Source organism: Phlebotomus papatasi, chromosome 1 (assembly GCF_024763615.1).
Source record: "Phlebotomus papatasi isolate M1 chromosome 1, Ppap_2.1, whole genome shotgun sequence".
NCBI classification, from domain to species: domain Eukaryota; kingdom Metazoa; phylum Arthropoda; class Insecta; order Diptera; family Psychodidae; genus Phlebotomus; species Phlebotomus papatasi.
The window spans coordinates 79294009-79438187 of NC_077222.1; the positions used below are offsets into that span (position 1 = coordinate 79294009).

A 144179-nucleotide genomic window follows, 5' to 3' on the forward strand; every position below is an offset into this window, starting at 1 on the left:
CACCCCTGTAAAACCATGTTTTTTTAGGTTATTTCGAAAACGAGTTCTACAATTTCTTTTATTTAGGAATGTGTTTTAATGGTCGCCCAAGTGAACATTTCGTCCATATATACCTATATGACCTCAAAATACCATCATCTTGACTTTTTTAAGATCAAAGTTTAACCAGTCTAGAGGGTCTACTTTTCAGTCGATTTGGATAAATTTAGATATTATGAAAAGGTCTTGAAATCGTTAATGAATCGGTTATATGTACGTAAATGAGTTATATTTCTCGTATTTACATTTTTTGTTTGTCTGTATGCTCCTAATTAGTGCCATAATATTCTAGATTGTAGAATGGTCACTCTTTACCAATTTTCGATTTTGAAATTCTCTTGTAATTTAGGAATCGATTTAATCGATAGTAGACCGCACTAAACGATCATGCGAAAAAATAATTCTCGGAGAGCTCTATCTCGCAAGTTCGTGCTTTCTTCAAAGCTGGGGCGCTTTGTATCTCTTTTTATTTTCTCAAAAATTTTCTCAAAAATTTTCAAAAATTTCTGGTGCATTGAATTTAATCCATTAAATTAAAGGATTCCAAAATAGAACGAAAATCGAAACATATTTTAAGAAAGACATAGCAAAGCGTCCCAGCTATGCGGAATGCTCCAACTCACGAGATAGAGCTTTCCGTGAATTAGTTTTTCGCATGATCTTTTGATGCTTAATGATCTTCTAGAGTTCAAATTGATTCATAAATCACAAAAGTATTTGAAAATAAGAAAATCAGTACTTAACCGATTCATTACTGATGAAGACCGATACAGCCGGGTTTTAATTTAATTTTAATACCTGTCGAAAAAAATCAAAATTCAACCAAAATGGTTAAAAAATGAGCCCTGCAAAGTGATTGACCATTGACCTTTGAAATGGCGAATTAATAATTAATATTAATTATTATTAATAAAAAAATAATTCAAAATGGCGAATTTTCCGGTTATAGGTTTGTTTGGACTAAATGTTCACCTAGACTACCTCTAACTAAAACATATGCGAAAATCATTAAAAAAAGCTTGTGAAAATTTTGAGAAAACCAAGAAAACATAGTCTTGAAAGGGATGGAGGAGGGGAGGTGGAAAAATAGTCTAGAAATTGTGTTTTTATTGAGGGTCATCGAAGACCGTAAGTCGATATCTCTTACCGTTTAAGTTTCAGGACGGCGACAAGTCTAAGAAAAAGACGATTATATGTACATATAATTGCTCACTCTTTCAGTTCGAGAAGTAATACATGTGATTAGAAAATTGTAATAGTAAAAACAGAATATGAGAATGGCCTAATGGTAACAACTTTTTAAAAAAATGTGAGGTTCTTAACGATCTCATTTGATATTTTATAAAATAAAGGTAAGGGGGTGAGGATAATAAACTCGTAATTTTCTTCCGTCTGAATACTTTTGTTTAATTGAAAAATTATGATACTTAACTATTTTTAGATTTGTTCATAGGTAATTTTATAAAGTTCCATGCTCTCAACTTCAAAAATAAAAAAAATGTTTATTTTTTTTGGGATTATATTTTTAGACCAAATCATAGTCATTAAAACTAAAATCAGAATGTACCTACCCAAAATAGCTTATTTTCTTCAATCTGTTATATCTTTTAAGTTTGCTGACTCTAAAAAGATTTTCCAAGTGTAATAAATTAATTGCAGTTATAATTACTTTATAATAAACATAGATTTTTTTAAAAATAAAATTTGTGGTTAATAATATTACACAAATTTTTAAAGGACAATCAAGGTTTATCCACGATTGTGAAATTGACCTTTAAAAACATGGTTTTTAAAGTGAAGGATTAATCAATTTATCAAATGCAGTTCAATTGAAAGGTCTTGTAATTTCGGATAACTCTGAATCAATTTCAATCTTTTATAAATCGGTTATGGAACAATAATTGTTTTCTATCCCGAAATTTGCTGGTACTATTCCTAAGCCATTTTAGTTGATTTATTTTTGTGATTTCTAAATCTGTTTATATCGATTTATAAATAAATAAATACAAAACAATGGTATTTCAATTTGCTAAATCCCTATAAACAGATACTTTTTCCATGAATTGGACAGCTAAACATCTTTATTAATTAAACCAAACAATGCGAAACAATGCCCAAGAATTCCGTGAAGCTGGAACGCTTTGTTATATCCGTTATACCCCTTTCAAGGCTTGATTATCATGGATTTCATTGAATCCCTTTACAGATTTTGTATCAATGGCAATATCTGTGAATTATTCCGTAAATTCTGTAACTAAATGAAGGATAGATACTGGGGAATAAGGGATTGGGATTTTGGTGTATCATTGAAGAGAATAATTTTACACAAACCACCATCGTCATCCCTTCGGTGTTTTGGCACAATTCTCAATGGAGCCACATCGATGGATAGATAGAAATTGCTGGAAATGTGAAAATGTATCTGGGAGTTGAGTGGAAAACGCGTTTTGAATTTATATCTTTCACTCTTGTGTATCTCTAAAAGTTAAATATTGGGTGATGTTATGTTATACATCCAGGATCACAGGGAGGGTAACACAAATGTTAAAAGGAATACAGAATTATGTTGATAAAAGGGTTGACAGAGCATCTTGTTACAGGCATTTTTTCTGCTTTTCAAAGTCAATTTATTGACTTTCTATCGACTGCACACGAAAGGGATGCGTGCGGGGAATCAACCATTCTATAATTCCATCTCTTCAATCTTCTTTGAGGTGCTTCAAGTTACTGGAAAAGCATGGTAATGAGGTATAATAGTGGTATGAGGTGGTTGGAATGTTTTGGTTAAATAGCAATTTACAGTAATCTTTATCTCATTGATATTCAAGAAATTCTGTATCTATACATGATTTTGTTCTGCTTTACGAAACAGCAAAACAGGCCCAACAGCCCATGAGGAATTTCGATACGGATTAGGGGGTGAAATATTCATTCCCCTGGTACTCGTGTGACATCCAAGAAATGAAGTTATTTCCTTTTTGGCTACAGTGGTATTTTCACACGACTCCCAGAAAAATATTGAGAACGATTTATTTCACAGTCAAATAAACATTGAGTTGTTATACGGCAGTAGCGATGTGGTCTGGGCGATTGTTTGAAAGTGTTTCTCCATGGCATTATCACACTGCACGTTAAATATTATATATATGCATTCAGGCCATTTCTTTTCGTTTAGCTTTTCTTTAATATTTTCTCTAACCGAAATAATGTAGATTCAGTGCAATTTACCCAGCCGGATTGAATAGCGGAAAAGCACGGTGGAAAATTTTCTATAAAGCACATGATGCAAATCCTACCTAAAGCTGCATCTCGTTGCAGTGTGGCTAGAGTTATGGCATTTCTTGCACACGCAAATGAGTCCGTCGCGCTTTGGATTATTTGTACGGTAAGGAATTATCATTAATCACGCAAATGTCTCACTCCTGGCACTTTTATTGTGACACACACACACTTACACAAAATACGAAAGAAAAGCGCCTTCATCAGGTTTTGTGAAAAAGCGTGAAAAGCTCTCGTTTCAATGTTTTCCAAGCTCCCACTCCACCAAGACGATAGGCGTGAAAGTTTATTCCCTACTACCCATGATCTTTTGGTGCGCGCTTTCTCTCTTATTGCATTTTCTGGCAGGAATATTAATGGCAAGGAAGCTGAGAGGCATTCGAAGAATTTAAATTCACGCTAAAGTTCAGCTATGTCAATTTTTCCATACCATACCACGTCTCCCCCCTTTATAAAGGAGGGTGGTAAAAGCTTCAGCAACAACTTCATGAGAAAATTCTTGAAAAATTTAACAGTACTATGCTTAAAATAATACAACAAAATGGATTAGGGGCAACTGGGGCACCACCAAACACAGGGTAGCACCAAACACTAATTTTTATTTCTAAACTAGGGGAGACTGTGGCAAAAAGTCACAAATCGAAAAATTCAAAATTCAGTATCTTCCAAGGTAATAAAGATAGCAGCTCAAAATTTTTTCTATAGATAGCCTCCATAGACCTTCTTCAATGTCGTAAGTTTCTTAGAATTCGAACAAAGAATATAGAAAATAAAAAAATATCAAAATTTTTAGTCGTATTTTTGAAATATTTTCCTTGCGGAAGATAACAATTTTTACTTACTTATTTTCCAAAATTTATGCACTGGTGAATACTTTCTAAATAATTTGAATTTTTTGAATACGAAACCGCTATCTATTTTAGAATTTTACAAAAATTGTTCTCTCAAGAAATATTTTTATTAAAAACGACCACTTGGGGTAAAAAGTAACAAAAGGTATGGAGCGAAAAGTAACAAAAAGCGAACCAATTTCTGATGTCTCACGGCGAAAAGAAAAGTCATTACCATGACTCGTCGCTTGTTGTTTGCATTGGTCAAACGATTTGCAGTCTCTTGTGTGTATTTTTCTAAAATAGCTTGAAAAGCACTTTTCTCGTTCAGATAGAGAAAACCGGTGGCAGCCAAAATCTCGAAAGCTAAAATCCCGAACGCCAAAATCCCGAAAGCCAAAATCCCGAATTTTCAAAATCCTTAAAGGAATGAAATTATATGGAGGAAAATGTTTAGAATAATTTCCTAAGACACAGAAGATTTCCCTTTGTCTCCAGCAAGCCCGGGTGTAATCGTGGGAGTAGCTATGACACTTTTAAGAATTCAGGTTTTTGGCCCATTCGGGATTTTGGCTTTCGGGATTTTGTCGTTCGGGATTTTGACCGGGACCCAGACAAAACAGTGTTTTACAAAGGTGTAGATCAATAAATTTTCTATAAAAATATGTCCCCTCGGTATTTTTTCAGATTTACGGAAGCCCGTAATGAAGCGAATCAAAATATGATAATACCCCATGTCTGGTACTATTTGCCCCATTATTTTTGAGAATAGTCACAAAATTACCTTTTAGAAATCGGCTCGATAAACGTATTTCCTTACAAAATAGAGGAATATTACTTTCGCGAAGTTGTAGAACGGTAAATTTCCTATGGGCCAATCCATCTCAAGACGACCATAGGGGTACCCTTCATGGTCTTAGATGTTTCTGAATTTTACATATGTTAAAGTACACGATAAAATAATATACCCCTATTTTTTTTTTTCGTTTTGAGATGGATTGGCCCCTATAAAACTGCGCTAATTAGAAATTTTTGAAGCGCTCGAGTAACTTGTAAAAAATAAAATATCCGTTTTGTAACTTTTTGCCCCAGTCTCCCCTACTTCGACTATCCCTATCATTTCTTCAGTGAACAAGCATCCTTATAACGCCTATAAATTTCTAAAAGTCTTGTCCTCTGAAGTCGAATATCTGATTAAAAAATCTCAGTGTTTGGTGTTACTCCGTGTTTGGTGATGCCCCAGTTTCCCATAAATAAATAATTTAAGTATATTTATTTTATTTAAATTTATTTCTCACTGAAAAATTGTACACACTTGTTTTTGCAAAAAAAAATAATTTCACACAATAATACTTAATTGCGCTATTAATTAAGTCATGAATCTGTTTGTTCTAATTCCCAAAGGATTCGCATCTATGAACGGGCTTTCTTTGATGACTGTTATAAATAATTGAGCAAAAATTTGGAATTTCTTAGTCGTACAGTAGAAAGTCAGCAAACTAGGCTATAAATTTATGCAGAGCATAGAAATTACTTGGTCTATGTGCATAAAATAATTCTTGTCGTTGATTGCAAATTTTGGAGCTGGCATCTTGACATCTATTCACAATTTTCGAATTAATTTCAATCCTCCTCCTCGTTCAACACAGTATGGGATGCCTTTTGTAAGGCATTGGGGTAATGCTGGGGCACATGGAGAGTACATGAAAAGGATGGCTTTACTCAGATTCAAGAGAAAGTTGCACAATGGCACAAATTTCCCAAGGTTTTGAGGTATACTGACTTTGGAACATGGTTTGGGAACACATTAATTATAATTGTGTTGAAAAAGAAACGTGGGAGGATGGTATATAGCCATTGATGTGAAATCTATCGATGGGTTTAATAATTTTTCGAGAAACGATAAATTTCACGAAGAAGAAAGCACATATCGGAAGAGGTTTTTCAGCATATTCTGTAAAAGGCGCAATGGAAGCTTTCACTGACTTTCTCTTCGTCTCTCGGGGCATCTCCAATTCTCGAAAATTTCGTGAAAGCCACCGCGAAGTGAACAAACCACAAAACCGTGTGTAATTACTTCCACTTCTGCAACAACAAAAGACCCTCTTGAGAATAAACGCGAAGGACGTGAAAAGCGATGGTGCGGGAGGACAAAGAAAGCCTCAAACGAGGATTCAATATCCTGGCTCAGAGTCATAAATTACACAAGTTCAAATAAGAAGCCGCAGCGCTTCTTGCACATGAATTCCTCTCTTGGAGAAAAGGACGAGAGCCATGGAGGAGTATTGGAATTTGCGGGCGTTTGTTGTGATTTTCACTTGATTTCCTTCATTTTCATTTGTCTGTACATGTCATGAGGGAGATTTTCACCAAGAATTACCAATCCCCCATAAACCCACATAGATTTTGGGGCGATTGTGCCATTCTTTTGTTGGATTTTCACCATTTCACTTTATTGAACTCTGTGATTGACACGGTGCTTATGTGGTTGGAAAAAAAAGGACTAAAAGTCCTAAATACTGATTAGCCGGCAATTAAAGGTTTCCCTCTGGATACATCTTCTATTGAGAATCCTCCTGGCAAAATGACCAAACTTCATGTGGATTTGATTGACATGAAAGGGGGAGATTTTTCAACTTTAATTAACCTTACGATCTCTCAGTTAAGTATTTCCTGAAAACTTTTTCTATGGCATCTACCAAAATTGACATTGAAGAGAACATTATGGTTTTTTAACTGAGCTCTGGATAAAATTGGGATGAACTTAAAATCAGAATTAATTTAAGGATATATTTGGAATTTTCCCAAAAAAAAACGAGAATTCAATTATTACAAGAATTTCACTCAAACTTGAGGCATGATTTTGAAGCAATGAATGGTATAATTTTTGGAATGCGCATCCTAACATTTACTTTTTTCGCTTTCCTTTGCCTTTACCCTTACGTCCCTTCTTGGATTTCTTGCGTGCCAGAACCCGACGCCACCATCGTTGAATGTTAACAGCAGCATGATTCATCATAAAAAGCAGTAGCTTTTCTTCTTGAATCCTCTTTTCCTCAGCTTCCTTCTGTGCCATCAGTCGTATGTACTCCACTTCTTGTGACATGAAACGTCTTTTGAGCAAATCCAATCGTCCACGCTCCTCCCGAATAATCGCCTCCAGTCGCATAAGCTCCTTACTCCTATCCCCAATGTCCTCGTCGTATTTCCCAATCCATCCCAGCAATTGATCCTGAATTGCTTGCCTGGAAATTTCACCAGAATTAGTCTCCTATTGAATCAGAGGAAATTTGTACTGGAAAATACTTTCGCTCACGAAGGCGCTCTTCTTCATGGAGATTTCTCTGCAGGAGATTCTTGTAGAATACCCTCGATTGCTCCACTTGTCTCTTCAGCTCCTGCTGGTTCTTCTTGCTCATCTCACTGATGTTCATCATATTTCTCTCAGACTGAAATCTAGATGATTGAGGAGACATAACAGGGAAATAGACAGTATGAATGAAATGCTTTTGGAGGGAAATAAAGGAATTTATCATTGAAACTATCTGTGTGATAGGATCATTTTCTGCCCCATATAGTGAAAATTATTAAATTCTTTGAATAAATATTGATGATAGGTTTTTCAGATAATTCAGGATTTTCCGAATTTTCCTGTATTTACATTGTGTTCTCTTTTGGCAAACTGTAAAATATTTACATAAGCTGAGATACTTTGGAGTAACAGAGATTTTTCTGCAGCCACGATTTACTTCATTTGACTTTAGTAAATTGATATAATCGTTAAAGTCTAGTTTAAATATTTATGGGGGCCTAGAGAAATTTGCGGTAGCTGAGATTCTTTACCGGTAACTTTAGAATTTGCAATTTAGAATTCGTGCAAATTTGATTGGGAGTTGAATTTTCCATTGAGAGAAATTTAAATCTTTACCAAAAACCGCAGGTCAATACAAGGGTCAATAACTCTTACTGCCGCCTCTCCGGAAGCGTTTTTATCTGGAGAAAGGACTAAATGAACGAATCACTAATATTGACGGTGAGTGATCACTAATATTGAATTTTAGCGCGAATCATTCTCCTTACAGAGAAAAAAATATTTTGTAAAATTGTTCGTAAATCTTTGTGAAATCCTATGGCAGACTTACAAAATGCTCGTGAATCGTATAACCCACAAAAAAGTTCGTAAAATTTTGTACTTTTTTCACAAACATTGTTCGTAAAATGATCATTTGACGAACATTTTTTGTACTTTCACAAACATTTGTTCGTAAATTTTCGTAAATACACAAAAAAATTTTGTTTGACAAAAATTTACGAACAAATACGAACAAATGACAAAATTTTACGAACATTTTTTGTGTGTTTACGAATATTTACGAACAAATGTTTGTAAAAGTACAAAAAATGTTCGTCAAATGATCATTTTACGAATAAAGTTTGTGAAAAAAATGCAAAATTTTACGAACTTGTTTGTGGGTAATAAGATTCACGAGCATTTCGTAAGTCCTCCATACGATTTCACAAACATTTACGAAAAATTTTACAAAATATTTTTTTCTGTGTAGTATAAAAATGTGTTTATCCCTTTAAAGTCGTCTTCAGACTAGATGTTTAGCCCAGTTCCCGTATACTTTAAAATCCTAAATAACAACCAAGTAAATCGGTTTTTCAGGATCTAACACATTATTTGCCCTTAACGATCTAAACTGAAGTCAAAATTTTTCTAAAATCTTGACTGATAAAAAATTATTAGAGGTGTTAAGCCATATGGCTAAGGTGGTCTTCAGACCAGAGAATTAGCCCAGTTCCCGAAAGCCTCCAAATCTTAAATAGCAAACAATTTTATTGCTTTTTGAGAGCCTAATAGGTAATTATTTTTGATAATTCAATCCTAAGTTAAATGTTTCAAAAAATTGTGATTGATAAGAAATTACAGCAGTTAAGGCATACGGCTAAGCCTCAGTTCTGAAGCCCGTATAAAGACGAGAGGTTCAAAAATTAAGGATCAGAAAAAATCATATTTTCTAACTTCTTAAAGCAAAACATAACATTAACCCTTTAAGGACGATTGGAACACCGGTGTCTCATAAAGAAAATAATTTTTCCTGACTACTTGAAATTATTTTTTTCTTATGTTTGTACGTAATTGCAAAGTAGAAGGTAAAAGGAATCTAGGATATTTTTTGCAAATCTCTAGGTATTTGCTATATAGTAAATATTTAACCTTAAAAATGACGAATTTTTAAATATTCATATTGAAAAATAATTTTAATTATTTTTCATACTTCTAATTTTTTTCAAGCCAAACCGTTTTGAAAAAAGAAACTACAATATTTATATGTAATATTTTTCATTAGACTGAAAATTATTATTCATTGGTATTGTCAGAAAAATTACTTAAATTTTTGGGCTATTTTTGTTCTTATCGCTCGTAGAGGTAAAAAATGCATTGAATAAGAATCTTTTGGATTTTCCAAAGTCAGATGTAAGAGGTTTCATTGATTTTGTTTATCGGTTAATTTTTATTGTTGATTTTCGGTCCGTAAAAATTGTCTCGTTGTTAAAGGGTTAAAAGATCGTAGGAAAAATTCTGTTTTTGGGTCACGCGTGACCTAATCGTCCTTAAAGGGTTATGCTAAGTTTGGGTCTAATTAGACGAGGTCAGATTTCGGCTCAGACCACAGAAGCTGAGATTAATACAAAGAATATTATCTAAACCAACCAAAAATCTCAAACATGCCTAATTCTTGTCCTTGTATCAGTATTTTTGACAATCGAATTTTTAAAGCTATTTGCTGGATTATTATAAGGCCATTACAAAGGAAATTTTCGAAAAAGGATTTCATAAAGGTATGGAATCAAAGAAGAACAACATCTGTGATTTTTTCAAATAAATAGTAGCTAATATAAAAATAAATCCTGATGAATGGGGTGAAAAATGTTCACAGAATGTTCCCTGACATGCTATAAATTGATACTTTGAGACGATGGCTAAGGCCTACGCCGTCAGTACGCTCGGTGAACAATGATGATGGGATAATTTTTAAGGTGTGAGAAGATGTGTAACTGACATTTGATGATTGATATATTCCTTGTTTTCGCGCTTCTTCTCCTCAATCTCACGTCGACACTTGTCAATGGTATGGAGCTTGATGGCGAGAATTGCGTCGGTTTTCTTGCGTTCCACCTCATACTTGCGTCTGAGATCTGCCACCTTCATCGTGAACTTGACATTATCCTTGTACATTTGGTGCAACATCCGCTCCTTGATGATCTCACGCGCCGATGTCATTTTCATCCTCCATTCAGCTATTTTGCGCAATTCACCCAAATTTTGCAGAATTGTATTGGCCTCTATTGATATGCTGTCACGAAAATTTGAAATTTTCTCCACAATCCCAGAATGAGACATAATGTTTAGCAATTCAGAAATTTGGTTGGGTTCCGGATTGAGTATTGTGAATTTTATAAAGTCGATTTGCTCTTGAGAAAAATGATTATCGATTTGCGAAGGATGTTCCATTATTGCAGGAAGACAAAAGAGTAACTCCATGCGTTCTATGAGAATATCAAGAACTCTGATGACTCTGGCAGAGAGAATCTCAAACTCCAATTGTTCATGTCGATCAGTCCAATCTACTGACAGGTGAGGAAATTAGCTGGAGAGAATGATGGTAAGTGCAAGTAAAGGAGATATCTTACAGTTTTCGTTCTGACCCTTTTTCATTGTCTCTGCAATCACGTCTGAAATGAGTTTTTGGACCCCATCGTTATCCAGATGCACTGTCGGTACTTCAGACATCTCACTGTTTGTTCTCAATGCTCTTTACCATCGGAAAATATACGAACAGTTACCAAACACTATATAATCAATTTAGATGTTTCCAACAATTCAGTAAATGTGTTTTGGTTGCCATGATTCTCACCTTGGAAACCCTATTTTCGAGAGTTTATTTTGCCCACAGGTTTTACAGGTCATAGAGAGGTGGTGGCAGTGCTGTCCAGAGGAAGTGCACCAGAAAGTAGATTAAGTTGTTGGATTATTGAGTAGTTAATTGGATTGAAGGAAATTGGGTAGAGATGGGTAAGAAGAAGAAGGGAGGAAATAAATTGGCGCGAATGTCGGAGGAGGAGCGAGCCCGATACCTACAGCACAGAGCAGATATGGAGGAAGAGGCTAGGAGGCGTAAGGAGACCCTCATAGCGCTCTATATGAAAGTAAATATGAAAACAAAAATATAATATAAAATTTATTACATGCAAAGTTTTAACAGCATTTTCAATCATAAAAATTGTACATTATTCCGAATATTTCTGAGGAATATGAATATAATTTTTGCAGAACAAATTAAAGCGAGAGGATGCTTTTACGAGGCTCAATATGGCAAAAATTAACCAAGAATGGCGAAGTATTCTGCGTCAGCTGAAATGTGAGGAACTGAAGGAGGAAATTAAGTGCGTTGAAGTCTTCTGTGGAGATTCCATTGAGCACAAGAATCAAGTCATTAGACGCCTCCTGTGTGACCTGGATGAGTCTGAAGAACTGTACTCTACCATGCTCCATGCACACGTGGAGAATATCGAGAGAATAATCAGTGAGATTGCACCAGGGAGTATGTCTCGAGTGCATGTAATCGATTTAACCCTATTTCCTCACAGCTCTTCACTCCGAACGTCTCAAGTTCTGGCACGAGTGGTACGTGACGGAGAAGCAATCGATGCTGGGCCGTTTCCATGGGCAAATGGCACGCTACCGTATGCGCAAAGATGCTGCCCAGGAAGACCTCGAGTGCATTTGCTTCGCTCTCGACACTGAAATTTCGCATGATGAACACAATGCTGCTGAAGACCACATTAAGCGTACCGATGATCTCAGGAATACCATGACAATTCATCTTGAGGAAGTGACAAAGGATTGTGAACAAGCTATGGAGATACTCTGGACAGATTTTCAGCAAGTGCTCAACACATACCTTGCCTACACGCAAGAATTTCATGATGAGTATCTCGATTTGAAACGACGCGATGAGGATGACACTAAACTCATTCAGGTGCACTATTTTGAGGTGGCCAGAAATACAGAAGTTATCGCTGAACTACGTTATCAGCTCACGGCTGTCCGCGAAGAAAAAGACTTTACAGTGTCTCAATTGGAAAAGTTTAAAAGAAAGCTACAGCAAAGGTATGATCACTCCAAAGCTGCTCTTGTGATGGGGGCTAAGGAGGACAAGGACCGGATTCGTCGTCTTGTGGTTGGTAGTTCTAATGCCATCCGCAAACTTCAGAATGTCGTTAAAAAAGGCAATATTCTACTGCAATTAGTGGAGATTTGTGGGAAATTGGAGACTGAAAGAGAAAAGGTCATTCCATTCAACAATGAACCAACTAAGAAGTGGTCAGATATTGAGGATACAAAGGATGACTTCAAAAATGTAAGAACTTATAACTCTCTTTTAACTTTTTCTACTTTTTATTTTTTAATATTTTTTATTTATTTCTTCTTTATAGTATAAGTTCATATTTACGACAGTCAATCATTATAAGTTTATTGGGTTTATTGATTAAAAATTGTTAATGATCTTATTTATGTATAGGAGACCGGATCAGAAAATTAAATTTTCTTTGCGTATCTTTTGAGAAAAAATCTGCCCCCGACTGATAATACTGAAATATCCGGAATAGGGAGGGAGGTGTTTAGTCTTAATAAATACTCTAACAAACTCTACCTAATTTTGCTCCTGGCTAATTCTGCTCTAAACTCAGTATATATTTTCTAATTGGGCTCAAACATTGCCATAGTGCTTCTGCCATCAAATCTTATTGTTTAGTTGATGGGAACTCGAACTCATCGGGAAAGTGGAGTCAGTTTCAATACTAAACCTACCAAGACCCGGTCAAATTGACCGGTTTAAAATTAACACATATTTAAACGGTACAATATCACTACCAAAATTTCATGAATTTCTATAAATGTGCATGTCATATATTTTTAAATGTTTAAATTTTAATCTTTTGCTCTTTTCCAAGACAAATTTGTTGAGTATCCTACCCTACCATGGTTTGTCATTTGACCGAAAAACGACAAAAAACGGTCGGTAGGTTTAGTGTTAAAAAACAGTAACTTCTAAAAATCCATTCGGCGCGGTCTCCGATCCTGTATCAGTGATTGACTCAATAGAGCATTTCGAGAGTTTTGTTTATCGACCAGTCTAGGAGTCTACCTTCAGGGCATGACAGAGGACGTAGGGGCACTTTTTCTAACAATAAGAATTCAATTTTATAAATAATTTAGCATTTTCATAAAACATCAGTAACAAATTGGCCGCTTTCGATCAGTATAAAAACGATTTCGGTCAGTAGGTATATTTTCGCCAATGAAAAATCATGTTTGATCAGTAAAAAACACATGTTAAATCCGAAAAAGTTAAAATAACATTCCAAAAATGTTAATTTTACCCTACGGTATTGATCCGAAATCGGTGTAAATATTACCCTTTTTAGGTGTATTATGGGTTAAAGTTACCCTTTTTCATGTTAATTTTACTCTTAAAAAGGTGTAAAATTAACATTAAAAAATGTTGATATATTTTTACACCTAAAAAGTGTTAAAGTTATGACGAAAAAAGTTAATCGTAGCCTCTTTTTTTTCTCAGTGAATAGCAAATTCAGTAAATATAAAAAATCTAATTTTATAAAAATCAACTATTCATTTTGAAATGATATTGTCTGTTGATACTGACCAAATTGATTACTGACCAAATGGTTTTACAGATTAAGCAGAGCAAATTTGAAATTTTAGTAGACTAACCTAATGGAATAACGAGTTTATACAAAAATACTGCGCATACAGCTTCAGATTATACTTACAGAAGTATAAGAAACTTAAAAAAAGAAGAAAAAAACGTTAAGAAACTTTTCCAAAAAATAAATAATGAATAAGAACAATGACAAGTAACTCAATTAAGGTATCTTCATAGATAATTAAAAAGTTTATTCTGAAGCCCTTCATTATATTCTCCATAATTAATTCTCATATGACACTTTTAATAAGTGTACAGATTTCACCCTCAGCGGTAAATTGATTACAATCATTATAGTTGTTCATATTCATTTGGAAAAGGAATGAAGAGTGATGTTATAATAAATGGTAAGCTGCTCAAAAAGTTATGCTTTAAGTATTTTTCTTTTCCAAATTAATGGTTTTTCAGTGTTGCTTTTAAATATTTCTGATTGTTATAAAAATACTGTGATTCAAATTAGTGAAAAAATATCATGGAAGTTAGGATTTCTCCTTGTGAAAAGCGAATTCAAATGTATATGCTGTATTGGATGATCTAAATGACGATATATCGAAATCCAATATCAATATATTCACTGAAATCGAATTATTGAAAACGGGCTTATCTTTCCTGTGATTTAAAAACTTTTCAATTATATTTAGAATTGTCTGAAATCCTAAAATATTGTATAGATAGCTTTCTATTTTTCTGATGTTATAGAATTAAAAAAAGGGGTAGCAAAATATCCCATGATACTTTGCGGTATGCTCAAACTCGTGACTTAGATACTCTACCTAAAAAGTAATTTCGCATAATTAACCGTATACCGATTTATTGAACCAATTTAATCACTCAAAAGATAGCCCATAATACAATTGATTGATTAATAAAAATGATTTTAGGAGAAAAATTACTTACCGGTTATGAACTAGTGTATTACCGATTTATAACCGATTGGAACCGGTTCAGTCTTGTGAGAAATTCCAAGACCTTTCCACCGAGCCCAAAAATGATACCATTCTGTTGAAAAATATGTATTTTAGAGCCCGTTTGACTTTTAACCTTGAAAAACCGTTACTAGGAATTATTCAACGCGGTATTTTTGTATATGGACAAAATGCCTGACTGTTTTTGCTGCTGTTCCTTCACTGAGAGAAATTCGAAAAAGTTAAAATAACATTCCGGAAATGTTTATCTTACCCTGCAGTATTGATCCGAAATTGGTGTAAATATTACCCTTTTTAGGTGTATTAAGGCTTAAAATTACCCTTTTTCATGTTAATTTTACCCTTAAAAAGGTGTAAAATTAACATTAAAAAATGTTGATATATTTTTACACCTAAAAAGTGTTAAAGTTATGAGGAAAAAAAGATAATCGCACCCTCGTTTTTTTCTAAGTGTTCTTCTGAAACTACAAGTCAACAGATTATGTTTAAATCATTTAGAAATATAACACGTAGAGAATGGGGTAATGACTCAATGACTTGTTGCAGGCAACTTTCAAATTGTTCTCGAGAATGGAGAACTTTTGGATTCGGTTCAACCGAGCACGACTGGACTGTGCATATTTGCAGGAGGAGAGAGTTACGCTCCAGGAGAGCAATCGCGCCCTAAAACATCAATTGCGGGAGTATTTGGTGGCTGTGACTATGAAGTCAACACGATGCGGTGATGCTCACCTCCTGGAGCGTCGTCCACGAAGTATGAAGGTGGAGAAAGTGGTGCACATTGAGTTACCCAGGCGGAAACTTCATCCCAAGCTAAGGCGCCCCGTGACGTGCATCGAGGGAAATTTAAGCGTGGCTGTACGGAGTGAACGATTGGTGCAGAGCAAATTTAGACCACCACAGATATTTCCCGTGGTGAATGGTCCATGAGGTGGTGATTGTTGATGCCAACTCTTGGGCGGCTGGGGACACAATAAGAGTTGCTTAATTACAGTACCAGTGAAAGCACTGCATAGGTCCGGGCTTTTGGCTATTGAAACAGAAGAATGCTCCTTTCTTGTATGCTAGTCACGATGTCATTTATTGACAATCAACGTGCATATTGTGCTGCCTCAGGTTGAATACCACTTTGTCCTCCTACTAAACCACCCATCCGCCCACCAAGATAGTTTGTCCTGAGATCATTGCTGCTGCCGGCAATGTCGTCGCCCATTGTTCCTTCATGCCTTTTTAGCTTGCTACACAACTATGGAAAATATTCCATATCCATTTCCAAACCAATATTGTCGGGTGTATGACCATAAGCTGGGAGGAAAAAGACTCTATTGAGTGAGGGAATTATTGTTGAGTAGCTCTCTCTAATGTGAAATTCTCTTAGCACGTAAATCATACTCTATTTCCTCACTCATGCCCCCAATCTGGCGTTTCACCGGGAAATAAACTACCCTCACATCATACAAAAAACATTTACGGCACCATACAAAAATATTACATATAGCCAGTGAGATACCATTTTACTATGCAAAAGGTTTCCGGTTGTTATTCTCTTCTTTCAATCCCCCTCCAACACCCCACAGAATAGCCGCTCGAAGACGATGAATAGGGTTGTGCCAATTCATTACACACCCGCCCGAGCCGGATATGGGAAATTTTTACTTTTCCACGTTCTCTGCATTAATGCGATGGCTTTTGCCGTATAGAGAGAAGAGTCTAACCCGGAAATGGTCTATGTCGAATTTTATTTTCCTGCAAAAAAGTACCATTATCGATGATACAGTTTAGAATTTTTTACGTAAAGTAGATAAGCACATTTATTTTGCATATAATGCTCAAAAGTTAATAATATGGGCCAGATTTCAATAGGGGAAGTGGTCTGCCTTTGAATGCGGCAGACTTTGAACATCTATATTTTTTTCCTCTTATTTTCCAAAGCAAAAATTCTATTTTGTTAATCGAAATTAATAGAAAATAGTTAGTTGTATTGACTATAATTTAGAGATTTGGATTTTGGTTTGGAAAATAAGAGAAAAATTGAAATATTTAAAAGCTGCCGCATTCAAAAGCAGGCCACTTTCTCCTATTCTTTTTATTGCCTGTATTTTAATGGCCTGTATACATTGTGAGAATTATGTGAAAATGGAGCATTTCAACATGCACATGTGCATGCAATTTATCTCAAAATATTCCATTTTGAAGAAAATTGTGTTTCTTCTTAAATATTAGAAATATATATTGGAATATCATTTAAAATTACGACATATAGTAAACAAAACATTGTTGATTATCCATTGTAGAAGTTACCAATCATGTATTCTTGGGAGGAATAAAAAAATAACGTATTGTATGATTGTATGATTTATTGCTATCTCGATCAGCAAATGCGATTGTAACACATGCCAATGAAGAATATAGGACACCTAGCCAGGCTGTTCGACTCCTTTTTAATTATAAAACATAACAGAAGAAAAATATAGAAAATACGCATTCTGAATCAGTTCCGGGAACATAAGGACACCCAGAGAATCAAGAATATCTTGAGCCGACTACGGATTCAATGGCTACATTAGGGGGAAGTGGGGCACCTTTGAAAGTGGGGGACATTTGAAATTGGGATTTTCCACCTATTTTTAAATAAAATTGAGCCTTATCGTGATATAATTTAGCTGCACAAACAGACTGAGAAACTAAATTATATCACCGATAATGTTCAATTTTATTTAAAATAGATGAAAAATCTCAATTTCAAAGGTGCCCTACTTTCAAAGGTGCCCCACTTCCCTCTACTTGACTTGGTAAACCATACTTTCAGCGTCTTCCTTTTCAGCCGAAGCATTTCATGTACTCAGCCAGTAAAACATTCGAAGTATAGTCCATGAGAGCATGTTGGTCTGAGAGCCTAGAACTGCCTAGTAAACCGACTGTATATCATTCCGGACTCTATTGATATGGTTTTTCCAACAAAGTACAGAATCCAGGGTGACATCCAGTGCATTGAATTGGGTACTTGAATTTAAGGACACAGTGGATGTGTACAACACAAACTCTCGGACGAGCATCAATTCCGCGTTCACAGCTCAGTCAGTGACAACAAATCCAATCCCCTTCCCAGTATCACAGTCAAAGTTTAAAACACAGTCTAATAAGTCATGACCATGCCATTAGCATCTAACTAGAGCCTAAGTTCATCAAGATCAGACTACATCAACTCTTTTATGCCCTAGACACATTTACGACTTAAGACGAGAGATGGCTTAACGTAATTATAAAAAAAAATATTAATCATGTTACATTTCCATCAGTTTCTGATTAATCTGTCTCTCGGCTTAAGTCGAGAAACGGCTTTGTTGATGGGCAACTGATAGGAATTTAGTCAAATACTTATATGTATTATAATTACGTTAAGTCAGAGGCGTGCAAGAACCGTTGAAACCGAATAAACGTCAAATGAAACATGTACGTCAATGGTCAAAACGCTATCTGAACAAACTTATTTTGACATTTGTTCGGTTTCTAACGATTCTTGCACACCTCTGCGTTAAGTGGTCTCTCGAATTAAGGGCAGAATCGTATTGACAGTAAAATGCTCGCCGTATTTCGTTAATTTGCCCATTTTCATTGCAATTTTTACGCAAATTCTCGATTGCCGTATTACCTTATCTCATACTGGGTGGCACTAGGTGAAAATAATATAAGAAAACTGAATAAATAAAACGAAAATGCGATAAACGGTGAGCAAAAAAAAACTGTACGAATAATTTCTCTTACAGTTTTTTTGCTCACCGTTTATTGAATTTTCGTTTTATTTCTTCAATTTTTTTATATTATTTTCACCTAGTGCCACTGAGTATGAGATAAGGTAATACGGTAATCGAGAATTTGCGTAAGAATTGAAATAAAAATGCGTAAATTAACGAAATACGATGAGGCTACGGTGAGCATATTATTGCCAATGTGATTCTGCCCTAAGTCGTAAGTATATCTAGGGCATTACAATGTACCGCGATAAGCCGGAATATAAGACCGCCAAATTGTCCGCATAGACTGTGATGTGCACCACTAATTCTCCAATCGCAGTTCTGCCGGTGTTCGCCAGAGAATTCGTTCTTTTCAAATCAAAAGACTGAAAGCTTTGGCAAAAATTCGGAGTCTTTTGATGTGAAAAGAACGAATTCTCTGGCGAACACCGGATGAGCTGCGATTGCATACACCTCCACTAGATATATAATCCTAACCATTTCTTATTTTACTATTTTACTGACTTGGTATTCTATTCAATTTTTTACTATTTTATTGACTTTTGGTAGCCTAGTTTCCTTTACAAGTCGTGTGTGAAGTCCTGAAACTAAAATAATATATAAACGGTAGAATTTTAAATTATAGGCGATAATGTGGTACTAGTTAGTTGAATCTACACTAAGTGCTATGATTAAATTCTTTGTAAAAGAAGGTTTAAAGGCGACGGAAATTCATTCTAAGATGGTAAAGGTGCTAGGGGATTCTGCTCCTTTAAAAGCAACGGTTTATCGTTGGACATTGGAGTTTCAACGTGGTCGTGATTTCGTTGAAGATGACCCATGCAGTGGACGTTCCAAAAGCGTAGTAACACCATATCACCATAAATTATTGGAAAAATCCTTGTTATGGTTTCTGCAGATCCAAATGAGACTACACATGAAATTGCTCATACCATAGACATAGACATTTCAACTTAGCGGGTACTATACATTCTGCATAAGGAATTATATGTGAAAATGCTTCTTGGAAAAGTGATGCATAACACACTGGGAATATAGGCTTGGTTCGCACACAGTGAACCTTCAAACGATGCGAATTTTCTCTTTGTTTGCAAAGAGCTGACCTACCATTTCTCATCTCGTTTCATGAGCTTAATAATGACCTATCTTATGGCTAAGAAATGACGAACTAGCTCTTTGCAAACAAGGAGAAAATTCGCATCGTTTGAAGGTTCACTCTGTGTGAACCATGCCAACATTCCCCTAATGCAACAAAATTCTGCTCGTAAGCAAATTTCTCAGCGTCATTTGGAACGTTCTAAGAAGAACAAAATTGATTTTATGCGTCGATTTGTTACATGGACGAAACATGGATATATCATCATGATCTTAAGTTGAAACAAGAACAATTGCAATGAACTGAAGAAGGATGTTCGGCTCCAAAGCAAGTAAAAAAAAGGTCCGTGATAAAATGCTTTGGGATACCAAATAAGTTTTGTTCATTGACTACCTTCAAAAGGGTAAAACAATTATTTGGAATATTATTGTACCCTTTTGGATAAATTGGATACAAAAATTCGCGAAAAAAGACCGGCGCACAAGAATGTGTTAACCATGTCGAAATTTAAGGATTTGAGATATGAATTGCTTGTTCATGCAATGTATTGAAGGATATTTTGCAGAACTTTCAGAAACACATTTCCGTCATGGGATAGAATTGCTGGAGAGTCACTAAAAAATAAAAATAGTTTCGGGATTATAATATAGTTTTTTTTATGTCCCTGGTCTCAGACCTTGTCATCCGACCTGTATGAAATTGCAACTACAGTTAGTGAAATATTTCTTTACTCGTGAGATTGAGATAAAGCTCGGACTCCACTCCGAAATAGAGAGAATCCTTTTTCATTTTAGGATTCCGGACATTCGCCTTGGTTTATCCGAGAGTGATATTGTAGGGAAGAACACCTTTTCAGTGGGTTCTAAAGTGATCCTCTGACTCCCGGAAAGAGAAGAAGTCCAGCCTCTAAAAAGACTCAATTGTGGTAGCAGTAGCATGAACGCAATGCTCAAGATCTCAATCGATTTTCTTATTTTCAGCTAACTAGCAAAATGACCCATTTGGCGTAATGTGAGGAATTCTTCCCACCATCCTTTCGAGCCCTTCGGGTATTTTAGGAAAATCAATAAAAGTCTACAAGAATAATTATGGTGTTGTCCAAGGCCTAGAAGTACATTGTGGTCTTCCCTTGGGACACAAGTCAATTGAGGGTGGTTGCAAGGAGTTGGAAGTTGCTGACATCCCTACAATAATTCTTTCAGAAATATGCTGTGTTGTTTTTTAAGAGATCGTCTTTTCAAAACTGCCTAGATCACCCCTATGTGCCTATCCAAAAGTTCATCCAACTTTTGTGACATTGCATTTTCTGTTGAAAGTGAGGTTTTCTATATGGTTGCTACTCTATATATAACTGATATAGTAAGAGCTTTCGCGCTTGAAAATTTATCATTCATTTGTGTGCATGTTGTGCAGTAGAAATTTGCACATTCATTGAAATTTGGACAGGAACGTCAGGGGAATGTGGTGTGTTGGAAAAGGTATTCTATTGAATTATGACTTTGTGAGGATTCAGGAAGAGTGAAGGTTGGTGCAGGTGGGGATTTGCTTATGTGCCACGAATATCAATCCTTCGTGCAGAAAATATTCTTGGCTCTGGATGTTTGTTAATATACAAAAAACTTGAGTGCATAAATTCAATTTTGGGAAATTCTCCTACAAATCTCCAAACCAAGTTTCCCTAGTACACTCTTTTCTATGACTGTTTGCATTCAATCAATTTACTCAACCACTAAAAAACGATCTCTGTGTGAGAATTGCATCAAAAATATTCTGCATAAAAAGTTGCTCAGTATTCCTGCAAACACTCACAAGTCTGCATGGTACGAGAAATATTCTATCAATGTTGATAGTATTGTCCTTAGCTTTTAGTTTTACAATTTCCCTCGGGTCTGTTAGACTTTTGCTGAGGTTGGATGAAAAGTAAGGAATTGGTGCTTGAAATTCTATCCAAATCGCTCTCTAAAATTCATGATATGGAAGAAGGATTTTGTATTCGAGAATAATAGGATGGTTTCTCTTATTTTACCAAGCACCATAATAAAATGACCCAATCAAAATTCAATTATCTTGTGCCTCTTTTTAACCTCGACCACAACAATACCTAGAACCAAACAATTGTCTCCCTCAATTTTCAATTTACCGAAGTACAAAGAATATGCTTGCCAAACAAAGAGATTAAAATGAAACAACCTTGGAAATTCAATAGAATTTCATTTTCTAATATTTTGAGGGATTCTTTTGCCCAAACCTTGTAATCGATAGAATTAATTGAAGTCACCACAGATACATTTACCTAGAAGTTTTATGAAAAGCTACCTAAAAAGAGATTGTTAAAAAGAAATCTCCTTGAATACATTATTAAGAGGTTGGACATTGTTAAAAAAAGACAAAAGTTCTTTATTCAATGGAGTTCAATTTGGAGCCAATCAACTTGTTGACAATTAGATTGCGAAATTGTATTATCCTTTGGTCAATTTTTAGTCAATTGGAGCGGGAAAAAGAGCGAAAGTTGTCAAAGGGAGACATTGGTCAATTCCTGATGCTCCAATAGGAGTGCAACTTTATAAAACTATTTGTCCCACTTTTATTTAAAGTTTTATTTTAAAGTTTTGGTATTCTCATGGCTTCAAAATTCTTTCCAGAATGATTTCCCGATACACATTGGCATTCATTTTGTCCATTTTGACGCTACAGTCAAATTATTTTTGGAAGCATTAAAAATAAAATCACATTTAGGTATTGAAGATCTCTAATTATAGCCACTTGGGATTTTATGGTCAAATATAGAGTAATTATGCCAAATCACGCAATTATTTCATTCCAATATGGATAAAAAATTTAAACAAATGAGTTTAGCTACTTCTGTGGCCTTTTAGCTAATAATGTGAACTATCATTATACAAAATACGAAATCGCTGCGACCAGCAGAGGAAAGTGCGCTACCTTCGGACGACTCAATTTTTTTCCATGTTCGTAATGGATTTCACCCGAAGATCTTTTCTGGAAATTTGAGGCAATGAACTGCCTATTAAAATATAATATTAAATAGGTCAAATTCATTTAAAACAATGAAAAAAATGAATTATTCGAGGCTTGAAATTAAGACGTCCGAAGGTAGCGCGCATTCTCCTAGTGTGAAAGTTATATGTGAAAGTGTGTTCTGATGCTTCTTCATTTAAACGGGATATAGAAGGCCCGTAATACTTCTGGACCTTCTGGACAATGTCACGATTAGTGTCAAATATCAATGAAACTTTTGAGTTCATTTGAAACTTTAATTTAACCTTAAGCATTGATGAAACTTTAACTTATAGCGATCTTAAATTGGTTACAATTCAATTAGCTTGCCTTGTATACTGGGTGGCTGAAAAAAATGTTTTCATTTTTTGTTTAATTTATTTAAAATAAAGATATAATGCTATTATATAATATTAAAATTTTAGAATGTTATCGGTTTTGTTCAATACGATCTTATTTTGATTTAACTATGGTCTTAAGTTTGTCAGGTGCATCGTAGTTTGCATGAATGCCACCCTTCCGAACACCCTGCCATTTACTGCGAAAAGCTGTCTGCAGCTCATCGAAACCTCGCTATTTGTTAGTCCTATCCTTGACCAAGAAAATGTCTCATTTTGGAGAAGTCATGCGGTTTTGCATCCGGGTTTCGTTGAGGTCCTTTTGTTCCAAAATTTAGAAACGAAACGGTGCTTTTAACCAACCTTGTTTGGCACGTGTTTTCTGCAATGGTGCCGAGTCTTGCTCGAAATTCCAAAATCATTTACTGAAATTTTAAGTCCACAGCTTTAGAGGTCCCTATGAGACAATTTCCAAATACACATTCCAGCCCGAAAATCCCAGTGAAAATTGATAATTTGCCATCACGGAAGTCCAGGCCTTCAAATACAGTAGTTTTTGAGTTCCGGTGTCCATTCGAATGTCTAAATTATCGTAGGATTTTCTCTTCAGGTAGACACTATCATTTTGTTTCCTGATCAATTAGGAAGCTGGACAATTTTTCTCATCAAAAACAATGATATTTTAGAACTGCAAGCCAAATTACTTCTTCATTCTGTTGAGTAGGGGAAACTGGGGACACAAAATATGGAGTAGCACCAAACACTAATTTTTATTTCTAAATTACTTGGAGTATCTCGACCATTTCTTCAATGGACAAGCATCCCTATAGGTCTTGTCCTCAGAAGTCGAATATCCTATTAAAAAATCGCAGTGTTTGGTGCTACCCTGTGTTTAGTGGTGCCCCAGTTTCCCTTATAACTTTTTTTGAGGATTGATAAAATCTTGTCATTTTTGGGATTTCTAAGGCTTCATATGGAGGTTCTGTTAAAATTTTTGTTTATGGATTATTTGTGATATGCGCGTTCCATGGACCATTAGTTAGCAGATATGACGCAAATTTCGTTCAATTTGCTTCTCTACCTTAAAGACGATAACTTCTAACGAAGAAAATTTTTTTTAGAGCTCCATTAAAGCACTTTAAAATACTATAAGTATCCTTGAACCAAGATATGTTTCAAAAAATCAAAAGTTCAGATTTTGAAGACATCTTACAATAGCTGCTTTCAAATATTTAGTAATAGCGTCAACGAATTATCACGTTTGAGTTCCATTACGGATTTAAGAAGTTTCACAAAATATTTTCGGAAATGCTCTTGTGAGCTTTAAATCAATATAATGAGCTATTATTATGCAAAATATGAACCCATTGTCACAAGTGGTTTGAAAGATATGTGCTCTGAATCTTGTTGCATTTTTTTTCAATCACCATGAAAATGTAATTGAGAAGATGAAACTTACTGCAAAGAAGTCTCTAACTAAAGTTTATGATTTTCTGCAAAATTTAGATTGCATTTCAATAACTAATAAGGTGACTAATTTATGAAGTGTGAATATATTCATTTAATACTGCAGTCGTTTGACAAATGATATTATTGATTCCGCTAATGAACAATTTTATTACGTAAATTAAATATATATTATATATATAATCGTTCCGTATAACTACTATTCACTTTCATTCAATTTATTATAATAATAATTTACTTTCAGTTAAATAACTAATATTAATATTTATTTTACCAAACTGCAGACCATTTTTTTCACTGTGCTAATTTAATATACATAAATGTAAAAGAATTATATACACACCCGTTTCGACAAATATATATTCAAAATGATTAGACCGCCACCGTCGCCACCCTGAGAAGTTGCTTTACTTCAATATACCTTGTGCTATTTATTCAAGACACGAAGTACTTTAAGGGAATCAAAGTTGTGTAATTAATAATTTACTCGAATTCATTTTCACACTTGAATATTTTATTGAACGAGAAATCTTTCGCAAATACCTTGTAATTTACATTCCTGGAATGTTGTGAAAGCAATGAACAACTAATGATGGGAAGTTATTGCAATCACGAACACGTTTTTGCACGTAATTTCTTTAAACTTTTTAGAGAATTTTTAAAAGGAAACTTCTAAGTTTTTTTTTTAAATTGAAATCGGTTTTATTTTTCATAGTTTTTAATTTAAATATTAGCCAATTTCAATCACAATCTTGGAAAATGAGTGTACAAACTTTGAACTTTTATAAGATTTCACTTTTTTATGATTGAGAGCTGTAACCAAACACTACTCCCACTTTCGGATCGATTTATTGTGAATAATTGAATTTAACATTACGGGTGAATGACGGTAAATGGTTAGGTAATAAGAGTTGATGTTTACCAATGTTTCCATATTCCAGATTCAATTCTTTGTGTAAGGATATGTGCCGAGATGCTACTGGTGTTAATTTGTAACAAGATCTCATACAATCTGGGTGAACCACAAATTAACAGTTTTGCACTTGAAGAGCAGTTTGTGTCTGGCACGGTATATATAATATCCATGGGGTGTGTTTCTCATTCTGGACACTACATATTGTCTTTTCTGGGTCACCGCATCATCATCATCATTGTCCAGCATCTAGAGATTGTTACCTCAACTCCACTCAGTCTTTTGAACCATCACGGTGTAACCTATGGCATCGGAGAATGCTTACTTGTGGGTGTTAAGTGAAATCCCACAGGACATGCTGGGTGAGAATGCTCTTTGTCCCCAAGAGGCACCGAAAAGCATAAATGAGATGTTGCTCATGATGTCGTAAGGGTCAAAAATGTTTTAGCATAATGAATACTCCACCCAATGAAATTGCTGGAAGGTGTGTAAGACAGAATAATGAAAAGCATTCGCATTTTGCTCATCTAGTGATACTCTAGGGCGAAAAAAAGCTGTTGAAAAAATATATGAATATGTGTTAAATTGAGTGCTTTTGGAATCCAGAATCCATTTTCAGGATGAATATTCATTTTACTTAAAGTTATGTAATTGATGTTATTCAGCGGAATCTTTTTGTAATGTAAAGAAGGGTTGAACACGTTAAAGAGTGCGACATAGTGATTTTAAGTCTCAAAAATAAAAGTTAATTAACAAGTTCAGATTCACTTCAAAAGTCTTATAAATCTTATACCAGATTCAATTGGCCATAAAGGCTATAGATAATATTTTCTACAATAAAAATTTCTACGGCTTTGCCTTTGTACTTTTTTAATCAGATATTGAGCTTTTTTATGAATTAACTGTAAATAAGAAAGAATGACAAAGTAGAAAAATACATGAACTCGTAAGCACATAGCTTAATTATATATACATTCGGTTATTTACGGAAGAGTAGGGGAGGCTGAGGAGGTTTGGGACAGGGGTAGTGTGGGACGAGGCAATTTTTTCATTTATTATTAAAATAAATGGGATTTAACCACTACACAATCGTAGGCAACAATAAGATGTATCTTGACTAAGAGAATGGATATCCTCAGTTTTATTGCCTCAATTCTATGAACATTTTTTTTTAAAAAATTGATAAAAATTGTATATTTTGACGTCTCAGTTTTCCTCTTTATATTTTATATCAGCTATAAGGTAAAGTACCCTTTATTCGACCGGTTCCTCTATTCGACCGGTAGATTTATTTATTCAATTTAATTATATTATATTTGCTATAATATTTTGTGTATGATCTAACATTAATAGGTCAATTATTCTTTAAATAATACGAATCAGTGACAAATTCATAGAAATTGATGAAATTCAAAAATTGACCCACCGGTCGAATAGAGGAACCCGGTCGAGTAAGGGTACTTTACCTTATACAATGAAAACTTTTCTATCTCATTAGCTAGCAGTGTAATCTGATAACTTTTTTTTATAAAAGTTTCGGTGATTATACACATTAAATTTTCTAACTACCAAAACTACACGCTGGGATGTTTGGGACACCTGAAAGGGATGAATCCCCATAGCAAAATTCCGCGGAAATTCCAGTGGAAAACTAGCGTCCAAATTGCGAAATTTCCCGGAATTTGACGCTAAAATTCCACTAAGTTTTCCATTGAATTTGGAGTCGGAAATTCCATTGGAATCATAGCTCTTCATTGAATTTCAAGTACGATCTACTGGAATTCCAGCGTTGAATTCCGCGGAGTTCAGTGGAACATTTATATGGAAACTCACACGTGAAACGTCCGCGGGATAAGCTGGCACAATCCTATGGAAAATTCCACTATCTTTCCATAGGGTTTCCGATGATTCTTTCCACTTTTTTCTCGAATGTCAAACAAATAAAATGGTGTTGTGACAACGTGGATAATTTATTTCCAAATCTTCCGCAAACATTTTTGTGGCTCCTGCGATAATTATAATATAATTAATTATGCGACACTGCGTTTCGTGTAGATAATAGTGAAGTGATTACATTAAATAGGTCACCAACCTAAAATAACACTGTTTTTTATGTAATTTAAAATGTATTTAAGGAAAAATTAATTTATTTTACTAATTTTTTTTTATTATCTAAAATGTTAATTCGTTTTTACTGGTTTAGTAAAACATATTAAAATCGTCGTATTCTTTGGTATTTCTCTAAAAAAATCAGAAGTAAAAGCATGAGGTGCATATGACAACTTCATTTTTCCTCCATTTTATTTAGGTGCAAAAATCCACACAAAATCCACAAACATTTCCATGGAAGTATTTTACAGAAAAAATCCTCTATAAATCCATGGGAATTTCCTTGGATCTTATTATAGAAAATTCCTATGGAATTTTTCAAGGAAAGATACTGGAAAATTCCAAGGAATTTTTCACTCGTATTCCTATTCCGATTTCTTTTGCTATGGGGATGGGACGTCGATTTTTGACAAGATTGTAAGTGAGCGAAAATTATTACTGTCAAAATGCCAATTTCTACTGAAAATCTCCCTCTTGTGCTAACTTTACCAGTTGAGCAGTTGTCTCCAACTACAGAGACAATGAAACCATCAATGTCTTGGGAACTATTAATTTCCTCTCCTGAGGATATTCGCCTTTGCCCAATCCCGCTTGAAATTATTTCCTGGAACTTTTCTCGAGCAATAACCTCTACAATTCTCACAAGTTTTCTACAAAAGGCAAGGTGAGAGCTTATTCAGAGAAATAACGAAAAATAGCTACCACGCTAGTAAATACCAACAAGTATCCTATAAACCGCAAAAAAATGGTAGAACATTATCGTGATTTTTTGGAATACTGCCTCAAAGTCAAAATATGAAAAAGGGTCCCAAATCTCCCTGGTCTCCCCTAACTTAAATTTAAGATAGAAAAATAGATGAAATACATTGAGATTAAGGGGAACTATGCCAATACTTTTTCTGTAATAAAATTTTATTTGATTTTAGGTTCCTAAGCATATAAAATACAATATTTAAACTACATTTTCTGAAATTTTCATTTAAAAATCTGAAAAAATATACTTGACGGGGTGGACAAGTTTTCTCAAAAAACGAAATATTTCCTATTAGCTGATGAGTTGAACTGGTGCTTGAAAGGCACATTTTTTTTTTTAGTGAAATTTAGGTTTTTGAGAGAATTTTATAAGAATAAGACTATTATAGAATATTACAAGAATATTATAAAAATATTATATTATTAAAATATTAACTTGTGATCAAGGTAAAAAAGTATACCGTTCAAATACTAGTTTAACTCATCAACTAACAGGAAATATTTATTTTTGTTTTGACGTTAGATGAATACACTCTGAAAAACTTGTCCACCGAAAAGAATGTTTGTTTTTAAACATTTTCTAAAAATTTTAAATGAAAATTTCAGAAAATGGACAAATAAACTTAGAACAGCTTATTATAGAACAGGACTCTTAACGAGAGAAAACTTGGATTGCATGCAAGTTTGATTTGAAACTACCGGAGTTATCACATTAGAAAATTTCACATTAAAGTTATAGTGAAAAGTTGCTCATTAAAACTTCTAGAACCACTCGAAATCGCTGATTTAGTTAGGACACATTGCTAGAATTGCTCAATGTCACGATGGCACACGGGTTGTCAGATGAGTGTTTTGAAGTATATTTCAGTCGTTTGATCGAAAATGTGCGATTTTAGTGAAGAAGAGAAAGTTTTCCTCCTGTACACTACTTTTATGTCGTGCAAAAGGACCCGCTAAGCGAGAAGAAGGAGGTTGTGGGCGAGAGATTGGCTCCTAACGCGACCTTCACATGGTCTCGTTGAAATTCTCTGGGGCGACTTTTTTGGAAATAATAATTTCCTCCGGATGACTTCGGAGGAATTTAAAGAGCTGCTGCAAATCAGAGGGGTTTATTTTCAAAATAAGACTATGAAAATGAGGAAGCCAATATCACCCAAATCCCGACTGAGGTGTGAGTTCCGGCGATTCGTGACTCAATTTGTCGCAAACGGCCTGAAAACCATCAGATCGGCTGCCTCTATTTTTGTATTCCCGGCAGTTATAGTCCCAATTGACGGATTTCTGATGCACAGCTTCAATTAATTCGGCCACCATCTCATTTGACCACGAAATCCTAGAAGTTTATAAAGGAATATAAAATGTAGATTGAACACATTTTTGTTTACCTTTTTTCTTACTTATCCTCTGCACCGATCTTTTTCAAGGTCTTTTGTCTTTTCTCTATCTCGTGCGCGATAAATAGTAGGTATTAGCACTAATTTTTATCAAAATTTAATCATGAATAAATTGGTGAGAAAATTGTGGCGAAGAAACTACCCGAATGACTGCAATAAAGAAGTACCTGATGAAAATTTAATGAGCAAATTTTGCTCACAAATTTGCTCAATTCCCATTAATTTGCTCATTAATTATTAATCGTATTTATGCTATTTTAATCAATTTAAACCAATTTTTGTGACTCGAGGCCACTTTTTTATCACTAAATGAATCGATTTCTAAAACAAACAGCAACAATTAATGTGAATCACATTAAAATTTTAATGTGACATTTTCTAGTGTAATATCACGGTAACGATTAGAGATATTATTCGGTAATTTGCAATCAAATTTCGAAAAATTGCTTATTTCTAAATCAGAATAACTTGGATTTATATAAACTGGCTAAAAGATGATTTATGAAATATAGACCAGAATGTCCTTTATAATTTTGCCCCAAGACTTGATCTTATCGGTAGCCTAAATTTGGAACACGTGTTTTTACTACAACGGGCCTTTTGTCCATGTGACAAACTACAAAAATAACAAAGAATGATTGAATTTTGTAAGAACTTTCTTTTAAACATTTATTTTAAATAACGTAGTCGAGTTAAAGCGGTGATATCAGCACCTGCGTACTTTCGCTGCGCTATTATGGAAAAATCATTTTTTGCGTGCACAAGTGCAAGTAATCCATTGTGTAGAGATCGTAAGTGAAAACTCTGCAGATTATACAATGTTCTACACAACGGAAATTTTAGCATAAATATTTTTAGGAAATATTTCTGTTTTGTGTAGGAAAAAAAAACGACACGAAAAAATCTCTCGATTTGTTTTCGCGGTAAATTGTTCACGAATAGCAAAAATGTAGTATTTTTATGTTTGTTCGTGTATAAATACTTTATACCATTTTTATCCTTCTACCACCATTCAAACATACAGACATTATATGGTATGTTTGCATACAAAGAGGAATTTTCTGTTGCACAATATTTTGTTTACTTTATTTATTCAAACGGATCAGAATGACAACAGTTTCCGCATCTACTCATCATTCGCACCCACACACTGCCCCAGTATTTTCGTTCAGCTTCAATCCTACTATCCAATGATTGCACTGACATGAGTAAAAAAGCATTCCATCTACATATTTTATTCGTGAAACCATTTTTTTTAGAATTGTATTTTAAAAAGAATTGCATATATGGATCAGCCATAAGTATAAATGTATATTGGTGAAAAAACACGTGTGGATGTAGGCAAAATGATGGAAGGAGCAAAATTCATCTCTTCATTGACATGAAAATTTTTCAATTTCCGCGAATATCAAGATAAGAAATCGACATCAGATTTGGAATCAAAGATATTTTCATCAAATTCAGCCATATGTGTAAAAAATTGAATGAATTTTTCATGTAGAGGACGGTGTGGAAATTCATGTATACATACATTTTAATTCAATGTAAATTATTTGGATACTTCTTCCCAATTACGCTTGGTTGCGGTTGCCGATTGACTTACCGATCTCATCTGACAAACAGCAACCACTAAATCACAAATCGTATAACCCAAATGTATTTACATTCTAATATATATTACGTTGAAAACCGGTTAAATTTTTAATCAATTTGTTAAAAAGAAAAAAATAAACTACAAAAATAATATATGGCATATACGCTTATTTTGATTACTTGGTTCAGTGTATTCAACCCAATAAATAAGCTTGAAGATGTGATTGCACATCATGATATACTATTTATTTTATTTGAGTAAAAAAAAAAGATAAGAGAAAATTTACACTGAAATATGGTGTTTGTATTTTTTATGAAGAGAAAAATAAATATTTTGATTTAATTCTCTGCTGAATATCTTTCAGTATATTTATTTGCAATATCCCAAATTATATACAAATAATAAAACAATGCTCTTCTGATGCATATTTAATGATCACTTCTGCAAATTAATTATCTCTCATTTTCTCATTCTAACCAACTTCTCCTGGGCTTTTTCATTTTGGTTATTCTCAATAGGACTGAGGATATGGGTGTGAGATGAAAGGGTTGATGGGAGTCGATGGTATGGTGTTTGGGTTGCTTGACAAATTAATTTTTGATGCCAAAAATCTTCCAAGAGGGATGTGCCACAAAATCCTTTTGAACTCCACCATTTGGGATATATTCACAGATATTTTGCATATTTATCTTACTCGGTTCTCAGTCCCTTTTCTACGGGTTTTCATACTCGTTGTGAATATACTGTTTATACCATTTCGATAGGAAAACAATATTTGACCTGTATCTATTCCATTCATGATTCTAAATATTTGAAAAACAAAAAAACAAAAAGTAAGTTAAACTGGGGTACTAAAAAAAATCACAAATGGAATATTTCATTTCTTTCTCTCACTTCTATTGGACACGACAGATTTTTAATCTAAACACCCCTGTGGAAAATTTATTATTCTATAATTTTGTCGAAAATCGCTTTCCTCCATCTTGAACGAATGTATGTTTTCTGAGCCATTTCCTAAAAGTTGAACTAGTAGAAATTTTGAAATACTAACAGGCATGGGGTAATTTTGATTTCCTTTTTACGAGCTTTCACAAATGAAATAAAAATCCAAATGTAAAAATCCTTGACAACTTCGAAGAAAATCAATTTTCTTTAATATAATTGCGGAAATGGGGTTTAAATGCCCTTTTTTAAAAGCTTTTTCAATAAGAAAAGTCTCTTTACTTGGTTTAGAAAAGGCAAAAAATACATAGAGCACATGGCTTTTGGCTAATGACTGTAAATACATTTTTAGTTGAGATAGAGAAAAATGGTGTAAGTCAAAGAGGATGAAAGGAGAATGGGTAAATCTCCTAAAACTCCTTAACTTAAATAATATTCAAAATTTAACGTATTTAGTGTTAAAATCTTCCAAAAAGAACAATTATTTAGATAGAATTCATTATTCATCAAATATTGGAATAAAAATACATAATTTTAATCGATTTATTTTTAGTATCCAATTTTACCCACAAAGTGTCCAAATTTAGAAACTGTCCAAAATTATGAGACCTTACCCTATTTCTTGTTATTATAATATAAAATTTTTTGATGATATGAAGTGCCCCTTGCGGTTGACTTGTGAATTTATCTTTCACGTCATTTTGTAGAATTTTTCGAGACCTTTTGATTTAGTATTCATAGATTAAATTCGGTTGATAAATCTCTGAGATAGAGAGATTAAAGTTTTATCTTTGAGCTCAAATATTCAATATTCATCCCGCATGCTATACAGTGTAAAGCCATACGCTTTTATGTTCATTGAGAGACTATGCAGTCATTTAATATATTTTAGGTTGCAATTATGTTTTAGTTTTGAAAACAAGCATTTCAAATGAACACATTTTGCAAAAGAGGTCAGGTTTCTTCTTTTCGCCCATGGTTTACAACTTTGGTCCCGGAATAAAAGTAGTTACCGTAACCAATGCCTATTCAATGATAGTCTTCATGAGTGGACGCAGCATAGGCACTTTTGCCTATTCTCCTTATCTACAAAATTATGTTAATGGATAATAATTAAGTTGAGTAGATGCTATTTTTGTACTTTGAGAGAAAATGTTTGTAAAGCAGTCAACTGGTTATAATAACTAAATTTTTTGTATGTTTCTGAATAAATGTGACTGCGCAATATAATTCAAAAACAGGACACTTTCCCCTAGTTTTAAAATATGTGTGCGATTAGTCACATTTATTGAGAAACATAGCCAGAATTTAGTCATTATGAAGCTTGGGACCGTGCAAGGCATGGGCACTTTCTCCTAGAATGTTTTATTTGTTTGCTAAAAATTAAAATTTTTTGTAAAAGTTAGAAACGGACAATGGATTCACTACTGTACAAGTACAGCAGAATGCTCAAAATTTTAATATTTTTCAATCCTTGCTAATAGCAAGTTTCCATAATTCCTTGAAATTTTCTATGTTCGAGAAAATTATGATGGCCATCATGAAAATTTGAAACTTTAGTCTCATTATTTTAGAAAATATATAATTTTTAAATTTCCGATTTGTTGCTTTTTACACCAGCTCATCCTGTTAATTTATATAGCATATATTTATAAATATTTAATTACGTAAAAAATATTTATGTATAATCTAAGTGTGAGTATAACAGAAGATAATTAGATTACTGAGTAAAACTTGAATAATTCATAAATTTGAAATGTCAATTTTATATATTTTTAACAATTTTAAATTTTTTGCTGCATATTGATAGTTGTTCTGTATAATTATTTCTACAAAAAAATTTTAAAGGCAAAAAATAAATGAGTATTGAAAAAGAAATCAAATTTTGCCAATTAAATATTTAATTCTCGTCAGAAAAAAAACTCATATATGAATCAAATTTATATAATTAACTTCTAAGTTGGATGCAATTAATAAAAATCTCTTTATTTTGTTTTGTTAAAACAGTTATCTTTCACTACCTTTTAAACTCGTTAATTTTTAATAAATCTACTAATGAAATTTGATTTTTGCTGATCTAATTTATTAATTTATTATTGCTCATTTGTAAAGTGTCATTTTAAAATGAATAATCTGGCGAATAAATGAATGAATGATTGAATTGATTCGCTTCATATACATTAAGAATTTCGACATTAAAAGAATTATTTTGGCTTTTATGTTTTTATTTGAAACATTATGAGGTAGTTTGTATTATAACAAAAGTATTATAAGCTTATGAACTGTAATTAATGATCATTTATGATTAAATATCGATCTTTGATGCTCTTCCATTGAGAAAAAACTCCAGGAAAATATTTCCTTCCAAGAATTTGATGTGTATATTTAATACGAAATAGTGAAATTATTAGCTAATTTTGGTATTTATTTTAATATAAAGTCACTCTAACAAACAATGTTCCATTTACCAGAAATGAAATTCGTTGATAGGTGTTGTTGCTGCTGTTTGTCATATCAATTTCCGTCAATTTATTGTATGTAGAAGCAGACTATTAGTCTTCCCATTTGTTCCTATAAAATATTCATTAGTAAATCGATATTGTGCTCATTTGCCCCAAACCATTTCCACTTTTTCTGAGTTGTTCTATGCTGTGAAAAGGGTATGAAATAAAAAGGAACCCTCTATGAATTGCCTTTTGCCGTGATTGATGAGGTAAATATTTTTGGCGATATAATTTCTCTGATAAAGGTAGATAGAGATATCTTGTTTATTTCCGATAACACAATTGATAATTACTACACCATCGAGTAATTTACTACTTATAATTTCATCACAGCTTGTGTTAGAAAATTAGATTCCTTTTTTTTTTTTAGTAAAATTGACTAAATCACTAAATAAGTGTTTTTTCAACAATTAAATTGTTATGACTTCGGCATATTTTAAACCACATGAAAATTTCATGAAATCAAAATTGCGATCCTTTCTTAAACGTCTTGGCATATGCATAATCCCGCTCTTTGCTTTTCAAAATTCAATTGAACTAAATTAAATTTGTTGTGATGTTCTAATTCTAAAAAGAAGTAGAGAGTAAGAGAGTAAAGGTAGGCATGTAGGGGAAAGCGCTCATGCTTCGAACAATTCCAAGCTTTGTAATGACTAAATTTTTACTATGTTTCTGAATAAATGTAAGTCCGCAATATATTTTAAAAATTAGGCAATTTCCCCTAGTGTTTAAAATATGGGTTCAATGAGTCACATTTAATGGAAAATATAAGAAAAATTTAGTCATTATAAAGCTTAGGATCTTACGAAGCTTTCTCCTATAATTTTCCTGATAAAAAATTATTACTGGGGAATATATATAACTAATGGATTACTATATAACTAATCACTCCTAAGAGCTTTTTATCTAGTACTCTTTTCATCTCTTTATCTCTCTTTTTATATTTTGAAGTACTTTCTAATCAAATTACTTCAATTACTAACTTGTTTTATTAATTTAAAAGATAGTGAATACAAGTTTTAAAAATCATCGAACTCGCAACAGCAATTTTCTTTCCTTTATAGGACAAAACCCGATAAACCTCTTAATCTTTGTTATCCAAACGATTATTGTGATTCTAATTTCAAAAAAAAATCATCCAATCCATGCTTTCGAGCATTTCGGAATTTAATAACTCTTAAAAGTTAAATTGCAAATTTTAACAGAATAAGGGATAAAAAATATTAGAAAAACACATATATTTTTTTTGGTCATAAGGAAAAAACTAAAATCTAATCTGGCTAAAAACAATCACATTGTATTGTAAATTAAATCCTAAAAAAAAAAATGTTTATAAACAATTATGCACAAATTTATTCAGTGAAAACAGTTCGACAAAGCTTGCAGGCCGTATAAAAGATATGCATATGAATTTAATATTGACCTCCCAGATAAAACATAACGATGAACGAGAAAATATTTATATTTGTAAATATATCAGTACGAATGAGGACATGAATAAAAATCCAGCAATGAAAATAAAGTATGGATGAATGTGAAAAAGTGTGGAAATGCGTGTATATATTTATTGTTGAGTAAACAAACAAATTGTCGAGAGTAATTGGACATCACTAGTTTGTGCTTTCAACTCAAGTTCATCGACCTCACGAGAAGTGGAAAAAATTTAAGTGGAGTGGGAAATAAAGTACCGAATTTATAGAAAACAGAACACGCATGTAGGAAAATATCTAAGAAAATAAAAAAAAATACATATAACGGATTATACTTGGACGAGTTCATATAAATTTTCCTTAGTTGCATTATATATAAATGAGTTACTGACTGAGTTATATATCGCTCATATGTGATTTTTCTCTTTATGGCAAAACAGTGATTGGAAGAACATCAATCGTAGAGTAATTTAATCAATGGGATGCGCCTAAAAATTTCATGAGAAATCCTCTTTGGATTCCCTTTTGTTCTACTTCTGTAATACCCCTCTATATCCTCCCAATCAGTAGGTGGATGAATTTCCAAAGATGTTGACTTTCTTTGGGAGGGCAGAAACGGAAGAAACATTTCAACAATTTCCAAACCTCATTACAGTAGTCAGCATTTTCACATAGAACCCCATCTAGACTTTCACATATTCATCTATACACTCCATCCCAAAAGCATTTTCCATCCCACACACTGTCTCTATTGGGGCATAAATAGCGGAGACCACTGAAAGCTCATGTGGTGCTTAAGATGTGCTCGCAGTATCATTTGGTTTCTCTTCCTTGTCACTCACATTGCTGAGTACCACAGCTCTAATGAAAATAGTCTCGCACTATTATCTTTTTGCTGTCTCTGTGGGAAATCTATACATAGTTGAAGGATATTGGGGTTAGGGAACCAGCTTGTTAATGGAATATCAATATACATTGATTAAAACATACAGTTACCCAAGTACCATAATGCTTCTATGGACCTTCAATCCCTTGTCAATTTTAGAATATCTTCAATCTAAAACTCATACCATCCTTCTGCCTTTTCCGCTTTTAAACCTTATCTTTATCTCAAGTGAAGCATGTATCATTAACCTCAAGCTTCTTCTCATCAGTGATGAGCATCAAATCAGAGGTAAACCAACACTGAAGAAATTCGTAAACACACAAAGAACTTATACCTTTTCAATTGCATCTATAGACCAAAAGGTACGAAATTAATTAGAATCTTCAGTGCCGTCTTTGAGACATTCCATAGTTCAAGTTTTCGTATGCAGAAAACCAATGATGATAGAGTTTCTAATTAACTATTTAGTACTATTAAATAAGACTATTATAATTTTAACAAATATGATACTCACACTCATAAAATTCTATGCCTTGTGCCTGGGCCTAAAACTTATGCAAAGTGTTTGTTGCAAGTGTCAGCACAATTTAGGAAAGTGGGAAAATATGACATATAGGGAGCATCTAAACGGGGGGATTTAATTCGAAACAGCCATTGGAAACAAAAAAACCCCACTCAGTTTTAGACCGGTGCAATTTTGCCTATCTTTTAGCGCTTAAAATCTCCCTATTCGAAAGCTCCATTTATTTATGTTCGAATATTTTGACATTTCAAGCGGTTTTAAATATTTTTTTTTTGCTATTTAAGAGATGTTTCTCTCGTGAACTATATTTTCAAAGTTACCAAGAGTCGAAACGCCAGTGAAATAGAGACACGGTATCGATCACTCTTGTGAATGCATTGTTTAATCTTCATTAGAATATAGTCGAAATGTTAAAAAGACATCTTTGTGTATTTATGGAATTTGTCAGCTGAAAAATGATATTCAACTAATTTCTAGGAACTTAGAAACCCTTACATATATGAATAAAGTTGATTTATAGAAAACTAAAAACTTATGATATTTTCTTAATTTAACAACAATATTGGCATAAAATCCTGCGGTAAGACGGTCTTGATATAGATGATGGGTGCCCCCCATCTCCTCTTTCTTATAAAGTTTTCGTCACCAGGCATAAATCAATCATTCTTTAACAAGTTCTTTGATTGTAAAACACTGCGTGATTGACGTTCGAAACGTTTCGAAATAAAATAGAAAGTCTGCCATTTTAGTTAGAGCACATTTGGAGAATTTATAACAGAGGATGGAGAAAATTTATCTCAGGCATGAACCACTAGGGGAGATTTCCCGAGACTCACCGGTGCATAGCACAGTGCGGTGCATTTCGAAATCCCCCCGTATAGAAGACACCATATAGAATAGGGTTTTTTCTCCTATAGTAAAATTCAATTGGACCTTGGTTCACTGTGACCTTACTAAGATACAATTGTGGAGGTCAGAGCGAAAATGGCACACATTCTATGCTTTAGTGGCTTTAGCCAAATATGAGCCATTTTTGCTCTGAGCTCCACAATTGATCTTCACAAATCAATTCTGAAGCTAAATTACATTATAGGCTAAACTTCATTTAAAAGTAAGGGAAAAAACCAATTTCAAAAGAGCCTCACTTTACCTTAATTTGAGTTAATTTTTTAAGTACAGGTGGTCCTGGAATTATTATTTAAGGACTATGTTGCTTATATCTATCTATACTATATCGATACCTCTTACCGTTTGACTTCTAGGTAACAAAGTTTTAAACAAGAATATTCAAGAACCATAAATAATAAAAGACAGACATTTTACACATTAATTAAATACTGAGACCAGTGCTGCCAGATTTGAAATTTGAAGATCTTTGAAAAATCCAAATTTGACTAAAACATGATCGATAGACAGAATATTCGACTTTAAAATCATTAAATCATTGGAAAAATTAAAAAAAACAATACTACTAAGAATCATTTTAGAAAACTAAAGAGAACAAGGATTTGCCACAGAGCCCCTGAATAAGGATTTATGAAAAATTAAACGTATTTCTAAAGTAAAATGTTTTTTTTTTTGAAAATTATTTGTTGTTCTTACTAATTGCTGAGGAAGCAACATTGCATTAATGTTCTTGAATGCGTAAATGCAAGTCCTTACCTTGTGGTTTATACACGGTTACTGTAATACCGATTACCGCATTGTAATAAACTCTTTTAACTTTGTTTTGGACCGCCCAGGATTCTAGAAATAGTTCAATGCAATGGAAACCTGCATCACTGCCAGTTTCACGTTTTTAAGCAAGCATTTGGCTGCGCGGAAGTGGTGCAGTTAACGTCTGGACGACTCTCCTTCTCGGGTTTGGGGAATCTCACTTTCAGGGTACCGAAATCGTAAAAAATATGCTAAAAACATGTAAATAAGGTTGGCTGTTGTCAGCCTGACATGTATCAACTTAACCCATCTTACGTTCAACGTGGATGACCGTCCAGCGCTTGTCTACAACCCAATCTGTGCACATATCAACTTAAGCACGGCGCTGTGATGCTCTACTGTGCCGAGGATAAGGAGGGTAGCCTTTATACTTCTCTGCTTGGACTGGTTGATCTTTCGAAGGTTGTATTCGGATAGAACCGACATACTCCCGATCTCCCAAACAAGCCAGTAGCGGGTCACCGCATACGCATCCAGCCTGAATCCGGAAAATCTGGGGCTAGTCCCTTGCTCCATCTCCGCCCTTAATCTCTCACGCAAATGTGAAAGTATTCTCCTGTACATATCGTCCGAGATCCCGATTGTCGTTCCGGCTGATGTTAACAACTATTTTAATATACTAATTTTTAATTTTTAGTAATGGAAAAAATCTTTTAGCAAATCGTTTTATTTTAGGGTGAGGATGCAACCTTCATGGTCGACATGCAATATTTACCTTATTAGAAGGTCCTTATTAGTCTTTAGAATTTTGAATTCTTGAGTACTTTATATATTTTTCAACTTATGCCTTGACTTATGTTTTTTCTCTCATTATGCAAACTCCATAAAGACAGTCATTTTTCCTCAATTTTTTTGACCCTTGAATTTCTACTTTCCAAACTCCAGAGAACACACATTTTCAACGAATCAAAAAATATCTGTATGTGTGATTAGTCTGTCCGCTACCAGACGTAAAAACCATTCAGTTAAAGATAGGGACTTGGGGATTTCAGGGTATTCTTTATAAGTCGACTTAAAAACCATTAACAACATTTTCATTTTCCCTTAAAACCGTATACGAAAAATTTTTTGTATCACTCTTGAAGATGATTATTCTTGCTCGAAGTTTAAATAAGAACTTAAGAAAACTTATTTCTCAACCAATTGGTGCCAAGTTTGGTTCTTAGTTGATTCATCACGTCTATAAGTATGGAAAACAATGAGGCTATTTATACCGCCGCATTAGATTGGGATTGAACTGATCCAAAATCGGATTTCGGATCATTAAGTCTCAATCTAAGGCCGCAATCTAAACGGTGACATTAAGGTCATTTAGACTATCGCATTAGAGTTAGTCTGACTTGTCCCAAAATCCGATTTTGGGACAATTCATTCTCAATCCAATGCGGCGGTGTAAATGGCCTCAATTTTATAGATATTAATTTTTAGATTTGGAATGTCGCATTCATGAATTTAAGTATAAAAAGAATCACATACAGACAGGAAATCCTTGCGTGTATAAATTTATCAGATTGGAATTTCTGGAATCGGATATACGAAGTTACAACCGTTGTATAATTTTTCTTCTTTTATTTTTTTTTCAAAATTCCTGTGGCCAATGCATTGCATAGAAATTCTGTTAGTCTGTTGGTTTTGCAAACAAGGCAGAGTTCGGTCATTGATTGAACTTGTATGGAATGGGGTTTTAGGGTGCCAATTGAAAAAAATATTGTGTATGGTTGATTTCCATGAGAGTAGAAAGGGTTTTGTTTTGTGGAATAAATCAAAATTTCTATCCTTTTAGATATATCTCCACGTAGGCAAGAATCAGCTCTATAGCAAACAAATACAAAATGCAAATGAGAGGATTGTCTGCATCGCCACAATCCTCTTGGGTTCTTCTACCAAACACTCATATCCCTCGGTCCTTGTGAGCTATAAAGTCCCCGAGAGCCCCACTGTGTACGGTGATTCTAGGAAGAAAACAACCCACTCGTCCCATTAAATGAATGGACCACAACTCTCCACTAAATTGAGATCAAGTATCACGAAGCTATGAGATATTATATAACAAAGGTTTCTCACAGGGCGGGTGGATATCAACCATATACACACTAAATATACATACATATATAATATGCATTTTAGGAGGCTCAAGAGTCAGGAATATTTCCTCTTGTTTCATTTTATCCCCAAAACACAAATGTGATTAAGGCGGATGCCTTCGCATACCCAAGCGCACTTGAGACTCGTAGAATGCTCATGTACAGTGTGACAAACAATAAAATTTCAATTTTATATACCTTCATAATGATAAAGTTTTGAACAAAATTTAGTTATAAATTTCACAAAGATATTGTTTCTGCTAGAGACTAAGCAGTATAAAGACTATAGCAGTATTTTTAAGTCTTACGTTTTAAGAAAACTTTATTCTGGTCACGTACGAAAATATTATCTTAATAGATTATTTAAAAGATAGATTATTAATCTAGAAAAAAAAATAAATACAAAAATTATAGGATTGCAACACCATTGATTTGTAGATTTTGAACCATCCTCGGAAAGAGTTTATCAAAGATAAATTATTTTCTTTGAATGTGATATAATTTGAAATGCAAAAAAAACTATATAGTAATTAATATTTTTGTTATATACAACAAACTTAAATTTATGTTTAAAGAGAGTAATTTACTATTTTTATATTAATATTCATTCAAATAATGAACTTTAAACTTTACCATTGTGGTCCTTTTCATAAGAAAATATTTACCCTCTTATAAGAGGATTTTATTAGAATTAATAATCATCCTTGGAGAAAATATATAATATATTGTTAGGTTTATAATAGAGTATAGAGATAAATTTCAACCATTTCTTCTCTGGAAATCCATTGCTTCTGTGTTATCATTATACAGATATGATGAAAATTTAATAAAGATTCTGTCCACAATTCAGTACAATTGAAAGCGGAAAAAGCTATTTGTTTGAATTGATACATATTTATGCGGTAATTTGAAATTTCCTTGCAAATTGAAATACTGATAAAATGAATTTAAATATTCATGATCTAATGAATAAAGGAAAAAGGGCATTCAACAAAAAGTTCATTGATTTTCACTTATTAATTTCTGTGGAAGTGCTGTATTACACGGTACCAAGTTTAACGTTATGGCCGTAAACTATTTAATTTATTTTGATCAAAAGAGAGGAATACCTAAGTCATTTTATCATGAAATAAATTTTTCACATAAATTAAGCTAAGGAGAGAGACTGTGAGATTTGGGATGGATGCAAAAGTGTTTACAAAAATATTTTTCTTTTTTTCTTTTTTTATTTTCCAATTGACTTATGGCATCTACACACTAGAGAAAACTATGTCCATATTTTAGAGTTTTTTCTACACAAGCGTAGGGAATTTGCACTCAATGGGTCAAGTGGTAGAGCACTCGCTCTATGATGCAAGTGTCCCGGGTTCAAATCCCCTTTAGGTCACCAGAATTTTTTCCGGCGTTAAAGGTGTTCGAATTACATCCAGTGAGCTTCACTGCACTTGATTCTACGGGGCATGGGACTGACAACCCAATCCCTGTATAAGAAAAAAATAATAATGGATGTCCCGTCCCGAACTCCCCTTGTGGGAAGGCCTAGTTCCTCTATGGAACCAAGATGGATAAAAACAAATAACAAAGTAATAAGGTGGGCCAGATCGGGCTGGTGATGACGTAGATACTTTTTGGAGGTTATGTCATAAATCATCTGTTCGTGACTCGCGCCAAAATCTCATGCGAATACTTTTCTGTAAAATGTTGGGAATATATCAAAATTATTAGTTTAATTGTTAACAGAAATGACTATTATTATCAATTAAACTAATATTTGATGTTGTTTCTGTTTTTCTCATACTTTTTTGCCACAAAATTCCACTGGACAAAAATTATTTCCACAAAACCCGGCAGACCATACATTGCATGAGCAAATCACAAATGTGTCAGAACTTTCAATACTAATGTATTTTCTTTGGAAAAAACTTAGAATAAGCAAAATAATACAGAATTCTATAAATCACGTAGAATACCAAATTGATATAAAATGTCGAGTTCAGATATTCCACACAAAAACCAAATTAATAGCGCGATGCAACTTTACAGATCTCGTCTATTAGTCTATTAATTTAAGAGATTTGCGATGCAACTTTATGAACGAGATGTCAAATCTCGTAATTTTATTGACAGGCTCTGTTCAGAACGAGATTTTATATGAACGAGATTTGCGATGCAACCCTGAGTGGTGAATTTTATAAAATATGAATTCCAACCTCAAAACGTCTCATAACTATTGGACACTTTCAGAGGTGCCGCAAAGTACGAGATTGTCTGTTTATGGGTGTTTTTCGAGAGAAAAATTTAAGGAATGGTTTTCTTACTTAATACTCATTTTACTAATTTGAAGTTGAGAAATCTTTAATTCGTCAGAATGTCAGAATACAATAATTTTTCTTGAAAAATGAAACATATATATTTTTTGAAAATACTATTTTAATTATTTTTCTCAACTCAATCTCAGGCTTTTTCTTCCTCAGCTTCTGCTATCGGTGCAAGTTGTGAGTATATTTCTGCATCTTCTTATCGCATTTTGTAATACAGAATAATCCAAAGACATCGTTGGGGATGAAAAAGACTATACATTTCAGCACTGCATAATTATATCCTATTCCTGATACAATCTTCTGACTTCCAAAGAAATTTTTGTCCAATCCCTAACAGATTATTTTTCAAAATGAATCATCTTTGCAGCAGCATCCTCTTCACCTGTGTTATGCAAAGTTCTTATCCAATCTTTCCGGGGACCTCAGATTCTCCTGTTTTGTTCAGCATAGTCGTCTCTATGACAGAATTTCTGATGAAGGGAGTGCAAGCTTTAGTTGGAAGTCACTTTCTACAAAGACAACAAATGCTTCCTGCTAATATTAACTTTCCACTGATCTCTGAAGATCTCTAATTCTGTAACATTGGGAAACACCTAAACTTAACTTTTCATTGTGATTTATAGATCTCAAAGAAGTAGTACTCACCAGTAAACGAATCTTAAACATTTTCTTTTGGTCACCATTTCCTCAGAATAAACTTTTTCACTAAATATTTTCCACTTTTCTACTGTTTTTACTTCCCGCCCTCTGCTTTCCAAAGAGAAAAATTAGCGCGAAAACTAAATAACACTCATAGCTAGCATGGTAGTCTCGTTCAAATAAACTCACCACATAGACCTTAATCTTGCATACCAAAATCTTATAATTCAAAATTTGACATCTTATCTTATAAGATACGAAAATAAAGTTGCATCGCTCTGTAAATTTTCTATAATTTCGTAAGACTTCTACAACGGTTCTAACGACTCATAAATCCATTTCCCCATTAAGATTTCCACATTTTTTGTTTTGTGTTAAACTAAGAAAAAAAAACAAGAAAAATCTTAAAATTAGTTTTCATTGATTTTATTAACAAAAAGCTATTTTATTAAGTTATTCTTTTTCCAACACTTTCTAAAATTTTCCTCTAAAATTGACATCGTTACGTATGTATCAGGAATGAGTTTTTTTTCAGAACTGTCAAGAGCAATTCAGAAAAGAAATTTAAGAAAATTAATTAATATTTATATATATTAATTATTATATATTATTTTTATATATATTATTATATATTATATATTATTATTATTATTATATATATTATACATAAATTAATTATATATATTAATAATAATAATATAATTAATATTCGATTCTTATTTTTCTATTACAAATGTTTGACAAATCTGAGTTGTCGACACTGTACCAGTCGGGTAAAAGTATCTACGTCACTGGCGGTTCGATCTGGCCCACCTTATACTTGAAACATCTTGCTATGGAACGTTGTGCCACCATTATTATTATTATTATCAGTAGGGAATTTGCGTTAATATGGACATATATTTCTCTAGTGTGTAGAGGCCATAATGTTCTTCATTTTTCAACTTCGAAAAAAAATTAAAAAATCGAAAATGACAGTTATAAAAAATTGAGTATGCCTAATAAAATTAAAAAATAGTATACTTCATTATAACTCGATACAATGTTGATACAACATTCCTTAGAGAGAAACTAGGCCGTCCTGCAAACGAATCCTGGCTAATACATTAAGTAGGTATTTTAGTACTTAATAAGTCCTAAATTCAATGACCTGATTTTGAAGAGTTGTAGAACATTCAAAAATGAAAAAAATATATTGTTGATGGTATTCTCACAGAAAAGTCATGGAAATTCCTTGGAAGGCCATTCTGAGGCTTAGGTTGCCAATTCTGAACCAGACAACTCCATTATGCTACCTAGGCTGGCCTGACAGGTTCAGCCACAATCTCAATATTAGATGCCTCTGTATCAAATGAAAGCTTGCATGGGCAGGAATATTTTGAGTGTTGGTTAGAAAATTCTACTAGGGTGAGAGGAACACATATTGGTACTTTAAGAACTCGCGTCAGAACTTATTGACACTCTACTTTGTACCATTTGGAATGCGAAATTCGAACATTTAACTTTGTCGAAAAACGCAAATTAATGAAAAAAAAACGTTTATTTAGTTTTCATTGGATGCATTAAATAAATTTCAATATTTTGACAAAAGTGTCAATAGGGATTTACCGTCGAAGAGGTGTTCCTTCGACCCTATAACGTGAAAATGAGACAAACATCAGCGTTTAGTGGCGAATATCGAAAATTAGATGGTTTGGCTTAGTCTCAGACTTAACAGTTGATGTTTAATTAAGATCTTTGCCTATGAATAACCTGTTTATATTAATAACATGAAGAATATTTTTCATTTTAACTAAGGAATCTTCACTAAGCACTTTTCAAAAAGTTAGGTCCTTGACACTTAGGACTGAAGCCGAGAGACGGCTTAGTGGAAAATGATAGAAATGTAGTTTAATCATTATTTCGAATGTAATTACGCTAAGCCGTCTCTCGGCTAATCCTCAAGTCTGTCAAGGCCCTTACCCTTTTAGCTTTCAGTCCTATTGTTTTATGTGAGAACATTTTTTTTTTAATTTGAAATCTTAACTTGAAAAATTGGCCCAGTTTTTAAATAAGTCATCAAAATAGATATTTTGGCAAAGTGACAACCCAATCAGAGAATACAAAATTTCATAAAGACCATCGTATCGTACACGGTAGGTGATACTATTAGAAATTCCATTTAATACTGGCTTGGCATGCTCGAGAATAAAATACCTCGGAACTGTAAGTTTGAAGGGCATTTGGTATATGGAGGAAAATGAAGGAAGATAAATGATGTGAGAAAAATGAGAAAAATTCTTGGGTATGTCTTAAGATAATTGAAAATACCCTTATGCCGTACTTTTCTCTTATTGCCCCAATCTATCAGATCGTTGGTGAGTCGTAGCAGAAGGAGAATGTTGAAAACGACAAAAAAGGAGGAAATCACCTCACGTGCCCCCTATCAATGATATGTATGAGATTTTCTCTGTTCTTAATGGGAATTTATCCGGAATTTTTGTGTTTTTTTCTGCTATTGTTTTTGAGTGTGTACCGGATTGATACTGATTTCAATTGTTTAGCAAATAAATTTAAAACCGTCGTTCTGAATGTGAACAATATATATTTGATTTTCAATAAAAGTTCAATTACGGGTTGAATGTCAATTGCCAACTGATTAATAAACTGATTCAGATTTCAAAATGTTGTAACTTTTTAAATGTATTATCATTATCTTGGAAAATAGGAATTATAATTGCTCTCCCTTTGAAATCAAACAGTAATGGTAGACGCTTCTACTTATTTTTAATTATAGGACACTTTTTACCTGAAATAATTTTCGTAATTTATTGGAGATATAATTTTCGAAGAAATAATGTTATTCATCTCTATATCTTTTAACGTTTTATAAAATTTTAAAATAAATATGAGATTTACGTTAGTAAAGTTACGAAGTTTTAATGGGTCCCAGTCATTGTCTCGAACACCAAAATCCTTAAAGTGAAAAATCCCGGATGCGTTCAAATTCCGCATGGGTCAAAATTTTGAAAATCAAAAATACCGAAAAGCCAAGGTCCCGAACGCCAAAATTTCGAAATGGTCAAAATAGTGATGCCAAAATCCCGAACGCCAAAACCACGAAATGGAAATAAGCTATTTTAACGATTGTTTGCTGGATGCAAAGGGAAATTTTCTGTGCATTGGGAAATTATTATGCATATCCGTATAATTCCCTACGTTTCAGGATTTTGATCATTCAGGATGTTGGTTTTCGGAATTTTATCTGTCGGGATTTTGAACGTTTCGGGATTTTAGTTTTCGAGATTTTGGCTCTTCAGGAATTTGGTCCAATCGGCATTTTGGATATTCGTGATTTTGACCCACACCGGATTTTTACTTTTCAGGATTTTTTGTAAAACGTTTTTTGCACGTTACCAAAACGATATCGACCAAAATCTTGTAGCGATAATGTCAAACACCAAAATCCCAAAAGACAAAATCTCGAATGGGCCGATTTGTTTAACATTATCGCTACAAGATTTTGGTCGGTATCGTTTTTGGTAACGTTCAAAAAACATTTTACAAATGTGAAAATTTTCAATTTGGTAATCGAATGCGACTTGGGAAGGCTGTTTCCAAATAGATTGTGTGATTTCTATTGAAGGCTGACCTTGTCCAAATTGGGTCAATAAAAATAAGACAGATTGACAGATCGTAGATATTAAGAATTGAATTTGGTCCTAGGTCGTCCATAATTTGTTCTGTAGTAAAACTGGTTTTAAAGGTAAAACTGTAAGAGAAGAGATATCTTCATGCTCTTTTGCATCAGCCCTTTATATCTCATCTATCGAATAACTGCAAATCTTGGTTTATTCAACGTTTCATCTGAAGTTCTATCACTTCATTCAGTTCAAAATTTAGTGTTATAGCAGCTGAACCTTAAACGGGCTAATTAAGATTTAACTCGGTTCGGACATATTGATTTGCATGAGGGATGTTTCTTTACACTTAAAACTCAAATCGTTTCGAATGACAAACATTCCATCTGTTATTATTATAAGGCCTTAAATTTTTTTTCAAGTTTTCGATGAAATATCAATAAAATTTAATAATGAAGTAACCAGATTTTTTATCTTAATTTCAAAAAAAAAAAACTATCGCGTACGCTTTTTTCAGTTTACTTTTTTTTCTTAAAGACCGTAAAAGAATTGAGACCCAGTTATATATTATTGCGCGTTTCATCCTATCACATTATCTTCAAGTGGCACAGATGAGTAAAATAGCTTAGGGATTTCCTTTTTAGAACTACGGGTAATAGAAAAATACTGGATAGAGGAGGGACGAAAGGATGTTTTAGGCAAAAGGAGGAAAGTAATCGTAAAATTTTATTCATTCTTTCGTCCAAATCTATATTTCATTATGCGAGACCATATAATGTAAATATTTTCCACATACGTGTCTCAATTCTTTGCCACTCATCCCTCCGTGGATGAGAGTTTGTGAGGTAGAATGGGCTGTTCTAATGCAAAAAAATTCTGTGCTATTTCACATGAAGATCCTTCGGCCTTTTTACCCCAGTGCCTTCCTATAGGAACTTTGGCAAGGGGTGGGACGAATGTATAATTTTATTTTATGGTACGATACCTCCATAAGCCCATAAAGAAGTGTAGAAAGTATGGATGGGAGAGAGATAAGGTGTCTCTCTCAGTTGTATTTTTCTTTCTTGCCCCATCCCAAATCCTTAATTTTGCACTGAGGCATTTTGGAGGGTGAAGAATGGATGTTTCTTTCGATTTTCTTTTTTACTATCCTAAAGGGACATTTCTTTCCGTCAGAACCTCTATACATTGGCATTTTGGTCGGCAAAATGGGTAGTAGAAAACGATGATGACAGAGAAGGTCCACGATTGCCTTGAAATACTCATGTCATCATCATCACGGTGTGATGGTCATCAAATATGATGAAATTTTCAGTTACTTGGTCCCAAAACACCTTCTGTTCTCATACTAAAACACATGGTGGGTGCAAATATTTTTTTATTCACTAATGACACACCATTTTTAAAGAGGAAATTGAGTTTTTCTGGAAGATCACAAATTTGGTTCATTTGGCACCTTTTACGAAGTTCTCCATGAACATTTTCTCTTATCTTATTATCCTCTCGTAATGATGTGAGAAAAGGACAGTTTAATCTGTTTATTGAAAAATTCTATTTTTTGCCTAATTTTAATCATTTTCCGATCACGGATTGACTTAAAAGCTCCAATGAGAAATTTAAGTGTAAACATCATGCTAAATTTGGGATTTCGATATATTTAGTTTGTGCATAAAGTTCTCACGGTATGTTACAGGCCTGCTACTGGATTGCTACTAATGGATTGCTCGTCTGGTCTATTCTGTAGCAGATTTTTTTTTAGTATAAGGGCTCAAATAGACTCAGGCAGCTCCTTGAAAATATTTAGTCTATAAATTTGGCATTGATGATTTATTTCAATATATACTAAGGGCTTAGGATTATCTATTAGAGACCCTTTAAATGAATTTCATTTATCTAATTTTTTATTATCATATTTTATAGGCTAAATATTCTCAAGAATCAGCCTGAGTCGATTTGGATCAAGACAACTTCATTTCCTTGGAACACAGACTTTAACCCAAATTATATTGAGCTTGGTCATTTGGAAAATTGATGCATATCATCGAATAGTATCACATTGTGATTTATATTTAGGTATTTGAAGAGATATACCTCTTGGTATAATTGGATGAAGAACTGGCGTGATGTGTATTGATAGGGGACTCTCCGGTGGTGGCCAGTGTATTTGAAGTTACTACACAAAGAAAAACACTTCTTCAATCTTTCCCAGAGCTGTCGGGCCTGGATGTGGACCTTCTTCAGTGGCTACAAGGATTTATACATATATTTTAGAACTTATTTTTAAATACAAGATCGTTTTTCTTTGGACAATTCAAACTTCTACTCACTCGACTAAACTATGTTTTTTTGTACTTTATGAGGATCGCTATTTTATGTGGGATTGGACAATATCATCACTTTCAGTTTATTAATTGGGAAGGTTTTTTTTAGTTCCCTATCTTTAGTCCCCCTAGTCGGAGAGTCCCCTATCAATACCTCTTGGTAGTATTTACAAAATCATAGTTAAAGAGTTCTACTTATCTCAGATTTTCGAACTCGAATGCACTTTGTTTTCTGTTACAGATCATACAGATAAACTTTATTGGTATAATGGGTTTTCCTCTAACTCAGAGTAATAACTAAAGCGGTCTTTCAGACTAGAAATTCAGTCTAGTTCCCAATAATGGTTTAAATTTTTTAAATTAAAAAGTAAATGCAGTGATTTTTCAATGTGTATTAGTAAGTTGCTATACAATAAGGAGTAAAAATTTTCTCAAAAATACTACTTACAGAAAAATTAGCCATATAGCTTAGCCTTAAGTCTGAATCCCGTGAAACGCGGAGAACAATTTTTTAAGTGAAGTAATCTGAAAACTTGAAATAAAATCGAGTATTCTACATCAATGTGTTTTTTAATTGTTCTTCAGAGCGAAAATTAAATTTGATAAACAGTTTTAAAGACTAGGATGAACTTTTTGGCCTAGATCTGAAGTGAATAGTGTTCAGTGATGAGGTGCAGTGATAATGAGTATTTCCACTATCAATGATAAACTTGGATCTTACTGAGACTTTCTTTTAGTGAGTACTTCTTGAACTTTCTTTTTTTTTATGACTAACCACTGACTGAGGGTGTACATAAAGAAAAATATTCTTCGACAAAAGGAAGTGGATATTACTCTTGATTTTTTGATAAAATTTGAAGAACTTGGCATTTTTATATTAATTAAAACTAATTATTTAATTTAAATCTAAATGTTTTATGTAAAGATTAAGGGACAATTTTGAATTTTGAGTGGATGGAGTTGGAAGCATATGTTATATGATATTGCTAAGATAAAGAACTAACATAAGGGGTGTTCGTTTCTTAGTGATTTCAAAATTCATAATACCAGCCACATAACCAGTTGCTCATTGTTAGGAACTAAAATTGAGTTTTAATCAAATAACAGAAATATTAATTACATTCATTTTAAATGTATTAAAATTCTGTACACATTTGAACAGGTTTCAACTCGAAAAACAGTATTAGTTGATATTCCCAATTACCAATTGCTTTTATTTAAATTTTCTGAAACTAACTATCGCAATCAACGTAATTATTACTGATGTATTACCGCACTAAGTTATGTTTAAGCCACTCCCTATATCCTTTGTGTATATGAAAGGTATAAACTTGCCAGAACTTTCACAACAATTTTCCATTTTTTTAATAAAAATAATTTATTTGAAATTTTCATATTTCTTTGCTTTTTCAAGAATTTTTAAAGACAGTTCTACTTTTCGCTCTAACGCAATTCTTGTGTGAAAACAGAGGCAAAAAGAAAATAGTATGCAAAGTCTTGGAATTCATTTGAATATTTCACCATCCCAGGATTTTGTCTTTCATTAGTACAAACCGAGAAGAAAATCCTTGAGATGTAAAAGCAAATACGGAGTATATATGAAAATATTTCCCTGAAAACTTTTCTACACTGTCTCTTCGCACTTGAGATAATTTTATGTAAAATCTAATGAAATTTCTGAGAGAGTGTTCCTTTGAGAATGTCATACTAATTTATGAGAAGAAAGATTCAACTATTCTCCTCAAATTTACAGAGAATTTACCTGCAGAATTACTAAAGGTATTTCCCCGTGGTGAAGTCAATTAGGTTTTGTGTATCTTTGAAATTTTCACTGCATGATTTTCTTGTGGTATTTAATTTTGGTTTTATACAAATAACTATGTAAAAAAAAAGTTGAGAATATTTTTGAAAATCGTTGACAATGAAATTTAATTAGGAATATGGGAGACTGGATGATGGGGCCCTAATTGGGTGTCTTGATAAAGTAAAATAGAAAGGAAGAAAGAAGGCTCAAGTGAAAAGGATGTATAAGAAGACAATCCATGAATATGGAGCTTTGGTAAATTTAGTTAAAATATTTTCTCTTCTTGTGAACTTTTTAATCGAATCTTCTTTTGTGCGCATTCTACCCCACACCACAAAAATTTTTGAGGCACAACAAAAGCTTTTACAAGAATTTTCTTCATCTGGTTATCACTCTGGTTTAAATGCTAACGCCTGACCCCCTTTTGTTATTCCTTAATACATTCAATCTATACCACGGCACAATAGGGTGAGGAAGAAAAGAATGTAAAAGAAGAAGTTTTGTAATCAAATCACGCGCAAAATATAAAAATAATCATAATAAAAGATCATAATAATAAAAAAGAACAGATAGCGGAAATGTTTCATATTAGTGAGATAGAGCATATTGCAAAGTTTAATTTTACTGTACTATTTTGTTGTTCGAAGTATATAGTGACAGGATTATACTCGTCTAATTATGATTCATTTTTGGATTACCCGAAAATTCGATGTACGGTTTTTTCGTTTTTGTTTTTTTTTGTTGTTATTGGTTGCCTTAACTCTTTCGCGTCTTTAGGGTCATATATGACCCGGGGAAAAAAGTTTCTTTTTGGCTATTTACATTAATTGAAATCTAACTGGAGTCTTGAGAAAATGAGCCAAGAATCTTACATCCTTCTATTATGATGTCGTGCACGAACAGATAGATTTCAATTAATGCACTGAGAGAAATCCGAAAAAGTTAAAATAACATTCCGGAAATGTTCATTTTACCCTGCAGTATTGATCCGAAATCGGTGTAAATATTACCCTTTTTAGGTGTATTGGGGGTTAAAGTTACTCTTTTTCATGTTAATTTTACCCTTAAAAGGTGTAAAATTAACATTAAAAAATGTTGATATATTTTTACACCTAAAAAATGTTAAATTTATGTGGAAAAAAAGTTAATCGCACCCTCTTTTTTTCTCAGTGTGTAAATACCCAAAAAAAACTTTTTTCCCCGAGTCATGACATTACCCTAAAGACGCGAAAGAGTTAAGGTCCAAAGAGACTCAAACGACTCGGGCTGATCTTTGGAAAATTTAGCCCGTAAAATTTGACGGTAAGTAAAATTTAGCAGAGACGGTATAATAATATAATTTATTCAACTTTGTATAACCCCCCGAACCATGCGTTCGTGTCCCGTCGGGTGTCTACACATTCTAAGAATTTTTTGTCAAAAATTGCTCCTTTGAAGGAAATCGTCCCCACTGTTGTAGGTAGAAACGTCAAAATTCTGTCGAAAATGCGATTTTTGACGAAAATTGCTTCCAATGTGTAGAGCACTTAAGCGTTGGTACACTGAGAAAAAAAGAGGGTGCGATTAAGTTTTTTTTCCTTAGAACTTAGAAACACTTAGAACAATTCTTAGGTGTAAAAATATATCAACATTTTTTAATGTTAATTCTACACCTTTTTAAGGGTAAAATGAAAGTGAAAAAGTGTAACTTTAACCCCTAATACACCTTAAAAAGGGTAATATTTACAAATATTTTGGATCAATACAATTATTGATCGGAAATCGGTGTAAATATCGTGCTTTTTAGGTGTATTAGGAGTTAAAGTTAACCTTTTCATGTTAATTTTGCACTTAAAAAGGGGTAAAATGACCTTTAAAAAATGGTGTTATATTTTTACATCTAAAAAGTGTTAAAGTTACAAGGAAAAAAAGTTAATCGCACCCCCTTTTTATTATTATTTGTTTGTTTATTATAAGAAGAACAAAAATTATTATTACTTTTACAGTTGATATGAACTGCTTTATGGCGTCTATATACCAGAAGAAATTTTCGTCATAAATCGCCCTTAAAAAAATTGACGTTTTTGCCTACAATGCTAGGAGAAATTTTCTTTAAAAAAGCATTTTTTTTTAAATTGCTCATAGTGTTTACTATTACTATTACTCATAAAGGTTACTGGGTCAAGAAGACTAAAAAACGTAATATTTCTTCTTTTTTTTCAGAACAAAACGAAGTTTATTAAATTCAAGTTGTTAGGCATATAAAAGTGTACAACATTTAAACTGTAGTTTCTAAAATTTAAGGACTAGTTTATCTTATCAGTTGACAAGAAATATTTGGTTTTTTTGATTTCAGATGAACCAATTCTAAAAAAAAACATACTTTTCGATGGAAAAAATCCACCGAAAAGTATGTTTTTTTTTTACAAAAATATCTCCAAAAATCAAGCCATAGCGGCTGAATTTTTTAAAAATGTTTTAATGAAAATTTCGGAAAGGGGTTGTACTTTTATGTATCCATTCTGAGAGCTTGAATTAAATTAATTTTTACTGCTCGAACCCCACAGAGAAAGCAGTATATAAAATCTCTCGATTTTTTAGTCCTCCAAAATTTCCATCCTACACCACCAGAAGACCACTTTTCTCAAAAAAGCAACTTTGAGTTTCAGACGATTTCTGAGAAATGGCGTCACGCTGTTTGTCCGTCTCTCCGTCCGGCTGTCGGCAGCTCTAGAGGCCAAACGGTAAGAGATAGTAACTTGAGACTTACGGGGGACCCCCCATTAGTCGACCTAAGGATCGTTAACATGCCCTTCATTTCCCCCCAAGCTATTTCTTTCCCTCCAAAACCATGTTTTTTAAGAATGCCCGACAACGCGTGATGTGATTTTTTTCATTTTTGGATATGTCTTATGGCCTCTACACATTGGGGGCAATTTTTGTCAAAAATTGCTTTTTTGAAGAAAATTCCCTGCAGCGTTGTAGGGGGAAACGTCAAATTTCTGTCAAAAACGCAATTTTTGACGAAAATTGCTCCCAATGTGTAGACGCCTTTAGAGATTATCCTAGCAAACAATTCGTCCTTATGGTGTCTACACACTAGGAGCAATTTTCGTCAAAACTTGCTTTTTTTTTAAATCTAACGTTTCTGTCTACAAGAATAGGGGAAATTTTCTTTAAAAAAGTATTTTTTTTAAGAAATTTCTCATAGTGTGTAGAGGCCATTAATACGAAAATGTGGTTGAATAATTCCTGATAACGGTTTTTTAAGGTTAAATATTGAAAAGGATATAGAGACTTTGTTACTAATTTAAATAGTATAAAGTTTGGGTTCCCTGGAATTGTTGTGGAATTTCCAATAAAACTAAACCGATTCCAATCAGTCATGAACCAGTAATAAATCGATTCATTGCCACTAAGTAATATTAATCATAAAATCTATTGCATTACTCCTAAGCTATTTTGGGCGATCTGTTGAGTAATTTATGAAATGGTTTAAATCGGTTGTGAATCGGTAAACGGTAAATGATGCGAAAGTACTTTTGAGAAATAGCATGTATAAGTCAACAGTTTGAGCATTTCGCAAAGCATGGGACGCTTTGCCCCTCGTTTTTTACGTTGAAAAAATTAGTGAAAAATATGCTAGTGTAACACAATCAACATAATGGTACGGAATATCGACCTCTAGTACCAAAACTATATAAAAATGGATATTTTCGTTTTTATTCGTTCATTTTAAACAGTTATCAAACATGCCTGGTAATGAATCGGTAATTTAACTATTTTATTTAAGGATGATTTTGTGGTGATTTATAAAGGAACATTCATGCAGAAACTGCTACTCAGAGACAAACCAATAAACATAATAATACCTACGATAGTTTTAGTTATGTTAAGCCACATTCTATCCTTGCTATACTGTCTGCACATTGCTTTATACTACAAGTGAAACTTCTGTGAAAATGAATTCCAAAGATTTTCCTCCTGATTTGCGACACGGCAAATTGTTCGCGTTTTCTAATTAAACTTCAATGTGTGTGTTTACTTCACCGTATCCAACTTTCTCTACATTTTATCAACCAAAGCACAAACTTCTCGACCGTTTTGTTCTCAACCGAGAACACCTTTGCACTAAATGCGAATGGGAATGGGATTCAATTATTCACAATTGTGTTATAATAACGAAGCGAGAATCATCCGCTTTCGCACAGAAAATTGCTCACAAATTCGCATCAAACTGCCATGACATTATCACGGATGGTTTATGTTAATCCTAATGTTTCTCATGAGACTCTCACACTGTTAACTCCCCTATCTGTATACAATTTTGTAAGGAATTGTCATAATTATTTGATAAAGTCACTCATTATGACTTTTGCACTCTCTTGTTCATGTCACAAATTAATCAAGTGGATAAGGTTGAACATTAAGAAAGTTTAGATTCAATGAAAGCTTTATCTGGACTTTTTCTACGTTTGAATAAACATTGGCAAAGAGATGAGAAAAGTTTTTTTTCTATCATTCACTACGTTTCCCAGATCAAACTATTTAATTAGTGTGGGAAAATAAGATTGTTCATCCTTTCTCAATATTTTTCCTCAAGATAAGTTTAATAAAAACCCATTAAAACTTGTGATTTCTTGTTCAGGGGCTAATGGGAAGGTATGGTATAGGGTAGATTATGTAGAATATAAGAAAATGCTTATGGAATTTTCTGTATTGTGGTGATTTTTTCACTGAGTATTTGCTCTACTATTAACCTTATTACTGAACATACAAAATCCACCTTTTAGCACAAATGTCTGTTTACTCAAGCTCAATAATATACTTTGGGTGAGCCCAATGACAATTTTGCCATTTTTGACTTTAGCCTCATTAGCACTTTAAATATGCATAATTCTCTGGTGGAGAAAAGCTCCCGTGCTTTTACGTAATGCCATGAAATTTGGAACTATAAATACATGAATTAACATTCATGGGTAGACCACATAATATAGATTATCACTCAAGCGCTTGAAATGTAATCATTTAGTGTCCGCAAATATGCATAAATTCGCATGAAAATTATAAAAGTTACCTCTATTATAATGCAAATCATTGGGGCCATTCCCACTTAAATATAATAGAACGTGAAACCACAAAAAGCTGAAAGCTGTATTCACTACCCTTCTCATAATCTCATCATGAAGCCGTGATAAAATTAGGCCTTTTCAAAGTTTATTATAATGCATTAATGAGTTAAAATTTTACATAGTTCTGGTTTTCCTAATGTTTTAAAACAAAATAAACACATTTACCATTTGTTCCAAAACGCAAACCTTAAATGAGATTTAAGCGTTGAGTTGAGCCATCTTTTCATCTTCGAAATAAAAGTAATAGGTACATGTAATAGAACTTTGCAAGTATTTCTGAGACTTTATAACACAAGACCTGATAAGGACGAAGAGTATTTTAATAAAAAAAGGACTACAAATTGTTTGCAAATAATGTATAACTACCTTCGGACGACTTAAGCTTCGGACAACTCATTTTTTTATGTTCTTAATGGATTTGATCCATAGTTCTTTTCAGGAAATTTGAAGCACTCACTGGACTAGTTATTAATTAATAATATTGTAATGGATCTAATTTATAAAAAACGTATTGAAAAAAATAAGTTGTTCGAAGCGTCCGAAGGTAGCGTGCTTTCCCTTAGTGTTTTTTTTTTAAATATTCGTTATCACTCACTCGGCTTTGCAAATAAAAAGTCTTTTGTATTACTAAAACTTATTCGATTATTAAAAATTACAACAGCACTTTGAAAAAAAATTCCTGTTTATAATATTTTTATATTTGAGTTAAAAAATATCTTTGCGCAGTAGGGGAAAGTGTGCTACCTTCGGACAACTCATTTTTTTCCATGTTCTTAATGGATTTGGCTCATTGCTCTTTTAAGGAATTTTGAGGCATTGGGCTAGCTATAAAAATATAATATTACAATGGGGAAAATTTATTAAAAACAACATACTGAAAAAAAAACGAGTTTAATCAATGATGATGGACTGGCGCAATGTACTTTGAGAGGTACTTTCCGGTGTTCGCCAGTGAAATAGGTCATCCTAAGATGAAAACACTTGTTTCGTCTTGCCCAGAGCTTTCGGTCCCGATGTGGATCTTCTTCAGTCGCTAAAAAGGGCATGAATTTTTATTTTACAACAGATTATTTTTTAAAAAAATTACAAAGGTAATTTTTTGGACAATTTCGAACAGAACTCACTCGACTAAATAATGTTCTCGTAATTACTCTTCGGGATCGTGAAGTTCAAGGGGTACATATCACTCATCACTATCAGGATGTCAATGTGGGGTTTGGTTTTTTCCTTAGAAGAATTTTTTCCCTAATTTTTTTGACTAATTTTCACGAATTTTAGGAAGGAAAATTTGATGTGAATATTTGGCATCTGTTATAATAACTACTTTCTTTATCTGTACTGAGATCCGTACTGAGAAAAAAAAAAACCAGATCTTAGTACAGACAAAGAAAGTAGTTATTGTAATAGACGCCAAATATTCACATCAAATTTTCCTTTCTAAAATTCGTGAAAATTAGTCAAAAAGAAAATAGGGAAAAAGTTCTCCTAAGGAAAAACCAGACCCCACATTGATATCCTGATAGTGATGAGTGTTTTTGCAGGATTGGTCGAAAAAAAACTTGTCGTGCGATTTTTTTCAGGGACAGGGGAGGGGCGTAGGAAAAAGTAAAAAAAAGGTTCCCCGAAGGTCCCAAGTTTCTATTTTTCACCATTTGCACTTAATTTAGATTGAAAATAAAACGCAAAAATAAGATATTTTTTAAGACATTCGTTCCTCAACTTACCATCAAGACTGGACTCAAATTTTAGTTCTGAAAATTAACAATAGTTCTTTACAAGAAATAATCGTTGAAAAAAAAAACATTTTACCAACAAACTTTCCCTTAATCCCATTTTTTCCCCAAACGTAGAACTTATTTCGGAACAAAAACATTTCTCAAAAGTACGACTTATTTTGGAACGGAGGGAGTAATGAAGAATTTTTAGCTAATATGCGTTCAAAATGTGTTATTTATGTTTTAGAACATCTAAATATTTATGATCTATTACTGCTCGAACTCAAAGAGAGAGCAGTTATATAATTGTCTTTTTTTCAACTTGTCACCGTCCTGGAGCTCAAACGGTCAGAGATATCAACTTCTAGTCTTCGATGGCCCCCAATAGAAAAACAATATCTCTCGAAGTTTTTTCTTTCCTCTTCCCTGCCCCCCTCTATCCCCTCCAAGTTTTATGCATAAGTTTTACATTATTATTGGAGTATTATTCTGATTGATTGATTTTAGGCTTTGGGAAAATTTTAGGTTCTACTCTGGTGTGGTAATAAAGAAAAAGATGAAATAAAAGAAATCGAATACATTTACCGTACCCCTTTAATATAGAGAATTACATAAATAAATTTATTCGGCTTTTTTTGAGAGTTGAATAGCACAAATGTATATATGTTAATAAACAAAGGTTGTCTCAGACGAAATTAAATTTAAACAATAGTCATCCGCATGAGGAAGGTATTAATTTCAGATTCTCGAGTGTATTTCCGGGTAGCAGGCTTATTACTTGGCTCCAGTACGAGGTGTCATGGTGTCATCTTCATATCATGACAGAAGTGTGTGGAAGTCTTGTGGGATTGAAACCATTCTGCTTCACACTGTGTGCCTCTGGTTCGGAAGCGACACCATCATAACAAATGAGTGAGAGAATCCCTGTATGGGGGGTGATGATAGTTATCACAAGTTAAAAGCTGTCGGAATCGTTGTGTGACTGTGACACTTGTGCTTGAAATGTATTCTTAGGGTTTTAGAGGCTTTAAACAACTATCCGTGTCTTGTTGCAACTCTAAAATGTAAAGCGGACGACTCTGCTAAACTCCTAGAATAGTTTATCATCACGCAAACATTTTAAGTAGTTTTGTCGACAAGTGTTTCATTTCCTTTTTCTACATTTTTCCTTGTTTCTTCTGCCTTACACCTTTTAAATGTTCTCCAATGTGCTGAAAGGAGGACGTGAATAGGTTAAATCCTGACATATACATAAACGATAAATCTCCCTCCGGAATAAATGCAGAGAATGCAGTATATACGGATAAATTGAGAGCAATAAAATGAAATTAATTGGGGGAATTTGCGGTGAGAAGACAGTTGGACGAGTAAAAGTATCTGAGATATGGAAAAGATTGCAAGTGAGCGCGGTTTTCCATTTGGATACCTTTCTAATTGAATTTCCTGGGCGAGGTTTATTGCCAGTCAGTGTGGGAATCACCATTCTTCCGAAATGCAGTGCTGAGACCGAGGGTGAACAGTTAGCATCCAATATGCTTAGTTTGCGTGAAAATTTTGCAATGGGAAAATTTATGCAATTTACTTGAATTCAAATGTTAGGAACTAATACGATCTTCCAGGCACTTCGTTCATTTTGATATCCTATAAACTTGACTTTTTTGTAGCACTCATTCTTTCTTTGCCAATAACGTTGAGATTATAAATGGAATGGGTACACTTAAAATTTATGCTGAATAATATAAAAGGAATTCATTTCAAAATAGTCTTCTTATAAAGCATAAAGCAAGAAAAGATATAAGTTATGAAAGTTCAAAGAAAAACAAGTTTGTGCTTTCATAATATCAAGAAAAGGGGAGGCAAGGGGACCCATGCTGTGCGAAAAGCTCAAAGTCGATGTTATATCTATTAAATAATGTTATATTTCAAAATAAGTATAATAATTTACCTATTAATAAAATTCTTTTGAGGTCAAATTCATGAGAGACCCCGTGGTGTTCACTAGTTCGAGGATTTCCTAAAGTTTTTTAATGTAAAAATTTGTTTTTAATTTCAATCGGCTGCAATTTCAGGGGCTGCAAGTCGCCAATTTCGTATGCTACGTACAGCAATTAACTTGTCCTCGCATGTCATGGTCATTCGAGGCCTATCGGAGTGTTTTTGGTCTGAAACCACCAATTAAAGCGTGTGCACGTTAAGATTGTACCCAAGAATAATGCTTTAAAAATGAAGTCTACATAATATTAAAAAAAATAAAAATATTTTTGAAACTTTAATTCATTGTAGATTTATTAGGTATATATTAGTTTTTTTATTTAAGTATTTGATTAGCGAAATCTCGAATCTTCTTCTTGAGTCCTCCGATCAAGGTCTGTACAAGATCATCACCGCGGTTTTTGGTTGTTTCATTCCATTTTTTCTTGAAGTGCTCGATGTTCTCGAAGCGTTTAGCCTTCTTCTTCAGATCGTATTTGATAATAGTCCAATATGTTTCATCTGGACGGAGATTTGGAGTATTTGGCGGATTCATATCCTTGGGTACATAACGAACGTCGTTCTCCTTGTACGATTCTTTAGTTGCTTTTGAGTAACGACACCACGCCAAATCTGGCCAGAAGATCTTGGGTATGTCATGGCGTCTGTACAGAGAAAACGGGCGTTTTTTAGAGGCACTCCGAGATGTAATTTGACGAGTTCATGTTGCCCTGCATGAAGAACGCCTTGCTCTGACGTCCACATGAGCAGATCTCCATCCAAACCATGAATTTTTTTGGAAACTTTTCATAATTTTTGTACCTGTACTTTTTCTTACATCCTATGCGAGACATTGCGGTGTAATATTGCTGTCCTGGTACTTGTTCGAAGTCTCCTTTTACGTATGTTTCATCATCCATCAAGATGCATCCATTTAAAAGTCTTAAGAGTCTTCAGTCCATTCCTATGTTTGATTTTGTGCACAAGACTGGGTGAGCATTTAAGTTTTTTAGCCATATCCCTCACAGATGTCCAAGGATTGTTCTTGTAACGCATGATCACATTTTTCTCCAAATCTCGATCTGCGATACCCCGATTTTTCCCACATCCAGGTTTCTGGGCAGTGGTTTTACTGTCGAGGAATCGAAAAATCACCTTCCGGACGGTCTGGCATGAGACATTTGTGAGTTTTTAAAGGCTCGCGTAATTGATTCCAGGATTTTTTTTAGATACAGTGAGTGTCAATAGTTTGTTGCCTAATGGATGCTTGAGAAATCAAGTGAAAAAAATGATAGAAAAAAATACTTTTCCAAATTTTTCTTTTTGCAGATGAGTTCCTTGTAATCCGTAGATATTATTTATAGTTTTCAAAAAAAATAATTAATTTTATTTCATATCAAAAATAATTGTTTTCCAAAAGTTGGTCATTTTTGAAAAATCAAAAGTTTGTTGCCTCATTAAAAAAACTAATTCAAAATGGTGAAAACGTGCATCCAACTTTATGTAAACCGGTTACATTTTGAGCTTATGTCATTTGATAGGCAAATGGTGGATTTGTACATTTTTAAGGCTGTCAATGGTAAATATATAGGTGTAAAAGTGATGATAAATAACAAGAAATAATCAGTTTTTTGATAATTCATAATTTAGGTTATAATGGCAAATTACAAAAAGTTGAAAGGTGGGATATTGTCCAGAGATACTGCTGGAAGGAATCGGCGTCGCTTAATTGCCAAATTTTATGGAAATTCATGAAAAGTTATACATAAAATGGTCAAATATTATAGTTATGAGGCACGAGTACATCTGAAAAACGCTACTGGTAGACCCAGGGTTTCGACTCAGAAAGTCGATAACCGCATTCTAGGTATCTCTGATAGTAACCCCATGATGTTTGCTTCAAAAATTCAAAGTCGGCTGGTTACAGAAGGCATACAGGCTTCAAATGCTTCGAAAATCAAACTCAAAATGAAAGAAAATATAAGAATAGGTACTTGGCTCGCAAGATTCCATTGGTAAGCAAAACCAAACTGCGTAAGAGGTTGTATTTTTACGTTTTTAGCATGCTCCAAGTGAATTTACAACCTTTTAACCAGTTTGGTTTTGTTTACCAATGGAAACCTGCAAACCAAGTAATTATTCTTACCACTTTCATTAAATTGCGGTTGGTTTTGAAGCCTGTATGCCTTCTGTAACCAGCCGACTCTGAATTTTTGAAGCAAACATCATGGGGTTACTATCAGAGATACCTAGAATGCGGTTATCGACTTTCTGAGTCGAAACCCTGGGTCTACCAGTAGCGTTTTTCAGATGTGCTCGTGCCTCATAACTATAATATTTGACCATTTTATGTATAACTTTTCATGAATTTACATAAAATTTGGCAATTAAGCGACGCCGATTCCTTCCAGCAGTATCTCTGGACAATATCCCACCTTTCAACTTTTTGTAATTTGCCATTATAACCTAAATTATGAATTATCAAAAAACTGATTATTTCTTGTTATTTATCATCACTTTTACACCTATATATTTACCATTGACAGCCTTAAAAATGTACAAATCCACCATTTGCCTATCAAATGACATAAGCTCAAAATGTAACCGGTTTACATAAAGTTGGATGCACGTTTTCACCATTTTGAATTAGTTTTTTTAATGAGGCAACAAACTTTTGATTTTTCAAAAATGACCAACTTTTGGAAAACAATTATTTTTGATATGAAATAAAATTAATTATTTTTTTTGAAAACTATAAATAATGTCTACGGATTACAAGGAACTCATCTGCAAAAAGAAAAATTTGGAAAAGTATTTTTTTCTATCATTTTTTTCACTTGATTTCTCAAACATCCATTAGGCAACAAACTATTGACACTCACTGTACGTGTATACGATCCGTTCCCTTCTCTTTTCCATTATTATTTCGTATCTCAGTGAAAAATGAACAGAATTTGATGAGAGTTCTACCAAAAAAAGGTAAAAACACGTGTTATAAATTTTGCATACAATTAAAAAGCGGAGCTAGTGACATCTGTCATAAAAACATCAAATCATTTGAAACAATCTTGTCGTGCACACGCTTTATCTTAAAAATCTTTATGGAAATATCAACAGCGCCTTTGGAAACTTTGGACTTTCGTGCAATATTCCTGATAGATGAATTTTCCTTGTAGGGGAAAGTGCCCATGTTTGATACCATTGGAAGCTTCGTAATGACTAAATTTTCTATGTTTTAGAATATATATGTGAATGTGACTCATCGCAACCATATTTTAAAACTATGGGAAAGTGGCCAATTTTTAAAATATATTGCGAAATCAAGTTTATTGAGAAACATAGGAAAAATTTAGTCATTACGAAATTTGCAATGGTATCAAGCATGAGCACTTTCCCCTACAAATGAACGATGGCACTGCATTTTGTAGGCGACAGACACTGTTTTTTGTTTTTTGCGCATTTTGCAATAGCATTCCATGGAATTTAAAAAACAAATCTTCAATTTCCTTATTTTACTATTCTTTGCCCTATAATAACTGTTTTTATTATTATTTTATGTAATTTTATATATTTTATATGTAGTTATTGTCAAGACGTTCTTGTTAGTATTTTTCCAATTGCACAATTTGCGTAGGGGAGAGTAGGGCACAATGAAATTGTGATTTTTCACCTATTTTTAAACTAAATTGAGCCTTATCGTGATATAATTTAGTTTCTCAATCCGTTTGCACAGCCGAATTATATCACTTAAAGGCTCAATTTTTTTTAATAGATGGAAAATCCCAATTTCAAAGGTGCCCCACTTCTCCCTAATTGATATAAACAAAATACTTAATTGACTGTTGGTATACATTTTCGACAATTTTGGATATGAGTATCTAAACTGGCTGCAGTGCTACCAACTGTCGAAAATAAGACAAAAAATATGTTTTTTTTAGATGACACTAGTTGCAATTTATCGGAGGCAACCAAAATCACGAACGCCAAAATCCCGAAAACCAAAGTCCCGAACGCCCAAATTCCGAAAGGGTCAAAATCCCGAAAGCCAAGATACCGAAAGCCAAAATACCGAATGTTCAAAATCCTGAAAGGGATAAAATTATATGGAGGATGATGTGTAGAATAATTTCTCAAGACACAGAAAATTTCCCTTTGACTCGAACAAGCGTGGGTGCAATCGTGGGAGTAGCTATGACACTTTTCAGAACTCGAGATTTTGGCTTTTTGGGATTTTGTCTATTGGGATTTTGACCGGGACTCTGAAAATTTATTATATCGCTCCAAACTTCGTCTATAGATGTCCTATTGGAGTTTATCATGTGTAACGATATAACAAGATAAAAAAAACACTGTATATCAATTAAAATGAATGTAGCTCAAATTAGCTGAGTATATGAATCAGATATGATTTGAAGTGTAACTTTGGAACTGATGATGATGACCGGAGTGGCCGTATTCTTTTTGTCGTCACTGTATTTCTAGTATTGGTAACATGGTTTCTGCATCTGATTCTCAAGCAAATTGCATGGTCTATGGTCTCCCTGGTTAGCAAGTCAAAGTTGATTTTCAGTGAGGTTGAAACAACAACAGAAACATCAAATCAACCATTTTATAGTCCACCGCTATGGGTTATTCAATACTCCGGAGAGATGTTATGGTTTATGTGACTTTCTCCAGGAAGCCTTCTGGCACATTGTGCAATTTCTCATTGCCGAAAATCACCCATCATTTTCCCTCCCCAAAACTGTGTAGTCAACAATTCAAGCGGAGAAGCACTTAGTGGTCGCCCAAAAGTTGCCTGCATGATCTAATTGTTGAGACTTTGGCGATTTTCCGACAATTGTCTGTGGAATTCATAAATTTCCCACAAAACCTTACCAACATCGTCAGCCCCAAAGGCTTTTCCTGCTCAAAATTTTCCCCGAGATTCCCTCCGTGCAGTGAGTGTGTAAACATCAAAAGTCCATTAGAATTGAGAATAAATCAAATGCTTGGAGATTTCCAACTCAGTGAACATCATACACAAAAGTTGGATTGCTACCAGCCCATGAAAGCTCCTTGAGGAGCTTTCTCATTCTCAACACATCCCACCACAATTCGGTTACTGTTCAAAATTGGGTGGTTTCTCCACTGAGATACGGGATGGATCAATGCGATGAGGTAAACGGTGCGGTGAAGACAATTTTCAGTAAATTTACTGCACACAAAGAGTGGATGCTAAAAAAAAGACAATTCTTTGCAAGAATTGCAACTTAACGGTCTTAAAATGAAGTCCCACGATAATGGTAATATGATTATGCAATTTGGTGGATAGAGTACGTACCATGGGCACTCTTGCCATTTCATCAAGTAGAGCGGAACATCTTCTGCTAACTGCAAAAGGTATCATTATTTAAACTTAAAGCTTCACCCTGGCACAGAGCTTTCTCATTATTTGTCTCAATTAAGCTTCGCGCCACTGATAAAAGTTCCACCCTTGAATATAATAGCACGATGGAAGATTCTCTAAAATGAACTTTAATGTGGTAGTAACGACGTGTAAAAAGTGCGTTCAACCTTTGCTGGCGACGTGGTTATACTCACACAGTTCTGAAGAGAGACGAAGAGGGTTGTGTGTCTCCCTGATAAGCGGATAGAGATGTTTCCACCAACTTTATGTGCAAGTGAACGTGTTAGAACTAATCTGTTTAATGTGCGTCAAACACATCCCCATCTCTTTTGCAAGAGCAAAACCTTTTTTTTTCTTTCTGTGGTAGCATAAAACCACATAAAATCAAGAAAGACGGAAGGTGGACAGAAGATTACATTCGGAGATTAATAATTATACTTATCAATATTTGCCTAAGAACTCACTCATACACGAAAAGTGGCTCAGAAATTGGTTTAACACATGAATTCAGAGGGTGGCAAAAAGGGTCAAATCCCACATGGGAGATAGCAAAATTTATATCCATCCCCCATACATCTTTGATTGCCTTTTGAGATGAAGGTTTGGAAGAGCTTTTCTGAGATGAACTCACAGGTCATGTAATTGGGAAATATATTGATGATTCTTGAACTGGAATAATAGATTAAATAAAAAAAATATAAAGGAAAACATTTGGCCAAATAACAAAATAAATTGGAATAGACCTAAATTATACGCATACGAAAGCTTGCTCAGAGGTTCTCCAATAGAGTTGAATGCTCACTTAAAGCACATAGGGGAAAGTGCTCTCCCTTCGAACGTCCGTGCCTTTGAATAATGTGAATTTCTTTTGTTTTTTGAATTATCAATGATTGATGATAAGCCAATTAATATTATTTAATAGAAATGTGTCTTAGAAAAACTTAAAGAAAATTCACATTATTCGAAGGCATGTACGCTTGAAGAGATAGTACTTTTCCCTAACTTTCTTCTTGTTTTGATAATAATAAAATCTTGATTCTATAGTTCGATAAACTACCTTTTGATATGTGAAATCAAGCAACAATGGGACAAGCATATCTGTATCGTCGTCGTGAGAGGTTACAAAGGAATAAATCAACACCCAGCTTATAATTCGTGCTTAAATTTCCGCCCAGTCCAATTAACAAAACATTTCTAATTCGAAAATATGGGCGGAATGATAACTCTTCGATACTATCGACTCGATAGTATCGCTAAATCCATATTGTTAAATTAAGTGAATGTTGACTTCTTACGCATTGTTGGAGCACTTAATGTGACATTATTAAAAGAATGCGACTATTCGTATTTATTTTAACTTCGTCTAAATTTTTCAGAATCAACAGTCGATACTATCGAAAATAAGTTATCATGTCACCCAAGGAGTGACATTATAATTCATGTCACTAATTCATGATTTATCAACTACAACATTCTTTTAAGAATATCACAATAAATGGTCCAACGATGCGTAAATAGACGTCTATTACTTAATCTAAGAGATATAGATTTATTGCTGCTATCGATTCGATAGTATCGAAAAGTTATCATTCCACCCCAGATTTCTTTAATATTTTGCTTGCACAGGAGAAAACACTATTGTGAAAATCATTAGCCTTCACTGAAGTGTGACTCCATAGTAGCGTAAATGTCCAGTATCCTAAATATTATGATGCATGCAATAGTGTAAGATTAGCAAAGAAATATAGGGGATGGTCTTCCAGCTTTGTAAAAGTTGATTTTTTCGAAGTTACTAAATGAATTTCATTCATGGTCATATATTCTAATAGCTAGCCCTATATCTCACATTTCCTGACAAACTTGTAAGCCTAGACCCTTTTTTCTGGGTTTAAAAAGCAAAAATAAAAAATTGGCCTAAAATCGTAATTCTGATGTAGAATGTTTTATGCATTTTTCCACACTTCAAGTTCCTTTTCTCGGGCTTATTAGGGTTAATATTTACCGTGAAAATCTTCTGTTCGAAGGGGGTTGTTTTTGTAGGTGGAGGAAAAATTAAAAAAAAATACCACCTTTGCAGCTCAGGAAAATTGAATTTTGCAGCTTTGTAAAAACTTTTGTCAAAATTACTGACCACCGATTTTGAAAATTGCTCACTGTTTTGGCTCAGATTGTGCATGCCGTTCTGGATCTTTGACCAACCCAGAGATTCCATAGAATAAATTCACAAGAAATTTGGGATATTGAACAATTTTCACGACAATCTCGAAGGAAAACACGCACTTCCCCATCAAAATGAGACTTCATCAGATGTTTTTGTTTCGCTTCTGTTAAATCAAACATTAAGCCTAAATCTGCTTATGATGCGGTGCGTTTTGAACATTTTTAATCCAATTTGCTTTGTTTTTAAGCGGAATTTTCCGCATTTTACTTTAAATTGGTCGCTGGTCATTTTCAGAATGAGTGATGTTCGAAAGATGATCTGTAAGATAGATTAAAGGTGTTAGAGAAAATTCGAGGATTACAATAGGTGTGATTAGTACTTTCTGATTTGTGAAGTGATGAAACTAGACTGCTTATGGTGTAATTCTTTAATTGCCACTTCGGTGTATTTTGATTATTTTTCATTAAATTTTCCTTGTTTTAAAGTGGAACTTCCCACATTTCACTTTAGATTAGTGGCTGGTCATTTTCGAAATCAGTTATGTCCGAAATAGGTTCTGTAAGACCAATTGGAGATGTTTAGAGATTATCCGAGGATTACAATAGGTGTGTCAGAATGCAGGAAAAATGGTTTTCCAAGTGTCAAAAAACATGTTTTTAAAAAATAGCATAAAATTGTTTTTTTAATGCGTGATACCTCCTACAAACGGTGAAAACAAGTAGATGAAAGTTCCAGCTAGGCAGTGATGCGCAAATTTTTGTGTCCAGTGTAATGTTTCCGGAGAAAAGGAGGCCTACATAGGTGGGCAAAATGTTGTACGAAGCTGAGCAAACCAGAGAAGCTTCTTAAAAATCGCCACTAAAATTTCATTTTCCTGTAGTGGAAAACACAAGGATTTCTAGGAATTTTATGAGGCGGAATTATGAACCTATACACACAGAGAAATTTTAGTGGCATAACAACTCCAAATGGTTTTGTCGGACACACCAACCTCAACCCCAAAATCAACTAACCCCAATTCGGTGTTCAGAATACACCAAGTGGTGCCACAAAGTAACTAACACCGGCTTTGGATTTCTGATTACACCAATTTTACACCAATTATTAACACCAAATTTAGCGTTGTTGGAACACCATTGTGGATTTTGTATCACACCATCTCAAGAAAATATAGGTGTTCCTTTTACATCAATAAGTGAAAAATGTCTACAGATTTGCAACTAAAACTAAATGATCAAAGGATTTAGAATTAGGGCATTGGCATTCATTGGATGGGACTTGAAATTAAATTCCTGGGTGTTTCTATTTAAGAATTTTCCATTTTTCTGTGTGATTTTTATTAATTTTTGACCATTTTTTGATGGCTTGGGGCCCTCCCTGGATGATATTCTCTGTATTTCAAAGCCATTTGGTGCGTGAAAATCTTTTTCCAACATTTAAGCCTGCGCCGAGATTTGAACACGCGACCTTTGTGATGACAGTCGAGCATCTTCCAGCTGCGCCACGAACTCCTATAATGTATTCAAAGCATATCGGGAACCCTTGCATCGGCACACACGATATTCCAAAATTAGAGATTACAATTAGAATTACAGATTTGCAACTAAAACTAAATGATCAAGGATTTAGAATTAGGGCATTGGCATTCATTGGATGGGATTTGAAATTAAATTCCTGGGTGTTTCTGTTTAAGAATTTTTCATTTTTCTGTGTGTGTGGTCGATGGTGAGCGACGAACACCGTTTGGCGTTGCAACAGCACTGTTTAGAAAATTGATGGTGTTACTTTTGCACCATTTCAGAGATTTCTGTGGCGGAGTTAATACAACACCGCCAAAGCATTTCATAGAACACCATTGATTCAAAACTAGGTGTTAATTTGGTGTGAATGCTACTACGTTTGGTGTTCAAGCAACACCAACACCAAATTCAACCCCAAATTCAACACCGCTTTCTCAAAATCACTTCTCTGTGTGTAATAAGTAAGAGTTTTTTTTTGACATAGTGATATAATTGATTTGGTTTGTGTGGCATTCAGTAAAAAATGATAAATCTTTGACATCATTTTCTATACGAAGCTGCACAATAATCCCCTATATTATTCATTTAATAGTAGGGGAAAGTGCCCATGCTTGATACCATTGGAAGCTTCGTAATGACTAAATTTTCTATGTTTCATAATATATATGACTCATCCCAACCATATTTTAAAAACTATGGGAAAGTGGCCAGTTTTTAAAATATATTGCAGAATCATGTTTATTGAAAAACATAGGAAAAATTTAATCATTACGAAGCTTCCAATGCTATCAAGCATGGGCACTTTCCCCTACTTTTGTCGGAATTATGTTAAAGAATACAATGGTTTGAAGTTTCAACAGTTCTGGTCTAATTGAGTTTACACTATTGGAATTGCACTGTAAATTAAATAAAAAAGGTTTTCAATAGTATATTCGTATACTGTATGTTAGAATGCACAAGTATTTTTAATAATATAGAACTTTATTACCTAATTATCAATAAATTTACCACCTAATTTTGTAATCTAAATTTAAGTTTTTACTTCACATTATGCCGAAATCTTGTTTTTCATTAGAACGAGTTCTTATCTCGGAAAACTACCGAACATTCATTTTATCTATTGAAAATTCATGACATAATTCAAATTGGATGGCATCACATAACCCATTTTAGTGGAAGACTTTACTTCTATAATTGTTATAAATTACAAGCGGAGGCTAATATCCTATTCGCTATTTTCAGTGAATAGATTGGTAAAACCACTAATATTTTATCCCCTCAAAATCTCCTTTAACCCCGTGTAAAAGCATGGTATGAGTTCTTGTTAGAGAAAGCCTAGACAAGCAATATATGTGAAATATTCAATAGTATGTGCGCTCTTTAGAATGAAACCCACAAACTTTAATCATAACTTTCGCATGAGAGAGAAATTCTCAAACACACCACACAATCATCAAATCCGACCATTTATTTGAATTTTATCTCTATCACAAATTCACGATTTACATTATTTCATCGATTGGATGAAATTGTAGTGATTACGGTTTGAAATTCTAGCGAATTGGTAAATTTTCAGGCAAATTGGTATACAAATACTTCAGGGATTGACATCTATTCAAAGCAATATGCATTTATGAATTTAGAATTTCAGTGTTCCAATGTTACAATGTACACATATAGTTAGGAATCTATAAAAATATTATATCTTTTTTGACATATTCTTGTTATGTGTGTTGCTTATGACTTTTTTAATTTTTGCATTAGAACTCGTTATCATTTTTTTCTGTATTTTCTATTAAAATGGACGAGAGGAACAATACTTTTTTTGATGAACCGCAGTAGATAAACACAAAAGGCAAGGTTCAAGAGAGGAATGCACAGGAAGTAAATGATTATACTATTATTAATAAATTAATCTTAAGCTCTCTAATACTTTTTTATACCACAAAAACGATAAACGTTTAAATTCATACACTTGAAGAAGACCCGGAGCAGGTTCAAAGCTTTGGAGAACCTTCTGAGCAATTATGGCTTAAAGTTTCATATATCGAACAGCCGTGTCGATGCGGAGATTTCCTCCGATAATTGTTTTGCAATTCGACGGAAATCTTCCCAACAATTCAACTCCTTAAGGACAAATTGGACACCGGTGTCTCAAAATCGAAAACATTCTTTTTTTTTTAATATAAAAGTCATCCTGTCCTCTAAACACATATGTGTTCCACTCGTCCTTAATAGGTTTTAAAGTAGATAACACTGTTGAAAATACTATTCTATTCAATTCTACTATTCTGTTCTAGCTCTGTTCTAGTTTTATTGAAATCATGACAGTTGTAATTCTCACAGAAGAATTGACTTATACAATACAACAAAGTTTATTTTGAAACATGATGCAAATGTTTTGGAACACGAAATATAAAGACACACATTGATATTGGTAGTATTATTATGTATTTCAGCCAAAATACAGCCAAAATAAATGTATACAAGGGTCACACATTACCGCTACTAAATACTCATACAAATTGGATTGGTATTTCAAGCACATAAATTTCCATCAGCTGTATTAGACAAAATTTGGGCAGATAATGATTGTCATCAACTCTGTTTTCCTTACGTTTTCTTAAGTTCTCTCCGCTAGAAATGTATAAAGTAACCAACTTATACTTGACAAAAATTCAGAAATATAAATTTATGTGATTTCGTAATTGTATATCTTTTGTTGATAAGGTTAAAAGGAAAGCGTGATTACATCATTGTGATCTTTACAAACGTATCTTAAACGGTTTCCAATTTCAACCACATTCCTCCTTTTGGTGACATTACGTTCTTAGTAGGATCGTAAACCATGGGAATTGGAGTTTTAGGACAAGTCTTTACCCTGTATTTAGATAGAAGGCTTGCCAAGCCAACTCTAGTTTGCATCATGCCGAATCTCATTCCTACACATATCCTAGGACCTTCTCCGAATGGAAGCCAAGCAAAAGGATGTCGTTGCTTGATGTTCTCGTCGGTGAATCTTTCAGGATCAAATTTTTCTGGATCTGGATAGATTTCGGGATCGCGATGTATGGCAAAGACAGATATAGATACAAAAGTCCCTTTTTCAATCACGTAGTTAGTATCAGGTACGGAATAGTCTTGACTGCAAGTTCTTATAAGGCTTTCAGCTATGGGATGTTTTCTCAGTGTCTCTGAAATAAAACAATTTTGTGATTATCAATTGAAAACTTATTGCAAAACTTCAACTCACCTTTTATAATTTGATCAATATACTTAAGTTCCATACAAGCTTCGTAAGTATATTCCCCATTGTATTTTTCTAGTACTTTGTTCACCTCTTCTCTGGCTCGATCCTGAATATCCTGATGTTGTGCCAATTCATAGAGTGCAAATGTCATAGTAGATGAAGATGTTTCATATCCTCCAATGAAGAATATAAAACTTTGAGCCGCAAGTTCTTCAAAGGTCATTTTCCCTAAATCCGTATCGTCGTCATCAAGTTTTCCCTTGTTCATGATTTGCATTAAGAGTGATAGAAAATCATTTCGTTTTATATTATTCTTCTGTCTGTATTCAGTAGTCTCCCTGAGGAGTCTCATGAAGAACTCAGAAACTTCAGGTTTATTGAATTTCATCCTCAATGTTCGACCAAGATCAGGGAACATGGCCAAAAAGAACATACGAAGAAACTCAAATGGTGTAAATTCAAAAACTTTCTTCCCAATTCTTCGGAATTCCGTATCAGGTTCTTTCAAACTGTTGCATTCAATTCCAAAAGCACAATTTCCTATAATATCTGTGGTGAATCGAGACAAAATATCTTTAATTTCAATCTCTTGATTATTTTTGGCCATTGGCTCCAAATAGTTCTGGAATTCCTTTGCAACTGCGATAATTGTGTTGTGCATCATCTTCATTTTTCCCGAGGTGAATGTAGGGCTCAGTTTGTTCCTCAAATTTTTCCATCTCTGTCCAGTTAGTGAAAACAGGTGACCAGAGAGAGGGTCATCTCTTTCATTAATATAAACTCCACGATCATGGAAATACTGGAAATCCTTCACAAAAATATGCCTTAAAAAATCCAAATCAGTTGGAAGAACAACTGGTCGAACGAAGAAATGCACACCGCCAAAAGGTCCTTTGCCTTTGAGTTCCTTATAAGCGTCTGAGAAGATTTGAGATGGATGTCGATCGCTTCCCATACCCTTCAATATTCCAAATGGAAATTTGGGTTTGACATACGGAACACCTCTATCTTCCCAGTACCTATATTTATTTTTCACGTAAAAATAACCTGACACTATTACGCTCACAATAGTCACAAAAATTAAATTAAGAATCATTTTTAAACGTTTTGAGTATGTTTTTTATTTATTTATTTTTCTTCGCAGCACTTTTTGGTTTCACGGTCACTGGCAGAATAATTTAGAAATTATGAGATGTTCAATTTATACTGATATAGTAACGACTGTTGTATTTGTGTGCGTAGGATTTTTATTTACGTTCTTCAAATACAACATAGATAAATATACTACAAGTAAAAAGTAATTGAATTTGTGTACGTGTCATGATGTATATGTGCTGATTTCTTTTCTAATGATTTCATTTCTAAGATATCAAGGGTTACATAGACGTACACTAAAGAAAGTTGGCAAATGTGTTGTTAGGTAATTTTCTTTGATCCAGTAATATTCAAGATTTTCACAAAAAATTACCTTAAATCGTTTTTTTTTTCTTATATTGATTCAATATTCAAAACATAATGTTTGGCATTATTTTATATTTCCAAAATATTGCAAGAGGAATTCATTACATAAATAGTCCTACAACAAAAATTGTTGTAGAAACTGAAATAGTAGTGTATATCGTGCAGATATACCTAAAATAGTTTTGACTTGATATTTTAAGTTTAATTACAGCCCATATTTCCAATACAAAATATTAAGGAGCGCTAATTGAAAAACTTGGTAAATTCTGTGACCTTTCCGAACATTACAGCTTTGAAAAACCAACTCGAAGTAGGGAGACTGGGGCAAAAAGTCACAAAACGGATATTTTATTATTTTACAAGCTACCCGAGCACCTCCAAAATTTCTAATTAGCACAGTTTTATAGGAAATTTACCGCTATACAACTCTGTGAAAGTCATTTTCCTCTATTTTGTAAGAAAATATATTATATTTGTCGAGCCGTTTTCTAAAAGGTAATTTTGTGATCATTGTCAAAAATGCTGGGGCAAATAGTATCAGGCATAAGATACTATCATATTTTGATTCGCTTCATTAGGGGATTCCGTAAATTTAAGTAAAATACCGAGATTACATATTTTCATAGTTTGATCAATGCAAACAACAAGCGGCGACACATAGCATTAACGTTTCTTTTCACCGTGGGACATCAAAAATTGTTTCGGTTTTTGTTACTTTTTGCTCAATAGTTTTTGTTACTTTTTACCCCAAGTGGCCATTTTTAATAAAAGGATTTCTGGAGAAAAGAACTTTTGTGAAATTCTAAAATAGATAGCGGATGTGTATTCAAAAAATCCAAATTATTTAGAAAATATTCACCACTGCATCAATTTTGGAAAATAAGTAGGTAATAGGGGAAAGTCGTCTGCCTTTAAATGCAGCAGCCTTCAAATGTTGCGATTTTTTCGTTGTTCTCAAAAGCATAAATTATATTCTATTAACTATTAGGTAGCTATCCATCATCCTTACAAATCATCAAAAAATGGAGAGCCTAGCTCCTATTTCCTAGATGCTAGAACAAAAAAAAATGAAAATGAGCTCTAAACTGTAATTTTGATGTTCCACAAATCATGTGATTTTTCATAGTAAAAAATCAGTTTACAAATAAATCTTCCATTGTGACACATAGAAGGTTAATCAGGCTTAATATTTCTGTTAATACATTTTGGTTCAGATGACACAATTTTTGTGGGTGGCAAAAATTTGCAAATATCACCCTGCAGCAGCCTTTAAATGGTAATGTCGTGTGCCTTTAAATCCCATTTTTCCATACATCAAAACATGTGAAATCGAACTCCTATTTTTCTCTGACGAACGTCATAAAAATACTTATAACCTGCTATCTTGCTCCGGCCGGGATGTTTCAAGTTGACAATTTTCAACTTCAATGGCTTTTTCTTCCAAATTTTCATGTGCAAAACAGTGCTTCAGAAAAATGTGAAGAAAAGTTATTGTTTAATGTCTTTTGACTGCAGTGATGATTTTAGTGAGTGCGTTAGGCTTCAATCTAATCATTTATAGCCCATTTAGTTTTATTTATTCAATATTCTCAGTGAAAAAAAAAACATTTAAAGGCAGCTGCCTCGCGTTTAAAGGCAGACTATGCCAGCTGCCTTCATACAAATCGACATCACTTTTTTAATTTCCTCAGAAGGAAAAACTGAGGATTTGCGAGTGCTATGAGGTAATCATATACGCCGAATGAACAAGAGAATTTTTTGGTGTAGTAGAAAATAAAATCCATTTTGTGGATTCTTCAGAAAAAAGTCTTAAATTTGGAACTCCATTTTTCGTTTGAAGGCAGACGACTTTCCCCTAATTGATATTTTCTGCACGGAAAATATTTCAAAAATAGGGCAAAAAATCTCGATATTTTTTATTTTCGAAATTCCTTGTTCAAATTCTAACAAACTTACGACATTGAAGAATACCTATGGAGGCTATCTGGTGGAAAAAATTTTAAGCCGCTATCTTATTTATCTTGGAAGATATTGAATTTTAATATTTTCAATTTGTGACTTTTTGCCCCAGTCTCCCCTACTCTAAAATAAAAACAGGTAGAAAATTCGTTAGAAAGAAATCCATATTTCGGTTGTTGTATTGACTGTTTAGTTTTCCTTAACCCGAATTATAGTTGATCAAACTTGACCGGACTATATCAGTTCTTTTTGATTCTGTTTTGAACCCTATACCTTAATTGGATATGCACCTTTCATTGATCGATTTTTTGGTGTGAAATTCCGGATTCCAGTAAAACCAGTTTACAAAGTTTGGACAATATAGCAATCAATAAGTATGGAATTATAGAATATTAATGAAGATTATTTAGGTGATTTTTGTCATGGATAAACAGGGTTGTCTAAACTCTAAATTAGTTTGTCCGGGATTTCACGTTGTTCAGAATTCAAAATGTTACACCTTTACTGATTTTTTCTGTATATCTTCTGCATTTAAACTTTTTAAAAGATGAACAATCGAGCACTCATGTTTCGTGATTATGGTAGGTCTTCAATTGATTTTATTTGCAATCCAAATAAATCTTGTGAGAAATTCCACGGATTTTAAAGATTCTGGCAGAAAGAATGTATCGATATTCTCAACTTCGATTTAATGATGAGTCAATTTTGTTTATTTTGTTCCTCAATCTCTTTTTATCGATACAATTTTTGTTGGAGAAAAAAAACTTAAATTCACAATCGACTTTAAAGAAAGTCCTAGTTACCAGCAATACGGTGCTTAAATGAACCTCAAAAAGGTTACATTTTTTACAGTCATACAGAACCATAAACTTTTATTTTGAAACGTTAACTTGGAAACGTTTTCTAGCGTTCGCTTTGTTTTGGTAACAGTGCTGTATCTTTAATTTTTATACAAAAACAGATAAGTAATATTAATACACCATTGCTAATGAGAGTTCAGACTGAATCGTCAAAAAATCCACCGACTCTGATTAATCTGTATTAGTTGTGTAGCATATAAAATTTGGTCTTTATGTATATTCTCAAAGCTATATTTTGCTGAATTTCATACATTGACACCTGTATATATTATAAATAATTTTAGGTAAGACAAATGCATACATAAATCGTACAAATACACAAATTCTGAACAATAATAGAGTTTGTTATGGTACGTCTACCACATAAATTTCCACCAGATTTATTTGGTAAAATTTACGCCGATAATTGGGATTGTTATCAATTCTACTTTCGTAATATTTCTTCAACAAATAAGTACATAAAATACGCTAACTCATAGCCGATAATGATTTAGTAATTAAGCTAGATTAATGTGAGTTTCTAATCTTTGCTCTTCTGTCGATAAGGGTAAAAAACGTGATTGGTGTTACTATTATGATTTTACAAACGTGTCTTAAACGTTTTGCACATTTAACAACTTTCCTTTTTAGGAGGCATTATGTTCTTACTAGGAAGGTACATCAGGATAATTAAAATCTCATAACAAGTCTAAATTTGATTGTCAAACATCAGGCTCTAGTTCAATCTCAGAATATAAATTTACGATTGTATCTAAATTTAAAATTGAGCTTCAAGGGATTAATACCAAACATCGAAAAACTAGTTATTACTCTATTTAAGACAATTCAGAATCAGTTTTGAATTACCCTTAAATACACCCTAGATTTCAAGGACTTCAAATGAGAGGGTGAGCTAACAGTGGCAAAGTGGATATATTGCGGATGTAGAAGTCGATTATTGCATTTCTGTTTATTCAGCACAAACGTTCAATTTTCTTGTTGACAATTGGAAATTGAACCTCGCACTCATATTTCCCAATTCATTTTCCCATTTATCAGGCTATGATTCACCAATGATACCGAAGGAGTTTTCAAGCTCCATTGACTTTTCTTCAATGGATCAATGGAAATATTTGATTAAGAGCTTTTAAGAAACGTCAGAGGCGTGGAAAATAGAGCGAAATAGAAAAAAATGAAAACATTTTTATTGCTGAAGATCAAAACGAGCAATATGTATAGACAATTTTTGCTCTTTGCGTTTTATGATCTCTACACACTAAACAAATTTATGTCCATATTGGGACAAATTTCCTACGTTTTGTGTAGGAAAAATTCTTGAATATAGACATAAATTGCTCTAGTGTGTAGAGGCCATTAGTATCTTGAGAAAATAAATAGTCAATTTGAAGTCTTCAGGAGAATTCTTATTGGGACCATCCCAAGAAGTATTTCGGGAACTACTAAATAAATATTGCATTGTAAACGTTTATTTAAAACTTAGAAACATGTTTCAAATATGTAGAAAATTATTTTAACACTCTTTCTATATAAAATGCTTGAGGATGAGTATAGTAGTTATTATGTAAATAATACACCTTATAAACATTATAAAGATTAAACAATATTGACATTCTATCAGAATATCATTCAATTTGTCGTTCGACCTTTCGAACAAAAGCTTAAACATTTTTCTCTATTTATTGAATCATAATCCATACGGACCTATACCTCTGACCCTACTGGCTATGAAATAATTTTAGAGGACTTCAGCATTTTTCGTTAAAAAAATCGTATATGGTCAAAGACATACGAAATATATTGAGTAAAAACAATTTTTGAATATTTCAAGAATTGTTTAATTTATTGGTTTGGTCAAGTGCTTAGCTGATAGGTATGAATAGTGCTTAGAGGAGTAGAGATCGTCTTAAAAATCAGAACACATACTGGACTAGCTTTTTCAGCCAAAAAGGGGTTGAAGACCGGCCCATTCTTTGCGAAATGCTTAATCTCGTATCTTAGATGCTATACCCCAAAAGTAAATTCGGATCATTTACCGTTTATAGCGTTTATAGGTTCTCAACCGTTGTCAATCGATTTGTATATCACTCAAAAGATACATCAAAGTAGTTATAAGAGTAACAGAATTAACTTTTAGGCAAAAATACTTTTTAGTTCATAACCGGTTCATTAGCGGTTGACAATCAACATGAACCAATTCATAAATCGATAAATATAATTGTCAATATATAAATATGAATATCGATTTAATATAATTGAATTTCAGATCTTCAGTTATTGGTTATGAATCCTTCCATTACTATGGTACATAACCGGTAAGGAGTTTCAAGACCTTTCCAACGAGCCTCATCATGATACGGTTCGGTTGAGAAATACGCTCTCTTGAGCCTTTTTCACCTTTGACCTTGAAAATCCGTTATTAGGAATGATGCAACGGTATTTTCTTATATGAACGAAAAGTTCGACTGGGTAATCTCTAAAACATATCTAAAACCGAAAAAGAAATCGCACAACGCGTTTTCGAAAAATTATTTAACTGCTATCTCCGTGGAATTCGAGGTTTGAGTAAAAACACAGCACTGTTAGCATTAGAAAAATTAGATAAGCAATAGTATTACCAACAAAAAAATATATAAAAAATAAATAGAGTATTGTGTAATAGGGAGATATTATGGTTAGAAGTGATGTACATGTTTTTTTTAATTTTTACATAATGCATTTCCCTGAATGCTACACTGAATTTCCAAGAGTTCATCTATGTATTAAATTCATCTCTTTGATAATTACTAATTTTAGTGGAAGGAAACGTTGTCGACCCAGAATCCTTCAACTATAAATATAGATGAAAATTTAATGAAACTTTATGTTGATGTATTTTTCACAGGGTTTGACACCAGAGAGACTCTACTTAGTGATGGTATATTAAAATATTCGTAGAATAGATAATGCTCTTTCAGAAAGTTATGAAGCATTCAAAAGTGGACAACTTAAAGAGTTTCTGTAAGTGGTTTTTTGCACCTAAGCTACGGATTTCAACAAGGGTTCTTTCATCAAGAGCTTATATTCTATTGGAGATCTTGAGATAACCCTTAAAAAAGAAAAGAGGCAAGAATTTTCAAGTTTAGGAAAGTATTTTTTATTAAGAATTTATAAAACCGATTTAGCTGGTCTTGGTTCTTTTTCAAAACATTTAACAAAAGGTTTAAATAAAAAGACCAATGGGACCAATTTTGACCAATTCTTATAACGGAGATTGATGGATTAAAGTTGTTAAGTAGTTACTTAATGGGGTCTCTATTCCGTACACTATTTTGAACAGTTCGATGGGTTATTTTTACATTTACTGACTTTACCGATAGATTTCAAAGGACTAAAAAAAAGTTACTTTATCGGAAGTGTCCTGAAAGGATATTTGTGTCTAATATCCGGCCAAAAACAAATTTACCCATTTTTTTTGTAAGCGGTTGAAAGTAGTTAGCATATTTGGCGGTTTTTGTTAATTTATTTCAGCGTAAACGATATAAGAATATCTATTCAATTTTTTAAAAATTGTCTTTAGTCAATGGTGGATAAAATATCCTGAACGAAGGAAAAATACATGTATTGCAAGACGACAGAAGAAAGTAAGACATCGTATCGATTTTGCTAACATTTTCCTTCATTCTCTTTTCTGATTTAAATTCTGGAGGATGAATTCACTTTTAGTATAATTACACTAGATAAACAAGAGTTATTTTTGTTGGTTTAACGTAAAGAATTTAAATTAAGTGTGTCACTGCACCTTCTTAACTCTTTCAGGGCTGAGCAGATTTTTTGGATTACAGGTTGTAGCAGTCAAATTTCCCGCCTTATAGCAATAAATGCTCTGCTAAGGCAACCCTAAATATTCGAGACGCAATGTCTCCTTTCTAAGCCAGCGCCTTTGGTGGTGGAGAAGACGACTGTGTTAGAGTTAGTCGATCGTACGATCTCAGTGAGTATAGACGTGAGTACTTGGTGAGTCGTGAAAGTGTTAGGATGTAGTGCGGAAGCTCGCAACAGTCTGGAGCCCACACCAGTCGATGCATAAGCAGGTCACTCTCCCAAATATAGTTCTTAGAATAGATTGTTGGTTTGTCCCTTACAACGTGATATAATCGCTCATTAAAGCTTAATAGGGTAAAGTCGCCAGCTTTACAAAGACTAAATTTTTCGTATGGTTTTAAATAAATGTGATTCATCTCATCCATATTTTAAAAACTACTGGAAAGTGTTTTGTTTTTTAAAATAATCACAGAGTCGCATTTATTTATAAACATAGCAAAAATTTAATCATTATAAAGCTTGGAACCGTTCAAAGCATGAGCACTTTCCTCTAGATTTTTTTTAATTTCTCATTAATCGACTATTATTCTAACTGAAATGGCACTGACACACCTTATCGATCAGAAAAATTTCTGTCTCTAACGATTCGCATCTCGATAAAAATATGCTCGTCCAGGTTTTAAATGCTCGAACTCCATCAAAAAAATTATGTGTACATAATATCTCGTTTTTCTGAACTCATACAATTTCCGTAGATACCTAAATTGATCTTCGTTTTCTTGCAGCCTAAGCCTGAAAATAAATATTTTAATAAGAAAAATGGAGAAAAGTTATGCCCTTATGTAATGGTTTTTATGTCCTGAGTTTGTAATGCAAAGGAAAATAAAAGTGTAAATTTTGCTGGTTTGCATTCATTTACACTATATTGGAGTTGTACCGTATTTCTCTAAAATTGCTAGGAAACTATTGCAATATTTTTACAACAAGATAATTCCAATATTAGGAAATTCCTGAAAATTGAAAATCATGGAAAGTTTTATATCCATGCAATTAGTTATGGTATACGAATGGTCTAGACCTAGACACACTTACGACTTAAACCGAGAGACGGCTTAACATACAGTAGACTTTCTCTCAATCGGCTCTTTTTCAATCGGACGAAAAATTTTGTTGACAATTTTCACGTTTAATTATGAAGCAAATTCGCTGTAATTCTTCCAATTTTATCGTAATCCTTTATAATTGAGCGCTTTTTGTGGAATTTACAAAGGCTTTGACGCCAAAATCTATTGATAAACCGGATGATATTTTGCCCCAAATGCCCAATTGAGAGAGAGTCTACTGTAATTGTAGTGAAAACAACGATCAGATTATATTTACATCAGTTTCTGACTAATCCGTCTCTCGGCTTAAGTCAAGAAGTGGCTTAGTTAGTGGAAAAGTGGTGGGAATTTAGTCAAATCATTATTTTGATTTAAATTACATTAAGCCGTCTCTTCACTTAAGTCGTAAATCTGTCTAGGACATAAGGTAAGAGAACTTTACATAAGAGTGGCGGAAAGAACGCAAAAATTGAATACAAATGATTATTCGTGGAATGCCGCCCCCTCCAAAGTAATGAGAAATGCTTCTTTAAAAAATGAAAAAAAAACAATATATTTGTAAGTATACGCTATAAGAATCAATAAACAAAAATTCATGCTGGGTTTGCTCTCGAATATACTATTGTTGTGGTAACCTTCCTGTTTTTTTTTACTGGTATTTATTTTTACCACAAAATATTGCTATCGAGGAAAAGTCCCTGAGGGTGTGAGCAAATTTCGCAGACTGAAATGCTATCAACTATAAAGTGAGTGGAAAAGATTGAGAGAGTGATTGAAAAAGTGTGGTAAAATCTTTTCACTCTAAATCTATTTATTCAATCATTTATTCATAGGAATGGTTGTGTATAAGCGTCCCAAGGCAATATCACGAAAGGAGCTCTTCTTGATTCGTTTTGTGGTCTTTCATACTGTATTGACATTGTAAATTGGGGGAGAATACCTTCGTCTTGTTGCGTGAACATTGGATGGGCTGAGAAAAAGCAGCACGAGATGCACATTCTCATGTGCCATTGAATGACGTTTAATTCATTTTCCTATCAAAATGTTTTGATATTAGTGTCACGAAACTTGAGCACCATCTCGTGTTATTGGACTTTGTATGATAGAAAATACCATCATAATGTAACACGGTTTGTTGTTGAGATTGGGGTTTCATTGGTGCCACTTTCAATAATCACTTTTCACGGTGGAATTGCAGGTTTTTTTTATGAATTCTATTGTAGTATTACTACTATAGTGTTGCACATTGTAGGAAAACTTCTGAATTCTCTTCTGAAAATCTGTCTCATATTTCTAATGGAAAAGCCATACAGGAAAAAAATAAAAAGAATGTAACAATGGGTGAAAAACCAAATGAAATATTTGACTTGTAACAAAGCTATGGAATGGGGAGAAGGGGGAGAAGGAACTAAAAGAAAAGTGAATTGTGTGCGAAAGTTGGAAAACTTACAAACCCCTTCGGCTATAATTCATTGTCTGTTTTCTGCAGCGTTTATTTCTCATTTAACTCAATTTGTTATTTCAATTAATTCTGCAGACAGGGACATAGTAGATGAAATGACGCTGAATAATTGATATACCGACTTTTTTCAACATTTTTCATGGTATTATATTTGGCCGTTCCATTTTATGCTAGAGAAGTATCATTATTCCTTGATATTTAAATTAAGCTGTAAAGATCGTAAAGATGAAATTCGCATAATAAAATATACATCATAAAATTGTGGCCATATCAGAGTAAATGATATTCAAGTAATCACTTTATTGAAGAAACTTTTACTGTCTTTAAATAATTTTAATTCACACTAACTGCATTATCACATGAATAAAATTTGAAATATTCTATAAGTATTTATTATTAGAATAGGGGAAACTGGGCCACCACCAAACACGGGGTACCACCAAACACTGCGATTTTTTAATTGGATATTGGATATCAGAGAATAAGACCGATAGGAATTTATAGGCACTTATTATAGGGCACTTATTTATTATAGGGATGCTTGTCCACTGAAGGAATGGTCAAGATAGTCCAAGTAGTTTAGAAATAAAAATTAGTGTTTGGTGGTGCCCCAGTTTCTCCTAATAATTTTATTCATAGTTTCAGAATCACAAGTGTAAAGTCTATATTGAATTGGCCCCTGAACCATATTTCAGGCAATCCGAGCAATTTTGCATGCGTGTGAATTGTGATTCGGTCAGATTTCAGAAAGTATACTAATCCTAATATTAATCTTATGCGAGCCATTTTTCATTTTATGAGAGTGAACCTCCACGGCAATTGATGTTCACTCGGTGCAACCTTTCGGCAGTCATAAGAATGGTAGGGTTTGGGAGTGTTAAAGGAATAAAAAATTAGGATTAGTGGGATACGCTTTTCGACTGGGTTGATATGTGTCGAATAGGCCGCACACTCTACACAAGGAATTCAAACTTTTCTTAATGGTTATATCAACGTGTTCTGTGATACTATAACAGTGTAAAGACGCCTCTCAAGAAACAATTTTTCTTAATATATAGTCTTGTAGAATTCCCTAAGTAAGGCAGAACTAAAATCAAAATCTTTTTATTTGCTTATAACGTTCTTGTTTCCATCACTGAGATTACTATAAGTGAAGTGGCGCACTTTTAAGGATCTTAGGAGCTTCCATAGGAATTTCAATCGAAAATTCTCACTTTAAGTCTTTTAAAAGTGCACTAAAATTTAAAAAAAGCACTTATTTTTCTTAGGGTATCGACGTCTGAAGCATCTGTAGATACTATTTTTCACGTTGAAAGTTATTCCATGGTTCTTATATAAATGAATCATAAATTTTAAATATCCAAGAATATAGTGAAATATTCTTGGCAAAGGAAAAATTAAGAACAAAATATATATGATCGGGGGCAACCAAAATCCCGAAAGCCAAAATTCCGAACGCCAAAATCCCGAAAAGGCCAAAATCCCGAAAGCCAAAATCCCGAAAGACAAAATCCCCGAATTTGCAAAATCCTGAAATGGATGAAATTATGTTAAGGAAAGTGTTTAGAATAATTTCCTAAGCCACAGAAGATTTCTCTTTGCCTCCAGCAAGCGCGAGTGCAATCGTGGAAGTAGCTATGACACTTTTAAGGCTCGGGATTTTGGCTTTCGGGATTTTGGCTTTCGGGATTTTGACCGAGACCCGAAATTCTATTTTGGCCAATGAAGAACTAAACCCTGTGAATATCAAGTCGATCGGAGATAGTCGCCCAACTTGGTGATTACCATGGGTCTCGGTCAAAATCCCGAAAGCCAAAATCCCGAATTCTTAAAAGTGTCATAGCTGCTTCCACGATTGCACTCGCGCTTGCTGGAGGCAAAGAGAAATCTTCTGTGGCTTAGGAAATTATTCTAAACATTTTCCTTAACATAATTTCATCCCTTTCAGGATTTTGCAAATTCGGGATTTTGTCTTTCGGGATTATGGCTTTCGGGATTTTGGCGTTCGGGATTTTTGGTTTGGTTTGGTTTGCTCTAAAAGATTTTTAGATCACTTTTAGGTGTGATTCTTCCATAATCACGCCTGTGATAATCACCAAGTTGAGCGACTATCTCCGATCGACTTGATATTCACAGGGTTTTTTAGTTCTTCATTGGCCAAAATAGAATTTCTTACTGACAAAGATTAATTTTTTACTCACAACTTTTAACGAATTCGCTAATTTAAAAATCGAAAATGTTTGTCTTATTTGAATGTAGTCTTTATTATGGTGTTTGAATACTTGTCCGTGGTAAGAATTAATGAGTTAATGGCTTCAAGGGTTCTTAAAAACAAAAGCACTTTTCTTGCAAATTTTTTACCAAATTTTTTTTCTGTGAATCCGAAGTCTTGGCTTCGGCTACTAAAATTTCGTCGGTGTCGAAAATGAGGCCCATATATAAGTTTGGAAAATGGATTTTCGGTTTAAGCATCCTTAGTGGCAGTCTAATTAAGTCATGACGTTTTGAGGAGTTGCCTCACAAAACCTTTCTTACAAGAAATTGACTGTAAAATCAATGAACATAAAAAAGGGATGAAGCACGATGAAATACTTCGTATCATGGGTAAACATGTGAAGACAATTTGAGTTGAATTTTCAAAACAACTTTTCCTGTTAAACAATACGACAATGATATTTAATGGTCATAAGGAATAGCATCAAACTCATCAAATTGAAGATCCCATGAACTGTTTTCAACTTTGCCTCCCCTTTTATTTATCAAGGGAATGAAAGAAAAAATATATATGTCAGCAGTTTGAGTTAAGAAGTTTTCCACCGTATATTGAGGTGAAATGGGTGGATTTGTGGAGGAGTAAAACTATGAGGGCATAAAGTTATTCTCGGTAGAACGTAGAACGTTGCTGGCTCGGAAGTTAAATGTGAATGGGCAAGAGTTGAAGAATGAGAACGATCATTTGTGAAACTGCTGTACTGGGCCAAGACATCTTCTATACGGTTAAATTGAAAGAACAACTTTGCAAAATTATTCACATATCCCACCACATTGCTTTAAACTTGAGTACCTCTTGCGTATACAACGCTCCGTGGGAGAGCTTCTGAGCTTTCAGAAGGCTGCTCCCACTGTTCCACATTTTAAGACTAAAAGTGAAAAATCCACCTTTAAAACACAGCTTGATAAAATCGTTTAGAACTTTTGCTAGTTTTTTTTACACACTTTGCCTGAGGATTGTGTTTTCTATACCAACCCATGAGATTTTTGGCCACCAAAATTATGCTCTACTCGTGACATTTTATGGAATGGATGATCTGTTTTGAAGTGTGTACTCATGAACTGATTTCTTTTCCGAAGTACTTCCTCACATGCTTCATCAATATATCCCAAAATTCTGCTATGAATGATGGTGGATCAAATATCTTCATAATTTATACCCATTAACCATTACATTATTCGCAAGTGCACTGAACTTTGGAGACTCAGATTTAGTTTCTTAGTGTTTTTCCTAGTGAAAATCGTCCCTGTGCATATAGCCTTGTTTTACTCAAAAATTTTGAATAATTGTTTAAGGAGCGATATATTAGGGGGAAGTGGGGTACCTTTGAAATTGTATTTTTTTAACCTATTTTTAAATAAAATTGAGGCTTATCGTGATATAATTTAGCTGCACAAACAGATTGAGAAACTAAATTACATTATGATATCGCTCAGTTGTACTTAAAGGGGAAAAATCCCAATTTCAAAGGGGCCACACATTCAAAGTTACCTCACTTCTCCCTACAACTCAAGAGTGTCAATGCAGAATATTTCATTTTACACTCAGAGAAAAGCACGCGTGATTGAAATCAACCAACAGGCGTGATTCCGTGATATTTTAAAAAGTGATAAATATGAACATATTTGTAATAAATATTAACACGTCCGTGATACAAATAAAAGAAATCACGTCAGTGATAAATAGAAACACAGCATGATGCTATTTATCAAAAAAAGAAATATATTGACTCCAAGATTCGAACACGGGCGTGTTAAATAGAAACACGCCGTGTTCCTTTTTAATAAATATACAAATTGCCCCAAAATATTAATCACGGACGTGCTAAAAGGTATACCGTGTCCTATTAACAAATCCTCAAAAAATGTTAATTACCGACGTGTTAAATAGAAACACGCTCTGTTAATATTTAACAAATCCTTATATTGCCTCAAAATGTTAATCACGGACGTGTTAAATAGGAACATCCCGTGTTCATATTTAACAAATCCTTATATTGCCCCAAAATGTTAATCACGGACGTATTAAATGGTATCACGCCGTGTTCCTATTCCACAAATTCTTAAATTGCCCCAAAATGTTAATCACGGACGTGTTTAATGGTATCACGCCGTGTTAATATTTAACAAATCCTTATATTGAACCAATATGTTAATCACCGACGTTTAAATAGAATCACGCCGTGCTCCTATTTAACTAAATCTTAAATTGCCTCAAAATGTTAATCACGGACGTGTTTAATGATATAACGCCGTGTTAATATTTAACAAATTCTCAAATTGCCGTAAAATTTTAATCACGGACGTGTTAAATGGTATCACGCCGTGTTACTATTTAACAAAACCTAAAACGCCCCAAAATGTTAATCACGAACGTGTTAAATGGTATCACGCCGTGTTACTATTTAACAAATCTTTATATTGCCCCAAAATGTTGATCACGGACGTGTTAAATGGTATCACGCCGTGTTACTATTTCCTTAAATCGCCCCAAATGTTAATCACGGACGTGTTAAATTGTATCACGCCGTGTTACTATTTAATAAAACCTTAAATCGCCTCAAAATGTTAATCACTGACGTGTTAAATTGGACGTGTTCCTATTTAACAAATACTTATATTGCCCCAAAATGTTAATCACGGACGTGTTTAATGGTATCACGCCGTGTTACTGTTTAACAAAACTTTATATTGCCCCAAAATGTTAATCACGGACGTGTTAAATGGTATCACGCCGTGTTACTATTTAACAAAACCTTATATTGCCCCAAAATGTTAGTCACGCACGTGTTAAATAGTATCACGATGTGTTACTATTTAACAAAACCCTAAATTGCAGCGAGATGTTAAACACGGACGTGTTAATATTACGCCATGTTACTATTTATCAAATCTCTATTTTACCTCAAAATTTAATCACGCATGTGCTAAATGGTATCATGCCGTGTTATTATTTATTAAATCGCAATTTTTCCACAAAATGTAAATCGCGGACGTGCAAAATAGTTTCACACCATGTCACCATTTATTAAATTTCTAATTTAATAAATAGACATTTGATAAATAGTAACATGGCATGGTACTATTAAGCACGTCCGTGATTAACATTTTGGGGCAAAATAGATTTTTGATAAATAGTAACACGGCATGATACCATTTAGCACGTCCGTGATTAACATTTGGGGATAAAATAGATATTTGATAAATAGTAACACGGCGTGATACTATTTAGCACATCCATGATTAACATTTTGGGGCATAATAACGATTTTATAAATACTAACACGGCATGATTCAATTTAACGCGTCCGTGATTAACATTTTGGGGTAATATAAGGATTTGTTAAATAGGAACACGGCGTGATACCATTTAACACGTCCATGATTAACATTTTGGGGCAATATAAAGATTTGTTAAATGGTAACACGGCGTGATACCATTTAACACGTTCGTGATTAACATTTTAGGGCAATATAAGGATTTGTTAAATAGGAACACGGCGTGTTCCTATTTAACACGTCCGTGGTTAACATTTTGGGGCAATACAAGGATTTGTTAAATAGTAACACGGCGTGATACCATTTAACACGTGCGTGATTAACATTTTGGGGCAATTTGAGGTTTTGTTAAATATTAACACGGCGTGATTCTATTTAACACGTCCGTGATTAACATTTTGGGGCAATATAAGGATATGTTAAATATGAACACGGCGTGTTCCTATGTAACACGTCCGTGATTAACATTTTGGGGCAATTTGAGGATTTATTAAATAGGAATACGGCGTGTTCCTAATTAACACGTCCGTGATTAACATTTTAGGGCAAATGGGTAGTCGTGATAAATACTAACAAAATATCACATCGATAATCACGGCCGTGCTTGATTTTTCTTTCCTAAATATCACGTTTGTTATCACGCGTGCTGCAATATAGCACGTTTGTGATAAAAACTGGCTTTTCCGAAGCGTGATTATATTTAACATTTTTGTTAAAAAACAACCACGGCTGTTGATTGGCTGTTTTAACACGACCGGCGTGTTAGCATTTATCAATTTTTGATTAATAGAATCACGTTTTTCTCTGAGTGTATTGGCATGAAATAATGAAAAGCGCTCGAAGTAATTTGCTCTTGGTTCTTCTTATGTATTCGCTTCTATCTCAACAAGCCACCGTCATATCCTTCAATTCATCACTGTTGAATATAATCTCTAATGTTTATTTACTTGTTTCACTGACATCAATCCCACTAGAATTTTAACCCGAAAAGAGAACATTATACCTCCTTTGTTGCATTTATCCTGTCTTATAACATGGTATAAGTACCCATTTCTCCCTCAGAGCTTTATGCATTCGGTGGAGTGAAAGAGGTATGGAGGCAATAGAAATTGAATGAAATTGAGATTTCCTCTTGTTTCTTATATAAGGATAAAATTTTGAAAATAGAGCACAGTTTCCATTCTGTAACTTTAATTTTGAAAGCTAGAAACTAGTTGGATTGGAGTTGAAAATGAATGAGAATTCACAAAGTCTAATATCAATAAAAATCCGGAAATTGAAGAGGGAAAATAAGACTTTAGAATGAAACAACAAGACTGCAATTTTAAATTGGCCTAGATTACCCAATTATCTCTGAAACTTATCTCTCATTCAGCCAGATGAAGACACTGAGCAAGTTTTCCTTCTTTTGGAATGTCACATTTTCAGTGGCATACATCGGAGATACCTCTAATATTTTATAATCGTCTTGTTCCGTTGAACGTGTTGCAATTATTTCTGGCTGATGATTTTTAATTTTGAAATATTGGAATAGGGAGAGGAGGGAGGACAAGTAATGTACGAAAAATGTTCTAGCAGATTGTTGGGCTCCTTATCTTCGTGTGTAGAGACTCCGAGAATCTCTACACACTAGTAGAATTTTTTTTTAAAACTGCCTTTTTAAAGAAAATTTCCCCTATTTAAGGCAGAAACGTCAGAATTTTTTTTTTAAAAAAGGCAATTTTTTACGAAAATTTCTTCTAGTGTGTAGACAGCAAGAAGAAACGATTACAAAAATCTACTTGAAGTCTTTATTGGACCCTTAAGACTGAGATTCGTCTACGGCGTTGGTTTTATCTTTTCTAATCCGTTCCATCCAAGGCCATTAATTGGGGCTATTATGCAATCCCATTTCTCCATCTATCTCAATTCTATAAGGACCAGTGGGTCACTGGGGTCACTAGAGATCCAAAATACTTTTTTTTTCTAAATAACATTGCAAAATAATTTAAGGGTTAACGACCCATTGGTTCTTAACCCTTTAAGGACGATTAGAACACCGGTGTCCCATAAAGAAAATAATTTTTCCTGACTACCTAAAGTTATTTTTTTCTTATGTTTGTACATAATTGTAAAGTAGAAGGTTGAAGGAATCTAGAATATTTTTTTCAAGTTCTCAAATTCATAATTGATTTTATTTATTTTTTATACTTCCAATTTTTTTTTAAGCAAAACCCTTTTGGCAATAAAAACTACAATACTTTTACGTAATATTTTTCATTAAAGCGAAAAATATTATTCTTTGGTATTGTCAGAAAAATTACTTAAATTTTTGGGCTATTTTTGTCCCTATCGTTCATAGAAGCACAAAATACACCGAATTAGACTCTGTTGAACTTTCCAAGGTTAGATGTAAGACTTATCATTGATTATATTTCTTAGTTCATTCATTCATTTTCAACCGCTTATCCCTATTGGGGTCGCGGGCATGTTTCTTAGTTTAATTTTTATTGTTGATTTTCAGTCCATAAAATGTGTCTCGTCGTTAAAGGGTTAAGGATCAACAGTGACCCATTGGTTTTTAAAAGGTTAACCCTTAATGCGATCAATCTTATTCTAAGTCAAAACTCATTTGGGCCAGAAAACACTAACGTGCTACTACTTATATAAGGCCACAACTGTCTCGGATTTAACATTAAACCTACAGACCGTTTTTGATCGTTTTTCAGTCAAATGACAAACCACGGTAGGGTAGGATACTCAACAAATTTGTGTTGGAAAAGAGCAAAAAATTAAAATTTAAACACTGAAAAATATATAACATGCATATTTTAAGAAATTCATAAAGTTTGATAGTGATTTATTGCTAAATCAGTGGCAGTTGGCAGTAAAAGTGTGATTTCACTGACTAAAATCTTTATGTCGAAATTTATTTTTGTTCAAACCTTTATTTTTAGGCGTTATATTCTAACATTACTGTTATTCTTCAACTAACTCAGTTGAATACCGGTATGACAGCCGAAAAATCTGTAGCTGCCCTGACTTAAATTCGGAACCTCACAGTTCCTTTTTATGGTACACCCTTGACACAGATCGTCATTGGGATCATTAAGGCATCTCTAAACTTCTTCAAGCCTTCTCCTTTGGCTGGAAAACAATACGGTTCTTGGGATATTTCGAAAATGGATCCTATTTTACAATCGCTTTTTTCTTATGATATATGTTGAAGATTGTGTAATACTTACCTATTCGGTCTAATGGTTTTTAGATTCATAAGGTAAACATATCTTGAAACATATTGAAAATTAAAAGCTTATAAAAAGCTGGTGTATCGATAACTTTATTATTCTAAATTATATAATAAGTATATATTACTAGATAATTGATGTCATTTGATTCTTCTAAAAGCAAAAGAATCACGCTTGTTTAAAGCCACCGTGGAAACTCAGAAGAGGCACAAATCAAACATTAAAGTGCGAATATAGTGAAGCAACATGAATGGTGAATAGAATCACAAAATTCACCCATTTCAACAAGATATGAATGAGGTCGAAAAGGATAATCCACGTAATCTCTTGATTTTCTTCCCAGTAACGCTTTGGGTGAGAAGCGATTTTGAGTCTCTCTCACATGACACACGATAGCACCATAATTTTGGTCGGGGACACCATATATATAGTGTGAGCTTTTGAAATTGTTCTACATCTACAATCTTTCGATGCAAATCACCTTTCACACGAACTCACGTATTTTATCTCATATTTTGCAAGGATAACACTTGATACACTCGCAAATCGTCGAGATGGTACAGTTTTGTACAAAAACATTGGAAATGATAAATATTTTATTAATTTAATCTAACAAAGTGTAATTTTAAATTTTTTAGATAAACTCAATTTTACGTCCATTGAGTTTTATGAATCTATAAGAGTTTACCCAGATACGTATCTTAAATATTTTGTGGAAGAACTTAAGCGAAGCGAATACAGTGGGACTCCGGTAATGGCGACACCTGGAGGTGTTAAACTCCAATGGTGGCAACTAATTACATTTATATTTGTTTTTATGTGTTTATAATAATTTTCTAAAGTTGAAAATCGTCTTTCGTATACCAACAAAGTAACTTTTAGCATAAAAAAAGTTTTACGCAAAAATATAGCAATGCCATGATAAAATCCAAATTTTTATCCTATAATCTTTTAAGTACAATATTTTGTTTTTCGTGACTAAGTATTTTAATGACTTTTAAAGTTCTTTTGTTTACATGAAAATCGCAAATAACATTAAAAACCTCAAGACAAGTATTTGAATCTCACTGATCTCACGTATCACCCCTCTGATAGAGGGTTAATACGTTGAAAAAGGATATCAAGGAAATGTGTTGTTCTATCTTAGAATGCGCGACCCACGTAATCCCTTAAATAAGGCTGAAGTAAACAATAAGATTCTGTTATATTTATTTCTCATAAGCAACTGCTCACGCTGAAGTTTAAATAAATGAATCTGAATTCAAATTACATTAAAAAATGAAAGAATTTAGTCTTAAGATCTTCTAAAAAGAAAAAATATTTGGATAGAATACATTATTCATTAAATATTGGAAAATATCCCATAATTTTAATCAATTTATTTAGAGTGTCCAACTTTACCCAAAAAGTGGTCAAAATTACAAGCAGTTTTTCCATTTTTTTTCATAAAAATTAAATTGATCAATAAAAAATAAAATTTGACTAATAGAATAATAAATTTTGATATGAAAAATGAACTAAATCTTTAAAAAGGGTCTAACTCATTTAATTAGTATTTAAGTTGGTAGCAGGTACAATAGAACTCTATTGTTATTTTGCTAAAACTTTCATGAATATATCAATATTATTAGTTTTCTAAATGCAACAGTCGAATTTAATTTTTCACTCTTCATTTTACTGCCCGAACCTCGGCCCGAACTCAAAGAGAGATCAGTTAAATAATCCTCGTTTTTTTTAAACTTGTGACACGGCTGGAGGTCAAACGTTAAGAGATATTGTATTTCAGTTTTCGACGACCATCCTCTCTCGCCTTCTTGTAAGTCAACATTATTGAAAGAGTCTTCTTCTTATTTCCCTCCCCGCCCCTTCTAGACCATGTTATTTGGTTTATTTCGAAAACAGCTTCTATATTTTTTAGTGAATATTTCGCCCTTAGACACCTTTGTTCGAAAAAGATTTCGATATCGAATTTTCGAATGTAAAAGTATAACCACTTTAAAGATACTATTTTTCAACCAATGTGCTTAAATTTGGATTTTTGAAAGGGCGTTGAAATTTCCAATCTAGCTGCATCGACCTTCATCTGTAATCGGATAGTACCTGTAATTGATAATCTTTCTCGTGAGTTCGAACACTTCGCAAAGGTGAAACGCTTTTCTCTCTCTTTTCCTAATGTCAAAAATATCAAAGAAATGAGCAATTTACATTGATCCCTGATAGATTATATAGGTCAAATGAATACCTATATTATTTTATTGTTGTGTTGAAATTATCAATGGTGTAGTAAAAGCATAAAATTAAACGTTATTTCTCTCATAAATTGACCATTTAAATTGATTTTTCGGACTTCAATAGTGTCAATAAATCCAGCGCTGTCAATGGGGTTGGTAGAAATTAGTTGACACAACTGGTGTCTTATATATAATGTGTTTATATTAGGGTATTATTAATAAGTATATATGTATCTGAATCTGTCTCTGAGTTCGAGTAAAGTAAAATCCGACATTCATGCTGCATCGGTTCAGAATTTTTTCGTATGGGTGCTGAAGTAAACGGCTTGTAGAAGGCTTCAAATTACCTTTAGTCAACCTGCCTACGTGCGACATGATAAAATTGTTACACCTACTCATCCATCCCCTTGCCCCGACCTTAGTGCTTTGGGTGGGTGATTTGGTCATGAGATAGCAGCAGAAAGAGACATTTGTGTAATGCTCTCTGAGCTTCCAAGATGTGAAGCTTTTTTTTCCTGCGATATTCCATCCTTTAAGCTGTGCATGGAATGGGATTCAGGAGGGAGGTCTACATTTTTCCTGCAGCATCCTGACGAGAGAAAAAAAAACTGAATGTACAACATTTTTATGATAATGAGAAAGTGTCAGGGAGATTTCGACACCCACTCCTCTATATGACTTCGACATGGATATGTGATGTGCTACATTTCACATTCAATTTATTTTTATGAGGTGAACATACCACCCATCGACCTCCTCACCATCAGACATATAAGCACACAAATATCGCATAAAACCATACAAGAATCAACCGACATTATCAACAAAGGGTGATTGTGAAAAGGCGACGAAGAGGGAGGACAAAATGAATGGAATGAAAGAAACTCTGACATCCTTTCTGCAATCGTTTGGCTTCGTTTGAGAGGGTGGTATCCCCAAAACTACAAAAGCATCATTCCATATGAAAGCTCAGCTGGAAAGGTTTTCCATGGATAAAAATACAGAATCGAAAAAAAAATTTAAATCGAGAATAATTTATGGCCTGCAATGCTGGTAATAATAAATTCTGTTTAATTGTTTTTCACATAACAACACCAACTCATGGTGCACACGTACAAAATTGTCAAATAGATGCAGAGAATGAATATATCCAACAAAAAAACTCTGTTTTTGTCTTTAGTAGTGCATCCCTCTTTTTCGGAGGCTTCATCAATGTGAACTCCAACAAATAAACCTTATATTCACAGATGTGTGATTTAAATCCAACAATAGGACCCTAAATAAAGGGAAGAAAATTAAGAATTTGCATCGTAAATTAACAGTCTCCCGCGTGAAGAATGTGTTTACAACACACTTTCATATACAGCACTGAATTTATGCTCAATTTTACACTTATTTTCCCCGTGCACCATATTCAAAAGCTTTACCAAAGCACTTGAAAACAATTGGAACGGTTGGGAAAACTTATGAAAATTAAAATTTCCTATTGTACTTTTCTAATTTCAAGTAAATTAAGAAAACTTACCTTCAAAGCCTTACGTTATAAGTTGTAAAAATTAAGAAAAACGTACAAGTTTTTGATTATTCTGTTTGAAAATCCACAAGTATTGCAGCACGTAATTATGTTTAAAAATTATCAAAGAAGAAACGAAATAAAGTTCAAACCTAACGAGACTCAGAACTTACGTAATTTTATTTTAAAATTGAATTACTTAAGACAGACAAAATATCTGAAATATTTATATGAAAAACAAAAAGTTCAGAGACGAAATATTGAACGACTCGACGATATGTAAAAGATCTAGCTTCAAGATGACAATAGAATTCCGAGCCAAAGAATTTATGTACAATCGACATAGCCATCGTGGAATTAAAAACTTCACCTCTATCTACCATTGACTTTCCTAAGGTTTTTTAAAGGATCATCATATTCTAAAATTTGATATCGATGCATAGGTTGATGGAAAGTGGCGATGGAGTTTATTTATCATTTTAAGAACCGATGGATTATCGGTAATCCGTATTAGAGAAAATATTTTTTCTGATTATCTAAATTTTTTTCGCAAGGGATCTCGTGATCTAATTGGTAAGAACGACATTTTTTCGCCGGAGATATCCCTGGCTAGATAATATAATAATAATATTAGATGAGTTCATATATTCTGTCAGTAGAAGAGGTAAAAAGTTTGGAGTGGTATATCTCAGCTCCTGATGAACATAATTGGATGAGTGAACTATTGTTGGAAAGCTTGGTTCATTAGCTTTCAGAATCTGGTATATGTAATTGGCTATGGGTAAATCATGGTCATCCAGAACCATTTACGTCGAAGAAGACACTTTTTGCAGCGTCTTTTTTGACCATCCACTGCTGGGACCAGGAGTGACCCAAGATTATCGCACAAGGACTATTTGTTAGAGGAACTCAAAGGGTATAATTTGTGGAAGAAACTTTTTTTTTGGACATCTTACTTTTTTTTATTCATCGACTTTTGCAAGAATTTTAACATTTTACACGCATAGAAAAAAATGACAGAAATCCTTCTATCTCATTTTCTGGACAAACTAATGAAGATATCGACTTGGAATGTTCTATGTACTCCCCCATAAGTTGATCTAAGGAATCCAAATATCACATCAATTTCATCCCCACGTCTATCCTTCTCCTCCAGAAACCACTCTTTTAGGATTTCTGTAATTTTTTCCTTGCGTTTAACACTTCAAAATTCTTGCAAAAGTCGATGAATAAAAAAAAGTAAGATGTCCAAAAAAAAAGTTTCTTCCACAAATTATACCCTTTGAGTTCCTCTAACAAATAGTCCTTGTGCGATAATCGTGGGTCACTCCTGGTCCCAGCAGTGGATGGTCAAAAAAGACGTTGCAAAAAGTGTCTTCTTCGACATAAATGGTTCTGGATGACCATGGTTTACTCATAGAAGATTATATATACCAGATTCTGAAAGCTAATGAACCAAGCTTTCCAACAATAGTTCACCCATCCAATTATGTTCATCAGGAGCTGAGATATACCACTCCAAACTTTCGACCTCTTCTACTGACAGAATATATGAACTTATCCAATATAATAATAATGCTGGCACAACATTCCTTGAAGGAACTAGGCCTTCCCACAAGGGATTTCTAGACATGCATTATTATTATTTCTTGTACGGGATGAGCAGTGAAGCTCACTGGATGCAATCCGAACACCTTTAACACCAGAAAAATTCCTAATAACCTAAAAGGGATTCGAATCCGAGACATTTGCATCATAGAGCGTGTACTCTACCACTTGACCCATTGAGTACCGTTATACGGGCTTCAGACTAAGGCTTAGCCATATGGCTTAACTTCTCTAATTTCTTGTTAATCAAGATTTTTTGAAAATTATCACTTGAGATTGGTCAACATGGGCAAGTGATCTATTTGATCTATTAAATTTTAATAAACCAATAACATTGGTTGCTATTTTGCATTACGAGATCATCGTGAACTGGGCTAAACTTTAGGCGAGCTTAACCTTAAGTTGGAATGTGAAGTACGTATCACGAAGAGGGCGCGTAGAACAATTTTTTAAGTGAAGCTATCTAAAAAAAAATATTTAAGAAAAAAATTAAAGATGAAATAAATACTTATAACCCAGTACAATGTCACTAGTCTGTTTTTATGGCCAAGTATATAAATAAGTATTTATTCTTTTCTTAAGATTTGTATATAATTACAAAATAGACGTTTGGATAAGTCAAAGATATTATTTTACAAACCTCTAATTATTTGCTATTAATTAATTATTCAAGCGCATAATTTTTCAGGACTTCTAGGTACGAGAAATTTTTCCGCACTACGAATTTCTTATTTTAAACCTAAATTCTATAAAAAAAACTTTAATTTATAGAGTTTCCCTTTGTGGAAAACTGCTCAGCCTTGGTGGGTTAAGAAGAGGACCTGCATTATCAGGTCAAAAATGTTTTTTTTATTATTGTTTAAATCGTTAGATAAAATATAAAGGAATATACCAAAAAATTCAGAAGCTAATTTGAAGTATTTTTGAAGATACATAAACGGAACCAGAAGACCACCGGATAGGTTTGCAAGCATTTGGGCGAACATTCTAAACTTTGAAGCATGTTTTCTCCACTTCTCATTTTTACAATTTTGCCAAATTGAAGGGGAAAGATAGCACAAAATCTTATGGATAAATTAAATTCTTTCCTGGAGGGGAATTCTGTAACGCTCTGGCAATGCCATATGACAAATTGGGTTTTTTTTCTCGGGAGAGCTTTTTCGACAATGCGATTCTGTAGCCGTGACATTGCCATTTCAGCTCACGTGACATTATATTTAAGAAGTCACATTTTTGAGATTTCTGGCAATTAAAATGACAATGAATGTTGTTAAAAAAAATCAACCAAGACAGATTGTATTTGCATAATATCACTAAGTAAATGGATTTCATTAAAAAATCAGTGAATTGCATTTTCGAACTCATATGATATGACAAAAAAAAGCTCGATTGGCATTGTCAAGTTTCAAACTCACGCGTGACAATGCCACGAAAATTATAGAATTCCTCTACTGGTTGGTCTTTGTTAAAGTCAAGACTTTATCTCAAAATATGAATTAAAAAAAAACTGTTGAATAATTCAATATTTAACGCATTTTCCGGATTTTTGTATTGTGACTATGAGGTAAAACTTCAGAAAAATAAATATTACGAGATGCATATTTCCTGTCTATAAGGAACTGCTGCGACTAGACATATACACTCCAGTAAACATACCCATTAGTCTACCAATATTATATTTTACCAATAATAATAACTCGCAAAAAACAGCCTAAAATTAGTTTTAGCCTCCTTATTGAGGCACCCTTCTTAAGAGAAACATTAATAGGGAGAAGTTTGGTACTTTTGAATGTGGGGCTGCATTGAAATTGGGATTTTCTCCTATGTTTAAGTGGAACTGAGTCATATCATAATGTAATTCAGCTTCTCAATCTGTTTGTGCAGCTAAATTATATCACTATAAGGCTCAATTTAATTTTAAAATAAGTGAAAAATCCTAATTTCAAAGCTGCCCCATATTTAAAGGTACCCCACTTCCCCCTACACTCTTAGAAAAAATTAGTTCGTACAAGCTCATATGCAGTTATTAGAACTATAAAATATAGTAAATATAGACCCAACTATATATTTAGTTTGGGTAACTAAATGAAATAGTTGACCACAGTTAGTTAAAGTATCCTTTTCATTTAGTTATAACAACTAAATCAAAATAGTAATGGGTACTATAACATATTAGTTCCAATTACTAAATAAATGGGGTTGATACCCATCTTATTGGCTGTAATAACTATATCACATTAGTTGTGGTTACTATATAGCATTCATTGTGATGCATATTTCTTATTAGTTGCTTAAAATTCGAAAGAGCTTCAACTCATTACTAAAATAAAAACCACTCTTTACTATTGGAAAAGTAGTCATAACTTTATGAAAATATAGGCCCATCTATTTACATTGGTTGTGAGAACTAAAAGGAATTCGTGACCAATATTAGTTGGGATAATGATTTCATTTAATTAACACAAGCAAATATAATTGTATGAAACCATTACGAAATAATTGCCGCAACTTATCAACGTAAATATTGTCTTATATTCTCACTACTAATAAATTTATTATGAGTATAATGTTTTAAGAATATAAGAACTATTTTAAATAGATTTTATAATAATCGCCCGAACAACTAATTTTCATTAGTAATCACGTCTAAACTTTTCTAAGAGTGTACTTAATATTATTTCAATGAAGGTTATATCACAACACAACCCTTTTTGCGAAATTAATACAAACTATATTCCATGCAGCAAGCAATGTCCTGATTCTTTAATTTGAAATACGGTTAATTAAAAAAAATAATTGAAAATATAAAGCAGAAGTAAAGAGTTAACACCATAAAATCTTATCACGACTAAAAGAGATGAAAGGAATTTCATTAGAGCAGCATAATTTTAGTAGGTGAACTTATCGGAAGATTGCAAATTTATTGCTTGAATATCTACTTTCTTTAACCTATATTTATTCACCTTTTGTTCTTTTATGTACTTTTGCTGAACCCTCTATACTGCAAAACGAAAATTAATTCAAGTTGAGAAATTTAGTAGATAAATTAGTTCAGTTTGTGTGCAACCTTTTGTATATGATAAGGGATATAAGTGAATATTTTTCTTCATGATATTATCACTCATATATCATCTTACTGTGCCTAAGAGCTGTGGATAATTTATAAATTTATTAGCCTCTTGAGAATGAAAATGAATACAAAATGGTTTCACATTGGTAAGTTTACGACGGTGAAGTAAAAGACCGAAAATTGGGACTTAACTATTTTCTCAGTAAAGCATTTATTACGACAATTTGTTTATAAATACTATTTACATTTGTGCGTTTATGAATGCATGATACATGGAATTTAGAGAGTGGATTCTGTGTTCATAATTAATTGCAATTTAACACTGTTTCATGCTGTTGGCATTTGTGTGCCATATTCTGCAAAGCTTTAAAAGGATTGAGGGGTTGAGGAGTGGGACAGAATGAAATTTTGGGGTTGTTAGGGGTGCACAAAATGAAAATGTGGACAAGTCATCAATTAATCATTTATGAAATGGCCCTTTGGGTTGCATTTCATATACACTCTACTCGCTTCTTTTTTTTAATGAAAATTTTTGGTTTTGTTAGTTCAAATCGTACTTAATGAAATATTTCTCGCTTGTCTCATCATATTCACAAAATATACAAAACATATCAATTTAATTGAAGAAAATTGGATTTTTGTTGGGGTTGATAGTAATTATATTTTTCTGATTGCAGCAAAGCAAAAGCTTTTCAGGAAACATCCATAATTTTAATTTGTATAGAGATGTATCCTCTTGTTTCCTAGTTTCACATTTGAATATTTTCAAGCATTATTCGTGTGAGGTTTTTTTAAAATTTTTTTTCTCTTTTTAAACATTTTCTTCTGCAATCTCCATAAGCTTTTCAATGCAATTAATGTCACTTGAATTTCTCTCGACAATCATTGTGTCTAAGTCATTTTCTATGCCTGTCCTGATGTCGGTGGTTGAATGCAGTGGTTAGGTTGAGTGAGAATATTGCACATTGTTTCATGTGAATATACACAATGTATACATGGGATGTTGAAAGTCTCCCCCTTTTTGGTATTCTCTTCATGGCTGACAAGTGCCACCAAGAGAATTTTATGCTGTGACGGAGGAAATAATCGATTTCCAATGAAGAGTATATGCAGAAAACTCACTCAGGCATAGAGACTATCCTAAGTCCTTTCGCATCCCACAAACTCCAACTCAATTGAGATTTGAACGTCATGTGAAAAGTTTTAATGATGAGATTGTAATTTAAATTTCCTGTTTTTGTTCACAATTTTGTCATCCCACTTGATTTTCTAGACTAATATGAGGGCGAAGAGAAAGCAAAATTGGCGAATATTCAAATTGAATATCTAAATTTTAGCTACAGTTCAGAGTCAGCACTTTTGTACATCTCACTTGATGGATGATTCACTCTTTGGTTCCAAGCAATGCTTTTAGGTTTTCCTGCAAATTAACTCATTTAATTGAATAAGTTATATATTTCGTAAAATCGAATTTATTTTAGAAAATCCTGCAATTTCTATACCATTGTAACAAGTAACTATTTTACTCTTTACACATAGAGGTGAAGCAATATTATGAATGACCCAATTTCTAACCCCATTCACAAAGCGAAAATATTGTCATACATTATTGCTCGATTTTTAGTGAGAAATAATAATAAGTATATACACATTTTTAGTCTTTTTTGCTAAAAGAAAATTCCTGGCTTAGATAAAAGGTTTCAAAGATGATGACGTCTTGCGCTTCATTTCTCACTTGTCAGTTTTAAGGAAAATTCTAAAGTGCTCTATCTATTTTATACACAATATCTGAGAAGTACGAGTTTTATGCACAATCTCTGAACCCTTATGCTTGAGCTGTGCGCATTTTCAACACAATTTTAGTTTAATATTTTAAAGTACATTTTTATTTTAACTCGAAATCTTGAAAGAATATAAGGACAAAATCTGTTTTAGGAGCAAGCGGAGCGCCAAGAAATCTCTGCAAGAAATTAGGCGACCCCAAAAAGCATTTGAAGGAATTTAATGTGTCCCTTTTTTACTTAAAGATGAAGTCATGCAAAAATATAAGAGCAAAATGCATTTTTAAAGCCTTTAGAACAGTTGGACGCCTCAGAAAATGTCTGCTTCACCGCGAAATTTCGATAGATAAGGACAAAATGCATTTTAAGAACTATAGAAGCGCCCTAGAAAGTCTCGTGAGGAAATTAAATTTTTTTATTTATTACAACGCGAAATTTTGGTTGATTATAAGGACAAAATGCAATTTAAGAACCTAATTTAAAGTTTGGAAAAGTAATAAAAATGCGAAGCGTGAAAGTAATTTCTTAAATAAAAATTCGCAATTTTCCAGTAAATTATGGCATGCTTCTTGATATCCTTGACTTTTTTCTCAAGGAATTATTTCAATTAACCTTAAAAATTACTAGAAAATTTAAATTTTTAGTCTAATCGCAAGTCAAGGACTTTATCAATGTTACTGTGCATCAATTTCAGTTCTATGATTAAGTTATGTAAATATTAAGCACAATTCGACCGGTCGGCGAATCATAATAAGTGAAGCTTTTTTCACTGAAATATTGTTCTATTTTGCAACAATTCCTAAAAATGTGTTTTCCTATTTTATTTTAATAAATTTTTAATTTAAGGTGTTATCCGTGAAGTGTACAAAAAGCCTAAGTTAAATTAATTACTTTACAATTTTGTGGTTTATTTAATTTTAAGAAAAAATGGGTGGTCGAGTAGAGGCACTCTGATAACAAAGTGGTCGAATAGAGGAACACTTCGCATTTTTAAAACATTTTTTTTCTAATTTTAAATTATATTATGTCTAAATGAAGTTCACAATTAGTTAGATAAAGATCTATTCTATAGTTTTAGGCAAAAACCCTATCAAAAAATACAAATTATAACTGTCTTTTCAAAAGTTTTTCACAAAATCTATCCTTAAGTGGTCGACATAGGGTACTTTATCTTAATTCCTCTATTCATACAGGGAGAAGTAGGGGCAGTAGGGCACTTTTAAAAAAAATAGGGGCTGTTTAAAATTAGGATTTTTCTTCTATTTTTAAATGAATCTGGATATTACCAAGATATAATTTGGCTCCACAAACCAATTTTGAGGTTAAATAACGTTATGATAAGGCTCAATTCCAAAAAATGGCAAAGCGTCACAGCTTTGCTTAATGCTCAAGCTCACGATATATAAATCACAAAAGCATTTCAAAATCAAAAATTGGTAAATGAATGATCATTTTAGAATGTTCCTGTATGAGTTACAAGCACATGGACAAACAAATAATGTAAACACGAGAAAGCTAAATCACTCACGGATATTTAATCGATTGAACTGATTTCAAAATCAGTTAAACTTTCAAGTTCTTTACATTTTGGGATGTTGATAAAGAATATTCAAGTTTAAAAACAAAACCTCAAGGGTACTTCACTGAGAAAAAAACGGGGGTGCGATTAACTTTTTTTCCTCATAACTTTAACACTTTTCATATGTAAAAATATATTAACATTTTTTAATGTTAATTTTACACCCTTTTACGGGTAAAATTAACATGGGAAAAGGGTAATTTTAACCCCTAGTACACCTAAAAAGCTTAATATTTACACCAATTTGGGATCAATTTTTCAGGGTAAAATAAACATTTCTGGAATGTTATTTTAACTTTTTCGGATTTCCCTATGTTCAATTTTTTTTAGAATCATTTTGTTCGTTAGTTCATTGAGAGAAATCCGAAAAAGTTAAAGTAAGATTCTGGAAATGTTTATTTTACTCTGCAGTATTGATTCGAAATCGCTGTAAATATTACCCTTTTTAGGTGTATTAAGGGTTAAAGTTACTCTTTTTCATGTTAATTTTACTTTTAAGAATGTGTAAAGTTAACATTAAAAAATGTTGATTGTTGATATATTTTTACACCTAAAAAGTGTTAAAGTTATGAGGAAAAAAGTTAATCGCGCCCCCGTTTTTTTTTCTCAGTGTTCACATGGTTAATCTTATAAAATTCGTCTTCTGTTTTTTTTTCATCTCTTTAGCTGTACAGAATATAAAAATCAATCTTGATCCCGTAAAAAATTATTCAAGTGTGAGCTATTAAGTTCAGAACAGCAACATATAAAATTCTTTTCTGATCAATACCTGCTATATCTAGGCTATAGTTGAGCATTTGTGGGTGGAGGATGAATAGAAACGAAAAAAGAGACAGCTTTAAGCTCCTGTATCTTTTCCAAGTCGACACCTCAACGGGATTTGAATTGTTGTTGAAAATGGAGAAAGACGTAAATTGATAAAAATCAATGAAGCATGAATTCAAAATAGAAACGTCTATAAAAGAGTATTTTGGGAGGAGAAAATGAAAATTAAATGAAAACGCAGAAAAAAAATATTCATTTTGGTCATATATTTGTAAATAATGTAAAATTTGAAAAATAAAATTCCATTTACCATAATATTTTAATAGATTTCCTATTCGGTAGGGTAACATATAAAAAAAGGTAATATCTCCATGGGGTATATAGCAATATCCGATTTGTACAACATCTATTTTTAACCACAGAGGGATCCCTATTCTAGGTATTACCATGGGAAAACACACAATCAATTGTGTTTCTTAAATACAGATATAGAAATTCTCTGAAAAATCTATCCATGATTCCTTCAAAGCTGTCCTTTTCTAAACTTATATCTTTGCAGTCGTTGCTGATTCATTCTTTGTTGGTCGTATCAAAATAGAACGTTCGTGCGTATATTCAAAAGTGCTGACAAATCTTTAGGTTGTTGAAAAAAATCGGGCATTCCAAGGAGTATTGGGTAGTATAGGAAAAAAAAAACGAACACCCCCCCAAAGTGGAATACATTTATTCCCAACTTTCCCTGATATCCCTTGAGTCTTTATATACCAGTAATCAATTCCTCCCTATCTACCGCGACCGCCTTTTTTTTAAGTTTACTTGCTGCCATCGTAGGTTTTCTGACAAAGCTCGAATTTTGTACCCTGAACCCGTACAATTGCTCAGAGTAAGGGAAAAGACATTAAATCCCATGAAATAATTGTTCGGGTCTCCAGTACATCAGCATTTGAGAATCACAATTGAAGGGAATATACTTGAACTTTTCGATTTGTGTGGTTCAATTTTGGAATTCTCAGGACTTTTCCTTTCTTTGTTTGACACCACCCCCATTCAGCCTATATCAAGACAAATGAAAATCACTGGCAAGAGTGACAAAGAAGTGGAAGAAAGAGTATATAAAGTGTGGTACTGCGACACGCTTCACTAAATTGCCGATTAATGGATGAGGATAAGAGAGAATGACTTTGGGAAACACTATTAGAAGTCAATAAATATTTCTGCCTAAAGCAAGGTATCTCACATGAGTTGTGAATTTTAAACTTTGCCGTGATCTTTGAAAAGTTCTTACACGATTGGCAATATTTTTCCTTAACACAGTGAGTTCTTATCACACTCACGCAAGCAGCAAGCAGCCTGTATAATTTTGCACATAACAAGACCATAAGATACTATACAGATAATATTAATGATTTGAGCATAATCATCATCATGCTTTAAATCCAATTGCTGAAGTTTTTTACCTATGTAGCTCAGTCTAAACCAATTTAATAATAAGTCACACTCCGTTAAAACAGAATATTTTATTAACCTGTTCCTTAAAATTTCATCACCGAAAAAGTTGGTTTTAGGAACTTCCATATCCACTAACTTTGGATTATTTATTTTGATTGAATTTCTGTATGTTGTATCAGATTTTTTGACCTTTTAAACCAAAAACAGGACTACATACGTACGTACATTGACTTGAGTTAAAGTAGGTTAGAGTTCATAACCTGGCCGAATTAAGTTACAGAGGGTGGTCCGAATGAACTGCAACTTTCTAAAACGCTGTATTTTCTTGATTTCATAAAGAATTTTATTGGTGGAAAAGGAAAAAAAATCATAAAACCTTCTTTATTTGTGAATCCATTTGAAATTTGTGATATAATCATCTTAGGTACTAACTCTACTACCCTGAGTTTTTTGATGAATGTATGCACGCTGCCCAAATGTGAGTATCCGCGGAATACAAGTCCATTAACGACGAAGAGCTGTTCTCACCTCATCCACACTTTGATGTTATTTAGTCCTAATCTTGGTCAAAAAGAATGCCCCTCTTTTAGAGATGATCGGATTTGCAGTCGATGACCGTGGAGGCTAATATGTGCTCAGATTGTAAGGCCTGATGGGGCTCACTTAAATAAAATTACGAACACTTATAGGGAAATCGGAGAACTGAAGGTGCCACCCATTTTTCACTTCATCAGAGTGGACCGTCCACGGCGACTGATGCTCACTCACTGAAGACTGAGGATATAACAACAAAAGCCCCAATCTAACAATAAAAGCCCCAAAGCAACCTTTCAGCACCCATACGGGATGGTAGGGGGGGGGGGCGTGTCAAAGGAATAACGGATTAGGATTGATGGGTCATGGTCGTCGACTGGGTTGACATGTGTCGAATAGGCCATACGTTCTACAAAATTAACAACAAAACGTTGTTTTTTAAACCAATTTTGTTTGACGCGTGATTTCTCTGGCGGTAACGAATTATTTGAAACTTCCAATATCTTTTATCGAAATTTTTGTATGCCCTTTGTGTATCTGGGCATAAATAAATAAAACAATTCAATTCAACGGCTTAAGAGGTACTTCCAGGACATCCTTTCTACACTACAATCCAAAAATCCCAGTGGAATGCGGTAATCTTCCGTCATCGAAGTCCATACCATAAAAAACGATTGCCCTCGACTTTCGGTAATCATTCGAATGTCCAAATTATTGTATGGCCTTTTCCTAAAACCGGGGTGAGCAAAATCCGTTTGAAACCGAATAAACGTCAAAATAAGTTTGTCCGGGTAATGTTTTGATCAGTGAAACAAAATTTTCATTTGACGTTTGTTCGGTTTCAAACGGGTTTTGCTCACCTCTAAAATAAAAACGATCATTTTGTTTGTTGACGATTTGTTCAACTGCAAAAATTCTCGCACTAAAGAATCCGATGTACGCCAACTGGCCTCTAACTTTGTTTTGTGATGACGCAGTTTTTTACCTCAGCATTATAGCGTTTTGCAACGCTCTTAAGATTCCTGCTTCGAGTTATGTTTCCAAACATGAAATATTTAACACTAAACCTACCAAGACCCGGCCAAATTGACCGCACAGTAAAAAAATAAGTACCATTATAACAGCGTTATCACACTTGCACATTCAAATTTTAATGTGCTTCACATTAATTGTCGCTTGTGAGCGTCCAAATATGTTATTTGTGTCTTTGAGTCACTTAATATTTGGGGTTTTTCTATTTATTGATAAAGAAGTGGAATTGACCTGCAAAAATAAGTTTAAATTTACCTAAAGCATAAATATTTTTCACATTAAAAAAAAAGGGAAAATAGCATTAATTTTTCGCATTAATGCCATAAATCAATTTATATGAAATTTTGCGGGCCAAGTCTACCTTTTTATCAACAAATGGATCAAATTTTGAATATAAAATGATTCAAACACACAAATTACACATTTGAACTCTCACCAGCGACAATTAATGAGAATTATATTAAAATTTTAATGTGCAAGTGTGATAACACAGTAATAGTAAATAATTTTTGACATCTCTGTTATAGTAGTAATTTTAGAAATCGTGTAATTTCCTAAGTAAGTAATAAGTGTAAGTTTTTTGCGTGTAATTTCCAGCGTGTAATGTTTTTCGCGCATAATTTTCAGAATGTAATTTTCAAATATGTGTAAAAAGGAGCATGTCAAATTAAAAAAACGTGTAATTTCTAGCGTGTAATTTCTAGCGTATAATTTCTAGCATGTAATTTTATTTTCCTCCATGTTTATAATTATAATTTTATTTTTATTCCTCCATGTCTAGCATCAACTTGCCTCGTTTATTTGGAAAAATTTCTTTTGTGAAGGTGGATACTTCCAGTAGCTGTCAAACCATAATGGCGATTTTACACGTTTCTGATTACACGCCCCAAATTTTACACGCTACAGAATATTTACCACTTTTTAAGTGAGCTGTTCCACTTGAATAGTGGTAAAAATTACATGTTTAAATTACACGCTGAAAATTTTTACACAATTTATATTTTACGAAAAAAAAAAACCATTTTAATAGTGGTAAAAATTAAAATTTACATTGTTTTAGTGGTAATTTGGAAATTACACGTTATTTTTTTCCACGATTTTTTACTGTGTATCCTAACCGCAGTCTGTCCGACCAAAAACGATCGGTAGGCTTAGTGTTAACCACATTCAGGTTTTGGAGAGCTCTAATGGTAGCCTCTTGTGTCCTTCCAGCAAAATTGCCAATCACGGTATCACGTCTGATGTGAGTTCCATTACTGATTAAAAAAAAATCATTAAAAATTTTCGTAAATGCTTTTGTAGGCTTGCAGCCAATAAAGTAAATTACCATTATGCGAAATATGAATGCCATATCACGAGCGGTTTGACAGTTATAGCAATTTGAATTTAGTTACAATTCGTTCCGGCCACCCTATATAATATTTTATATGTTCATCCACAATTATTTTGAAACTCTGAAAATTACAGCGCCAGTATGTCTATTTTTTAACAAACATTTTAAAAGTGGATTTATTTTTATTTTAATACTTGAATGGACCATAATAGCAGCCGCTGCCAAATAGGGGAAAGTACTCTCCTTTCGAACGTTCATGCCTTCGAATAATGTGAATTTTCTTTAATTTGTCCTCAGAGACTTACACATTTTTATTAAATATTAGTTAGCTTATCATCAATTATTATTGATAATTGTAATTGTATTTAAGTCCGTAAGGAAAAATAAAAGAAAAGTCACATTATTCAAAAGCATGAGCGGTCGAAGGGAGAGTATTTTCCCCTACGTATTCAAATTTATTTTTTACAATGACGAATAAATGATTTCGCCTGGCGGTATACAGAATTTATCTGGCCATTTTTCGTATTTAATTTCATATAAAAATTAAATTTTATTGTAAAATAGCAAAAATAACAAACTGCATTCGTATGGACCAAGTGGTAGTTGCTGCAATATGATTTTTATATTGCAATTTGACGTTCTGCAGATATATTCTTCTTGCCTTGATTATTCATGATATAAAAAATAAAAAAACAGATAAAGAGGACAACAAGATATTGAGGAGGAAAATAACGAAAATTCAGTGAGTTACCCTGATCATAAAACGCTTTATGAAGAACTATTCTTCTATATGGTTCTGATGTACACGAAAACATCTTAAGATAAAGCGGACAATATGATGAAAATTCCAATCCAATCAGCAAGGAATCTGACTAATGGCCTCTACACACTAGAGAAAATTATGTCCATATTGAAGCAAATTCCCTGTGCTTGTGTACGAAAAACTCTTAAATATGGACATAAATTTCTGTAGTGTGTAGACACCATAAAACTTCGAACGTTAAAATAGTAGTGAAAGTATTAAAATAGTTTCTGAAGTCTAAGCAATGGCAGCATATGCCACTTGGTGCATTTCCGCATTTCCGTATTTCTGTATTTCAACATTTAATTCTGGTTTCAAGTTTTTCTCCAAAAGCTGTTTTGGAAAGCTTTTTTCGTGGTCTAGAAGCTGGTCTGTTTGAGCTGGAGAATCGTCACATATAATGTTACCAATTCACTTATCTGTGTATTCCTACAATTATGAGAATTTGTTGATTTAAGTCTGGAAGGAGACCGAGTGTCTACTGCTCGGTGCAATTTTTTGTTACGTTTAATATTTTGATACATTTTTCTCCTATTCGAGGATCCAAGTTATTCTGGAAATATCACTGAAATATTGATCTTAGAAAATAAGTTGGTCAGAATTGATATTATTTTGTATTTTCCTTGTTTATACTCTTTAAAATGGTTCCGGTCAAAATTCTTAAAGTCAAAATTCCGAATTCTGACAAACACTGTTTCGTCTTTATGGGGAGGTAGGGCTAGGATATACAATTTCTTTTTAATATTTTTAAAGGCAATTGGGCTTAACATATTGTAATTTAGCTGCACAGAACAATTAGGGTAAGTGTGCCAAACTCCGACCAGCTTGCAATTCCGGCCACCTTTTTTGTTCCTCGAATTTCCATGAATTTTTAGTTTTTACGTACTCTAGAGATTATACAATGCAATAGAATAACAAAAAATGTAACTTCGACAAACGAGATGACGTGAAAAAGACATTGGAAGAATTCGCGAAGGGCAAGGAACTATGAGAATGAAGGTGGCCGAAATAGGGCACCTAAGCTATGTCTACATATTTATTCATTTTAAAATGTATTAAAAATGATTTTAGAGTAAATAAAGACGATAAACTGTCTACAAGGTTCTAAGCAACACTCCTTAAGTAGAAGGAAGAAAAAAAATCAATTTCTATTAAAGATAACATTTCAAACTTGAGACTTTGGCGCTTGCATGCAACTATGCCGAAATTTGGTACACTTACCCTATGCATTTAATTAAATTATGGTGAGGCCCAGCTTCTTTCAAAAACATGTGAAAAAAATCGAATAATGCAGCCCTATAACGCAAAGTAGTATCACCTTCCCTTATATACATTCACTATGAGCGAATTGTTTAACATCATAAGATTAATTATTTCATGAGTAAACACAAATAGGTGAGAATTTCACAGATTGAACATTAAAAAAAAAAATGAATAAATAATTCCACTAATCGGGCTTGACGATTATTTAGTCCCCTTGAGTGAACTATACTTTGTATAGGATTAATCACCCAAAATCTAGTTAAATTCAAGCAACTATAATAAAGGTTTAGGCATTTCTTTAAATATTTTCTTTGCTTATCAGTAATCCGTTGTATTTTTTGGTTTTAATTTCCCAGCCTGCCATTAAACTCCCATGAATAATTAAGTTTGAGATATATAGATGGTAAATAAAGGGAGCCATATATATATGGAAAAACTTGTGGCTTTTCGTGCTTGTTTACAATATCACACAGTCGACACAGCCCTATATAATCATGGCTCGGTAATCACTTTTGGGACGGAGTGAGCATTTAGTCTGGAAGGGTATTAAATTATTATAATGATCCTTCTTGAAAGGGGGGGTGTATGTTATGTTATGTCAGAAGGTGGTTGAAAGCAAGGTAAATCAGAAACCACGAGTAGAAGCTTATTAAAACTTGGTAGATTGAAGGTAACTATTTTCCAATTGTTACCTCCATGGGAAGTATACCTATATACCTGAATTTGAGCTTCAGTATTTCCTTCTGCTTCTGGCACTTTACCCCAATTCCAGCTTTGGTTTAGACGATGCGAGGATCTTAAGGTGGAGCTGGATTGTACGATGTTGTAATTCGTGCGGTAGTCGTCACTTGGTTAAGTAAGCTTCTTGGGTGGTGCCCACCCACAATTTCCGACAGTTGCTGAAACACTCATTGCTCCACAATTGCAATTTTCTTTCACATTTCACCTCTTACAATGGGGCGTTTATACACTCTTTTTACCCCATTCTTTTTGCCCACCATCAGTACAATATCTCATTTTGTTTCTCTCCACTTCTTTCCATACTCAAACACAATCGCACTGACATAACATTTCTGTAATCGTTCTAAAACACGTGTTTTTCCACCCAGAAAAGCCCCATAGAGAAAGTGTTGAAAGAACCCCTCTTATATTCATTCATTGATGGTATTCTTCTGGAAAACCAACATACACTGAAAGCCTTGATTTATAACAAATGCCTCATCTAAACTAAACGGCCGTGTGCAGTTGAGGATTATTGAGGCTAATGCTTTTCCAAGGTTTCAAACAATTTCACACTATTTCAGAATATCAACGTGCAAACTACAGGTGAGAGAAATCCTTTAATCGACGATTCGTGTTTGAGAGAAGTGCCGTGAATTCAATTCACCATGACTTGTGCTGATCTCCCAAGTACTCTTATGGCACAAGGGGTATGAATGAGATGGGTTTCCTCGAATTGCTCTTCACCTCTTTTTGGGGTGGTAAGCAATGAAACTTTTTTCATTACACCGAGATGAAAAGAGGTGCATTGTTGAAATTATTTGCACATGTAATCTCACGATGTGGTAACTTTTGCCCTTCTCACCCGCAGTAAATTCTCAGGCATCGTCCAATTTAAGCAGTACGATAGTTGGTAACAAAGCAACTTCCGCATTGCAGGGTGTTCTGTCGTGATTTTCCTTATCAGTCTCATGCAAGACCAGTAAATTCATGCTCACTGTTCAATGCGAATATTTTCCATGCCTGGTTCTATCCGGGGGCGAGCAATTTGCTGCATTCACTGCACCTCGTGAGAATTTATGCACAAAGTGTGGTGTTTTCTTGATTCACAAAACGCTGCCACATGTTCAGGTGCTTACGTAAATGAATTTCTTGGGCAGAAAAAAACGTAAAAAGAGGTTGATCAGGTGAAATGCACAAATGCACTTTACGAAATACTTGAATTCCTTAAGTTTGTAGTAGAAATTGATTTTAGCAAAATTAATTCAACAAAATTTATTAGTCAAAGAGAACGTATTAGTCAGTCCATGGAGTACCCTGGAAAGACATCTTGTAATGGAAACACTTCTTATGTGCTCCTTTATTCCCTTTACAAGATTACCTTGTGGACAAAGGCAGTGCTTAAGCCGATGAGCTTAAAAATTATGTTACCAGTTGAATTTCCCGAATTAGGGGAGACTGGGGCAAAATTTGTCAAAACGGAAATTTCAATATTATTTTCTAAAATAAAAGAGACTGAGGCTTGAAATTTTTATTATAGATAGCCTTCATGAACCTTCTTAAACTCACAAAGTTTCAAGGGATTCGAGGAAGGATTTTGTAAAATAAAAAAAATTGAAATTTTGAGCCCTATTTTTGGAATATTTGGCTTACAGAAAATATCAATACTGATTAGCTCAATTTAAGCACATTTCTCGTTGAGAAAAATTATCTTCGACAAAGTTGTAGACGAATAAATTTTCTATAAAAATATGTCTATTTGATATTTTTAACGTTTGCAAGAGTAAAACGTCACAAATTATCCGAAGACTGACAAAATTTGCTTCAGCAATTTTGAGAATCTTCACAAAATCGACTTTTAGAAAATGATTCGAAACTCACATTCCTATAGAGATAGAGGAAAATAGTGTTCTGCAATGTTGTAGAGCAGTAAATTTCCTATAAGAATATGTTCATTGTAAAACGTTTAAGTTCTCTCAGAGCTAATGAAAGAATTAAATATGCGTTTTGACAAGCTTTGCCTCAGTCTCCCCTGATGGGCACACTTCGACGTTTAAACCATCTCTGTAGCAGGGGTGTGCAGGAACCGTTGAAACCGAATAAACGTCAAAATAAGTTTGTCCACGTACCGTTTTGATCATTGACGTACAAGTTTCATTTGACGTTTGTTCGGTTTCAAACGGTTCTTGCACATCTCTGCTCTATAGCATAAGGACCTTGAGGATTAGCCGGGAGACGGCTTAGAGTAATTATATTCGACATAATGGTTAAACTTCATTTTAATCATTTTCCATTAAGTCGTCTATCGGCTTAAGTTGTAAGTGTGTCTAGGGCATAAGATTCAACACTACTCTCCAGGGTTACGTGGTTCAAAATAGATAAGAACAGCATATTTTTCTTTATTTTTTCAACATAATAAAAAAAATTATTGATTTTAAGTTCTTAGGCATATAAAAGTATAACAATTAATCTGTATTTTCTGAAACTTTCATTTAAAAAGTTTTAAAAATTCAGCCTTAGGGATTTGATTTTCGGAAACTCATTTGAAAAAACATACTTTACGGTTGACAAGATTTCTTGGAGTTGGTTAATCTAAAATCCAAAAACCAAATATTTCCTGTTGGCTGATGAGTTAAATTACACTCAGTCCCGGCATTATGCACTTAGGGATTATGCATCTGACGAAATTATGCACATACAATTATGCAAGTTTGCCTACCATTGAGCGTTTCTTTTCGATACCGAAAATGTGCATAATCCCGGGACTGAGTGTAGTCCTTAAACGAATGATTTTAAAAAAAATATACGAATATTTAAATGCACTTCTGAAGTATATTCGATGAATGTCATGTAACGGTAGGGTCCCGTTGAGGACATTTGTAATATAAGCCTCGGGTCAAATAAATTTATAGTCAGTCACCTCCCAAACTCTGCCTTTCACTCTTCTCGATACGTCATTATTGGCGACGAGAATAAAGTTCTTTGTAAAGTGTGCAGTGAGAAAAAGTGAGTTTTTCCATGACAAGTACGGGAAGTACTGAGAGAATTGGGCCAACAGGATTTGTGGGCCATATTGAGCCCTATGTTCCTGGAGATGATTTCGTCATTTACATTGAGCGGCTGGAGAAAATTTTCTTGATAAACCAAGTGGAGAGTGAGCGGCTGAAGCATGGGTACTTGGTCGGGTTTATTGGCCAGGAAGCGTACAAGGTTCTTAAGTCAACGCTACACCCGCACACCGTGGACAGTAGAACTTATGAACAATTGGTGGAGGTGTTAAAAGCCAAGTACGCGCCAAAAAAGAGCGTCATTGCTGAAAGGTTCAAGTTCTACAAGAGAGAGCAGGAAAACGGTGAATCGATCAGAGACTATGTGGTTGGGCTCCAAATTTTGGCAGAGACGTGCGAATTTGGGGACTTTCTCTCCAGTGCGCTCAGAGACAAGTTCGTGATGGGGCTACAAGACTCCCATGTCCAGATAAAGTTACTATCATTGGATCAGGGATTTGAGGAATCGGTGAAAGTGGCCATGGCTAGTGAGTTGGCGAGCAATTCAGTAGACGCAATGAAGCCCAGAGTTGATGCACTGAGGAGAGGGCGTCAACGGGACTTTGGGTCATCGACCTCATTGAAGCGACGTCAGAGAGAAAGGACTGGGTCAGAGTCTGTTCATTGGGATCAAGGGCGTGAAGCCAAAAGGAGGAAGATCCAGTGTTACAAGTGCAAACAATGGGGGTACCACTACGCCTATGAATGTCCCATGAAAAAGCATCGAGGACGTGACAAAAGAGTGCAGTTCACAGATTACAACCAGGAAAGCTCTGAGACAGAGGAGGATGACGAGATGCCTGGTATGTTGAGTGCAATGTTCTTGAATGCTGTGAGGGATGAGAAAGAGCTTGGAGATTGTGCGCCATATATGCCGAAAGGAGATAGTGCGCCAATTGGTAACGTGGTGAGTATGGATTGTAAGTATGAGACAAAAAGTGTATCAGCTGAATATTTAATTACTGTTATCGATAACAAGAGAATCAAGTTTGAAATAGACACAGGGGCTTGTGTAAGTTGTATGCACGAGAAATTATTTCGTAAAATTTTTCCTCATCAGAGATTGTTGAGATGTGAGTTAAATTTGAGTGTTGTCACGGGAAATAAATTGTGCGTGTTAGGATGTATAGTAGTGTCAATAGGTGTTCTTATTAATGGGAATCTGAGAGAATTTAACAAAATGAGAATTGTGATATTTAGTGGACCAAAAATTCTCCCACCTTTGTGTGGCCGCGATTGGCTGGATGAGATTTTTCCAAGGTGGAGAAAGATGTTTCATGGAATTTCATGTGTAGAAAAGGGAATTTATCACCTGTTTGAAGCAAAGCAAGTAATTGAGAAATTTCCAGATGTGTTTAAGAGCGAATTGGAAAGGACAGCAAAGTCATGTGAAACATGCCAGTTATTGGCTCCACGTCCAAGAAATATGTCATTGAAAAAGTGGACAGATACAGTTTACCCATATGAGAGAATCCACATAGACTTTTTCTTTTGGGATTCAAAGACATTCTTGGTAATCGTAGACGATTTTTCCAAATTGATCGATGTTAGGCAGGTTCAAAAGAATAACGTGTGGGTGACTCTTGAAGCCCTACAGCGAAATTTTGCTATATATGGACTGCCTTACGCAATAGTTTCGGACAATGGCAGCCCTTTCCAGTCTAAAGAATTCGCAAATTTTTGTAAGGTTCATAGAATCGTTCATAAAACAGCTCCACCTTATCACCCTCAATCCAACGGCTCCGCTGAGAAATCTGTGCACACAGTAAAAAAAGCTCTAAAGAAATATATGATCGATGAGAAGAAAAAGAATTGGTCATTGAATAATAAGATATCTCATTTTTTATTCAGGCACAACAATACCCCATCAACAGTGACAGGGTTACCTCCGAATGCGATAATGATGAATTATACCGCACGGACCCTGACGACCTTGTTGAATCGGAAGGAGAAGGTGCCTCAGGAGCGAAAAATCAGAGCTGCTTCGAAGGAGATTTTTAGCGAAGTGAGGGAGGAGCTGCGCGCGGGCCAGGAGGTTTTGTACTATGACACATTGGGATTGGGTCTTATATGGACGAAAGCTAAAGTGGTCAAACAACTCACTTCAACTGTATATTTAATCGATGTTAATGGATCCAAAAAAAAGGCTCATCGCGACCAATTAAAAAAATTTGTGCGGCGGGAGGTAATCGTCGATAGGAATGCTTCTCAACTGTCATCGCCAGCAGGATCTCCACAACAGCCTTCACCAGAGGAAGAAGAGTTCTGCACGCCACCGCAGCCTACCGAACCAGAATGTAAGAAGAGGAAACGAGCAAAGTTAAGGGAGGATACACCAATACCAAGACGCAGTGAGAGGATTAAGAAAAAATTAAATTTTGCATGAATTAATTTGATGATAGTTTGTTTATTAAAATAAAAATAATATGGGAATTTTAGTAGAGAATTATTTGTAAAGAATTAAGTATTATTTTATAAAAAGTTTTGAAGATCTTAGAGGGGGGAAGTGAAGTATATTCGATGAATGTCATGTAACGGTAGGGTCCCGTTGAGGACATTTGTAATATAAGCCTCGGGTCAAATAAATTTATAGTCAGTCACCTCCCAAACTCTGCCTTTCACTCTTCTCGATACGTCAACTTCCCATTTTTTTATGATAAAATGTTATAAAAAAAAAAACAAATCCTGTGTCTCAAGCAATACTCGAACGATTTCAAATAATAATTTGGAGAGATGAGCTCTCAATATTTGAGAAAATCATTGTGCTATATTGCAGTTTTCTCAGGAATCAATAAGAAATTATATTTATTAAATTAATTGATAATTATTTTTATTTTAATGTAGTAAAAATAATTAAAAAAAAAAAAGAAATTGGAAATATTGCGAGAATCTCATACAAAAATATCATATTTGATGTACTTTATATCATATTTCGTCTTGTAGAATAATTAAGTTGCGATCAAGTAAATATAAGTTTAAATAAATAAGTAAATAAGTTAAAGTAAAAATAAATAAATTCAAAGGAAATATTTGGTTTTTGGATTTCACATTTACCTAATCCGAGAAATCTTGTCCATTTAAAAAATCAGGGTTAAATGGTTGATTTTTTAAATAAAAATTTTTAAAAACTATAATTCGAATGTTCTAATTTTAAATGTCTAAGAGCTTGTATTAAATATTTTTTTATTATCCTGAGAAAAAATTAGAGAAAATATGATGTTTTTTTTTAGTTTTCTTGACCTGTAACCCCTTAATCATCCACTGAAGCCCCCTTCATTTCAACTACGCAATTTCGATTTTTTTTTCTATTTCATGGAATTTAAATAAATGAATAAAAAAATTTTACAGAAATATTATAACATTAAATGTTTTTTTTTATTAACAATATGCAGGATATCCGAAATAAATTAATTTATTGGTTTTTGAGAACCTAATAGGTCATTTGTCTTTGATAATCCAATTTTACGTTAATTTTTTCCAAAAAATCGTGATTAATAATAAATGAGAGCAGTTAAACTATATGGCTAAGCCTAAGGTCTGAAGCCCGTATAACGAGATATTCAATTTTTTCGAAAAAAAAATACACGGGCAGCATAGGAAATCGCCAACTTCAAATGGCTCTCCTGAAAATTGTTATTCTGAGATAGAATAGTATGGAATGGAACCATCGATATATTCGGTCGGTTTTTTCTCTTAGATATGAGAAATTAACAAAATTGTAACAAAATTAAACGAAAGGGGAAGTGGGGTATTTTTGAAATACGGTTTTTGTACCATTTTCAAATAGATCTGAGACTTATTATAATGTAATTTAGCTTCACAATTAGTTTGAAAAAGGTAAATTATGACGTCGTGTTCAGTTTCAATTAAAAATATGAGAAAAAATCTTTACTTAAAAAGTGCCCAAATTTAAAGGTGCCTTACCGCTATTATGGGGACACGAAGAACAAAAAAAATGGGAAGAAGATCCAGGATCGAAGTAAAGAAAGACATCTCGTTTTCTAGACAAGTGCTCTATCTAGCTACACAGAGAAAATTTTTCAAGTATCCAGATTCAATACCCATGGTATTGATTTTAATCCCACCATTTCAATACCAAAATTATCCCAAATTTTCTTGAAAATAGGTGCATATTGGGATTGATTTTAGTTTCTGGAACAAAGTTAAGAAATATTGGGATTACTTTTAGGACATATTGGTATTAAATTTATGAAATTAATTTTTTGAGGAGGAAATGGTATTGTTTCTATCTCAATTTGAGATTGAATTTTAGAAATCGTGGGATTAATTTAATCCCATTGCAGCATTGATTTTTGAAAGTCATTATTTATTAGGAAACAGTATAAATTCTATCCCATTCTGGTATTGATTCTATCCTATTTTGGTATTGATTCTATCCCATTTTGGTATTGATTCTATCCCACTCTGGGATTGATTCTATCCCACTCTGGGATTGATTCTATCCCATTTTGGGATTGATTCTATCCCACTCTGGGATTGATTCTATCCCACTCTGGGATTGATTCTATCCCACTCTGGGATTGATTCTATCCTATTTTGGGATTGATTCTATCCCACTATGGGATTGATTCTATCCCATTTTGGGATTGATTCTATCCCATTTTGGGATTGATTCTATCCCATTCTGGGATTGATTCCATCCCACTCTGGGATTGATTCTATCCCACTCTGGGATTGATTCTATCCCATTTTGGGATTGATTCTATCCCATTCTGGGATTGATTCTATACCACTCTGGGATTCATTCTATCCCATTTCGGTATTTAATTTAGCCTTCCTAAGTGTCCCACTGCCAAACCTCCCCTTCACCGCATGAAGTGTTCATGTCCATGCCTTCTTCAGAGCCCAGTGCTCGGCTTTCCACATGGGTCTTTGTTGTGTTATACAAGAAATACCGAGCTCAGAGGAAGAAAAAGAATGTCTTCCACTAATCCCCAAATAGCCAAGAATTAGGCAATCTAGTCACTTGCAGTGTGGTATTGTGAAAAGTCTCACAGATACTGGTACAGTCGAGTTCATCAAATTTGAACTACACAAATTTGAACGACGGTTGGATTCAAACTGTAAAATTTGAGGTTATGTGAGGAAAGGTTTTTCACAATAAATTAAATTGATATATTCTCTAAAGTTTTTTATCTTAATTTAAGAAAAGTAAATTTCACATGAATTCCGTTATGTTTTTGGAAATATTGTTGAAATTTGAGGAGTGAGAAATGTCATCTTTACTCTCCAAATGTTAAAATTTTAGGAACTTTTTTATCACATTAATTGCCTTGACAGATTCGTAGAGATGCAGTGGACAAAATCCTCTTTTATGCTAAAAATTAGCATCCTCTTTGAGGTTACACAACACGTGTGTGTACACTGCATCCACTGCAGCCCTTTTGCACTAATAACCAGGCACAAGACAGCACACCTTCATATTTCGCTTTAAATACAGAACACTCGTACAAGACACGTCATTACCATCCTTCTACCCAAACCGATTCCAAAATGACAATAGGTTATTGATTTTATCCCACTGAGGTATAGATTCTACGATTATGGTATCAGTTTTATATTATTAAGACATTCTTATTCCCGATGGGATAGAATCAATCCCAGTGTGGGATAGAATCAATCTCAGAGTGGGATAGAATCAATCCCAGAGTGGGATAGAATCAATCCCAGAATGGGATAGAATCAATCCCAGAGTGGGATAGAATCAATTCCAGAGTGGGATAGAATCAATCCCAGAGTGGGATAGAATCAATCCCAGTGTGGGATAGAATCAATCCCAAAATGGGATTGAATCAATCCCAAAATGGGATAGAATCAATCCCATAGTGGGATAGAATCAAACCCAAAATGGGATAGAATCAATCCCAGAGTGGGATAGAATCAATCCCAGTGTGGGATAGAATCAATCCCAGAATGGATAGAATCAATCCCAAAATGGGATATCAATCCCAGAGTGGGATAGAATCAATCCCAAAATGGGATAGAATCAATCCCAGAGTGGGATAGAATCAATCCCAAAATGGTATAGAATCAATCCCATAGTGAGATAGAATCAATCCCAAAATGGGATAGAATCAATCCCAGAGTGGGATAGAATCAATCCCAGTGTGGGATAGAATCAATCCCAGAATGGGATAGAATCAATCCCAAAGTGGGATAGAATCAATCCCAGAGTGGGATAGAATCAATCCCAGAGTGGGATAGAATCAATCCCAAAATGGGATAGAATCAATCCCAGAGTGGGATAGAATCAATCCCAGAGTGGGATAGAATCAATCCCAAAATGGGATAGAATCAATCCCAAAATGGGATAGAATCAATCCCAGAGTGGGATAGAATCAATCCCAGTGTGGGATAGAATCAATCCCAAAATGGGATAGAATCAATCCCAAAATGGGATAGAATCAATCCCAGAGTGGGATAGAATCAATCCCAGAGTGGGATAGAATCAATCCCAGAATGGGATAGAATCAATCCCAAAATGGGATAGAATCAATCCCAGAGTGGGATAGAATCAATCCCAGAGTGGGATAGAATCAATCCCAAAATGGGATAGAATCAATCCCAAAATGGGATAGAATCAATCCCAGAGTGGGATAGAATCAATCCCAGAGTGGGATAGAATCAATCCCAAAATGGGATAGAATCAATCCCAGAGTGGGATAGAATCAATCCCAGTGTGGGATAGAATCAATCCCAAAATGGGATAGAATCAATCCCAAAATGGGATAGAATCAATCCCAGAGTGGGATAGAATCAATCCCAAAATGGGATAGAATCAATCCCAAAATGGGATAGAATCAATCCCAGAGTGGGATAGAATCAATCCCAGAGTGGGATAGAATCAATCCCAAAATGGGATAGAATCAATCCCAAAATGGGATAGAATCAATCCCAGAGTGGGATAGAATCAATCCCAGTGTGGGAGAATCAATCCCAGAATGGGATAGAATCAATCCCAAAGTGGGATAGAATCAATCCCAGAGTGGGATAGAATCAATCCCAGAGTGGGATAGAATCAATCCCAAAATGGGATAGAATCAATCCTAGAGTGGGATAGAATCAATCCCAAAATGGGATAGAATCAATCCCAGTGTGGGATAGAATGGGATAGAATCAATCCCAAAATGGGATAGAATCAATCCCAGAGTGGGATAGAATCAATCCCCAATCCCAGAGTGGGATAGAATCAAAATGGGATAGAATCAATCCCAGAGTGGGATAGAATCAATCCCAAAGAGTGGGATAGAATCAATCCCAAAATGGGATAGAATCAATCCTAGAGTGGGATAGAATCAATCCCAAAATGGGATAGAATCAATCCCAGAATGGGATAGAATCAATCCCAAAATGGGATAGAATCAATCCCAGAGTGGGATAGAATCAATCCCAAAATGGGATAGAATCAATCCCAGAGTGGGATAGAATCAATACTGGAGTACCCTAAACTCAATACTGAAATTGTATGAAATTAATCCCACAATGGGATGAAATTAGAAACTCATTGTGCTGTAATAAAGGAAATTCAAGGAGCCCCGTGGCGCAACTGGCTAAGGCGTCGACTCTCAAGTGAAGATTTGCTGCAAAGTTGTGAGATCGAATCTCGGCCGATGCAAAAAAATATGGATTCTTCAATGGACTTTGCGAAAATCAATACTACACTGGAATGGAATTAATACCAAAATGGGATAAAAAAATCAATACTGGAGTACTCTAAAATCAATACCAAAGGGGGATGAAAATCAATACGAAAAATAGGATGAAAATACCCTAAAATCAATACGAAAACTGGAATAAAAATATCCTGAAATCAATACGGAAAATGGGATAAAGACACCCTAAAATCAATACCAAGATGGGATAAAATTAATACCACAATACCCTAAAATCAATACTAACGAGGTATTGATTCCAAGGAATATTTTTTTAATCAATACGTGAATGGGATAAAATCAATACCTAAATACCCTAAAATCAATCCCAGAGTGGGATAGAATCAATCCCAAAATGGGATAGAATCAATCCCAGAGTGGGATAGAATCAATCCCAAAATGGGATAGAATCAATCCCAGAATGGGATAGAATCAATCCCAAAATGGGATAGAATCAATCCCAGAATGGGATAGAATCAATCCCAAAATGGGATAGAATCAATCCCAGAGTGGGATAGAATCAATCCCAGAGTGGGATAGAATCAATCCCAAAATGGGATAGAATCAATCCCATAGTGGGATAAAAATCAATCCCAGAGTGGGATAGAATCAATACCAAAATGGGATAGAATCAATACCAGAATGGGATAGAATCAATACCAAAATAGGATAGAATCAATACTCATTGCGATTGAAAATTAATGAATTTATGGTATTAAATCAATGACAGAGATTTTCTTGAATTTAATCCCAAAATACCCTAGAATTTAATACCACGAGGTATTGGAGCCCTTTTAATACCAAAAGTATCCCAAAAAAGTATTGATTCTAGGGTATTTTTTTTCTCTGTGTATAGAGGCCACAAGGTCTGTCTGACTTGCTATAGGACCTACACGACCTAAACCAATCATACTGTACACTTAGATTGATCCCTCAGGGTTACGAAATTTGAAGATGATACCGTGCGTTCAATTGAACAAGTAAATTGAAAACACGGTCAAATAAAGCATATGGAATAGTTTCAAAAACGACAACGATCGATAAACAATTTTATATGTTGAATTTATCATTTCAATTCTGGGATTGAGATAAAATCAGTTGTTTTTTATGAATCACTTTACTAGAATAGGCCTTTAATGGAAATCTATTATTACCACTCTGTCTATCTTTGACACATTAATACATTACAAGCTCTCTGCTTTATTCAGCAGATGTCACCCTCGGTAAGTTCAGGTTGTAGATGATATATCTACATTGAAATACAGTGGGTGTCAAAAGTTTGTTGCCTCATGTATGTTCGGGAAACCAGGTGCAAAAAATGATAGAAAAAATTACTTTTTAAAATTTTTCTTTTTGCAAATTAGTAGCCTGTTATCTGTAGATCTTATTTATATATTTCGAAAAAATTATTGCATTTCATTTCATATAAAAAATTATTGTTTTACAAAAGTTGTTCATTTTTGAAAAATCAAAAGTTTGTTGCCTAATTTGAAAAGTTACTCAAAAGGATCAAAAACATGCAACTAACTTAAAATAAACAGACCATATTTTGAGTTTATGTCATTTGAGAGGCAAATGGTGCGTTTGGACATTTCTAAAGTTGTATATGATAAATACATGTGTTTAAAAGTGATAATAAATAACAAGAAATAATCTGTTTTTTGATAATTCATAAATTAGGTTAAAATGGCATGTTAGACTGAGTTAAAACGTGGGAAATCATCCAGAGATACTGCCGGAATGAATCTGCGTCGTTAATTGCCAAATTTTATAGAAAATCACTAAAGGTTAGACATAAAATATTCAAATATTATATTAATGAGGTACGAGTACATCTGGAAAACGCTACTGGCAGACCTAGGGTATCGACTCAGAGGAGTGATAACAGCATTGTAAGTATCTTTGATAGTGACCCAATGATGTCTGCTTCATAAATTAAAAGATAGTTGGTTACTGAAGGAACACAGGTCCCTACAGTTACAAAAACGAGGTCATATTGAAAGAAAATGGTAAAAATGTTTGGGTGGCTCTCAATATTTCATTGGTAAGCAAGACCAATCTGAATAAAAAGTTGTAAATTTACTTGAAACATGTTAAACAAGTAAAACTACAATATTTTATCCAGATTAAACTAGCTAACCAATGGAATATTAAGAGCCACCCAAACATTCTTACCATTTTCCTTCAAAATGTGCTGGTTTTTGTAACTGTAGGGACCTGTGTTCCTTCAGTAATCAACTATCTTTTAATTTATGAAGCAGACATCATTGGGTCACTATCAGAGATACTTACAATGCTGTTATCACCCCTCTGAGTCGATACCCTAGGTCTGCCAGTAGCGTTTTTCAGATGTACTCGCACCTCATTAATATAATATTTGAATATTTTATGTCTAACCTTTAGTGATTTTCTATAAAATTTGGCAATTAACGACGCAGATTCATTCCGGCAGTATCTCTGGACGACTTCTCACTTTTTAACTTTTTGTAATTTGCCATTTTTAACCTAAATTATAAATTATCAAAAAACAGATTATTTCTTGTTTTCTATAATCACTTTTAAACACATGTATTTATCATATACAACCATTTGCCTCTCAAATGACATAAACCCAAAATGTAATAGGTTTACATTAAGTTGGTTGCATGTTTTGATCATTTCAAATTAGTTTTTTAAATGAGGCAACAAACTTTTGATTTTTCAAAAATGACCAATTTTTGGGAAACAATTATTTTTGATATGAAATAAAATTAATTATTTTTTTTTGAAAAATATAAATAATATCTACGGATTACAGGGAACTCATCTGCAAAAAGCAAAATTTGTAAAAGTAATTTTTTCGATAATTTTTTTCACTTGATTTCTCAAACATGCATTAGGCAACAAACTATTGACACCCACTGTATATATCAAATCGGAACGTTTTACTGAACTTTTCTTAAAGTTAGAAGTATTCACACTAAAAGTCGAAAACAACTGAAATATAGGGAGACAGGGCAATAGAACATGGGCTAGTTTGAAACACTGCGACTTGTTTTAATGAGATATTATACCTCAGAGGACGAGACCTATAAATTCATTTCTATAGATTCCAAGGTCCAATTAAGAATTCGTCGACATAAGTCCAAAACCGTGTTCAGAACTATCCCATGTTTACTACTCCTCCGGATCCTTTTATAGTAAATTTCTAGACGATTATACCTACAGTTTTACCGTATACAGTTGATATTATCGATCGTGTCTATAAATTGCTTTATTTTAGCCTCACTGTGAATATGATATGAGGTGATTTTTTCTGGATTAGAATATAATATGTATAATAAATTTACATTAGATTTTCAAAAATAAATATAGTTACAGTCAAATTTCCCAAGTTATAGGGCTATGAAGTATAGTGTTTAACAACCCTTTTAAGTACTTTGTTTATTCGAATGAACGTTTGAATTTGCAAAAGGAGTTTTGTCTGGTATAAAATCTATCATAGAATATGTGACTTTGCGTAATCATTAATCAGATAGCGGCAAATGAGCGGGGAAATTCAATGGGACGAGGTATACTATTGATTTGGTTGAGTAACTCTGAATACCCCTATCGTCGCAGGACCTACAAAAACATCTCGTCGTGGTAAATCAATCAGTTAACGAGTGCGGGAAATTCAATATCAATGGATACAAATGGTGAAATATTGCAATACACTCCATCAACGAAATTTCAATTTTCACGTTGTTGGTCATTGGTGCCACTTTCTGATTTATACGGAAAATCTTGCAAAGAGCTTTATCAATTTCTCCACATGCAAAGATATGTATTAGCACGTGTGTTCGTACCAATGAAAATTCACAGAAAATATATTCTACATTTTGTATAAAATTGTGCGAAAATGGGTGGTGATATATAGTCACTTTTGTCACTCTTTTTGTCAAACACCCCAGAAATTGTGAAATATTTATGCGTCATGTTTGCTCAATTAATGAAATCGTTTACGGCAACTTTGTGCTTCTTATTGTGGCGTGACAGAGGCAATTGCGTGCTTTAGTGTCTGAAGCTCTTTCATATACAAATTTTGTACCGAAGGTCTGTGCCCTCGAGAGTGAAGCTATTTTGGGAAATGAACCATTTTAGTAAGCACGAAGGAAATGTTTTGGCAATTTTCCCCAACATTTGCACCCTCATCAGCAGCTTCTGGACATCTGTGCGTGCAACATCACTCAGACACATTTGACCCAACATCCAGACCTATGTTGCAGCCACAATTACTGCATATTCTCTTGGACGAGAAATGCAAATGAGATACATGAGATGGGGTAATGCAACAAATGCTGAAGAGGCAACGTCGGCGTCGTTAACCCAGCAGCTGCATTGTGAAATGTTGGAACTTTTCAGCGCTATAAAATGTTTTTTTATAGGCTACAAAATTGGGTGAAGGAAAGTTTCGAAGAAATTTTAGGCTCTGCGTTGTTTTTATAGATTCAAAATATCACGTTCCTCCAGATGTCCGTTATAACTGTATATTCCATCTGTTCCGAAGTCTTGAGCTTCGAGGAATATCGGAAGGGGTGATAGAAGGAGAAGAAAGGCTTTCCAAGCGATTGGAAATTTCCCCAATAGAAAGTCGTTATTGCGCAGGTTTCCTCCAGTGTCGTGTGGAAAGTTTCTACCGAACGGCCTGATTAGTAGTGCGTCCTTCAGTCGCTCTGCATTTTCCGGTAGGGCAGCAGTTGTATTCATTTCCGTGCATGGCTGTCGACCCCCGTGCCATCGGCCTTTAGTGAATGGTCGTGATGTTGAGTGAAAAGTGTCAGGAACCGGAACCACGGTAGGCGTAATGCCATCTTATTCCCTGTCGCGAAGGATCGCGACTTTCGCGGTCACTACTTTCGCATTAGTACTCGTTACTGAAGGTTCCCTGATGGCTTTTGAGGATAGTGTGTGGGAATCATTGCCATACTTTGATGATACCACTGTGCGCGAAGTGACCGCAGCAGCAGGGTACCCAGTCATCCTGAAGTGTCGTGTACGAAACATCGGTGATCGTGCAGTGTCATGGATTCGCCGACGGGATCTACACATTTTAGCCATAGGGATCATGACCTACACCAATGATCCGCGTTTCCAGGCCGAGCATACAGAAGGTTCAGACGACTGGACTCTCAAGATTCGCAATGCTTATCCAGGAGACTCTGGAGTGTATGAGTGTCAGATATCCATTGATCCTAAAATCAGCCTAGGAATTCACCTTAACGTCATATGTACGTAATATTTTTTTTTTGTAATTAGAGCAAAGATTTATTTACAATTTTCCTTCTTTATTTTTGCACGCCACGCATTTGTAAAACCGTTGAGCCCGAGTAGTCGTGACTTATTAAAAAGAATAATTCAAATCAATTAAAAAATATATAAGTTCGAAGGCTTATGGCTGTTTTTTTTTAAATTATTTTTCTGACCTATTGCTAAACAATCTCAATATGCAGTAATAATTTTTTTGCTAATAACTTGGAATCATTAAATAACAAACAATAGGTTGCATTTATGGTCCACGATTGAACATGAAGATAAGGCGTGAATTTGCTAAGCTCTAATTTTGCATATTTTGAATTTTGGCTTGACCAGTTGTTGCCGTGAAACTAGGTCTTTACTAGACCTTCTAAGCATAAATTATTCTTTGTTTTTAAAGAAATAATGACTTAGTAAAAGAAAGATAATCAGTAGAATTTGTTAAAAAACACAATTGTTTTGTAAAAATGACACAGGATCAGAGGCAAGGTGAAAAAAAAATTCTTTGAAACTGACAAATAGATCTTGTTCAAATTTTGTCAAAAGGATGTTTTTTACCAATTTGACAAAACTTTTTTCTCACATTTATATGAAAAATATTCTTTTGACAATTTTTTTTGTTAATTTTTACAAGACTTTTTTCATATCAGTTTATCTGTTGCCACGAATGTTTTATAAAATCAAGAATAGGGAAATCTGTTACAAAATTTATCCGTTATAATATTTATTTATATTGAAAAATGTTTTTAAGCATGAAAAATTATGATTTCTGACTTAATCATCTACTTACCAAATTCGATTTAATCTGACTGTTTTTATTCAAACAAAATATTGCCTAATTTGCTGCAGCATTTTCCATACAAAGATCAAAGATCGAACTCTTGTATTTTGTAAAAATAATTTCAGTTAAGGTCATTAGATATTATTCGAATATACATTCAATGCTAGAAAATTTCTAAGAACCTAAAGAAAATTCAAACCCGATATTTCAGCATAAAACAGGATGGTCAACCATATAATAGATTTACCTGCTTCTACAGTATTTCTTAAAAAAATCAAAGTTTCGTATAATATCCAAGTAATTAACAGATGAAAGTTTTACCGGAAATAAGACAAAATTGTCCAGCAATGCAGCACTGATTTTGTAATGTATTTATTTTAATGTTGTCTTTTTCACTATAATCTTAGTGATGCTTTCAGAATTTTGATTACTATAAGGAAGCTTTGTGCAAAATATCATGAGTAAGAAATTAGCTATTTTATATCTTGTGAAGTAAGGGGGGCAAAGGCTTAAATTTTAAGAAATTCGAATAAAGAGAATGGGAAACCAGAGAAGAACACATTGAAAATTTTAATTTACTTTTTAAAATATTCATCAATTAAATAAATCTCTTGTCTTAATATATTAAAAGTTAGAAGAGTTAGTCGTTTTCAAAATTGCCCTAAATTTCTATCTAAAAAAACAATCTAATGAAGAAAACATCACGTCTTAAGAAATAATACAAAAAAGCACTTTCTTGCTTATATTGTCTCGAAGTAGCGTTTTCAAGTACCGTAATACGGGCTTCGAACCTGAGACTTAGCCCTTAACTGCTGCCTTAATCCTTAGAACTTAACTGCTCTAATTTTTCGACAATCAAGATTTTTTGGAAAAATTTGAGTTAGGATTGGATTATTAAGGACAAATGACCTATTCAATTTTGAAAAACCAATAAAATTGGTTGCAGACATGGTAGATCGGATCGGTGACCCCATCCTTAAGTTTTAGAAATAAAGAAAAGCTTACGAACAGGGGGATGCCAAAGTCACCTGCAGAGGACAAAGTCAATAGCACTTCCGGTACTACACTATATAGAACTATTTTTTCTTTAATTTTGCTCTTGTAGCCCTTCTTGATCACAGTGAGATTTATAAATTAAGTGGGCTACTGATAAGAAATTTAAGGACCTTCTACGAACAGAGAATAGACAAAAATGTATAGAAGTAAGTCCAAGTCTAACCTTTCGTGAGGGACAGGACTAGGCCCATTTCGTAGGTATTTGATTTTAGAATTATCGATACTCAAGCCTAAAAGGATTGCCAGTACTTGAAAAATTAACAATATTCTTATGAAAATTATCAAATTTTACATTTTCTTTCCAAAAACCACTTAACCTTTTAAGGACGATTAGCCATTCGTGACTCAAAAAATATTCCTACGGTTATCTGAAGTTATATTACACTTTAAATAGCCAGAAAAACTTTTTTGACCCCAAACATTTGACTCTGCTCGTTCTTAAGGGATATATTTCATTTAAACAAAACTCTGCGTATTTAAGTAAATATTTTTAGATTTTACCTCTGACTTTCCTATTTAGTATATTCCAACTAATTAGTTTTTAAAGCCATCGAGTATTACAGTTCAACAAAATGAAAACTTTTTTCATGTGATGGAAAACTATCGATATATTTAAACTTTAGTTTCTCCTAAACATATCTTCCGAAGAAATTTATAGTCTATCAAATTAAATTTATCTTTAGGTGAAGGTTCTTAAGGTATAGATTTATTTATGAAATTTGCTTTTTTTCATTAACGGTATATCATTAACAAATCTTATCCCTATCTCATCATCCTCTGTGACTTTTTAGATTTTTCTGAAAAATCTTTAATATTCCTTATTGTCATGAACAAGATTATGTGTGACAATATTCCTTAAAAAAAAAAAACAAAAATCTCTCCTTGCAAGAACACAGAAGGGTTGTCCAAGATCAGAGGGCCAAAGAAATTTATTTTATTTTTTTTATTTATTTATGGATTCGTGTCCCAGTACAATTTGCAACTACATTTATTGGGGCTGTATAAATTTAAAATTTTTGTAGTGGAGAAAAAGAATTGGCATGAGTATTTGGATCGATAGACTGATACAGAAGTGTAAAGCGGGGAAATTTACTTAAAATAATCTAACAATTTTTGTTTCAATGAAGAGATATTGATATTAGGTGAGACTTCTATGGTATTTACAAATACTTTTTTTAATAAATAAAATGTTCAGAGTATAATGAGTTTTTGTGAATATATTTACTGTGAACTTTAAACAAAGTTTTTGGATAACGGTATCTTTTGTGGCCTTTAATCTTTCGTCCCCTTTTTACGAATTTATTTAGAAAAAGATTTTGTAAAATAATTCAATCCTCTTCATAAGCATATTTATGATTTAGGTTTTAGTGATTATCTAGTGAAAACAAAATTTTAGGTTAGTTAAAACATATTTTTGGATTTTGTCAATACAGGGGATTCCGGATTATGCACCTAAGAGAACTATGCACACACAATTGTGCATGTTTTTCATTGGGAGCCAATTTGTGAAATCATTTTTGAAATACGCTTTATTTTACTATTTTGTGACACGGGAAATTCGAAACACTTTACGTTTATTGATCAGGAAAAACTTACAATTCTTAAAGTATTTTTTGGATAATATAACAATTCATTGAGCAACCCAGGGAAAAAAGTACTATTCCTTTTTACTACTATATTAATATTACTATGTTTTTTTTTGTTAAATCTTTATTGTTCTTATTACTTTTACTCCACGCGGAATTCATTCTATAGTGGATGATACTTTGCAAATTTGTATGCAAATTTTCTGAATGCCATAATGTCATTTAATGCAGTTTTTTGGTTCTGAAGATGTTCATAATCCTGGTTTCCCCTGTATCTATTCAATGGTATAGGTCTCATTCTTGGTGAAAGCCACGATATCATGACCCACTGTGAGTAAGTTCACCTTACCTTAATGTCCTAGACTCCCACGACTTAAGCCGAGAGACTGCTTAATGTAATTTTAATCAAAATAATAATTTGGCAAAATTCCTACCAGTTTCATACAAATTAAACCGTTTTTCTGCTTAAGCCAAGAGACGAATTAGTCTGAAACTGATAAAAATGTAATCTTATCAATTCTTTGATTATAATTACGTTACCTCGTCACTCGGGTTAAGGGGTTACATGGGTCTCTCAGGTTAAAAAATAAGCCTATTTTCTGATAATAATTTATTGTGTCGAAAATATTTTAGAAATTCCAACTTTTGGCATAGGGTAAAGTGGTACAAGTTGAACAGTGGTACAAGTTGGACAATGGTACAATTTAGACAGGGCTTTTTGTCTTGATGAATTTAGTACTTCATTTTTATTTGTATATTTTTAATGCTTTAGTTTTATAATTTGGTTCCTTGTGCTTAAAAACAAATTTTGTACTGTATTTATCAAGAAAAAAGCCATATTCAACTTGTATAGGCGAATTGTCCAACTTGCAACAGTAATTCCAAATTATATCACTTTACCCTATGAAAGAGAAACTTTACAACAAAATTAAAAAAAAAATTGAAAAATTTTAAAAATTCGACCGTTGGTAGCTGATTTTCGGAACCATTTCTCAAAAAACAGACCTTGCGATAGGCAGAATTTCTCCCAGTAAGTTCATTTAAAATCAAAAAACCAAATATACTCTGTTAGAAGATTAGTTGGACCTTTTGATGAACGAAGGATTTTGAAAAAAAAAAACAAAATTTGGATTTTTGCAAAAGTTTTTGTGAAAAAGCATCAATTTTACCCTATTTTTCAACACATTTTGTATTGTAAATATGGTTCTGATTAAAGGAAGTGCCAATCCTTCGTTTAAACACTAGATAATACTTCTCAAAAAAAGTATGCAACATTTCAGAAAGATCGGTTCTGTACACTATGAGTAATCTTGACTACCGCATTGTAAAACGGTGTTTTGAGAAAAACGCGTTTAAAGTTTTATAACAATATGCGCGCGCGGGCGGAATGCATAACTAAAACTGCTTTACCTCCGAGAGTTTTACTCCGATTGAGTTGAAATTTTGAGAAAATATTTTTCAAATGTTATACTATAAAATAAAAAAATTAAAAAAAAATATTTTTTTGACCTGAGAGACCCATGTAACCCCTTAAGTCGTAAGGGCCTTGACAGACATGAGGATTAGCCGAGAGATGGCTTAGCGAAATTATATAAAAATAATGGTTAATCTACAGTTCCATCATTTTCCACTAAGTCGTCTCTCGGCTTAAGTCGTAAGTGTGTCTAGGGCATAAGTGTGTCTATGCCATTACATAACCTGATACGATAGGTACTAATAGGTGCTTTCTGTGGTTTATCAAAATGATTCTTTAATATTAAATTATATGTTGTATGTTTTTCTAAATTAGTTTTGTTATCCATAAGATTAACCATGATACTATTCAGGAAATTTATTTCTTAAAAGCTTTATGATCAAGATTATGTCCGTTTTCTGCTAGCGGTATCCTTTTCTCTATTGCAGCCAGTCGGGCACGCATCCTTGGAAGTCGCGAAGTGTTTGTACGTCGTGACAGTGATGTCAATCTTACGTGCGTTGTGGAGGCAGCCCCTACGCCCATCGAACTGAACTGGTCCCGTAATGGGAGACCTTTGGATTTCTCAAGGCGAGGTGGTATGAGCATCCTAACTGAGAGACGCGAACGAACTAGTCAATTGCTCATGAGTCGGGTCTCACATCATGATGCTGGTAACTATAGTTGCTTCCCCATTGGAAATAGCGTTACGGATGCGGCTAGTGTGCTCGTGCACGTGATCAAGGATGAAAACAGTGCCGCCATGCAGCACGAATCATCGGCAAACTTTCCAAAGCACAGTAGAGCGTCAATTGGATTTGCTGTGGTTGTTTGTTCAGTGCTCAGACTTCTGATGAGGTGATAATTGTAAAATAATGAATTACGGGTTTGTAGATGAGAGGGAAAAAAGTTTCTCTAATCTCACAAATTGAAAAAGTTTCGACGAAGAGAGGTGCTCGGCACTAGAATTGAGATGCCCACCCACACTTGTTTCTCAGAGATGGTCGATGAATGGGATTGATGCAGACATACGGTATCAAACCAATGTCTAATCCGAACTCCTGTGTGAATTTACTACAATGGGAACTTTCTTTCCCTAGGTAATCTGATTTCATTGATTAACCGAAACGGAAAATCAACTAATGTATTATAGTGAAATGTGTATAAAGTTGTTTGATCCCCATGTAAGACAAATACAAGGATATATAAACTGTGAATCTTTGAAGTTTTTTAAGGAGTTTAGTTTTATGTTTTTATTCAATGTTATTCCTTGCAGTGTTCTTTACTATTCTTTGTTTCTTCTCTGACATTTTCTGGATTTCTTGTTCACTCATTTGCTCGTTTAATTTAAGAAGGTGCTCAAAACACAGAAAAAATCCAACTGAGAGCAGTAAAATTGCTTAAAGAAAGTGTCCGAAGATTGGGGAGAAAGAGGCAGGCGATGGGTGTTATGCCCCAGTAAAAGTGCGGAGAAAATACGAATGATTTTCTTCATAAGGACACTTTAAAAAAAGTTGCATTCTTATCCAGCGAGAGAAACTTTTTAAATTTATATACTGAAGTGGATCGTAAGTTTTCCATCCAAAACACCCCAGGAGTGCTATTCTTGGGGTTCGGGACTGCCACAGTGCTGACACATTGAGACAAACGTTAGTGAACGGGCAGGAAAATTAAAATGAATTTTATGGAGATGACACTGAGAAGTGAAAGGATTTTCATGTTGCCCTAAAGCTAACAAAATTTTATTTGCTGAAAATGTACACCAAAGCTCATCAGCTCAACTTAGTCTTTACTTCTGTGCAAGCAACAAGGTGGCTTTTACACGAGTCACAACTGGAACAATCTTCTAATTCCAGGCAAAGATTTCATCATATACCAGGGAAAGAAGGCAAAGCTGTCGGAAATGAGGACATTTCTATCCAGGATGTCGACTATAAAAGCCAATGAATTACATACAGCACATATATACGTGGAAAGGATGATGATGATGAAGTCGTCACTTGGTTGGATTTTAGAAGCAGATTCGCTCTTAAGTGCTCACTAGTCAGACTTCTCTTGCTAATGGGAAATTAAATTAATAAGTTTGTACTTGAGCTTTATACTAGATTTACTAGAGTTAACATTGAAAGCATACCGCGAAATGTTATCATTTTGCCACCATAAAAGACAGAGTCAATATTTTAATACTTATACCTTTCCATAACCTCACGAATCCTTTTCCATGTATATTACATATTAGTTGAACTTGTGTCAGGAAAATTGCTTATTTTATTAGATGGAGAAAAAAATGATGTGCTTTGATGCAGGATATTGGGAAAAGTTAGAGTTTTATGCTCGAATGGCAAAAGAATAAATTACACTTTGATCAAGAATGCAAATGCATTTCACCACCCACTTTAACAAACACTCGAATCTCATACTCGTATATTTGAATTTCAACGGAGAGGATGAAAACTTACTCTGTAGCATGAGGAATATTAAATTATGAACGTGATCTCATTAAATGTTGGACGCTTTCTCATCCTATCTCGAGTGTTAGTTGAGAGTTGTGCCTTGTGCCACTGAACAGCTAAATTGTATTATAGAGGTGAAATTCTTTCTGAAATCATAAACTATTGTTATACGAATATATCGTGCGAGGGATTATTGTTGGTAAATCCTGGAAGCAATAAAGCATTTTTGCGTGAATTAAATTTGACTTTTTATTTGAAGCGACATAAAATAAAAAAAAAGAAATATCAATGTGTCCCAGTTTTGAAAAATGCTTCAATTCAAGCTTTTTATGCTATACCTTAACAGTCCAAAGGTTTGAACATATCCAGGATGCCCATACCTTACAAATTAATTTATAATCTCCAAAGCCGGTTGAGTCTCTGGAACACCTGTAACTTTGATCTACAAAATGCTTTACTGTAGGAATGTTACGAAACTAATTTTAGTCATTATGCAAAATGTCATCGTAGACAATAGACAGCATTAAAAACATGGGGATCTTTGGGGAAGTTAATAAGAGCGCTAGTCAGCTTTTTGACGACGAGATCCCTGACTCGATTCTCACAGTTGTGGCTTTGAGTTCCGCTCTGTTAGCCAACTTAATACAGTAGACTCTCGCTAATTCGGCTCTTTTAAGATCGGGCTATTTTTTAATTCGGGCATCAGTTAAATTTGAAAAAAGTTTATCGACGTTTTTTTAAGTTTTCGAATGAAGATAATATTCTGAAATTTGGCATGTTTCGTCTTAAGGTGTCTATACATTTGGAGCAATTTTCGTCAAAAATTGCGTTTTTGACAGAAATTTGACGTTTCCCCCTACAACGCTGCAGGGAATTTCCTTCAAAAAAGCAATTTTTGACAAAAATTGCTTCCAATGTGTAGAGGCCATTAGTTATGATGTGATTTTGCATTATAAAGGGGGTTTCAAGAAATTTACCATAAATACGAGTATGTAAACTTAGTATGAGTATGCGGAAGAACAAAAAATCGTTGCATTTCAAACAATTTAATACCCGAATTTCTCTCTAATTCTGGTGATATGTCGGTCCCAAATACCCGAATTTGAGAGAGTCTATTGTGTGTAGAAGAGGACGTTTTCATTTGCTATAACACGTAATCAAAAGCACCGACTACCCAAAAAACCAGAAGCACATAAGAGTCATATATATATTGAGGGGGGCGTTCTACGATAGACCAAAGAGATTCTTCCTTATACGGGCATCAAACGCAACGCCCTAGACATCCTTATGACTTAATTTGAGAGACAGCCTCACGTATCTAAACCGTTTCTCAGCTTAGGCCAAGAGACGGAATAGTCAGAAACTGATGGAAACAGGTGCATGACATTTCCTATGTTTCCCATATGTTTCTTGCAAGCCGAAAAATTTTTTGAGTTTATTAGCTGTTTTCTATCATTGTAGAATGAATTAGTAAAAAATACTAATACAAAATAAAAGCCAATTTAATAACGAAGAGGCAACCGCAAACCCTAAATTGACAATCTACGTAGTTTTGGAGATATCTCGTGAAATTTGTACGAAAACAGGGAATAAATTACACTAAAACTTGTCGCATTTTTCAGAGCTAATGTCACCCCCCTGGATGGAAATATAATCTGTTCATTGTTTGGATTTATAATTTACATTAGGCTGTCTCTTGGATTAAGTCTTAAGTTTGTCTAGGACATAACAGATTATTTCTTATACGGGTTTCAAACCTAAAGCTTAGCCATATGGCTTTCGTGCTCTAAATTCTTATCAGCCAAGATTTTTGAAAAAAAAAACTTAAAATTGGACCATTAAGGACAAATGACCCTTTTTGTTTCCTTATTAAATAGGAATAGATTTTTAAAACTAACAAAAATTTGAGGCTATTCAGAATTTTGAGACTATTCGGAACTGTTCTAATCCTCTTGCCTAAAGATCATCTCACGGGATTTGATATTGTAAACTGAATACCTTGTTTCTATAAATAATTCAATACGTAATCTTAAATAAACGTATGATACGCGAATGAATAAATTTATCGTTGAAGGGTCCCCGAAGACTCCAAATCGATATCTGCAATGGTTTGACGTTTGGCCTGTATCTGCCTCTGTGACATCGTTTCACAGAAAATTAATTTAAAGTGACTAATTTAATTTACGATAAATCTATTTTAAATTTATTTTAAATCGACTTAAAATAGGTTAAAATGGAACCTACTATTACTGACATGTGAAGTAAAAGAAACTTAGTTGTTTGCTATAACTTAATATTTAGATGCTAATGGCTCCGGCACACCTTTTAGATCGGGAAAATTTCATAAAGTCGAAATTTATATACCTTTCTTTCTTAAAAGTTTTGCATATGTCTATCTTATTCTTTCACACTCTTCTTCTTCCTTTTAACATCACACCAAATTAAATTTAGTTCAATCGAATTTCGAGTTGGAAAGAGTGGGATAGATTTATGCAAGTCCTTCGATAAAGAAAGGGACACGAATTTTGCTTTCATGAAATTTTACCGATCTAAAAGGTGTGCCGCAGGCATAAGCATCATTTTTACTGCTCGAACTCCAGTGAGAGAGCATTATAAGGGAAGAGCACCCCGGACATGCTCGATATTTAGTTGAAAATATAAGCCTCAAAATACTATTTGTCATTTTTGTGTATGCTAATCAATATATTAGTGATCCATTTAACTATATCCGTGAATTTGAGTTTTAATTTTTTACAATAAATTAATAAAAATAGATGTAATTGCAACTATGTACTCTGTACCTCGGATCGTCACGAATTTAATCAGGTGTCTCACGGAAAATTGGTTTTATAAATTAAATCTGAATTAATGCACTGAATTTTTGTGACAGCTAAGTGGTAAAAAGTAGCGAATAATTTTCAAAAAGTCATTTGAATTGGTACAGCAATATGGTAATAACCTGACGATACGAGGAACACTGCCGATCGCTGGTGCTCTTCCCTTATATCATCCCTCGATTTTGAGTTAGTTTCGAGTTAGCTCTTTTTTTGGCGTCACGCTGTTTGTCCGTCTGTCCGTCCGGCTGTCGTTAGCTCTAGAGGCAAAACGGTTAGAGATAGCGACTTGGGACCTAAGGGGGATCCCCCCCCCATAAGTCCACCCAAGGATCGTTAACATGCCCTTCATTTTCCCCCTCCCCCCTTCCACTCCAAAACCATGTTTTTTAGGGATTGCTCAAAAACGCATCGTGCGATTTCTTTCAATTTTGGGTATGTTTTAGAGATTATCCAGGCGGGCATTTCGTACTTAGACGAAAATACCATTGAATCATTCCTAATGACGGTTTCCAAGACCAAAGGTTAAAAAGACTCTAGAGAGTATCTTGGAATTTCCGATAAAACTGAACAGATTCCAATTAGTTCTGAACCAGTAATGACCTGGTTCATAACCGATAACTAATTTTTATTCGAAATTCAATAATATTACTCCTAAGGTATATTTTGGGAACTGTTTTCAGTGATTTATAAATCGGTTCAAATCAGTTGTGAACCGTTAATGAACCGGATATAAAGCGATAAGTTTTTTTTTGTCCAAAAATCAATTTTATTACTCTTAAACTATAGGGGTCCTTTGAGTGATTTATAAATCGGTTTACATCGGTTGAGAAGCGGTAAACAGTAAATGATGCGAAAACACTTATGACGTATAGCATCTAAGTTACGAGTTCGAGCATTTCGCAAAGACTAGAACGCTTTGCCACCCATTTTATATTGAATTTTCCTTTTTATTTTGTCCGTTTTGTTCACTAAAATAAATTGACAAAAGGCGTGTTGAAAGCTTCCTGAATGGTCATCATTTTCAGTGGCTTTCGAAATTTTTATTTCGAGAGAGCTGAAGTCACTAACATACTGATAAGGCTTTTCTCTATATGTGCATTATTTTCAACCGCGAGTTGCATTTATAACTTGCAATTAGTTTTGAATTCTAGTTGAAACTTTTATTCAAAATGAATAGCAATTCATAAAAATTATCAAAGCTCTGAAATTTGCACATATTTTTGTCTGTATAAATTTTCATATCTGATTGTGTCACAGTCACAGCCCCATGAAAATTAATTATTTTCAAGTTTAACTTATATAAAAGTTTTTGTTTCCTTTATTATCTCTGTTTCTTTAATAAAATTGTAATTTCTTGTGAAATCTAATTTTTCATGTTGAGTTTCAAAACAATGTTGTCACTTTGAGTTCATTTTAAATTTCCTTATTCATTCTTTATTTTTAAATTGAATTTTCTTATGAGAATTAATTTCATGGAAAAAGAACATACACCTTATTTTTTTCCTGTGAAAGTTATGATTTTTTCATGGAAAAATTCTTTTATTAATTGAAATTTAGTGCAGAAATATAACACATAAATGAATTAATCTGTATTGTGAGTATAATTGTCATTTTTTTTTTGTAATGGAATAATCGGAATAATTTACATAAAATTATTAGGTTCATTTAAGATGTAGAATAATGATTTTTATTTCAAAAAAATAAAACACCTTTAAACAATGAAGGAATAGCTATAAATCTTCAAAATTATAATGTAAAAAGTTGGTAAAGCAATAAAGGAGGGGAAGATCACTTTAAAATTCGTTTTTATAGTGAGAAAAACACTAGTAAACAATTTCAATTCACTAAGACTGGGTTTATTTTCCGTTAAACTATCAATTTAAAACTACCACTATAAAGTTACTTGGCTTAAGATGTATGTTGATAAATTTACTGGAGGTCGACTATGTCCTATTATTGCGGTAAGTAGTATTCTCCTGAAACTCAATTACTTTTATGTTATTCGGGTATTAGACCTTAGATTCATAAATTTAACCATTGAAAAGCCCAATTTAAGAGGTGCCCTACATTCCCCTAAGCATACCTATACTTTTATCTAAATAAAACCAAAGACGTTTCAACTGCAACAGTGTATTTTTCTCAGAATTAGTTAAGTTCTTTATCTACATTGTTAAAACATTTTAAATATCGTTCTAAGTAGAATCCTATCTTATATGAAAGTATATAGTTTTGTGAGACAAAAAACTCACTATAAGCTGGCGTTATACTTGAAACATATGGCGTATACGCGTAGAGGTGGAAATGAAGAGCTCGAGAGATTTTACAGCACCCATAACAATTTACCACTCGCAGCTCTAAATTGCTCATCATGACGAGGAGATAACGATATTGTATATCCATGTTCTCTATCTTAGCCCGAGAGCTTGGTGCATGGTAAGATGTTCCTGATCTAAAGAGGAAAGATATCCCGGTGGGACTTAGACACAAAGTTTACATTTCAATGTATTTACAACATATTTGTATAGAAAAGATATACAATTTACATATAAAATACGGAGTAAAATGTATGGGATTATTTGGTGATGCTCCAGGTTCTCAGAGCCGAAATTTTTCCAAAAGAAAAGACGTTCGAAAATTAATTCCGAAAGCCAATAGTCCCTTCATTCACAGCTGAAGTTTGATTCTCTAATAGCGTTTTTGCTAAAAGAGGAAATTAAACTCAATTTGTACGAAATGGAGTTGATGATCGAATTCAAATTCAATTTCGAATTTTCAAAATGAATTCAATCAAAAGGCTAGAAAGATGTATGAAGTGTTTGTTTTCAATAAGTAACTTTAATCTTTCCGTGCAGAAGTAGATCTTAAAAAATTCGAAAATCTATTTGAAGATCCAAAAAAGAGACTTTCGCAAGGTGGTGGAAGTTACATTCTATTCGAATTCCGAAGTGCTTAAGTGTCAAAATGTGACGGTCTTCACATTGTTGTGAGGAAAAAAACAGTACAACGACGTTTACTGTTCTTGCCTGAGTATTTAATCACTCCATAATCACTGAGTAACTCTTTTGCCAGGTTTTTAGTATGATATTTGATAAATTTTCCCCAACTTGTTCGAAAATTTAGTATAAAAATTCGAAATTGAATTTAAATTCTTCGAACTTCAACGACTTTGTGCAAATAGAGTTCCATTTACCTTTTATCCAAGACATTATTGGAGAATCAAAATCTACCTCTGTTAGGGCTCACTGGATGCAAGCATGCAAACACAAGTAGATTTTGATTCTACAATAGTGTCTTGGATAAAAGGTGAATGGAAATCTGTTTGCACAAAAAGTCGTTGATGTTCGAAGAATTCAAATTGAATTTCGAATTTGCATACTAAACTTTCGAACATGGCGGGTAAAATTTATGAAATATTGTACTAAAAAGCTCGCAAAAGAGTAACTCAGTGACATTGAAGTGATTGGGACAGACACAATATACGTCGTTTCTTTGTGTTTTTCTTCACAATAAAATAAAGACCAACACATTTTGACCCTTAAGAACTTCGAACAGGATGTACTTCAGCAACCTTGCGAAAGTATCAAGAAGTAAGAATGTCTGTTTTTGTCTTTTCTTTAACTTGTGAATGATGAGAATAGGTTCTTAGTGAGCTTATTTCATAAATATTCCAAACTTTGATGCGAAAATTGAGTTTGAAAATTTAAAACTGATTTTCAATTCTTCAAACATCAATGTTACTTTCTGCAGCCATTTGCCTTTTAGCTGAGACACTTTTAGAGAATCAAATTCTGACTCTGAGGACATCATTGGTAACACGTAAGGTAAATTGACCGGTAGTCGGCCGGTTCCTCAACTCGGCTAGTGAAGTTATTTATTCAATTTACTTAGTTTTGCTATAATTATGATCTAACCGGTCTAACATTAAAAAGTCTATTATGCTGTACATAATGAAAATCAGTGAAAATGTCATAGAAATTGATTATAAAACCTTGAAAAATTGGTCAAATAATTCTACTGTCCGAGTTGAGGAATCTGCCGACTTGAGAGCACTTTACATTATATAGTTTTTTATACAGAGTTTTGCTCAGTATGGTCCCGCTGGGATGGCATAAGAAAAAAAGCACAACTGCGAAACATACATTATTTTCATAACTTTTCGAATTAAGCACCGACTAAATTGTCGAAAGTGGAATGTTGTTATCGCAGGGAAACAGAAAAACTTTATTCATTTTCGTATAGTGTAGTTATGAAATAATAAAGTGATATTAATGAAGACAATCACCGGATACTGTCGGTAAGGGAGGTACAGACAATTTGTGTGTAAGAAAATCCACTTGGACAAATTGACGCTTTATGTTTCTATTATCAATTCGAGAGCATTTCAATTATGATGATTAAGTTTGGGAATTTGATACACTAAAAGAGAGTCTTCTTCGTTGTCAGAATTCTATTCAATTTTCACGAGAGAAAAGTTTCAAGCTGTGTGTGTGGGAAAAAAGTTTAGCATCGTTCGTAAGAGAAAAATGGTAGGATTTGGTTGATGATGATGGGGAAAGCAGAGAAAGCCATAAGAGCTATGCAATCGTCTTTTTCAGATCACACTCATATTTTGTAATTCAAGTCAGGAACAATTTCTTCTGTTTAACACACACTATGTGCTTTTGGGTGAGACAAGAGCTAGTGAATGAAGCTGAAAAGTTCTTGCTGTGGAAAATAGACGAAAAAGCAATCGTGTTCTGAGCTTTGGTAGGGAGTAATTTTTGAACTATGTTCCCTGGTTAGAAGGTTGACTCGAACAGAAAGAAGTGTATGCTAATGTTACGACGCTATTTCAGAATACTATAAATGGGATTTTTCACGAGACATGGCATTATTTGACTGTAGAAATATCTCTTATGCTTTCTATCTAGATCTTCCACAATTGAAGGGAAATGCGAGGTGAAAAGAAAATTTCGAAAATCACAGAATATGGGTAAAAGTTGCATAAATCGCGTTTTTCAAACATAATAATTGTTTTTTGGCATTGATCTCATCTGAATTCTAACACATTCATTTAATACCCAAAAAAATAAATATAATTAAAATTTGTAATTTACGATACTTTGTCTAATTAAATTTAGGATGTGCTAGGCGCAAATTGCAAATATGCATTTGCCATTAGTATTGCTCGAAATTAATTAGAGAGTAATATGTATAATCCGAAAATGTTGCAATTTGTCACGAGCTAGTGAGTGGTGCGAGGTGAAAGAGCTCAAACGGTGAGAAATATAGACTGTGAGTCATCAGTGACCTTTCACAAATGGGTGCTACTAATAGGGCATTTTTCATTTTCCCTCGACAAATCTTCATATCCTTACAAAAATCCCAAAAATCTGTTTAGACCTTAAATTTGAACCACATTATAAGGAACATTTTTTGTAATCTGGCGATCTCTACTTTAAGTTACTACTATTAAGTAGTAAGAACTAGGAGGGAATAGGTTCCTTTAAAACAACTAGAAAAGCCTTTACACTCCTCTTATAGTACCCAAACAGATCCATCCGAGGCTCCTAGAGATCCCAGTCCACAGTTTCTTTTTCTTTAACGATCTAGACCGGATTGACTCTCGGCTCTTTTTCGAAATTCATAACAGCAAATGTCCTGTTCCTCAAATCTAATATTTATGTAAAACACTTAAGACCGTGTCCTTATGGATATTAGA

The 144179-nt window shown here is 33.7% G+C and overlaps 4 protein-coding genes across 5 annotated transcripts; 2 read left to right on the forward strand and 2 right to left on the reverse strand.

The window, feature by feature from the left end:
• Nucleotides 1-6977: 6977 nt before the first annotated feature.
• LOC129810249 (uncharacterized) lies at nucleotides 6978-95519 on the reverse strand. Of its 2 annotated transcripts, XM_055860588.1 has the most exons (3): nucleotides 95217-95519; nucleotides 7455-7604; nucleotides 6978-7393 (listed from the first exon to the last, which is right to left on the reverse strand). In XM_055860588.1, the coding sequence occupies exons 2-3, from the start codon at nucleotides 7583-7585 to the stop codon at nucleotides 7057-7059; spliced, it is 468 nt and encodes a 155-aa protein (XP_055716563.1). In that variant the 5' UTR covers nucleotides 7586-7604; nucleotides 95217-95519; the 3' UTR covers nucleotides 6978-7056. The 2 variants fall into 2 exon arrangements, with proteins under 2 accessions (XP_055716563.1, XP_055716562.1); XM_055860587.1 differs by lacking the exon at nucleotides 95217-95519 and having other exon boundaries at nucleotides 7455-7638.
• On the forward strand, nucleotides 11210-15988 carry LOC129806368 (dynein regulatory complex subunit 2). The gene is made up of 4 exons (XM_055854959.1): nucleotides 11210-11363; nucleotides 11488-11740; nucleotides 11805-12652; nucleotides 15418-15988. Exons 1-4 carry the CDS (start codon nucleotides 11226-11228, stop codon nucleotides 15799-15801), a joined length of 1623 nt encoding a protein of 540 aa, XP_055710934.1. The 5' UTR covers nucleotides 11210-11225; the 3' UTR covers nucleotides 15802-15988.
• Nucleotides 72394-74394, reverse strand: LOC129810248 (probable cytochrome P450 6a21). The gene is made up of 2 exons (XM_055860586.1): nucleotides 73219-74394; nucleotides 72394-73159 (listed from the first exon to the last, which is right to left on the reverse strand). Exons 1-2 carry the CDS (start codon nucleotides 74309-74311, stop codon nucleotides 72744-72746), a joined length of 1509 nt encoding a protein of 502 aa, XP_055716561.1. The 5' UTR covers nucleotides 74312-74394; the 3' UTR covers nucleotides 72394-72743.
• A 32206-nt stretch (nucleotides 95520-127725) lies between the features above and the next one.
• Nucleotides 127726-134405, forward strand: LOC129810250 (contactin-2-like). The gene is made up of 2 exons (XM_055860589.1): nucleotides 127726-128287; nucleotides 133638-134405. Exons 1-2 carry the CDS (start codon nucleotides 127864-127866, stop codon nucleotides 134048-134050), a joined length of 837 nt encoding a protein of 278 aa, XP_055716564.1. The 5' UTR covers nucleotides 127726-127863; the 3' UTR covers nucleotides 134051-134405.
• Nucleotides 134406-144179: the final 9774 nt, after the last annotated feature.

Bases quoted from the DNA above. Each gene is read 5' to 3' on its own strand.
- LOC129810249 (XM_055860587.1), bottom strand. From the start codon at position 7,624: ATGTCTCCTCAATCATCTAGATTTCAGTCTGAGAGAAATATGATGAAC. The intron at 7,394-7,454 runs GTATTTTCCAGT...TGAAATTTCCAG, and splicing joins GAGCGCCTTCGTGAGCGAAA to GCAAGCAATTCAGGATCAAT.
- LOC129806368 (XM_055854959.1), top strand. From the start codon at position 11,226: ATGGGTAAGAAGAAGAAGGGAGGAAATAAATTGGCGCGAATGTCGGAG. The intron at 11,741-11,804 runs GTGAGATTGCAC...ATTTCCTCACAG, and splicing joins GAATATCGAGAGAATAATCA to CTCTTCACTCCGAACGTCTC. The intron at 12,653-15,417 runs GTATAAGTTCAT...GACTTGTTGCAG, and splicing joins TTATTTATTTCTTCTTTATA to GCAACTTTCAAATTGTTCTC.
- LOC129810248 (XM_055860586.1), bottom strand. From the start codon at position 74,311: ATGATTCTTAATTTAATTTTTGTGACTATTGTGAGCGTAATAGTGTCA. The intron at 73,160-73,218 runs GTGAGTTGAAGT...GTTTTATTTCAG, and splicing joins TATTGATCAAATTATAAAAG to AGACACTGAGAAAACATCCC.
- LOC129810250 (XM_055860589.1), top strand. From the start codon at position 127,864: ATGCCATCTTATTCCCTGTCGCGAAGGATCGCGACTTTCGCGGTCACT. The intron at 128,288-133,637 runs GTACGTAATATT...TCTCTATTGCAG, and splicing joins AATTCACCTTAACGTCATAT to CCAGTCGGGCACGCATCCTT.